General features: G+C 40.8%; 8 protein-coding genes across 12 annotated transcripts in view; 4 read left to right on the forward strand and 4 right to left on the reverse strand.

The window, feature by feature from the left end:
* LOC109484703 (heparan sulfate 2-O-sulfotransferase 1-like) overlaps positions 1–16,042 on the forward strand; it is a 96,265-nt gene extending 80,223 nt beyond the window's left edge. The window contains exons 5-9 of one of the 3 annotated variants that reach the window (XM_019788054.1): positions 891–988; positions 2,958–3,115; positions 13,193–13,240; positions 14,589–14,661; positions 15,279–16,042. In XM_019788054.1, the coding sequence (XP_019643613.1) occupies positions 891–988; positions 2,958–3,115; positions 13,193–13,240; positions 14,589–14,661; positions 15,279–15,426 (525 nt within the window). In that variant the 3' untranslated portion in view covers positions 15,427–16,042. The remainder of the gene's footprint in view (positions 1–890; positions 989–2,957; positions 3,116–13,192; positions 13,241–14,588; positions 14,662–15,278) is intronic. The other 2 variants (XM_019788056.1, XM_019788057.1) reach the window with 2 other exon arrangements.
* Positions 16,043–31,675: 15,633 nt separating this feature from the next.
* LOC109484279 lies at positions 31,676–52,007 on the forward strand. The gene is made up of 16 exons (XM_019787536.1): positions 31,676–31,723; positions 39,233–39,293; positions 39,861–40,032; positions 40,358–40,408; positions 40,501–40,535; positions 41,242–41,502; positions 41,713–41,802; positions 42,366–42,407; positions 43,532–43,786; positions 44,155–44,562; positions 44,928–44,969; positions 45,725–45,991; positions 46,605–46,820; positions 48,599–48,744; positions 49,140–49,410; positions 49,773–52,007. The coding sequence occupies exons 2-16, from the start codon at positions 39,233–39,235 to the stop codon at positions 50,033–50,035; spliced, it is 2,580 nt and encodes an 859-aa protein (XP_019643095.1). The 5' UTR covers positions 31,676–31,723; the 3' UTR covers positions 50,036–52,007.
* Positions 52,008–57,292: 5,285 nt separating this feature from the next.
* Positions 57,293–76,444, reverse strand: LOC109484728. 3 transcript variants are annotated; one of them, XM_019788087.1, is made up of 19 exons: positions 76,325–76,444; positions 70,559–70,619; positions 69,934–70,108; positions 69,328–69,378; positions 69,194–69,228; positions 67,787–68,065; positions 66,799–67,053; positions 66,366–66,437; positions 65,940–65,981; positions 64,879–65,133; positions 63,875–64,279; positions 63,300–63,341; positions 62,449–62,712; positions 61,522–61,893; positions 60,954–61,139; positions 60,092–60,301; positions 59,603–59,739; positions 58,413–58,680; positions 57,293–58,124 (listed from the first exon to the last, which is right to left on the reverse strand). In XM_019788087.1, the coding sequence occupies exons 2-19, from the start codon at positions 70,617–70,619 to the stop codon at positions 57,862–57,864; spliced, it is 3,372 nt and encodes a 1,123-aa protein (XP_019643646.1). In that variant the 5' UTR covers positions 76,325–76,444; the 3' UTR covers positions 57,293–57,861. The 3 variants fall into 3 exon arrangements, with proteins under 3 accessions (XP_019643646.1, XP_019643647.1, XP_019643648.1); XM_019788088.1 differs by having other exon boundaries at positions 58,413–58,676; positions 59,599–59,739; XM_019788089.1 differs by lacking the exon at positions 76,325–76,444 and adding an exon at positions 73,741–73,818.
* Positions 76,445–81,334: 4,890 nt separating this feature from the next.
* Positions 81,335–85,992, forward strand: LOC109484745 (zinc finger and BTB domain-containing protein 5-like). The gene is made up of 2 exons (XM_019788109.1): positions 81,335–81,468; positions 83,052–85,992. Exon 2 carries the CDS (start codon positions 83,072–83,074, stop codon positions 85,304–85,306), a length of 2,235 nt encoding a protein of 744 aa, XP_019643668.1. The 5' UTR covers positions 81,335–81,468; positions 83,052–83,071; the 3' UTR covers positions 85,307–85,992.
* A 631-nt stretch (positions 85,993–86,623) lies between these two features.
* On the forward strand, positions 86,624–93,210 carry LOC109484761 (zinc finger protein 660-like). Its single transcript, XM_019788129.1, has 7 exons — positions 86,624–86,712; positions 87,473–88,305; positions 88,795–88,891; positions 89,461–89,615; positions 90,027–90,113; positions 90,953–91,123; positions 92,500–93,210. Exons 2-7 carry the CDS (start codon positions 87,497–87,499, stop codon positions 92,894–92,896), a joined length of 1,716 nt encoding a protein of 571 aa, XP_019643688.1. The 5' UTR covers positions 86,624–86,712; positions 87,473–87,496; the 3' UTR covers positions 92,897–93,210.
* A 1,367-nt stretch (positions 93,211–94,577) lies between these two features.
* Positions 94,578–101,248, reverse strand: LOC109484432 (solute carrier family 22 member 18-like). The gene is made up of 9 exons (XM_019787681.1): positions 100,897–101,248; positions 100,084–100,181; positions 99,496–99,647; positions 98,783–98,915; positions 98,139–98,263; positions 97,087–97,286; positions 96,353–96,451; positions 95,730–95,850; positions 94,578–95,153 (listed from the first exon to the last, which is right to left on the reverse strand). The coding sequence occupies exons 1-9, from the start codon at positions 101,044–101,046 to the stop codon at positions 94,978–94,980; spliced, it is 1,254 nt and encodes a 417-aa protein (XP_019643240.1). The 5' UTR covers positions 101,047–101,248; the 3' UTR covers positions 94,578–94,977.
* A 1,508-nt stretch (positions 101,249–102,756) lies between these two features.
* LOC109484424 (cytochrome P450 4B1-like) lies at positions 102,757–110,163 on the reverse strand. The gene is made up of 11 exons (XM_019787673.1): positions 110,008–110,163; positions 109,380–109,459; positions 108,721–108,861; positions 108,160–108,266; positions 107,584–107,708; positions 107,030–107,142; positions 106,278–106,417; positions 104,720–104,853; positions 104,120–104,292; positions 103,488–103,601; positions 102,757–103,033 (listed from the first exon to the last, which is right to left on the reverse strand). Exons 1-11 carry the CDS (start codon positions 110,125–110,127, stop codon positions 102,757–102,759), a joined length of 1,524 nt encoding a protein of 507 aa, XP_019643232.1. The 5' UTR covers positions 110,128–110,163.
* A 1,194-nt stretch (positions 110,164–111,357) lies between these two features.
* LOC109484429 (chondroitin proteoglycan 2-like) lies at positions 111,358–116,614 on the reverse strand. Its single transcript, XM_019787678.1, has 7 exons — positions 116,357–116,614; positions 115,526–115,735; positions 114,706–114,927; positions 114,176–114,290; positions 113,613–113,791; positions 112,433–112,624; positions 111,358–111,531 (listed from the first exon to the last, which is right to left on the reverse strand). The coding sequence occupies exons 1-7, from the start codon at positions 116,423–116,425 to the stop codon at positions 111,517–111,519; spliced, it is 1,002 nt and encodes a 333-aa protein (XP_019643237.1). The 5' UTR covers positions 116,426–116,614; the 3' UTR covers positions 111,358–111,516.
* Positions 116,615–123,949: the final 7,335 nt, after the last annotated feature.

The raw sequence follows: 123,949 nt of genomic DNA on the forward strand, positions 1-123,949 counted from the left end.
CACACTGCACAGAAGGGTTACGTATTACAGGAAAATCTTCTGCCGCAAAATATCTCCAGACATGCAGAATGTATGTGATGGATTGTTCAATTCTACCCCAAAATGCATGTAGGCCTAATTTTGGCAGTTTTGTCAAATTTATCTAAATCCTCCGCTAGAAGATAGACTCTTGCCTCCAATTTCTGGAGCCTTGGCGTAAACTGGCGGCAGCTCACTTGATGAAAGCAGGAGCGGGTGATGTATCGCCTGTCGTCGACTGACCTAGTGCCAAGCAGGATGAGAAATGGGCCTCGCAACATTCTCCACCGCATGGCTTACTTTAGAAAGGTTGTCCAGAACACATCAGATTCTATGGTACATCTTGTGCATGATGTTTGGAATGATAAGCAGGATAAAAAGAAAGAATCTTGATAACATTCGGAAGAGTTTTTAGTTTTGTCACATATTAGGAAAATTAAGAAAACTGGTACAAAATCAGATCGACATAAGATTATAAGACATAGTGTACATTTTGCATGGGCTTGAATAAAGATTACAACATACTGTCTAGTTTTACACTGGTTGTACCCATAAAAAAACTGGACCAGGTGTGTTACACCTTAGGATGGTTTACTGGTTTTGCAAAACTACCAAACAAAAGTCCAGCTGGTAAGCTGAGGACTCAAATAAGGCAATGAAAAGAAGAAAAGTCTGACACAAGTATGCCTTATCTGAGCCTGTTATATATCTCAATATAGGCTCATGCAGCATCTGTGAAAAAACACACCATCTTTTCGAATTCTACATTACAAAAAGGAGCAAAATGGGGAACTAGACCGGACAGAGTTTCACCCAACACCCAATCGACTCTGGTGTCTAACACGTTTTCACCCTTCCTGTTTATCCTGCAGACGTTTGATGACTGTGTGGAGCAAGGAGAGCCAGACTGTGCACCGGAGAAACTCTGGATGCAGGTTCCCTTCTTCTGTGGACACGCCGTGGAGTGCTGGTAAATACATATGATTCATTCATACATTCATTCACTCACTCACTCACTCACTCACTCACTCACTCACCCACTCACTCACCCACTCACTCACTCACTCACTCACTCACTCACTCACTCACTCACCCACTCACCCACTCACTCACTCACGCACTCACTCACTCTCTCACTCACTCCTTGATTCATTCACTGTAGCAGTGTGCATAGTCCAGTGTGTAGTAAGACCAAGAGGTGATGAGGTATGAACTTGTTTTGGTACTCGTATCTGCTTAGAAATTAGGGATATGATCTCCAAGGAGATGTCTTTTAGCAGATGTTTTTAAAAATCTTTATTGCATTTTACACAGCATATAATAATAAACATTTTTTGTTAACAAGACTAAAACACACAGAAAAACTAATCCACAGATGAGGTATAACATGTACATAGCATTTGTCCTCTCTGACCATGGACCATGGAAGATCTAGAGTAGCTCTAGCCACTGTGAAAGAAGTTCCATGAGTCATTCATTCATTCATTCACTAATTCACTCATTCACTGATTCTTTCACTCACTCACTCATGCATTCATTCCTGCCTTCATTCATATATCATAATTTTTTTCTCTAATGACTTATATATATATCATACACCTTTGAAACTTGGGACTCATAAAAGAACATACATTACTATTATGTTATCCATTCCTTTCAATCTACGCTAATATCTTTCAAAGAGAGAAAACCATAACAGAATGAGAGATGCTTGGGGGTTAAAATCATCTTTATTTCAATATACAAATATATACAAGATGACTCGTTGAAGTACACCTAGGCCAGCCCTTTATCTCATTATAATTAAGAGGAGGGCGCAAGGTAAGTAAAATGTAACAAGTGTGCATCGGACATTAAACTTTTCGATTAAAATTGTTTTCTACACATACATTTCATTCATACGTATACTTACAAACAATTTTTTCTAGAACTTAAAGGTTAAAAGAAAAGAATCAAGCCTGTTGCATCAAATTTATCTTTTACAAGAGAATAGGGCAGGGAGAAACCCATAATAACGAAATATGGGAGCTGGCATGTGGTCCCTAATGCAATATAACGGCAGGTTGCAGAAATTATTGATGTAATCATAGACAAGGACCAGAACCTGATGGATTGTAATGAATAGATAACTATCTGTGCGGGATAAAGCTCACCAACTGTTGCTGGAAGTGTGATGGAGGTTCGATTTTATGGAAAATTCTATATGCAAGCTGTCGACGATACCAGTTATTGGCTCTGTGATTTTTCACTGCTCATTCCGGGATGACAAAATGAAATTGTATTCTTTTTCCTAATTATTTCTAGTATTGAAGTTCATAACATTTATATGTACAGTGAGAAGATATAGAAGTCAATACTGTTGTGTGTGATGTTTTCAGTAAGATGTTCAACCTTAGAGCAGGTGCATTTTAGGAGAAAAGGATGTTATCTTATGGATGGGAGATTCTAATGAAAAAGTCGCAGCATGCACATGCACATATACTCATCTCAAACACACATGTCAAATGCACAAGTCAAAAACACGTCAAAGACACACACACACACGCACGCACACACACACACACACACACACACACACATATAGTCACACTCACACACACACCACACACACACACACACACACACACACACACACACACACACACACACACACACACACACACTACACACACACACACACACACACACACACACACGGCACACACAGTCACACTCACACACAGTCACACTCACACACAGTCACACACACACACACACTCACACACACACACACATACTCATACACACACACAGTAACACAGTCACATACACACACACACACACACACACACACATTTTCTCTTACATGTACATTTGTACCTAGGGTACACCTATCAACATTGTAAAACTATTTTTCTAAAATAAAAAATTGACTGAACCTATCTTCGTGTATGTTTTAGGGAACCGGGAAACAGGTGGGCTTTAGAAGAGGCGAAGAGAAACCTGGTGGCCAACTACTTCCTGGTGGGAGTGACAGAGGAGCTGGAAGATTTTGTCATGTTACTGGAGGCAGCGCTGCCCAAATTCTTCAGGGGGGCAACAAGTCTCTTCCAACAAGGTGAGTGTTCATCGATCATTTGTGGTTCTGTTGTAACTGTCTGTAACATTATTGTAAATACTGTTGGAAAGACAAGGACTTCCTTCCATGGTTGTTGGTCAAAATATGAGCAGTTTGGTAGTTGTGGTAAGATTTGATGGTGTTTTTTTTGGGGGGGGGCAGAGAATTTGTAAACTTTTGATGAATGTACGTGTATGGTCAAACCTGTCTGTTACAATCACTTTAGGGACGTACTGAAAATGTTGACAATAGACAAGTGGCCACTACAGACAAGATTTTAAATGCTTGGGAAAATGATTTGAAAATGGCGGCCACAATTATAATGCCAGGTGGTTTTCATGGTGGTCACTACAGGTTTAATTTTATCTTGGTTTGTTCCATGTCAGCAGTAGTTGATTCAGCACCAAGGACAGTGAATTTGTAGCTTTTTGATGAAGGTACATTGTGTAGTTAAGCCTGTCTGCCATGATCTCTCAAAATGCTGACAGAAAAATGAACACAACAGACAAGGTTCTAAATGCTAATTTGGTGGTCTTGATTCAATGGTTTGACTTAACTTGATTTCTTCAATGTCATTGTCAATGTCAGCAGTTCTAATTTCAGCACCAAGGACAGGGAAACATGTACAACAGCAGTTCAACAGTTTTCCTCTCAACATTTCGTCAACTGCCATTAAACTGTAAATTTCTGATGTTTTGCATGTTCATAGTGATACTAACGATTTTATCCATTTTCAAGCTGTCAGATTATATTCATAGATAATGATTATTAATGCAGGCCTTAGTTGCACAAGGGGGACAGTGAATTTGTAAACTTTCGTGTACCATGTACCATGTGTAGTTAAGCCTGTCTGCCATGATCTCTCAAAATGCTGACAGAAAAATGAACACAACAGACAAGGTTCTAAATGCTGATTTGGTGGTCTTGATTCAATGGTTTGACTTAACTTGATTTCTTCAATGTCATTGTCAATGTCAGCAGTTCTAATTTCAGCACCAAGGACAGGACAACAACAGCAGTGCAACCGTTTTCCTCAAAGCTTGTCTGAAACTGCCAATAAGCTGTGAATTTCTGATGTTCTGCATGTTCATAGTGATACTAACGATTTTATCCATTTTCAAGCTGTCAGATTATATTCAAAGATAATGATTATTAATGCAGGCCTTAGTTGCACAAGGGGGACAGTGAATTTGTAAACTTTCATGTATCATGTACCATGTATAGTCAAACCTGTCTGCCATGATCACTCAAAATGCTGACAGAAAAATGACCACAACAGACGAGATTCTAAATGCTAATTTGGTGGTCTTGATTCAATGGTTTGACTTAACTTGGTTTCTTCAATGTTAACAATTCGCAGTTCAGCACCAAGGACAGGGACAGAACAGCAGTGCAACAGTTTTCCTCTCAGCATTTCATCAACTGCCATTAAGCTGTGAATTTCTGATGTTCTGCATGTTTATAGTGATACTAACGATTTTATCCATGTCAAAGCTGTCAAACTATATTCATAGATAATGTTTAATAGTTGTACTAGGCTAAGGCCTAGGAAAAAAAATGTTGTGTTTCCGGTTACCCGACCGACCCTATGAAAAACCCCCCGACCCTAGCCTTTTTTGGGCCGACCAAAAATTTCGAGCGGCTAGCGGTCGGTTTTCAAAATTGGGGATTTTATCCCCAAAAAAATGTGCTCGTCATTCCAATTTTCTTCGGTCGGGCGGCGTGGATCGAGCGCTAATTGCACGGATCGGGCCGCTATTCAATTCCATTGTCGGCACAATCCTGTGAATTGACGATGAATTGTCGATCTCGCCATGACGCCACAAAGAAAACGTTGTCATTGGTAGAAAATCTGACACCCCGCTGGCGTTTCACAACAAAATTTTCATGTAAACAACTCCGACTGTCTTTGTTTACATCGCGAAAGCTCACCGATACAAAGTAAAACTCCCGCCGGCCGGCCGCGCCCGATCGCATGGTTGCGGCATGGCGCTAAGTTTTCGGCAGCTCGACGGAAAAATAATCCATCCCCAGAAGAAATGTTACGCATGAAAATAACAACTACAACTTGTTTTCCTCGTTATATGAGTTTTTGAGGCCGTAAAATGTTTAAAACGGTTGAAATTTGCTCGAAAAAACGGCTCGAAAATTCACGGCGAGAAAGACAACATGGCCGACCTGTTTTCACAATAACAATGGTCAAAGGTCAAGATAGCATCCAAATGTATAGATACATGTAATAAGTACATATTACAGTGCTAAAACGATACTTTAAACGCATGAAAAATATTTTTCGGCTACAACTGAAATAAAAATTCAGTTATATTTTAGTAAGGTTAATTTTCAAACATTACTGAGAAATTTTCCGAATTAATTGGTTTCTTGTGTAATATTGTTGTTTCTATGTATGTGCGGTTGGATGCTGTCATTGTAAAGACCCTTTACATACTGTAGTATTGGGAGAATCAGATGAGATATTAGAGATTATCACGCTTAGTACCGTGACCCGAGTGTCTCTCAAAAATTGTTTTTGAGTGGAGTTTATAAACATGATCACATTTTTATTTGTTCAGCTGTGTCAATATGTGATTTGTTTGAGAAATAGGATTTGGTTTAGTTTTTAATATATTAATGTCAGTTAACATCTTTGGAATAAATTGCTCCAAGTTCCAGGTAGTAAATACATGTACATTTTGTATCATGTATTTTTCACTTGTTGAACTTGTGGAAGCACCGTTGGCCCCCGGTTAGGGGTCATCCGGGGAACCTATGCCCAATTTTTTCAAAATTAAGGCCACACCAATTTAATTTGTTGGTTCTCGGAATCGCCGCTATCAGATTTCGCAGAATGAAAAAAAAAAAAAATCAATTTTACCCATAGGCTCCGCCCCAGAGGAGTTGCCAAAAAATAGATCAAACCAAAACTGCAGTTTTATCAAGGGATGATAGGTGTCTCTCTTACCAGTTGGTCATGTGACGTATGGGAACCAATAGAAGGCCTCTATTTTGCATAAGAAGAGGGGGAACAACATGGCGGTCAGTTTTGACAACAAGCTTCGTCCAAGTTGCTATTAAACCTCCTTGCTTGAATGTAGGCTTCAGAAGTAAGAAAATAATAGTGTCCGGAGATGTAGGAAAGCCACAATTTGTGATGTTGTCAGAATTTCTGGTGTTGAAATTCTAGGGGTGGAAAAATTTGCAGAACTTGAGCTGGAACCAAAACAACTTTCTGCCGGTGGGTTTGATGTCCTGTACGTAGTATCCTATGTCGTCCTTGTTTAGAGCGAACCCAATATATCATTCTGAACTGATTTAGCTATTGAGACTGCTATTCAGACTATTCATTTTTTAGTTTATACAATCCAGGATCATCATATTTATCATGAATTAATAAAATCAAATACATGTAACTGTTAGGTGGAAATACATATGTAAGATCATGGCTATATATGAAAAGAGCAACATACATAGCAGTAATTAAATATATATATATTTTTTTGCTTTTCTGTATACTGTACCTTGTACCTTTCAACACGAGAGCCCCCGGGCCCCTATTTCCAGCCCTGGCTTTACCATCAGACTTCACAGCTTCTTTTTTTTTTTTTTTTCGCCCTGTCGCTTCATTTTTTTCATGAAAAAATCCGAGAACCAACAAATTAAATTGGTGTGGCCTAAGGGTAGAATTTTTTTTGAACATGAGGATAATTAAGTACAGATCTTGAACCTTTCTACTGCCTTATACATCTGCAGTTGTACAGAAAATGTAGAACTGAAGTTGCAGGAAATGACCTCCATTTGTGTTTGGAAAAGACAAAATGCAATAGCTTCCCCCCCCCTCCAGACCTCCCCCCCGCCGCATTCGCACCCTCCTCCACCCTGCTCTGAATTTCTGGGGAGATCCCTGTCTGTGTAGTACAAACAGATCATACGTTCATTGTCCCGGCTTTGATTAAAAAAAAAAAAAAAAAAAAGTAAAGAATCCCTACCTACCGACCCTAATTTTTTCTGGACTGTAATAGGAAACACAACATTTATTTTGTTAGGCCTAAATGGCACTTCAGTGGGGAGAATGCAATCCCAAATGTGACCAATCTTGTAGCCATCTTATCACGGTTCATTACTGGAATAATTTTTTATCCACATAGCCTTCTTTATCCTGGGAGTGTGACTGTTATACTCAGTCTATCATACCTTCCCCCTTCCCCAGTCAGTATTGCCCTATGGAAGTCGTGTGGCATAACGACAGTGTTCAACCGAGAACCAAGAAATCCCGGGTTCGAGTCCTGACATGCCACCAATCATGTGCCCTTGGGAAAGGCACTTAACACGACTTTCCTCACTTAACTCAAGTGAAAATGAGTATTGTCCTGTCCTGTGTCTGTTTCTATATATGTATGGGACACAACACCAGCAACAGCTGCTTGTATCTCACATGTCTATTGTATTGTTACAATTTCAATAAATCAAATCCTGTATCATCTGAATGTTTCCCTAGAAGATAGTATTCATGAGCATGTTGATATATAGACACCGTCTATGGGTTACTATCAGGAGAAAACTTCAATGAGTCCCTTGTACATTGATAACATGTGGGTCACTAGCTAGACACTTATCTTCACAACCAAATCTAGAAACAGCCCCGCTTACTATAAAGCATAGGAAGCATGGGACAAAGTTAGTTGAGCTCTACCGGTTGGAGATTTCTTCCATTCATTTGGAGATCACTTTCATTCATTCATTCATTCAATCACATCTATGTATTCATCTCTATTTATCACTGTCTACATTTGCATGGTTTCTCAACCCCAATATGTAGGCAACTAGCTAGACGCTTATCTTTACAATTAGTACTAGAACTAGCCCCACCATTTATTAAGCACAGCAAGGAAGAGACAAAGTTCGCCATCACAATCAAGACGGCGTTCAGGAGGCCAAATGATCCGAGGCCTAATGTCTGCAGTTTGTCCCCTCAAACCTTCAAACATTCACTTCATCAGTTAGAACAGAGTAAATTAGTTTTGTATAAAGCAGCTAGTGGAAACTCTGTGTGTGCGCGCGCGCGGAGGGATATTGTACCAGACTGTCATGCCACACCAATTTAATTTGTTGGTTCTCAGATTTTTTCAGAAAAAATATGAAGCGACTGGGCAAAAAAAATAAAAACAGGTCTTAGGCATCCTATTATAGCCCCAAATGCTACAATAGGAGCCATGAAGTCAACACAAAAGGCTGGGTTAATATTCAAACAATGAATTTTGAACTTTGAATCAAACAAATGCATTAATAGATGGAAAAACTGTGACTGCTAGGAAGAAAAGGACTTTTCTCAACTGTTGGGGTAAAATATGAACATTTTTGAGTTGATTCAGATCCAGAATCTTTTTTTTTTCGCAAATCAGAAAAAAATGAAGTGGCAAACCAACAAATTATTACCTTTCTGCGGGCATGTTATCGAATCGACGCGGTTCCCTTCATTTGGGCTACAGGAGAGCGAGAGCGAACCGGCGCACTGATCATGAAAGATGATCTGTTTGCCCGACCAGAAACATCCAGTCTGCTGCACATAAATCAAACGGTCTTAACGCAATTAAAGCGGATGAGACGGCAGTCATGTAGGGAGCCCGCACAGGCGAGATTCGCTGGGGTGAAGCTATAGATAATCAAGTCGGCGTCCGCGGCACTTGATGGTCATTAGATACTGTAAATTATACAGGAATCGCAGATTAAAAGCATGCAGGTATTTCTGATGGATAGACTAAGGTCTGTAGACTGTGGCTCTAACATCTAACCATTCCTTACATGAAACTTCTTTCACATGCAGTATCATTAGATACAGGAATCATAGATTAAAAGTATGCAGGTATTTCTGATGGATAGACTAAGGTCTGTAGACTGTGGCTCTAACCGTTTCTTATAAACTTTGAATTCTTTCACTTGCACATCTAGACACCTATTTTACATGAAATGTACTTTTCTTCACAACATTCTTGAGAAGACAAAATATGCTATATCAGGGCTCGAAATACTGTGTGCATACATTGTATGCAGGTTAGTGCTTGTAAAATTCTGGCTGTGCAGGTATTTCTAATGTCTACCTGCACCTAACCTGTACTGGTCCATGTACTGGGTATATGCAGGTTAGTGCAGGTAAAATTGGAGCTGTGCAGGTATTTCTGATGTCTACCTGCACCTAACCTGCAGTGGTCCATGTACTGGGTATATGCAGGTTAGTGCAGGTAAAATTGGAGCTGTGCAGGTATTTCTGATGTCTACCTGCACCTAACCTGCACTGTACTGGTCTATATATGTACTGGGTATATGCAGGTTAGTGCAGGTAAAATTGGAGATGTACAGGTATATCCATTGTCTACCCGCACCAAACCTAGGCCTGCACTCATCCATATACTAGGTGTATACATTGGGGATTTTTATTTGCTGCATTGACTTTTACCACCTATGAAAATAAACTTTATAGTCTTTTTCAGCCTTCGCAAATACCTAGGACTGGTGCACAAGTGCAACCACAGCAATTACTAGTATCACAAAACTGCATACTTCTGTGCAACCAGTATTTCCAGCCCTGACTACATGTATACCGGTAGTCACCACGACATGGTATTTCAGAGATGACTTGGTGACCTGTGTCCCTCCAAACGGCCGTCACTCCCGGAGAGTCAGATTACCACGAGTCGGCAAAAAAAAATCACTTAAAACTCCTGGAGGGGAAAATTGGGTTATTAAAGAACTGCCAATGCCGCGGTATGACTCCTATGATGGAGCACAAGGATTGATTTCTTGTGTCAACGTACAGAAATATACGTTGTTATGGGATACGGGCCGTATCACCGGACATTCCAGTCCGATGAAAACTGCCACGTCAGCGTTTAATCTGGGACAGAAGGCGATCAAGATGCTATCATAAGTTGGAAACGTACCCAAGAAGACCAAAAAACAGTTACTCAAGCAACTGGATATGATTTTGGAAACAGTCAGACATTTTAGGTAGCATCCACTACCTTTTGTCAGTGACACTGGAGAGTTGTCAGAAAAGCAGGTTTATAAGCACGAACTGTTGATTGATATGCAATCAGTGAAGACAAATGTCCAAAAGGAAACAAAAGTTAGACAAGTCAAGACAAGGTTGATGCAAATTAGTCCTAAAGCTCTTGTTGTTCCAAAAAATGCAGGGAGGGGGGCTATGGGTAGAACTCACAGGCACTTAGGACTTAACGATGTCTTGTGTCAACGTACAGAAATATACGTTGTTATGGGATACGGGCCGTATCACCGGACATTCATGTCTGATGAAAGCTGCCACGTCAGCGTTTAATCTGGGACGGCAGGCGATCAAGATTTTGTCATAAGTTGAAAACGAGCTAAGAAGAACTCTTGTAACAATAATTTTATATCGTGTATAAATATTGGAACCAAGAGGTCTTGGGTTCAAACCCTGCCATGCCACTGATCTTGTGCCCTTGGGAAAGGTACTTTATACGAATTTCCTCACTTTACCTGGATGGCTGTGATCAAGATGTTGTCATAAGTTGAAGCCGTTTAAAAAGTGCTCTCGTATGTTTTACCTCTCACAGCCTCCATTTAATATTTTATCCGAGGAACGTCCCTAACCGAAGCTAGGTACTCACTTCCACCTGAGTGAAGTGAGGAAAGTCGTGTGAAGTGCCTTTCCCAAGGGCAAGTTAATGCATATTATTATGTTCTGCATCGTTATGCATTTTCCAACTACATTCAAGAAAATCACAAGTCCCCGTTTGTCCTCTAGCACAATGTCACCTTGAACGCACCTTCCGTGACCGTAAACCGCCCCCCTCCCACCCCACAGTCCATACCACCCACCACTTCACACTGACGGCAATTTCTTTCATTGCCTAGTTTGCACTTTTAGGACCTATAAAGTGGGCCCGATGATGCATGGCCCAATCTTGGCCACTCTGTAATAAAACCCAGACTGACCATTTGCCTTGCTGAGATATGTATTCGGGACGGTATATGGCCCGAAAATCGGCCCGTCCAACGGTTTGCTGTGGAGTCCGATTTGACGCCCGATTTTTCACCGGGAGTATTTAGGACCGATCCGTCGCGAGTCGGTATGATTTGAGCAGGTAATCAGTTTGTGGCCGGGGGCACGTTTGTAAGGCAAAAAATGTCGTGTTTCCTGTTTCCCGACCGACCCTAGAAAAACCTGCCGACCCTAGCCTTTTTGTGTGTGTGTGGATATAAATTTATGTGCAAGGGATATAAATTTTTTTAGCAAATTTACCTTTTCTAGCTATCAGTTTGTGGGGGCACATTTCTAGGGAAAAAAAATGTTGTGTTTCCTGTTTCTCAACCAACCCTAGAAAAACCTGCCGACCCTAGCCTTTTTTTGTGTGTGGACCTCTGAAAGGGATATAAATCTTTTTTAGCTGATTTACCTTTTCTGGCTATCAGTTTGTGGGGGCATGTTTCTAGGGAAAAAAATGTTGTGTTTCCTGTTTCCCGGCCAACCCTAGAAAAAACTGCCGACCCTAGTCTTTTTTGTGTGTGTGGATCTCTGCAAGGGACATAAATTTTTGAGCTGATTGACCTTTTCTAGCTCCATGATCAGACACCTGAGTGATAAAACATTGTACAATCAGTTTTCCAACATTGACATTGAAAATATCCTCAAAGTGTCCTCATGCAAGTTTTACTTTTTTCTGCACTGTATAAGCAAGGAGCTAAAAGAAGTCTAAAAGAAAAAAGACAAAAAAGATCATCCCTACCTACGGACTAGCCTCCGTAGCAGGCTTATAGAACTGGGGGTTTGGTGGTCTTCGGCTGTTTTCTGATAAAACGGGGTAATTATTCAACCAGACCGGCTATGTTGTCTATATACAGTCAGAAAATAGCACATAAAAGATCCCAGAGACCCTGAAGACCCCAAACCCCCAGTTTTTGGCATGCTATGGAGGTTACCTACCGACCCTAATTTTTGGGGATCAAAACAGGAAACACAGCATTCCTTTCCCTCTGCCTAATCAGTTTGAGGGGGCAGGTTTTCCCAGGTGCAGGGGCAGGACTAATCACATCGGTGTCGAACGCCGGCAATTTCGACCCGACCCAAGGTGGAATTACCGACAATACATCTGAGGGGGGAGGGTGACAAATGGCAGCAATCTGGGACACGCTGTTTTTTTTAGTCTTGCTGTTTTTTCGAGGTTCAGTCACCTGGATAGGAATTAATGTAGCTCTGGATAAACCAGTCAGCTGGGTGCTGTGTGTTGCTGGTTATACATAGATACTTGTCTAAGATGTGATAATTACAAAAGTGTTTTCCTAATGTTACAAAATGTATGTATTGGTATATTTTCAGGCCAGTGCTGGATTCTTTAATTACTAATCATAACATCATGGTTGTCTGGCTTAATTGTTTTCTTTCAATATTTGTCATCATTCATAACTATTTGTACCTGTGCTGTATCTGTACATTGCATACATGTACATTGTGTATTACTGTATGTTTTCAAAGAATAGACTGATCTTGTAGCCATTAGCCCAATTTGTATACGTAGTAATGCAAAAAACTGGTCAAACTCTCTTATTGGTCTAACGTTATACAATCATGTACATTGCGTCTGACTTCTCTGTCACGACCAGTGGAAGAATAGCTCTTTGGTGAGCGAAAATAGATCGAGATCACTTTTCTTTTATTGGTTAAACTGTGAATTTGTACAATGACTGTAGTTAGCCAGCATCGGTCTATAATAATTGTTTGTTTGTACTGAAGCAGCATGTCAGCAGAACATACTGCGCCTGTGTGAAACCCCCATTTTTCACAGTTTTTGTTGGATTTTTGGTCAAAGTCGCATCAGAATTTTTCCTGTGGACAGACATATTTTCCGACATAATATTAAACTACAGACGCGATGTTAACCTTATGTAGACGCGAATACAACCTTATATGAGACATTCTGCCGAAGTGCTATGCACAATACATTACGGGTTTTGCTCAGGTGCAGTACGTTCTGCCGACGTGCTTACTGAAGCTTGCATGCTGGTCCACCTGGTGCTAGTAACTCCTCGTGTCCCACTGCCCAGGTAACTGCCAGGAGCTGCCTGGACGACCGCCCTGCCCGCCCGGTACCGGTACAGCTCTTTTCCTCAATTCTCTTCTCCATCTGGCAGCCCTAACTCTACTTTCCAGCTGTCTAAGGGGGCAGACTGTTAGGTGTCAGGACAGGGTTGTGGCTAATGTTTGAGTAACCAAAATTGTACTTAGCCTTGGTGCCATCCTCTGTAGTTACCGCCGACTACCATGTGAGCCAGCGACAGTAAGGAGCCTGCAATAACTATGGAGGATGCATGGCACCCAGGCTAAATTATACTAGCCTAGAGTCCAGTCAAATTGTGTTAGCCTGGGTGCCATCCTTCATAGTTACAACCTGCTCCTTTCTGTGGTGTCCAGTGACAGTGGCAATAACTACAGAGGATGCATATAACACCCAGGCTGAATTGTTTGGCCTAGCCCAGAGTCCAGTCTGGTCTAGTACTTTGGTGTGCTTCCAATGGTTGCTACCTGTTGACTATTGGAAATGGACTGAAGCTAACAAGGCTGGACTCGAGGCTTAAAAATTGCACTACGGGCTATCATTTTCTATGCCTAACCTATTTGTATTACGTTGTTTGAATTTTCTTAACAACAAAAGCCCTTCCCTGGTCACTTAATAACATGCTCCTTCAAGGCACATGCGGTTGTGTATGTTAAACCTTTTATTGCAGATTTTGCCGGTTGGTAGAAAAGTGTGGGATTTCTTCCAGGACTTATACTTACCCCTTCTTGCTTTGTGTTCTGCTCAGTTAGGCCACACCAATTTAATTTCTTGGTTAACGGATTCGCCCGCTTCATTTTTTTCTGATATACAAATAAAAATAAAAATTCAGAATCAACTGCAAAATGCTCATATTTTGCCCTGAACAGTTGAAAACAGTTCTTTTCATCCTAGTTGTTATAGTTATTCCATCTTTCAATGCAATGGTATCATTAAAAGTTAAAAATTCATTGTTTAAATTTTCAACCATCCTGGTGTGTTGACTTCATGGTTCCTATCGTACCATTTTGGGCCATAATAGGATGCCTAGGCCTATTTTTATTTTTATTTTTTTTTCGCCCACCCGCTCCATTATTTTTCTACAAAAATCCGTTAACCAAGAAATTAAATTGGTGTGGCCTTAGTGACTGCTATATGTGTGTGTGTGCTACTTTCTTCGTTGTTGTTTGTCTTTTACTACTAACATCACGTTTCGAACTCAGTACCAGGTGTGTTTATTATCGATACTAGATTCCCAAGGGACAATGGTGACCTCCACCCCTCTGACATGTTTGCACCAATTTCTATCGGCTCCGTTGATTGGTCGGTTTGTGGGTGTTTTATCGACAACAACCAATGAAAACCTGCGTATGAGACAATGTGTCTTTACTGTTTCCTCTGCTCAGGCGGCAAGTCCCATCTGAGAAAAACGTCCAACAAACAGGAGCCTTCGAAAGAGACTGTCAGAAAAATCCAGAGGTATGATTATTGTTAACCATGCATGTCGACATTGTTGAACGTAACTTGTACATGTATTTAAATGTACTATGATAGCCTACCTACATACAAAAATGTACTATATAGCCTGCCGTGTTGATTTTACTGAATATGTTGATTGTAAACTTTGGCACAATTCAGTTCTTACTGCAAGGCCGAATTTGTTCTGTGCTTTATTTCATATTGGTTTTCCAACCGCAAACATACATACAATATTTATGAATAAACATATTACTACTACTGCGTAAAGAGACTATTTTTACACAACCAAGTCTTTTATTCTGCTGACATTTCGGTGACCGTCTGTCACCTTTCTCAGGGCAATTATGACTGGTTCACATTGCACTGCAGCACAGGTGTCGCTGCTATAGATGCATTCCAAAACATACAATATTTACATATTCACACATACAATGTATACCTATGCTGCAGAGCAATGTGAAACAGTCATAATTGCACTGAGGAAGGTAACAGACGGTCACCGAAACGTCGGCTGAATAAAACACTTGGTTGTGTGTTAAGAAAAGTCTGACTCTTTACTCAGTGACTTACAAACCTGATGTAACTATTCACGAAAATCACTATTACTACTCTCGCAGGTCCCAGATTTGGCAGATGGAAAACGAGTTCTACCAGTTTGCGCTGAACCAGTTTCATCACGTCGTTCGGAGATCGTTACGACGGGTCAACGGCGAGCTAACGCCGCTAGGAGCACAGTTTTTCTACGAGAAGATTCGACCACGGTAGTACAGGCTAAACCGCATTACAGGTTAAAGAAAAGGAGATTAATTTTGTAGCCATCTTGTAGCAAAATAAGACTCGTCTTGTATTGTTCTACATCAAGTGCCCATCCTAGGAGTATGAAAAGTTATTATTTTTTTGTTTAAAGTTTTACTTTGCTTTGTTTCGAGTGATTAAGGAAAACTTTAATCATGAATGTAGTCAGTCCTAGCCTGATGACTTCGCTAACTTTAGAGTTAGGCATCTGTTTGTAAATGTTTAATGGTGATGATCACAACTCTGCAATTTCACTGCAAAAAAATCATTCAACTAAAGATGAATCCTGATACAACAAGACCGCAATATTGTCGTTTACATCTTTCGTATTTGAAGGAGGGGGGCAAGATATCAACCATTCACACTAACTGTACCGTACTAAGTGAATATGTTGCATTCATGTATAAGTGTAGTTTTGTACTAAGAGTCACAGTTTTTTTAGCTTTAGAAAAGTAACATATTAAAAAAAGTGACAAGGTATACATATTTTTGTGTGAAATATTGCAATTCATATGTGAAACCTTTGACAGGGAGTTTTAACTATTTTTTGCATGTTACTTCTCGATGAAGGCATGTTTTTTGACATTGTTCTTATGCTTTAAGATACATGTACTAGTAGTTGGTTATGCAACAATGATCTACATGTAACATTATACCGACTTCTATTTTGGCCAAACATTGAATATGATTTTTAGCTGCTTTATAGTAGGTAAGTTTGTCAACTAATGATATTGCCACATACCTGTAGCTTGTAATATGATGTACATGTATATGTAACTCTATGTATATACATTGTACATGGTATACATGTTTTTGTTATATGTTGGAACAACTGGATTGTGAGTATATCAGAAAGTCTACTTGCCTTTGACAAGAAGCATACATGACTTGCCTGAGTGTAGACATCTGTGCAGATATAAGTTTTGAAATGCATTCTTACAATGTACATTGTAATGTACAAACTCATTGCCACATTTTTTAGGCCTTCATACAACTGTTTGTTGAAAATGTCAAAACTGCCTTCAAAACCAAATATTACTATGATTTTCAGAGCATTGACAAACAAGTACATGTGTACATGATAAAGCTTTATACCAGAAATTCTTGAAATAGAAAATGGACACTACAAGATTTGACTATGATACCCACCAATTTATTAAGTTTATGTTGTCAGTGAAATGTTCTTATTGATATTTTATATGCCAAGTGAGACCGCCAGATATTTAGGTTGAATTCTGATCATTCTTGTGTGGCAGAATGTAGCTTTGAAACATTGTCAGTGCTGTTATGTGTGACGATATCTGAAACTGTGAAATTATATAGGCCGTGCGTCAGTGGAAAGAAGGACCTCTATCTTTTTACGTGCAAACTGCAGCTTGCATTCTCTAGCAGGGTGAACCTTGCACTGTATAAAAGTGCTCCCTCCAGTGCCATGATTGTACAATTATTTGACGAGTCAAATTTTAAAGGTGATTTCATTGTTATCCTGGGGAAATTGGTGTTTGTGTGTAACCAAGTTACCAAATATGATAAACTTGTAACCAACAATAGAAAGAACATTGTCAGAATGTACTGCGCCTGCGCGAAACCCTGATTTTTCACATTTTTCATTGGATTTTCGGTGAATGTTGCATCAGAATTTTACCTGTTGCAGAAGATATCATTTCCAACACAACATTTGGAAACTATAGTCGAGATATTAACCTTATATACGCAGATACAATCTTATATGATACGTTCTGCCGAAGTGCAATGCACAATACATTACAGGTTTCGCATAGGTGCAGTACGTTCTGCTGACGTGCTACAATAGACTATGTTATTACAACTTCACACTTTTAGAGATACCAAAATCTCTCTATTTTCTAAACAGAAATTTGACTCTAGTTCTGGCTCATTTAATTATGTACTTATCATAATAAACAACAGGGACTAAAAGATGAATTAGTCAGTATATTAAGTGCTTTCCCTAATCTTCTGTCTCTGGTATCTGAAGACCCATTGGTCGATTCAGGTCATGTGATTTTCTCAGGTGGTTAGTTTTGACATGTCATCTTTCTGATTTGCCATTTTTAACCCTCGATGACCCTCTATTAAAGAATTCTTTTTTTTTAACAGCAGGGAAATTTCTAACTAGGTGAAGTGCATATCATTCAGAGGAACCTTTTGCATATTAGGTTCCCCCCTCCCTAACCAAATGCTACTGTAAGTGTACCATACATGTACATTGTAAGCTGAAAAATTTTGATCAATGTAACAGTTATGTTCTATGAAATATAAGTCCCTTCCTTAGAGACTTGCCATTTTTTTAAAGTGCTTTTCCAATGATAATAACAGCTTGATTTGAATTGCAACTTGAAATTAAAAAATGTTGCAATTATAAACAAGATTCAAAGCGTTTTTGAGAAACACAGACTGAACAGTTGACTATGTCACAAGCTAAACTTCCCAAATTTCAAACTCAAAGCACCAGTAGAGTGCTTAAGTTTGAATTTCATTTTCAAACTTTTTAAAATCTTTACTATGTTTGCAAGACCGATTATATGTCAAAAGATGCGTAGATTTACGAGAATGTAGCTTGTATATTTTAGCATGTAATAAGCAAGTATAAACATGTTTAAATTTAGTGGTAAGGCCACACTGAGTAAATTTGCCAGTCCTCAGATTACAAAATGCTAAATCTAGAGAGTCAGAGTCACAAGTTAAGAACTTGCTGCTCAGTTATTTCCTGGGGTGAATTTTTTCTCCCAGTCTCCTGTTTTATTATGTCCTCTGCCTGCTTTAGGCCACACTAATCTAATTTGTTGGTTATTGAATTTGCCTCTTCATTTTTTTCTGATTTGCAAAAAAAAAAAATTAAGAATCAACTGCAAAATGCTCATATTTTGCCCTGAAAAGTAGAAAACAGTCCTTTTCTTCCTACTTGTCACAGTTTTTCCATCTATCAATGCAGTGGTTTGATTAGAAGTTCAAAATTCATTGTTTAAATATTAACCCAGCCTTTTGTGTTGACTTCATGGCTCCTATCCTAGCATTTGGGGCTATAATAGGATGCCTAGACCTGGGTTTTTTTTGCCCTGTTGCTTCATATTTTCTCTGAGAAAATCCAAGAACCAACAAATTAAATTGGTGTGGCATTATATTTAGTTTCAAACTATCTGAGAACTGAAGAAATAGCTGTGGCATAAAGGTGCTTTTTCGGACCTGTTTTAGTAGAAGTATTCAGATGTCCCGAATTCTATCATTATACACACGGTATCTTCCATTCCTGCAAAAGATATTTAAATGTTCCGTTGTTACAAAGGTGTATGGAAATATGGATAAATTTTACGGTGTATTTTGTTTCAATGGATATTGACAATGTCTTTGCCTGTTGTAAATAAAAAATGTTTTTTATAATCACTTGTTTGCTTGTACTCTGTATTTGATCTGATTAGTCCATTACAATATCTGTTTGTTTGAGGAAAATGGCTTTGGTGCAATGAAATTTTGTCCTTTTGTGTGTGTGTGTGTGTGTGTGTGTGTGTGCGTGTGTGTGGGTGTGGGTGTGAGTGTGCACGCGCGTTTGTGTGGTGTGTGTGTTTTCATTCATGTACCCTTGCTGTTGCTTATTTTTTAAGCACCCAACATTGGACCACATGGTCGTTGGTTCAAATCCCAGCCTACATTGTACCTGTTGGTGTTCTTAAACTGTAGATTTGTGTGCTTTACAACGTTTTTCGATCTGTAACATGAAATTGGGTTCCAAACCCAGAAAGCCATACCGTCCAAGCAAGGGCAAATCAAGAAAAATCTTTCTTTTAGTGTAAACCACTGAACAGTAAAACAAATTCCTGCCCCCTATCAGAAAGATGTGTAACTGCAGCACCTTCAATTACTCTGGATACAGGACAGGAGTCACATTTCTCTTGGTCAAGAATATTTTATTCAGGACAGAACCGCACTCCCAGCAAGCAAGCACCGAAACAAAACAAAAGTACCCATAAATGTTGAATAAACCATCACTTATATGTATTATAACAATTTACTATTCACCCCATTTAGATACTGTTCACTTAAATTTTACCTGTCCTTGGTGCTGAACTAGCGAAAAGGTGTTAAAATAATTGAAATTTTTCTTAAAAAGTCATGTCCGTGTGCCAACATTACTCCAAGATGATGTTTTATCATTACAGTCTGCTCATTGTTTTGATGTTCAATTTTACACTTTTCACAGCATCTCTTAGTATGAGACTTGATATCACATGATTGTTGCTAACTTCTTCCTCTATCTACTTATTAAAGTGTATAAGGCACACTGCTATAGAAACTTAACTTAAAATATCTTAAGGCTATTAAACTGCCTGGGTATTCTAATAATTGCAGCACCTGCCTGATGATGATGATATGATGATTATAATAATCAGAGTATAGATTTATTGCATTATTTTTGTGGTAGGAGTAGCAAGGCGTTTTTGCTGTCTTGTAAATTGTATTAAGTTACTTTGCAGTTAGAACGATTCTTTAGTAGCACAATGAAAATGGATAAAATAAAACCCTGAAAACATTTCAAGATTTTACAGTAACGTTGACTGCAGGTGCACCAGACCCAGCAGCGTTTTTGCCATCAGGGGGACTGTTCTAGAGTTGTGCGTTGCCGGTCTGGAGGAATACGGCGGTCCCGGCCATCCCTAAGTGATCTGCCAGCGATGAGGATACTCTCCTGTGGAGAGATCAAAGATACCATTTCACTGCTTCACTCTGCTCTAATACCGGTGCAATAGCTCAATTGGTAGAGTGCTCGCTTTGTAACCGGGAGGTCGTGAGTTCAAACCCCGGCCGGGTCATACCAAAGACTTTAAAAATGGTACACACTTCTTTCTCTGCTTAGCACTCAGCACATAGGAGAAAGGGTGTGGGAAGGTCAAACACACAGCACTACCAGCGGACCAGCCCCCTGCTGTAGTGCATTGCACAACTGTGTGTCGCCCAAGGGCTACAGAAATGGATATGGGCATCACCCTACGCTCTGCATAAGGGCATGGGAGACCTTTCCTACTCTGCTTGGGAATCATACAGCAGAGTGATTTAAGAAATAAGACCTTAGGCCATAGAAACTTATTTTCTAGACTGGGTTCCCAGACATTTTGTAAAAATACGGCAAAAAAAAAATACAGCATAAATAGCCTCTACCAGGCTTCAGAGGTGACTACTGGAAAGAGTAGATGGCCAAATAGATAACAGGCAAACTGTACTCCTTTAGTAGACCAACTCCCCTGAAATGTTATTTGTCTACTTAGACAGTTCCTACTCTTTCCAGCCACTTCTGAAGCCTGGTAGAGTCTAGAAAAACAGAGGACAGGGAAGAAAATTTTAATCCTTGTTCACTTCAAATGAAATTACAATCAAGTAATGTCTACCAACCTGTAGGTGCTTTGCAAATGTACTTGAATGTTTTCCTGCAAAACAAATGGTAAGATTCAAAGATATGTGCAACTAAAAAATGGGAAAGAAAGACAATATTAAAGAAAATTGAAATATTGAAAGCAATGGCCCTAACTTCCTGGGTTGGTTGTAGTCCACAAGTTCAGAAAGCTGACTGATCCAGTACCTGAAACACATGGATGAATACTCAGTAGATGAATTTGAATTTTTTAAAAATGTAGTAAGAACAAATATCATAATTAGCTTTTTAATCTGTACATAATGACATTTGATAATTTTTGTACATAATCAATTCTGTGTATAACTTTTACCGAATTGTATATTTCATGTCTACTGATTTTTGATGTCGAATGTCTAATGTTTATTGTTTGACTTGGTTCCGTATTATTTTGTATTATCATTTCAGGTTTGGGAGGACAACTTGTAAAGGCGTTGATACACCTGTTTTGTCCTCCCTTCCACTTGTTTTTGCATGTGGTAAATTCAAATAAAGAAATAAAGAAATACCAAGAAAACACAATAATCGCCAAGCAGTTCCGGCCCATTCTTGGCATTTTACGACTGTATTTGCAACATCGGTACTTTTATAGTGTACATGTATGTATCGAATATACATGTATGCTGTAAAGGTCCGTCTTCCCCTACATGGAAAAGAACACTCATGTTGCAAAAACAGGCTTAAAACTGAGAATGAGCCAGATTATCACATATTCTTGTAAATTAGGATACACACAGTTGTAGGTAGGATCAACAATTATACTATTGGTTGAATCAAGAACGTAGCTAGGTTTTAAGCTCCTTGGTTTTTTTTAATCCAGATAGATGATAACAGTTAGATACAAGTTGTTGGTGCATCTAATGAAATAAATGACATACACGCAGCGCGGGGCATATTCGTTAATAATCGCCCTGGTCGCGTCATCGTCAACTTCGAGAAGCTCTCCGTCCATGCCCTCACACGAGGAGATGGCTTCGTCGTATGTTTTGCTCACTTTGGCGAAGTAGTAGCAGCTTCCGTCGATCTCCTCGTAATCATCGGGACAGTCTGCAACATAATATTTTATTTCAGCTTAGGCCACACCAAGTAAATTTTATGGATGACGTCCTTTGGAGACCCTATATCTAATGCGAGAGGGCGAAAAAAAAAACAAGAAGAGCCCTAAAAGACAAGATGCCTAGATTAGAACTATACTAAGAGACGACAAATGTTAGGACACAAATTGAATGAGGTGACACAGATTAACAAGCACGAAGTCTTTTATTCATCATCAAAACAGCAATAAATCAGGTGGAACAGCAGTTGTCGTCCTGTCCTGTTTCTTTCACATTTTTTGCAGGCCTGCAGAAACAAAGCATGTGCTCTTTACCCATTTCGCGTTACGGGTTTCACGTCAATCTAACGATTTGCGGCACTGTCGTGACTCTTTGGTCATAGTTACAGGAAGCGGAATTTCTTGGGGTTTTTTTTTCGAGGAACAGGTCAAAATCAATGTGCGCGAGGACGTCATCCATAAAATTTACTAGGTGTGGCCTTATTTATTTCTCTTTATTTCGATGCCCTTTAGCCCAAAGGCTAATCTTCCAGGGCTCAAGACCTGACATGCCACTGATCTTGTGCCCTTGGGAAAGGCACTTTACACGACTTTCTCCACTAGATTCAAGTGAAAATGAGTATTGTCTGTCCAGTATTCGTTTCTGTGTGCAGGACACAACACCAGCAACAGCTGCCTCTGTTCCGCGTGTATTGCACTGTTGCAATTTCAATAAATTAAATCAATCAATCAATCAATCAATCAAACATAGAAGACATTCATTACCTTCCGCTTTCCCAAATGGTACAAAGAGAAGCACAACGAACAACAGAAATTTCTTTTCCATCTGAAAACAGAAGATGAGACTAAGTAAAGATTTTTTAAATATCTCATTTCTAGACACTGACGTCGAATTTTTATCTTGACATATAATATGTACTTGCAAAGCAACAGTTGTTACTGAAAGGAAACTAAATCTTTACGCAATTTGTTCTTTCCTGGAACTCGCCGTCACCAAGTTCAGTAGGGGCATTGTCATTAGATAGCTTTAAACAATGTCTAGAGTTAGATGTTCAAGGGTTAGGTGTAACAAGTCGATCGGTGTAGTGTAGCCAGCTGCCGCCGCGCCGCGTGCCTGCGAAGCTGGTGTGTTACGCCGAAAGAAGGTTATACCGGCTATACAGATACAGATACACACTCACAGTACATGCACCTACCGTGGGTATTTTCTTGATCCCTGGGATCTCTGGATTTGTGTGATGTTCCACGGTCTGATTTTACTTTATAGATGTGTAGGAGGGTAAATAAAGTATCGAATAATTTAGCCAATAGCGTTGTTGTATTTTCAAATCACATGGTGAAATCTTACGTTACCATGACAACCGGCTACTTTATGATTACGTCATTTCTGGTGAATAATACATTTATTGGTCCACGTTACGTTGGTTACACCTTCACAAAGACACCCATACATAAGCGTGTTTATAAAATAGTACATAAAGCTATTTACGCCCGTGTAGTTGTTTACTGTCAATTTTCTCATCTGTAGTGTTAAGTCCTTTTGTCGGCTGGAATGCCTTTAATGCGACGTATATGCGCACGCACGTAGCTTATCAAGAACTCTTTATCTGCTGATCCGACATTTGGCTAAAACTTTGATACATGTTTGATGTAAACAGTAAGCCTTGTCGTACACCATACATGTAGATCAATCAAGACCCCTGAAATAGACATAAGCTAGGCCTGTACTTTTTCAGCATCAAATTTTATCTGCTGCGATAGTCAATAGAACAATGTATGACACAATCATGTTGTGTCATGTCGAAATTTGTGTCTCTACGAAGAATTCTCACAGAAAACAGTTCACAAATCTGTGCGTCAATTCAGTATATATGAATTGCATATTTTCTTATCAAAAACACTTTGATCTGATGATCCGACATTTGGCTAAAACTTTGATACATGTTTGGTGTAAACTGTGAGCCTTGTCATACACCATAGATCAATCAAGACCCCTGAAATAGACATAACGCTAGGCGCCGGCCCGTACTTTTTCAGCATCAAATTTTATCTGCCAGTATGCTACGATAGTCAATAATAGTATGATACAATCATGTTGGGTCATGTCGAAATTTCTCTCGCCTTCAAAGAGTTCTGAAAGAAAATCCTTCACATCTTTGTGAGCCAATTCAATATACATGCATATTGTATACTAACTTGTAATACTATGTCTATAATGCAATAAATAATGGAATTAATATCTGATGTTTTCAATCCAGTTCAGACGTTTGAAGCCAAACCCATGTGACAACAGAGAGCCTACACGCAGACCTTTGTCAAAGCCAGCCACCGCATTGATACAACAGAAACGTATTGTTCTCAATCTGATCTTGGAAACAAAAGACACGCATCTTTTCCTGACATTTCGAAAGCGTCAATATTTGGCCGAGTGATCTCTAATGGTTCTGACAACAATGACGGGAAATTAAATTGATGTGGCGGCTAGATTCAAGGTGCCAAACTTACTCATTTTTCCTGTCACCATCGTAGAGCGGAACTCGCTGCCACGAGAAAGTAGGAACATTTTCACTAGATAGCTTTTAATGTTTAGAGTATAAAGATGTTCAAGGGTTAGGTGTATCAAGTCGTTCGGTGTAATGTAGCCAGCTGCCGCCGCGCCGCGTGCCTGCGAAGCTGGTGTGTTGTGGAATTTGCTATCACCAAGTATAGTAGGGGCATTATCACTAAATAGCTTTAAACAGCATTAAGAGTTACATGTAGATGTTCAAGGGTTGGGTGTAACAAGTCGTTCGGTTTAATGTAGCCAGCTGCTGCTGCGCCAAGTGCATGCGAAGCTGGTGTGTTGCACTGAAGGGCAGTTATACCGGCTATACAGATACAGAAGCTGGTGTGTAATGCCGAAGGGCGGTTATACCGGCTATACAGATACAGAAGCTGGTGTGTAATGCCGAAGGGCGGTTATACCGGCTATACAGATACAGAAGCTGGTGTGTTACACCGAAGGGCGGTTATACCAGCTATACAGATACAGATACAGTATAGCTATAGATACTGATCTTGCGGTGTCTCTAATCCTTTGTCAGCAATCGGTCTTTCAAACAAAGTGTTCAGGTTATTGACCTTCACTCTTCTCTCCGCCGCTCTCCCACCCCCACAAACTATATGGACCCATAATCTGGACATAACGGTTACAGGGTTAGGTAAGGATTTGTTTCAGCACTGTTAATGCTGAGGTTACATTTCAAAACTGGGGCCTGGACGGGCAGTCTTGTGGAACGAAACGTATGATATAAATGACAACAAAGCACAAAAAGTTGAAAAAAATAATAATGGGAACTATTTGCTTATGATATAAATTGTTGATTTTTTGGTTTGGAAATGTGACCTCAGCATTAGGTAGTACATGCGATTAAAGTGCTTGAGACACCTGTTACACCAAAAATGGTTGAATGTGTTTTTATGCAGATTACATGCACATTGAGAATCATTAGATGAACGTTTAAGCTTGTACAAAATATAGTCAGCCGTCTGTTGTTATTCAAACTGATCACATAGTATGATACTATTGCAAAACACTGTAATGTTTCCTTTGCAAATGTTCGAGTTTCAAGGGGGATACTAACTACTGATGATGTCATTCAGTATACATAACGTTTCGTTATACATGTATGTAGCAGCGGCATCTTGCGGATGCTCAAGGTATTTCAACGTCAGATTTTGTGTTTTGAAGTCTGAGGGCAAAACTCAGTCCTATCCTGTGTTTATAAACAATGTCTCGCTGGCTGAGGTTAATGACCCCCTTCTGTGGAGCGCCAACTGTAGGGCCGACCGGGGCCGCTATGGGCGCTATTTAGACAGGCGAAATAGCCATGCAACGCAAGTATGATTCTACTGCTCGATTCGGTATACATGATATGAATCAATAATTCTGTTCCACAGAACTGGTATAATATTAATTTTAAAACTGGAATTTCAATTATTATTGGAGGGTGGATGAAGGATGTATGTTCTTTTATGGATCGAGTAAACTGTAAGTTCGGTTGCAGAAAAGACAGTGCGACCGACCAACTTAATAAAATCGATATTTGATCGTGTTTTGTTTTGTTTATATTAGAGGTCGCTTCATTCGTTCAAACATGCAGAGAAGGGACAGATAATACTTTTACAGGGGAGGAAAAGATCTGAAAATTACTGTAAGACGACGAAGATCATTGAAGAATTGAGAAACAGATTATTGAAAGCAGGGGGAAGACGTCATCACGTTGTAAAGTGCAGCCATATGCAGGCTACTTAGAAGATGCAGATGTAGACGGAATTTAGACGCAGAAAGGAGAGAATGTATTTGGATGATCAGCAAAATGTAAATCTATTGGCCACTTTTCCATCAATGGAAATATCTCGATTGGTCTGAACTAAAGGAAAGTCTACTAACACTAACAGTCATGTCTTTGGAATCAGGAACGTCTGTTCTTAAAGAATGCACAGGAGGACTGGAAACAAAATAGACGTTATTTTGAGAGAATAGTTCTATTCATTGAGTTGTACTGTTTACCCCAGAGGTCTGATGCTACTCTATTTATTTTTATTTATTTATTTATTTATTTATTACAATTCACCACATACACATGTACATGGATGGCATGGTGGAACAGGTGGACCAAAGCACACCTTTTTTTGTATTCAGACACGAACTTTCGTGTGTTGAGAAAAAGTATGAGCTGAACGTTATGTTTAGAGTTAAGGTTCAGGATGAGCATGTGCATTAGGTGAAGGGCGTGGGGTACTGGAGGGAAGGGTTGGGTTCTCTTGTTATGATATTTTACTCCCGAGAAAAACAACTCTGATAGACAGGTGAATATCGATCGCAATATAAACACTCTACATCAAAGACTACATTAAATATTTTCCAGATGTCATACCGATGTGCAAAAATGAGCTGATTATGTTGTTATATTATGTACTGGGATGGGCATGTGTGTACCTACGGCGGAGAAATAGAGGGAGAGGAGAGAGTTTGGTTGCTTTGTGGACGGTCTATCAGACCATGGAGGTAAAAAATCACAATGATTTTTTACCTCCATGATCAGGCACACCACTGATGACCATTCAGAATCGTAGACATAAACAGAACCCACAAGATCCGTCAAGCAAGCATCGCGATATCAATCGTTTGATGTCATTTGTGTTCCTCAACCCAAAATATCACTGGGCACATTGGCAACAAAGTGGAGCTAATATTGTTCCAACAATAGATAACTATAAACATACGTTCTGCCTGTTATTATATTTCACTCCCGAGAAAAACAAGTTTGATAGACAGGTAATATTAAGAGCAAAACCAAGTTGGGCTAATATTGTTCCAACAATAAGTAACTAAACATACGTTCTGTCTGGTTTAATATTCCACTCCCAAGAAAAACAAGTTTGATATTAAAAATAAAAGACTGCATGAATCATTTTCCAAATGTTATACCGATGTGCAAAAAGTGAGCTGAACGTTATGTTATCATGTATGGGTTGGGATGGGCATGTGTGTAAGGCGGAGGAGAAAAAGATGGAGAGGAGAGAGTTTGGTTGCTTTGTGGACGGTCTATCAGACACACCACTGATGGGCCAACAGAATCGTAGACATAAACAGAACCCACAAGATCCGTCAAGCAAGCACTGCAACATCCACCGGCCACATCACGTTTAATTTTCTTTGTGTTTCCCGACCCAAAATATCACTCGGCACACTGGCAACAAAGTTGGGCTGATATTGTTCTAACAATAGATAACTATAAACATATGCTCTGCCTGTTATTATATTTCACTCCCGAGAAAAACAAGTTTGATAGACGGGTAATATTGATCACAAGACTACATCAAAGACTACATGAATCTTTTTCCAAATGTTAAACCGATGTGCAAAAAATGAGCTGAACGTTTTATTTTCATTTGTGGGTCTAGACGGGTATGTGTGTAAGGCAGAGGAAGACAAAAAGATGGAGAGGAGAGAGTTTGGTTGCTTTGTGGACGGTCTATGAGACACACCACAGAATCATAGACATAAACAGAACCTACAAGATCCGTCAAGCAATGCAAGCACGGCGATCGCATCGCGTTTAATTTCCCTTGTGTTCCCCGACCCAAAATATCACACGGCACACTGGCAACAAAGTTGGGCTAATATTGTTCCAACAGTAGATAACTGTAAACATACGTTCTGCCTGTTATTATATTTCGCTCCCGAGAAAAACAAGTTTGATAGACAGGTAATATTGAGAGCAAAAGCAAGTTGGGCTAATATTGTTCCAACAAGAGTGAACTGTAAACATACGTTCTGTCTGTTTTAATATTCCACTCCCAAGAAAAACAAGTTTGATATTGAAAATAAAAGACTGCATGAATCATTTTCCAAATGTTATACCGATGTGCAAAAAACGAGCTGAACGTTATGTTATCATGTATGGGTTGGGATGGGCATGTGTGTAAGGCGGAGGAGAAAAAGATGGAGAGGAGAGAGTTTGGTTGCTTTGTGGACGGTCTATCAGACACACCACTGATGGGCAGCAGAATAGTAGACATAAACAGAACCCACAAGATCCGTCAAGCAAGCACTGCAACATCCACCGGCCACATCGCGTTTAATTTTCTTTGTGCTCCCCGACCCAAAATATCACTCGGCACACTGGCAACAAAGTTGGGCTAATATTGTTCCAACAATAGATAACTATAAACATACGTTCTGCCTGTTATTATATTTCATTCCCGAGAAAAACAAGTTTGATAGACAGGTGATATTAAGAGCAAAACCAAGTTGGGCTGATATTGTTCCAACAATATGTAACTGTAAACTTACGTTCTGTCTGGTTTAATATTCCATTCCCAAGAAAAACAAGTTTGATATACGGGTAATATCAACAGCAAAGCCCACAGTGTTACTGTACATATTGAAAATAAAAGACTGCATGAATCATTTTCCAAATGTTATACCGATGTGCAAAAAGTGAGCCGAACGTTATGTTATTATGTATGGTCGGGATGGGCATGTGTGTAAGGCGGAGGGGGGTGGGTGTAAAGAGATGGAGAGGAGAGAGTTTGTTGCTTTGCGGACGGTCTATCAGACACACCACTGATGAGCAGCAGAATAGTAGACATAAACAGAACCCACAGGATCCGTCAAGCAAGCATCGCGATATCCATCGGCCGCATCGCGTTTAATTTTCTTTCTGTCCCCCGACCCAAAATATCACTCGGCACACTGGCAACAAAGTTGGGCTAATATTGTTCCAACAATAGATAACTATAAACATACGTTCTGCCTGTTATTATATTTCACTCCGGGAGAAAAACAAGTGTGATAGACAGGTAATATCAAGAGCAAAACCAAGTTGGGCTAATATTGTTCCAAGAAAAGTGAACTATAAACATACGTTCTGTCTGGTTTGACTGAAGACTGTCTGGTGTAATATTCCACTCCCCAAAAAAAACAAGTTTGATATACAGGTAATATCAACAGCAAAGCCCACAGTGTTACTGTACATATTAAAAATAAAAGACTGCATGAATCATTTTCCAAATGTTATACCGATGTGCAAAAAGTGAGCTGAACGTTATGTTATCATGTATGGGTTGGGATGGGCATGTGTGTAAATTTGGAAGGAGAAAGAAATGGAGAGGAGAGAGTTTGCTTGCTTTGTGGACAGTCTATCTTTGTGGACAGTCTACCACCGAATCGTAGACATAAACAGAGCCCACAATATCCGTCAAGCAAGAATCGCAATAACAACCGACCACGCCACATTAAACTCGCTTTGTAACTCTCCGACCCAAAATATCACACGGCAAACTGGCAACAAAGTTGGGCTAATATTGTTCCAACAATAGATAACTATAAACATACGTCCTGTCTGTTTTGATATTTCACTCCGAGAAAAACAAGTTTGATAGATGGGTAATATCAACAGCAAAACCTACAGTCAGTTTACATCAAATTTAACATGAATTTTCTTTCGATTGCCCTACCGATGTGCAAAAAATGAGCTGAACGTTATATTTTCATTTGTGGGTCCAGACGGGTACTTGTATAAGGCGGAGAAGGGTTAAGAGATGGAGAGGAGAGAGTTTGGTTGCTTTGTAGACAGCCTATGAGACACACCACAGAATCGTAGACATAAACAGAATCCACAAGATCCGTCAAGCAAGAATCGCAATAACAACCGACCACGCCACATTAAACTCGCTTTGTAACCTGCCGACCCAAAATATCACACGGCAAAGTGTTGACAGTCATAACGAAAACGGGCTAATTTTGGTCCCCAACAATAGGCAAGTAAAACATATGTTCCGTCTTGCTCAGGAGAAAAACAAGTTTGATAGACAGGTAATATTGATCACAAGATAAAGAGTCTAATGAAAGACTACATGAAAGCTTTTCCCAAATGTCATATTGATGTAGTGGATAGATTTGATGAAGTTCTGCATGTGTACCGCCGGTTGCAAGATCCGTCAAGTTGGTGCCATAGACAGACCATAGCCTCTACCAGGCTTCGGGAGGCGGATGGAAAAAAGTAGAAATTGGCCAAATAGAGAGATAACATTTCAGGAGAGTTGGTCACCTAGAGAGTACAGTTTGGCGCACATGAACTGTACTCTCTAGCTGACCAACTCCCCTGGAATGTTATAGTCTCTATTGGGCCAATTTCTACTCTTTCCAGCCGTGAAAAGCCTGGTAGAGGCTGGACAAACCATAGACACAGACATGCTAGCATGTTATCAAATCACCACTGTCTTAGATACAAGAGAGAGGAAGTTGAATCTGTATATGTATATGTATATGTACATGTATATGTACAAGCTAGTAAACGTTAGCCATACAGTCCATCCTCAGTGAGGCGACATAGTTTACTGATTGTACAAGTTTCTGCCGCGTACGACAGAGCACTGTTCATCAAAATGTATCCTTTTCAACTACCTTCTTAAGCAGCCATGTAGGCATTATATTACTGTAGTTAAATTGTGCCTATCACCACCACCTGTACTTAGCTTGTAAGAGCATGAACGTGAAATAAGTGCGAAAATATTAATCAAAACGGTCTGCAGGCCGATTTGAGCTTCCCGTGAATAAACAGTTCAAAGTTTAACAAAGAAAGCATAACCGAAGACTAAATCGATACGGCAACTCGCGAGTGACACGTCTCCGTAAAGGTGCAGTCACCGCGGACCCACCCACATCGCCCACACAGGTGACGTTACCAGCGATAAAAATAGTCTCATTTGCATAAAAGCATGAGATATCGTTTGTGCTTTTTTTTTTTTTTGTAAATAAGGCCGCACTATCTAAATTTTGTGGATGACATCCTCTGGAGATCCCAAAACTAAAGCGAATAAAAAAACAAATCCAACAAAACATGATGCAAGAATACAAAACTGGTAATGCAAATTTGCGTTAGCACATGAAAAGCCGACACATGCTGGACATTTGCGGCATTTATGAGCCCCTCTGTACTGAGTTCTTGAGTTCCGTGGAGTTTCGGCAGCCTGGGTGCCGCCCTCCGTAGTTACCGCCGGCTCCCTATTGTCGCTAGCTAAAAAGGACTACTGAGAATGGCACCCAGGCTAGAACCAGGCGAAAATCAATGCGCGCGCGGATGCCATCCATAAAATCATATCAATGCGGCCTAACTGAACGCCGTTGGCCAACGTAACGCATACATTATCACATGGTACCTGTCTATAAAATAGTACCAAACCACCGAACGCTCATACTACAAATTTGGAGATCTGAGTGAGTCATCGACAAGTCCACGGTAGGTGTTTTGCACATTTCTGCAGTACATACTGCTAATACATGGTACTAGTTTATCAAATGCTAGAATATGCACTGCAATGTACCCATGTATTGTGTCCGTTTATTGAAGTTGTAAGTTGTTCCCAAGAAAGATTCAAGTATTACCTGACTGAGTGCACCGTGCCCAGTGGTGGTGGCACAATAGTCACCGTGCAATAGTATACAATCAGCACGGCTCAATCATTACAATATTCTTCTACACTACTGTGTAGGTTCATTACGTTGACAAAGCAGCGCGCAGCACATCGTATTTGACATTTGTATCTGTATTGCATAGCATAGCTGGTATTTAGCCGCTCTTCGGCATAATGTACACAGTCACCAGCTTCGCGGACACGCAGCACTGCGACACCGAGTCACCTGTTACACCTAACTTTCGCAGATCTAACTGCATGACTAGTGTTGTTTAGGGAGGCTATCCCTACTGTTCACGGTGAAAACAAATTCCACTCCACGATGACGCCAAGGAAAAATCTATTTTTACACATCTACAAATTCACAAATGTCCCTGTATGTTGAGAAGTAAATGTGATTTAGGACATTGTTACTTGAGACATCTGTGTATTTTATGTTTTCATGTCAAGACAACGTAGAATTCTTTACTCTAGAGCTCGACTATTTCTCTGTTTCGCGCGGTTAATGCATTTTCTTCTTGATATCAGGGAATTTACTGTTGAACATTATGATTCTTGTGTACATGTTACTGTTTGGTAAAAAATGAAGACACTAAAAAAATTAAGTAACGTTTTTAAAGTAGTGTAGAATAACTCGATATTCATGAAAACTGTTTTAGACAATGTGTATTTTTGTGTGAAAATTTGGCCATTCAAGTACCACCACTGAAAACTGGCTGTATTAGCGTATGGGAGTATCCAATCGCCTCACCGAAAACGATACCGAAATGACAGTTTTCGGCAATTTGCCAAATGAGACGCTACCCTAACCTCTAAAATAATATTAAGATATAAACAACATGGCGGTCAGATTGTGTTTAGAGCGCAGAACGGCAGAATTGGTCGCATTGAAAATACCGGGGAGATTTGAAAACAGCCAAACCCCCGTCCTACTAGGTAAATGTGTAGGGCGTTTTGCAGGGAACCAGGGGACAGCCAGAAACCGGGGCTAAAACAGCTCGTGGCAAAGCAGATAGGAGATGTTTGTTTCGGTCAATTTATCTTTCCACGACCGGTCATATAGCTCATGAGAGCTGTATAAAATACGACCAGCAAGGCTAGATTACAAGGAAACAAATTTATCAGGACTATTTGAAATTTGTCTGGCTGATTCGCGAGATATTATTCCCTGATAATGTGTCATACAGTAAACATTATTGTGCATTAACCGTAACTGTATTTACATTATCTTATTCCATCACGTATTCGTGATTCTGTCCCATACAACCTTCGAGCCAACCAGAATTTCACCCCCATTGCTTGTAAAACTGAAAGTATGAAAAAATTATTCCTACCCTCAACTCTTTATTTGTGGAATGATCTACCCCGTAATATCCAAGCCTCTCTCACGATCAGAATCTTTAAAAAAGAGTTGGATTTACTACTCAACAGACCGACAAAACACTCCCATTTCTCTCATGGCCAAAGACACTCCACTGTTCTTCACACAAGGCTCTGTCTTAATTTCAAATGTATTTTGTCATTGTGTTTTACTCTCGTTTTATGTTTTTGAGTACAAGGCGTCACATAAGCAACTGTGCTAATACTCAATTAATATATGTGACCATTAATAAACATTATTGTGAATAATAGAAAATGTGAACTGATAGAGAATCGGTCTACTCTCTGGTGCGTATTATAGACCTATGTTCTGCGCATGCTCTCAGGGGTAAATCATATCTAAATATGCCACGTGTAAGAATCAATTTGGGAGCCAACACCCACATTTATGTATCTGAGAAAACCCGAAGCCGCCCCAGAACTTTGTTGGGTGTGAAGAGGAGAACAACGCCAGTCCAAGGTAGGCTAACTACGACATGTTCGGAAAATCCTGTCTGGTCAAGATTCTACAATCATTTGGCCTTTCTTCTACCTTACAAGTAAATGAGATGAATTTCCCACATGTTTGATGCGATTTTCAAAGATGTATTTGCAGTTTCATCTTGTATTTTTGTGTGTTCGGCGGCGAACATTGCTAGGGGTCTTTTATTTTCTCAGTGGTGTGCATATTTTTGAATTTTTGGTATGAATTCCACATACAAACATGCAGTTGTGTGAATATGCACGGTGAATTTACTTTTGTTTATGTTAGAAGGAAGAACTTTGGTAACATATTGTGTGCTTTTGTTGTTACGGAGTCTTATATCTTGTATCCACCACTGCATAGAACGATCTTATGTGCTATTTTCCCCAAATGTGTTCAGTTAAGTCTGTCACCGACAGATACACTTGCCATTTTGTGGCAGGTAACATTCACAAATGTTGACTACAAGACGGAGCGTGTCGACATTTCATAGTAACGTCGGTTTAAGTAGAATATTGTCGAAACATGTACCCTCGAAAAATATTCTTTTTGATCCCATATTCTTTTTCTATTCCAATATTTATTACAAGACATGGCGACGGCACACTCAAGTTTTTTCAACTTATTTTTAGGCCGCTTCCAGAGTAAAAATAAAAGTTTCTGTACATACATGGCGATAGGGCATATTTTCTCACAACGACTGCTCAATATCAACAGTTGTTTCATCGCACGTTGAGATTTTGGGTGGCCGTTGATCTTAATCGTCATGTTTGGGTCACTCATAGACTTCATTGTATGAATTTGGGAATACGCTCCATATAAATTTGCTTCAAAGTTGACAATTGTTCCAATACCTTTCATTACAGTGCAAAGTGAAGATATTTCTCAATCTATAGACGCTGTTATTTTTCAATTCCTTTTGACTCTGTCATATGACGTTTTATCCATGCATGTGTACCTGTTATGTTGTATTTAGTACAACGTTATGCTTGTCTAACCTTTCGTATGTGTGTGTGCATCTTCAAATACTCCAGAAAGTATTCAATATTTGATCTAAACTTGCTGTGTGCTAAATTCACCGGCAAATATATACTTGTAGCCGCTTGTGTGTTTGGAAGTTTTAGTTACTGCTACATTTGGGGCATGCCGGCGGACGATACGAGATCTGAATAAAAAAATATCGTCCAGTCTTGCGATGTGCCACGTATAACAGTACTAGTCATTTTCCCGTATCTTAAGTATACAATTATGATATAAGCCGGACTAGAATGTATTCGGGTTCGAAGAGGATCGTATCGTTCAAGGTAGGTGGACTTTGTGGTCATCAACAGGAAATTTCTATTCTTGGCAATCACTCGTGATCTTTATTTGTAATCAGATACAGAGTCATGTACAGATACATAGTCATGCACAGATACAGATTCATGTACAGATATACAGACTTTCCGAGTATGATGACCGTGTCAGCCCCTGCACCTGAGTGAGGGTCACAGTTGACACGGTAGCCTTCGCGTGAATTTGTTTAAAGGTGGATAACAGGTTGCGAATCTGAGACCCACACACTTGGGCATCCGTCTTCCCCAGCGGATCCATCGAGGGAGACGTGCTGGTTCCGGTTCGGGTGCTTGCAGCGAGCTGCCGGTGACTTGGTTACGCTCAAGTTCCGCCTTGATCACGCCAGCCCGCCTGGCGCTGCTCTCGTCCGCCAGCTGAAGACAACTGCCGTTGGAGACTTGACCCTCTAATTGAGGGGGGATACGTGTAAAGTGCCTTTCCCAAGGGCACAACGTCGGTGCGCATGTTCGGACATGCCCCCGTGCTCCGACCCAGGTTCGAACCCGGGGCTCCTTGTTGAGCGCCGAACGCTCTATCCACTACGCCACACGACGCCGCAAAGTGAAGATATTTCTCAATCTATAGACGCTGTTATTTTTCAATTCCTTTTGACTCTGTCATATGACGTTTTATCCATGCATGTGTACCTGTTATGTTGTATTTAGTACAACGTTATGCTTGTCTAACCTTTCGTATGTGTGTGTGCATCTTCAAATACTCCAGAAAGTATTCAATATTTGATCTAAACTTGCTGTGTGCTAAATTCACCGGCAAATATATACTTGTAGCCGCTTGTGTGTTTGGAAGTTTTAGTTACTGCTACATTTGGGGCATGCCGGCGGACGATACGAGATCTGAATAAAAAAATATCGTCCAGTCTTGCGATGTGCCACGTATAACAGTACTAGTCATTTTCCCGTATCTTAAGTATACAATTATGATATAAGCCGGACTAGAATGTATTCGGGTTCGAAGAGGATCGTATCGTTCAAGGTAGGTGGACTTTGTGGTCATCAACAGGAAATATATCATGGGTGACCAGTATTTTTTCTGTCTTACAATATTTCATATATTTGTTCATTTTATTTCTTTTTCCTGAATTGTCCTATTGCGTATTGTTTATGATTTGTATGTGTTTTTGTTGTGCCTTGATTCTTTAAATCAGATGATTGTTGTTCTAAACTTTGCTAAGACGATAAGCGTTGTCCCCCGTGGAACATTGGAAACATTGTATATTACTATGATTCGTCCATAAATGCTGATATTGTTTTGTTCTACTCGAAACTTTACAAATGTCAGCGGCACGGGTCTGTACTGGAGCCATGAGAGGCACTAAACACGAGTGTGTTTTAGCCGAGGTTGAATGGGATTCTCTGACTGACAGAAGGCGTGCAAAAATATAAACTGATCCAATTTTGGAAAATTATGAATGGTTTTGCATCACAGTATTCTGCATGACAATTGACAATTCTTTACTGCTACGAGGTTCCACATCACTTTCACATTTACAAAACTGTTATGCCTTTGATGAAGCTCAAAACTTTATTTACTGTACAGGTAGATTCTCGCACTTGATAGATCACCAAGTTGTCTTGTTTATACTCATTTTTCTTTTACCCATTTTGTAATTATTATTATGTATCTATTTTGTCATCGTGTTTTACTCTCGTTTTATGTTTTTTAGTAGAAGGCGCCACATAAGCAACTGTGCTTTTTGCCTAATACTCAATAAATATATGTGAATAAATAAACATTATTGTGAATAATAGAAAAATGTGAACTGATAGAGAATCGGTCTACTCTCTGGTGCGTATTATAGACCTACGTTCTGCGCATGCTCTCAGGGGTAAACACTACTACTATCATATCTAAATGTGCCACGTGTAAGATCCAGTATGTTAGCCAACACCCACATTCATGTATCTGAGAAAAACCGCCCCAGAAATTTGTTGGATGTGAAGAGCGGAGAACAACGCCAGTCCGATGAAGGCTAGCATTGTTAGCAACCACATAGACATGTTCGAAGAATCCTGTCTGGTCAAGATTTTCTGACCTTTCTGACGATTTTCTGACCTTTCTTCTACCTTATTCATTTTATTTCTTAGATGAATTTTCCTATTGTTTATTGTTTATGATGTATACGTGTTTTTGTTGTGCCGTGATTCTTTAAATCAGATGATTGTTGTTCCAAACTTTGCTACGACGATAAGTGTTATAGCGGCACATGTGTTTCTAATATCAGAAGGTTAACCTCCTTGCTACTACAGATAATACAAAAGGTGAATTTCATCCGGCGTGATGCCAACTTGAAATACTGAGAGCCGTTACTAGTAATTCGGAATCTGCTTCAAGATATTCGGCATCAATACAATGCGCCACATCTACACACCCATGACTCTAAATGTCCTACACAGCTAAAGCGACTTGGGTTGTAGGCTGCTGCGAAATACAAATGAATTGTTTACTGACTTGTTTCACTCTTCTTTCTGAACCCATCGTGTTGTTTTGACTCGATTTTTTTTTACATTGTATGTCTTTTTCTTTGTTTGAAACCGAATACTCACACGAATAAACTTGATTCAAGCCCACCTGTAGACATTTCCCCCCTGGAGTTGCATGTGCACTGGTCAGACACAAGTACAATGTGTGTCAAATTTTACAACTTCTTTCGCACTTTAGTGGATTGTACACTATACAATGATAAGCGCCTATTGCTGTTCACTTTTCTCTTTCCACTTGTTCAACTGATTTCAATACATTAGATCCTACAGATAGGTTCAATTGTATTCTCAGGGGAGATAACCTATACAGTGCTCAAATAGGGAAATACATTAAAAAATGTTCAAATCTTAGAGACTACATGTTAGAGAATAGTTAAACCTTAAAGTTTCTTGTTGCCGCTGACGTATATACTGTACGCAGGATGACTTTATCCATACGTGTATTTAGCTTTGTTAGATCTTTAGTTGGAGAAAACCATACAAAAGTTCCTGTACATTTTGTTGAGTCAATAAAGAATCCCTCTTTACGATGTTGGTGGGAAGGGGAGAATGGCACCAGTCCAGGTAAGTTACATGGCAGCACACTACCGGTCGGCTCTGAGGAATCTGTTGTGGCGACCGCGCAATGGAAGGAATTGAAACTTCTCACTCTGTCTGACGCCGATAGAAACCCGATCCTACACTGTGGGAATTAATCAATGTTTCGAATATGTGATTCGCATATCTGATACCGTACACGAGTGAGCATATACCGAACAAAGTTTATGCAGTTATGTTTCCATGAAAGAAACTATTAGGTGATAACATCAAAGATGTTATGCAATTTTAATACTAGAATGCAGCATTTTAGTGTTCCATACACTATACTTTCCACCACATATGACAGTTCATATGAGTTAGCCCATCTAGGCATTGACATGTCAGAACGATTATCATATCATATCTAAACAAATATGTTGAATTATGTGCTAGAAATCTGTATAGACATGTATGTTGACTCATTTCAACAATTTTTCGAAAAGTTCCATATTTTCTCTTAAAGCTCCTGTGATATCATTTGGGGAGCTTCCAAGGTACGAAACAGGAGTGTTCAAATACTACTAGTAAACAGTTCAGCAGATTCAAGATTCATAGGGTTGCCGGAAAAACGGTCCAGTCCGAATGGCGGAAAATGCGACCTGCCCATCATAGAAGCACCCCAGTATGAAGTCCAGTGATGGGATATATGTGGGTCTGCATCCGATATGTTCAGGTTTATACCAAATTCAGGAGGGAAGGAAAGTGATCTCGATTCAGTTTTAGCTTACTCTATGTACAATATTTACAGGTTCATTGTACCTGGGGAATTCCCCTAGCTCTTTTCGACAAGTACAATGAACAGTGGACCACAGCTTAACGTCCTGTCCTAGGGACTGTGGCGCCTTCCATGACCAGTAGTGTGCATGTCGGATGAGCGACAACAGCCGAGATTCGAACTCCCAACCTCTTAGTCCAGAGGCAGGGTTGCTGACCACTAAACTATGCACGCTACTATACACGAGGATTGGCGTCCCTTTACTATACATTCAGGCACACTGTCTATGCACCAACTGACGATCTTAACCTTTGGGATTAGTGTATTTTGGCCCTTTTAAGTTGTCTTAATTGTTTTCCAGATGGAGGGTCGATGTTTCCTCTTTCTACTGTTCCTCCTTGTGCCGGCATTGACTCAAGACTGTAATGTTTACCATTTGTCTATTTCATTTTCAATGAGCTACTTTTTAATTGTTTGAACACATTTTATTCAAATCCAATTACATAAACATATCACAAATATAATATACACACACAATTTGCAATAAAAGAAACCACTTTTTGTTGTATTTATCTATGTATTTATTTATTCATTTATTTAGGAAAACAGGATTTTAGTTTCGTTCATTCAATGAATAAGTACGGAACAAAACAAAGACGGATGTTGTCTCCAGTCACGAAGAACACAAATCAATTGACAATAGACAAAAAATGTATAAAAAATACTTAATTACAAACAATAATAACATCAATAATAATAATATACATATGATAATAAATAATAACAATAAAAAATGGCGTTTCTAGAGAAAAGGGACATTTTTTACTTTCAAAATTTTCGCAATTCCATGCAGGAGCATCGTCTTAAATTTTATAACCAATAAAGCTAATGCTTATTATGAAAGTTCATATGTTGGTAATAATCATAGGAAAATTTTGAACTTCATTGCAACACAAGGATTACAAGGATACAAATAATGCTTATTTCAGCGCTCTGTCCGGCGGATTTTGTGGCCATTGACGGTTGTTGCTACTACTTCTCTACCGAGAAGGTCGGCTTCGATCAGGCGAAGTATGAATGTGACTACCTGGATGGCGAACTGGTCACCTTCGACGACTGCGAAACCTTGGAAGACGTTCTAGAAAATGGCGAAAATTGCCCGTACGTTCCTTAACTGTAAAAGTAACATATTGTCCTTATGAACTTATAAACAGATACACACACACACACACACACACAAACAAACACACAAACAAACAAACATACACACACACACACACACACACACACACAAGAACACACAATAAAGAATAAAGACAATAAAGAATTGGTATCTACTATCTACCTGCTAAGAACATTTAGGGAGCCTTAACAATGCAATTGATAGAAAATATATTTAGCAAATTCAATTGGAAATTCCATTCCCCCTACACATATTCTTTCTTATTCGTAATTTGATTTACCGATGTCTTATTCTGTCATACAGATACTGGGTCCATCCGACGACGTATCTCGACTGTTTGGATCCATATCCAATGTAAGAAAAAAAATAAGTATTGAACTTTCAATTTGTGTGATTGCTTTGTATGTACATGCTTTTATGATACATGTAATGCCTTTGCATTTCAGAGACGTGAACAAGTACATCTGCAAAGTCCAGGAACGTAAGTTTAATCAACATCTTGTTCGCCATTTGCCAATTCAACTTACAGGGAGTTATAACTTTGAATTTATATCAATACTATATAATTTCAAAACATTTGCCAAATATCTAGCTTTATCATGGAACACATGATACTAACTATGGAAATCACTATGCTAGTTGATTGACTATCTGCTATTGAGTACAGTATTTATGACGATCTTCTTAGTCCGTCGTAGTCGAAGATGACTGTCAGCGTTCTCATTCACGGGGGTGGGGAGGGGGGTTCGGACCGTGTTCCTCATGTGGCTTCTAAGTCCAAAACTTATGACAAACATGTGGCTCATATATACTGTTATCAAGAATGTTTTGTAGTTCTAAATATAGGATATAAAGATTACCATTGCAGCATTGTTTTTTTTCTAATGATGTCGCCATGCAGTGTACTCCGTACGATCGCCGGGCATGCAATTAAGTTCAGTCAACCAGTCATTATCTTGGTTTGATATTTATTTGATCCTGTTACGTCTATTTATTCATTATCTTCTGTTAAATGTAAGCACATAATGTTCCAAAAGGCACAGACTCTGAAAAACGTGAGGTATCGATATGAAGTAGTTTTATGCTTACATTTTATGAGATTAAAACATGTTGCCCCTTTAAGTATTTCTGTACAAATCTGTCTCTTATTTCCAATGAGATACAGTCTTCTTGTTTTTCTCCCACAGCGACTCAATGTGAACAGTACTGTGGAGGCACGTGTACGGATGAATTTAGGGACGGCTGTATCACGCCCGAAATGGCCTTGGAATGCCAATGTCCTGAAGGGCAGTATTGCTGTCCGGAACGCAAAAGTTGCAGAGTGGACTGTGGGGGAGAGTGTCTGGATCCTGCCACAGACCAGAACAATCTCGGTTGTAACGGATATTGGAAGTCCATAGAAGATTGTCCATGCCCATACGACATGATCTGCTGTTGTAGATACCCAGGTATTCAATTGAAAGTGCTGTTATGAGGCCTATGAAGAAAACTACCATTAAGATAACATTGATTAGACCACATTAAAATGCAGCCATGTAATTATTTCATTAATGCAACCATATCTAATTTTACACTTCTTTTACAGAAAAAAGGAAATGTATGTAATTTGTATTTTACATGCCTAGTTAATGTGATTTATTTTCTCCATCATGTTACAGATATAACACCGCCGCCTACTACTACTGAACCGCCCACTGAAATAACACCATGTCCAATCCTGCCCAAACCACCTATGACAGATGATGATGGTTCGTTAACCAAGGATTCTGTTTGTCTCTGTGTGTGTGTGTCTGTCTGTCTGTCTGTCTGTGTGGAACTAGTCTATAAAGTATTTTAAGTCTGCCATCACTTGTTACCTTCTTTGAATGCCTTCGTGTTTTTAAAGAAACAAACCAAGGAATCAACAGGATCATTAATACAGAAATCCCCTAGTTGCTATCAATTTGAGTAGTTTCAGTTGGTTTATTCTGAAGTAGATTCATCTAACTTTAGTTTTTTGCGTTCATAACCCATACAGTGTTCAAATACTAAAATACATTAAAAATGTTTCGATCTTAGAGACCACGTGTAAGCGAATAGTTAAACCTTTATTGTTACAGCATACATATATACTCTGTACGTAAGATGACGTTATCCACACATGTATTTAGCTTTGTTAGATCTTTAGTTGTAGAAGACCGTACAAAAGTCCCTGTACCTTTTTGTTGTGTCAATAAAGAATCTACTAAATTTCGTTATCTGTTGCTCTACGGTTAAAACAGTTTGTATGTTTAATCATTGACTACTTTGACTCTTTTTTTCTGCATATTAGGTTGTGGACTACCCGTGCTGGCAACCATACCGGAGAACAAAGGTACACAATTGAAGTCGAGCCATCTTTAAGGTTACAACATCTGCAATGTATAATATACTAAGTTTGTAAATGCATAACATTTATATCATGAATCTATAATCAAAGTTTTCCTCCAACTCTTAGTATAGCCATATTTATACATGTTGACAGGTGGGAATATTCCCACATTTGCAGGCATAGCATGCTCATACTTTGTAAATCCACTGCAAATTGCACTTACGTCAAATCTGTAAGATAAACTGTAAAATGTCTTTAAAGGTATTGGTCTGTAACTGTATCTTGGTTTGACTTTAGATTGTTATTTTTCAAGTCTTTTGTTTCCAGCATGAATATATTGCAGTTATTACCATGAGTATGGTTGTTATCATCGGAGTAAGCAAATACATGAAAGGTTTTATTTCAGCCAGAAAATGGAAATGATTCGTAACTTACAATTTAGTTCTTCTATAACACGTAGTCACGTAGGATAACTAGCCTCTATGTGAACACCATTTGTATCTTTAAAAGGTTTACCCATTGATGTATATGCATGTTATTTTCAATTTCTAGCAAATGCAATCACTGTTACCACACCATACTGAAGACAAATATCTGTTACCACAGATCTGTAAATAAATATCTGTTACTAAATATCTGTAATCACTGTTACCACACCATACTGAAGATAAATATTCCAATATTAAATGCCAAACTGCTTTTAGTATTATCGTACCGTGGGTCTCAAACCTTAACGTTGGCTTTCATGTAACCATTAACCACTTTAAAGTGGTATCGTTATGATATCATAACTGTTTTGTTATACTGTTATTTGTATAATTATGATATTGATGATTTGAGAATGAAGGAAATTTGGCTTCTGCGTGTACTATATTACATTAGTACGGCCTCGAATGCAGATGCCTGAGAGCTAAAAACGGATAGACGGAGAATAGAAATAGCGAAGTTACTTATAGGTACAAAACATTTAGGATTCCTTGAAAATTGCATTGTGACCACTTCCAACTACCAAGGTTCATAACTAGAAACTACAGATTTGATTATGATGCATGCACTGATCGTAAAAAAAGATCCAAAGATCCAGTGAACAATATAGAAAACGCAATTTCTACATTTTCACCCAACAGTTTTCAGCTTCGAAGCCATGTACGAGGCCATGATGGAGTATAGATCCGATCAGTTCGCGAGCGACGTAAGATTCGACGAGACCCTAGAACAGTTTAAACAGTTAGGCAACCAAGAGGGAAAAAGCCTGGCGGACATGTCGGGGGACCTCACGGACACAGTCAAAGCCATAAAGGATGTCTGGGTTTTGGAATACATCGACTCCGAAACTGGCTACGAAATTGCCATCATGCTTAACGACTTTGACCCCAAAACAGGTACATGTTAACCTGTGTTCCAACGACTGCTTTGTAGGTGGAAATCATTTTCATCTAAGGTGTAGAATATGTATATCCTAGGTGAAAACAATTCTCTCTTGTGTTGGAACAAAACTTGTAACATGTAACTACCAACATAGATGAACTTTCATGATAGAATGCGGATTCATTTACACACCACGAATAGAAAAATATATGTCACTGAAAAATACCTCTATTTAGGGAATCATTACTGACTGTGGCAGCGTCTGATGAGTTTGTTAGTCACCTAGTTATTTAATTTTATCATTCATTACAGCGTCGTACAATCAACCTTTGAAAATGTGACCACCATTTCTTACACTGTTCTACTGTGTTTTCTCTTGCAGGGGTGCTACCCGAGGAGCCAGACTTCACGGATCCCGCTTTTAGCAATGAGTTTAAAGACAAACTAGCCCTTTTGAAACAGCGTTATGCGGCAATGAAACTTACCGTGAATATTAGAGCCTTCATCCCAGACGGGTGTGACTTCATAGCCCATATTCAACTGACTGAACATTTCAGTCTTGTTAGGATGCCCCTACTTCTAGTGGCCTGCGTCAGAATAGAGTGCTTGGAAGTCATTGTCATCCCCGTAATATGCTTTGATATCACGTGCACCTGGAGAGGTGAGCCGTATTGTTACTGGGAGTTCCGGTTAAGACTCGTCATCAAGAGGATAATCATCTACAAGTGGTACTGGCTTCATTTCTGGTGGCTCATCGCGTTCCCGCCCATTGCAATACAGCCACTACCAGGTACTAATGTAATCATTGGCTGGCAATGCAATTATACCATATGGGGTATTGACTAATGATAAACAATTGTGACTGTGCACAGAAAAGCAGTGTATGGTTTATTTACAGTATATGCATGTTTGCCTTCAGGATAAGCATGCTAACATTAAATTGTTACCATGGCACAATCCATGCAAGATCTTACTTGTTCAACATTGCCATAGGCATATAAAAGCGGAGGTCAAAAATGAGGGGCAAAAGTTTTAGGCAGAGTTTATACAATTTTTCAACATTCGTTTCTCTTTGTAATGAGGTTGTCATCGTAATATTTGAGGCAAGACTTGCATGACACTGTCATGACTGTATTACGTTTGTCTCTTTTCCAGTATGTCCTGCAGATGGGATAGGTGATATTCCTCCTTTTGAAGGTAGCAGCAACTGAGTTTTATGAAAGTTTATATGATATTATTTGCCCTCTTTACATTTCAGCTATAAGATCACTCATTGATATCAACATTCTAGATAAGTTAATAGGATATATTTTTGATAAAACGCCACTGATTTATTATACATTTCATGTTTACTGAGGAAGATATAGTTCTAATTCAGCACTTTAGAAATGGGGTCTTATAAAGGTATCTTGGGACAAATGTAATAAGATTGGCGAAACATAATTAGTAACATTCCACATCATTTGTGCTTGAACTCGTCAACACTGAAACATTTTGTTTATCTTATGCTTGACATAAATGATTCTAATGATTGATTTCAACTCTTGGAACATTGATGATTGATCAATATCATGAGTATCATCATCATTACCATAGTTTAAATTACCATGCAATATAATATGGTACCATTGCTAGGTCTTAAGTGTATGCCCCAATGCGTTCTGTGACAAAAGGTCCTTTCTCCTTTCTGGGACTATTTAAAGTTGTGTTGTCTTACCTCTTACTGTACACTTATTATTAGTTGTAGAACGTTTTCAAGTTTCGAATACTTTTGTTATTAATCAACTCAATTATTCCTAAAAGAGAATTCACTTCTGCGTTTGGTCAGAAAGGGAACTCAGTACATTCCCAGGGCCTAGACAGTAGGCTAGGTCTAGTTATGTTCACAATAGCAGTTCTCTACTCACAATTTTTACGACTCTGATATGTCAATGTCACACATCTGTTTTCAGAATTCAAACCAGGATTAATGACAGCTGCAATGAACGATTTTCAGTCTTCATTGCCTGACGACGTGGCAGCAGAACTCGACATAGAGGCGTTTCGCGCCGTCTATGACATGGATTTGGGGGAACAGGATGGTACCGCACTCTCGACTATGGAGGGCTCAGTGACGGACAGAGTCACTGGCTTCAAGGACAGGTGGGCCCTGGCCTACAGGGAGTCAGACGACGACATGGAAACCACCATCCTGCTAGATGAGAGTTTCGACCCCGAAGGTATTGCGACATTGAAGTATCATACTCATCCCTTATCTTCTAGGGCGAGAACTGGGATGTTGGTACCATGCAGCTCTGTGTGCTTAGTTGGTATTAATTATGCCCTACCCGACCACCCCCCTCCACAACACACAGCCTGATTTTGAGGAAAGTACCTAATAAGAGTGAAACACCCATTGTAGCCACGAGTTCCTTGTGTTTGCGGATGCAGTTTACTGAGTAACGCTAGCGTTACATTTATTTGTTAATTTGTACATTGTTCATGTGTGTGGTTGTCTGTGTGTCATTGTGTGTGACGTATTAAAGCTAGTGGCAATGCAGTTCGTGCATCCGAACACATTGTATTCTGTAAGGCTATGCCTAAATTGCCTGTAAATCTGCTACTTATTACCTCCTGTGTCATTTGGATTGTATAGGTGTATAGGTATAGATTTCAGCTCATAAGCCTTACAACTAAGAGTGAATGCATTTCATTCGTTCTAGACCAAACGTATAAAGAATGCTATCAGATAGACAGTAAACTTGTTGATATATGCATGTGTGTACATTGTTCAATCAATGCAATTTGTAGCACACATTGTACTCACATAGTTCTGATATGTATACTTTGCAGCAGGTGACGAGTTGCCCGCCGAATATGACCTCGGTGACCTCCTCGCCTCCTCGTACAGCCAGCGCTTCCTTGCAGTGTTCATGGCCCGGTACATCGAGATGAGGGCGTCGGTAACGCTCCAGGCCATCTTCCCGACAGACTGCGGCACCGGGGTCTACTCCCTGCGGCTCGACCTGCGCTTCAGGCTTCTAAGAATCCCGTTCTTCCTGATAGCTTGTTGGGAAATTCGTGTTACGGAATTTCTCATCGTCCCAGTCCTAACGTTTGAGATCTTCGACATTTGCGGATGCCCTATACCTATACCTGTATTCAGATTGCTATTGTTATGGCGGTCATTCTGGCTCGGGCTTTGGATAGCGATACCAGGTATCAACTTGACCGATTAGATTTTACATGACCTTAGAGAACGAAATGTAGTGAATGGGTTATACAATGAATTAAGTTTGGATTAGGTTTTGTGTCACGCTACGTGTTAAATGGTAGATAAAGAATCTAAAAACATATTTAAATCTTCAAGTAGCAAGTTTATTCATAATGAATAAAGATCAAAATTCTATAGCTTATGTTTGCAAAAGGTTTTAACACTGGTAGCACCAGTCAAAATGTCTATTTGGTACGCTCAGCAGTCCCTGACAACAGATCTAGGCATCATTCAGTTCAACAACCATTGTTGCCTTTGCACTGAATAGAGGATAAAAGAAATTGAGGCGATTCGGAACAATTTACACCTGTGCTGCTCTTATTCAACATAAAGCCACTTCCCTTCCAGGAATCCATGGAAAGCATTAATCAAACCTACTTTTTTCCAATTATCTAGCTCCCTGTCCATGGCCACCCGCACCTCTCCCGGGCACCCGAAGGGCACTATTTAACCCAACTGGCCTGCTCCACGGCGACACCTGCGCATATGTGTGTGATAGAGGATGGGAACCATGCTTTCCATCCTTCAACCCGCTGGTGTGTCTCTGGGGCACGTGGTGGTTTCAGCGGCTACAACTGCAGTGTACTCGTAAGGCAAAGCTTTCATTCTTGCTTATTCACATCAAACAATTAATTAAGGTGTGATTCAGGACAAATTCTCTCTCTCTCTCTCCCTCTCTCTGTCTGTCTGTCTCTCTCCCTCTCCCCCTCTCTCTATATACATAATTATTTATTACCTAGTAATCTTTACGGGTACACAGCACTAGCCAATTGTGTAATAAAGAATTTTAAGTGATTTCAGTTCTTTGGGGGTAATGTAGCTTAACAAAGCCACTTTCGATTTATCACACAAAACTTCAAACCATCATCTCATAAAGTGTTTGTTTTCTTCTTTCAGCAACGTGCCCCCCAGACCCTCCTCCCGGGTTCGGTGCCGTCCTTGTCGGTTGTTTTCCAGTTTGGAATGCGGGGTTTCTGAAGAGAGCGTGTTTCTACGACTGCTTCCCTGGATGGGTGCCGTGGTGGGGCAGTTTCTGGCGGGATTGTTTCTTCGGTGTATGGTTTGGATCCCCACTAATCTGCCTTCCGCCATGGTGGATCGGCGGCGGCGGCGGAAACGGAACTAAAAACGAAACTGGAAACCCCCTTCAGTTTGACTTTGAATTAGACTATCATCATCGTGATATTTTTCCTCCTCCTGGTATGTTGGAATTTCTTATTTACAATGCTTAGCGTTATAGCTGGGGGAATTGAATGAAATGATTGGACAACATTTTTTTAATTTCTGGACTAGATCAACATGTGTATAAGAATTGTAAAGCCTCTGCTGTGGGCCTTTAATTTATAATATATGGGATCCAAAACATCAGTTTCGGCGATGGTGACTGATCTGAGCCTTGTTTATTATCAAAATGAATTAAAAAGTTTTCCTGGTTTGATGTCGTGTACGAATGTCTTGGAGACTCAGTCAACAAACTGTCAATCATCTCAAGATAATTCAATTATACTTGTAACATCCTATGCTATCCATCTTAAGACAGAGTGTATCTAATACTCATTGCGCTTCTGCACAGGTGATCCAAACTTACCAACCGACTGTTATGACATCCATAACATGGACCCGGCCCTGTCCAGTGGAATCTACATGATATATCCAAGCGGCCCCGAACCCGGGTTCCTGGTGTACTGTGACATGGAGACTGACGGAGGAGGCTGGACGGTAAGGTTCACGACTCTACCCAACTTTGGAAAAAGGGATGTTACCTTGTAGATGTTAACTTTGCTCTATTGCATGTACCTATATCCTGATTTATGGTGAACACACCAGTGGTAGTGTGCGGTTAAAAAGTGACGAAAGGGTTTCATAGGTGTGTTGGGTGTGGCCCCTTAGATATTATTCTCAATGGCCCTTGCACTCTTGAAGGGGGTCCCTAAGGAACTTGCACAACAGGCATTTGTAGAAACAAACTACAACCCACTACAATTCCAATAAACTGTTGAAGGAAAAAATGTTCCTGTCATTTTCTCAGCAATACAAATGCCAGAAGACTGTGTTGATTTCTTGCTCAGTTTGGTATCTGATGTTTAGTCTTAAGTTATTACAAAACTCTCCAGGTAATCCAAAGGCGGCAGGATGGCTCGGTTGACTTCTACCGCGGCTGGGACGACTACAAAAACGGCTTCCCATCCAACAACATGACCGGGGAATTCTGGCTCGGCAACGACAAGATTCACCGCATCTCTGTAGGGCCGCCGCGGCACTCGTTGAGGGTGGACATGGAGGCCAACGATGGAACCAAGGCATACGCGGAGTACAACTGGTTTGGCACTTCTGATGAGGCGAATAACTACTGGCCCGTTATTTCAGGCTACTCCGGAGACGCAGGTGCGTATAAAGTTTGTGTAAGGTTGCTATAAATCTTCATTTGGGACAGAGGTGTAATTATGTTAACATTCGCAGAAGGAAAGCATATTGTTTTTGCGCTGTTTCTTCGTCGTCGTCTTCTTCTTCTCCAAACAAAGTAAATGACCAGAACCAGAAGTCTGTCACCATGGCAACTGGTGTTGGGTTACATAATGTTGCAAGACACTACCATGCAGAACTGAGTTCAAGAGGGGCTTCTAAAAATCAGAAGATCTAAGGTTACATACATATCAACAGCTATGAGAAGTACTTATTTAGTTACAAAGTAATCAAACCGGTGGCCAGCAGTTCTCTGACTGAAAAATTTTTGTCGCTTTTTCCAGGGGACTCTATGATCTCAACAACAGCAGGTCTCGATCTAAATTTAATGAAATTTAGCACCTACGACAATGACAACGATAATTTGGCTGATGGAAGTTGTGCCGTCCGGTTCCACGGCGCCTGGTGGTATAATGCATGTGGTGAGTCTAACCTAAATGGAGAGTATGGTAGCACGGAGTATGGGAAGGGTGTCGTCTGGAAAACGTTCAGAGGAATGCGTGAATCTCTGAAGTTCACTGAAATGAAAGTACGACCCCAGACCTAAGTCAGAAATGATTGTTGCAAAACTGTGATTGGCAAAAACGATTCAGATTCTATTCGTAATTGTCCCTTATTCTTATTCTCCCAAAAATGTATTTGCACTAAACTGCCCCCTTTGATTTCTGAGAAAACTAAGGATTCTCATTTGGTCAGATCTATTCAGTTATCACCATCTATTGTATAAAGAACCTGACAAAGCAATGGAAAATGTTACCCCTTGAACTGTTTCTGAAATAGAAAACAGTACATCCTTCTCTCTTTTCTGTCATATCTCTATAGTATCCTGACATTAGTCCCAACCCTGACTCATAAGATCACAGCCTACCATTGTCAATATTACCGATGTTTAAATTCCTTAAGAAAGATCACAATTTTCAAGCAAAATCAGTATCCTCTCTTTTATTGGCCATACCTCTGAAATATATTATCTCAGAAAATCCAAATCAAAAGTGTTGGTTCAAACATATAAAATAATACGGTAGGTTTTTCTGGCGATGCCTTAGGGTGGAGCCTAAATTCTGAGCCAAATGTCCCTTGTTTGCAATGGACAGGCAGCTCATGCCATGCAAGCATGCTGCACTAAAAATATAATCTCATCTATAGCCTAATGTATAACACTGGTCAGTTTAAATCCTAAAACTCAGATTCAAATCATTAGTACATTTGTACTATGACCAACATTCTAACTAATTACTGAAAGCAAAATTGCATAACAACATATAAAGAAGAATGCAGTACTTTATGATTTCTATCATATGAAATTGCTCTATCATGGAGAAGTTGAACACAAGACAGTGGATTTAATTACTAAATTTTCTAATGGACCTGATACTAGTATTTCAAGCTCCCTGGTCCAAAATTTAAATTGACTAGTGGTAAGTGATATTCACGCAATACATCTGCACAATGCTGCCAGGCAAATATGCCAATTTTTCCAAATAGATAATATGCAATTTAATCAGAAGATATAAGCTAAGATTCCATATCAGTGCCCTATGCACTTATCATTGTTCTAATAACTGCCTGTCAATCATAAAATGTAAGAAAGGTTTTGTCACAATTTTGAAAATATGTTATGTAAAAGTAAAATGAAGTTTACATTTCACTAATATGTCACATAACCACGGATTAAAAACTGTATATTATTGCCTTATCAATTGTAAGAGCTCTGTTGTGTAAGGTGATTCAAAAATGGACATGGCGCTTGTTAATTCAATGATTGTTAATTTAGTTGTTAAGAAATATTGCCATATCATTATATCAATATTAATCAGTTACGATGTGTCTACATAATTTAAAAATGACTAACCTAATACATCAGTAACATCAGAACTGGACCACAATATCACACCGTTGCAAAAAAATAATAGCCTGACTGCGCTGACAAGATATAAAATACAAACGCAAAAGATCAGATAATGACATACAGGGATAAAAACACACCATTAGTATTCACATCTCAGAGACACAGAATGTTAAGTTAACATTTTAATTAAGGTGTATAGAAATAACTTAAAGGTAATGGTATAAAGAAACCAGTAGTTAACTAGCTATACCTTGTCCACTGACACATTAAATTTGAGATGCTGTACTGTGTAAAACATCTGTATGGTTTTCCTCTGTTACTGGATGAGTAAAGACAAGTGTAAGACGTTGTCAACAGACAACCCTGTAACATCAAGTGTATGAGAGATACTGTGAAAAGTTTAAAATAACATCAAGATAATAAGAAGGAGTTGTAATGCTAAAAACATCTTGGAGTAATGTTGACACATGGACATGATTTTTGAAGTAAAATTCCAATGATTTTAACATTTATTTAATATAATAATACAATGGTGAATTGAGCATGTATTTGACGTAAGGTGATGATTTATTGAGTGATCTAACACTTATTATATGGGTACTTTTATTTCGCGTGTATGGCTTGCGTGCTGGGCATGCGGTTCTATCCTGAATAAAATATTCTTGAAATAGAAAACTGTGGCTCACGTCCTTCATCTAGTATCATGTGTAAAATTACAACATAATATGTAATATAACAATATAATATGTGATATAACACGCGTAGCCTTCGGTGCCTCAGTGGTTTTCTGACACTAAATAATTTCAAATTTCCCTCTACCGTAGACGGAATGGCTATTTCAAATCAGACGGATTTGTCTGTGATAAAAGCATAGGGATAGGACATAAAATATTATGATTTAAAAATGAAAGGGTTATTTCTCAGAGTTGTAAAACAGTGTGTAAAACAGCCCGATATAACGCCATGCACCAGTCCTGTCTTTCGGAATTACACACGACTCGCCCCAGATCAGTAACGAATCTCCCCTGACTCACTCGCTCCCAACCAAGGCGACTACTTCCCAAACGTATGCCAACCACCCCCGACCTTCTCACAACAGGCATGCGACCACAGACAAGGGAGAACCGTATACGGTATATGTAGGAGCTATCTTGATGCTAATTTCGGCTCGAGTTAAATCTCAATTATATTCTGTCTATCGATATAATCCCTCCTCTGCATGTCTGAATGCATTACTGGACCGACCCGTAATATAAACAGACTACGATACAGATACAGCTACTCCAAACAATATCTATTACACTTAGAGCTAATTTGGGCGTATTTGCCTTTTCTTCAGTTCACAACTACCTACATGTAAGACAGTCTCCTCAGTTCTGAAACCTTCTCGAGTAAAATCCATGTTAGTGCTCGGTATAGAATGAGATTCAAATCCTAATTGTTTCTGCCGGCTATGAGATCCAGACGAAAACGTCCACAAGCGACATGCACGCCAAACGTTATTATATCCAACTATCCACCACAACCACAATTTGATATGAAATTTGGAAACAAAGCTTTTATGTAGTCTTTGATGTCGTCTTGCGATCAATATTTCCCATCTATCAAACTTGTTTTTCTCCGGGAGTGGGATATAATAACAGACAGAGCATATGTTTATAGTTATCTATTGTTGGAACAATATTAGCCCAACTTTGTTGCCAGTTTGCCGCGTGTGATATTTTGGGTTGGGGAACACAAAGAAGATCAAACGTTAAGCGGCCGATTGTTGTTGCAGTGCTTGCTTGACGGATCTTGTGGGTTCTGTTTATGTCTACGATTCTGTTGGTCCATCAGTGGTGTGTCTGATAGACTGACCACAAAGCAACAAACTCTCTCCTCTCCATCTCTTTACCCTCCTCCGCCTTACACACATGCCCATGAGGCCAACACATGATAACATAACGTTACGGTCAGCTCATTTTTTTGCACATCGGTATGACATCTGGCAAAAAATTTCATGTAGTTTTTTATTTGTATTCCAAATCAATATTACCTGTCTATCCAATCTGTTTTCCAACGGAGTGAAATATTGCAACAGGCAGAACGTATGTTTACATTTACCCATTGTTGGAACAATATTAGCCCGACTTTGTTGCCAGTTTGCCGTGTGATATTTTGGGTCGGGGGACACAAAGAAAATCAAACGCGATGTGACCGAATGATATCGCGGTGCTAGCTTGACGGATTTTGTGGGTACTGTAATTCCTGAATTTTTCTCGGTACTGCTATGCTCGTGGTTTTCATGCGCATATGGTCACTTCTGTACCGTGACTTATCATTACGATTGCCACTAACAAATAATTCTTCACCCAACCACCAACCCCGCTCTCACCGTCCCAGTGAACATATACATGTAGTTCCGTGAACACCTCCGTTTTTATCAGACAGTGATATTGGCTAACTATTTTTCCAGATGTCATACCGACGTGCAAAATATTAGCTTATTATGTTTTCATGTATGGGTTGGAATGGGCATGTGTGTAAGGTGGAGAAATAGAGGGAGAGGAGAGAGTTTGTTTGCTTTGTGGACGGTCTATCAGACACACCACTGATGGACCAACAGAATCGTAGACATAAACAGAACCCACAGGATCCGTCAAGCAAGCATCGCGATATCAACCGACCACATCGCGTTTAATTTTCTTTGTGTTCCCCGACCCAAAATATCACTCGGCACACTGGCAACAAAGTTGAGCTAATATTGTTCCAACAATAGATAACTATAAACATACGTTCTGCCTGTTATTATATTTCATTCCCGAGAAAAACAAGTTTGATAGACAGGTGATATTAAGAGCAAAACCAAGTTGGGCTAATATTGTTCCAACAATATGTAACTGTAAACATACGTTCTGTCTGGTTTAATATTCCACTCCCAAGAAAAACAAGTTTGATATTAAAAATAAAAGACTGCATGAATCATTTTCCAAATACCATACCGATGTGCAAAAAGTGAGCCGAACGTCATGTTATTATGTATGGTCGGGATGGGCATGTGTGTAAGGCGGAGGGGGGGGTGGTAAAGAGATGGAGAGGAGGGAGTTTGGTTGCTTTGTGGACGGTCTATCAGACACACCACTGATGGACCAACAGAATCGTAGACATAAACAGAACCCACAGGATCCGTCAAGCAAGCATCGCGATATCCACCGGCCACATAATGTTTGATCTTCTTTGTGTCTCCCAACCCAAAATATCACACGGCAAACTGGCAACAAAGTTGGGCTAATATTGATCCAACAATAGATAACTATAAACATACGTTCTGTCTGTTTTAATATTTTACTCCGAGAAAAACAAGTTTGATAGATGGGAAATATTGATCGCAAAACGACATCAAAGACTACATGAAAGCTTTTTTTTTTTAATTTCATATCGATGTGGTTGTGGTGGATAGTTTGATATGATAACATTTGGCGTGCATATCGCCTGTGGAGTCTTCTAGCCGGCAGAAACAATTAGGATTTGAATCTTTCATGGATTTTACTCAAGAAGGATCCAGAAAGGAGACTGTCATATGTAGGTAGGTTGTGAACTACAGAAAAGGCAAATACGCCCAAATTTGCACTGGGTGTAATAGATATTGTTTGAAGTAGTTGTATCGTAGTCTGTTTACACTATGTATATAGGGTTGACCCAGTAATACATTCTCTCGTGCAGAGGAGAGACAGACAGAATGTAATTGAGATCTAACTGGAGTCGAAATTAGCATCAAGATAGGTCTAATATATAACATACGGTTCTCCCTTGTTTGTGGTTGCCTGCATGTATTGAGAAGGTCGGGGGTGGTTGGCATACGTTCGGGAAGTTCGCTTTGGTTGGAGGGAGTTAGTCAGGGGGGATTCGTTACTGCTCTGGGGCAAGTCATGTGCAATTGAGCTGAAATGATATATGCTTGTTTATGGAAGCGGCTTGTAGGTAGAACATTCAATATGTTTTCGTTTTATACTTTCTTGTAGGCTATGGACTGGTTTAGATTTCAGCATCCTACATTGTACTTTTGAATCACAAGGTTAGGGGTTTGAATCCCAGGGTAGCCGTAGGCTGTAGATGCAGATTTTTGTTCTAGCACACGGGTTACAATCCTCTGGATAGAACGTTAAATAGTCGGTTTCTTTTAGGAGAGCAGCGTATTGAGTATATCTAATGAACCCACTACGTTTTTAGAACAGTGTAGGGGTACAGGCCGGTGTGCAATAGCTCAAACTCATCGGTTCACTGCGGAGTACCAATTCCAAAAGGCAGAACTGGTTTATGGCGTTATATGGCTGTTTTACAAACTGTACTCTGATATTCGTCTGAGGAATAACCCTTTTCATTTTTAAATCATAATGTTATGTCCTATCCCTTTGCTTTTATCACAGACAAATCCGTCTGATTTGAAACAGCCATTCCGTCTACGGTAGAGGGAAAGTTGAGATTATTTAGTGTCAGAAAACCACCAATGCACCGAGGGCTACGCGTGTCATATTACATTGTTATATTACATATCATATTATAATTTTACACATGACTCTAGATGAAGGACGTGAGCCACATTTTTCTATTTCAAGAATATTTTATTCAGGATAGAACCGCATGCCCAGCACGCAAGCCATAGGAGCAAAATAAAAGTACCCATATTATAAGTGTTAGATCACTCAATAAACCATCACCTTACGTCAAATACTTGCTCAATTCACCCTTATATTATTATATTAAATAAATGTTAAAATCATTGGAATTTTACTTCAAAAGTCATGTCCGTGTGTCAGCATTACTTTAAGATGTTGTTTTAGCATTACATTTCCTTCTCATTATCTTGATGTTTTATTTTACACTTTCCAGAGTATCTCTCATACACTTGATGTTACAGGGTTGTCTGTTGACAACGCCTTTCACTGATCTTTACCCATCCAGTAACAGAGGAAAACCATACAGATGTTTTACACAGTACAACATCTCAAATGTAATGTGTCAGTGGACAAGGTATAGCTAGTTAACTACTGGTTTCTTTATCTCATTACCTTTAAGTTAGTTCCATACAGCTTCATTAAAATATTAACTTAAAGCATTCTGTGCCTCTTATTTGTGAATACTAATGTGTGTTTTATCCCTTTATGTCATTATCTGATCTGCAAGGTACTTTATATCTTGTTAGGCTGCTTTTTTTTGCAATAGTCTTATATTGTGGTCGAGTTCTGATGTTATTTATGAATCAGGTTAGTCATTTTAATTATGTAGACACATCCTAACTGATAAATATTGGTATAATGGTAAGTATTATTAACTAAACTAACAATCATTGAATTAACAAGTGCCATGTTCATTTTTGAATCACCTTACACAACAGAGCTCTTACAATTGATAAGGCAATAATATACAGTTTTTAATCCGTGGTTATGTGACAAATTACTCAAATGTAAACTTCATTTTACTTTTTCATGACATCTTTTCAAAATGGTGTCAAAACCTTACTTCCATTTTATGATTGACATGCACTTACTAATACAATGGTTAGTGCATAAGGCACTGATATGGAATCTTAGCTTATATCATATGATTAAATTGCATATATTTATTTGGAAAAATTGGCACATTTGCCTGGCAGCATTATGCATATTTATTACGTAAATATCACATACCACTAGTCAATTTAAATTTTGGACCAGGGAGCTTGAAATATCAAGTCCATTAGAAAATTTAGTATTTAAATTCACTGTCTTGTGTTTAACTTCTCCGTGATAGAGCAATTCCATATGGTAGAAATCACGAAGTACTGCATTCTTCTTTATATGTTGTTATGCAATTTTGCTTTCAGTAATTAGTTCGAATGTTTTTCATAGTACAAATGTACTAATAATTTGGATCTGAGTTTTAGGATTTAAACTGACCAGTGTTATACATTAGGCTATAGATGAGATTATATTTGTATTGCAGCATGCTTGCATGGCATGAGCTGCCTGTCCATTGTGTGTACAAACAAGGGACATTTGGCTCAGAATTTAGGCTCCGCCCTAAAGCATCGCCAGAAAACCTATCGTATTATTTTATGTGTTTGAACCAACACTTCTGATTTGGATTTTCTGGGGCAATATATTTCAGAAAGATGGCCGAGAAAAGAGAGGACATTGATTTTTCTTGAAAAAATTGTGATTTTTCTTATGGAATTCAAACATCGGTAATGTTGATAATGGTAGGCTGTGATCTTATGAGTCAGGGTTGCAAAATGTCAGGATACTATTGTGATTTGACAGAAAAGAGAGAAGGATGTACTGTTTTCTATTTCAGAAACAGTTCAAGGGGTAACATTTTCCATTGCTTTGTCGGTTTTATTATACAACAGATGGTGATCACTGAAAAGATCTGAGCAAATGAGAATCTTTAGTTTTCTCAGAAATCAAAGAGTTTAATCCAAATACATTTTTTGAGAATAAGGAACAATTAGGAATAGAGTCTGAATCGTTTTTGCCAATCACAGTTTTGCAACAATCATTTCTGACTCAGGTTACGGGTCGTACTTTCATTTCAGTGAACTTCAGAGATTCACGCATTCCTCTGAATGAGTTCCAAACGACACCCTTCCCAAAATCCGTGCCACCATACTCTCCATTCAGGTTGGACTCACCACATGCATTATACCACCAGGCGCCGTGGAACCGAACGGCACAACTTCCATCAGCCTCATTATCGTTGTCATCGTCGTAGGTGCTAAATTCCATTCCATTTAGACTGAGACCTGCTGTTGTTGAGAGCATAGAGTCCCCTGGAAAAAGCGACAAAAAGTTTTATCAGTGAACTACTGGCCTCAGCTTTGATTACTTTGTAACTAAATTAGTACTTCTCATAGCTGTTGATATGCAATGCAACCTTAGATCTTCTGATTTTTATATGGAACTTGCAACATTATGTAACCAAACACCAGTTACCATGGTGAAAGACGTCTGGTTCTGGCCATTTACTTTCTTTGAAGAAGAAGAAGAAGAAGAAGAAACAGAGCAAACACAATATGTTTTCCTTCTGTGAAGGTAAACATAATTACGCATATACGCACCTGCGGTTCCGGAGTAGCCTGCGATGGTGGCCCTGTAGTTATCCCCGTCAAAGTTCACACCAAACCAGCTGTACTCCGCGTATGCCGTGTCTCCATCGTCGGCCTCCAGGTCCACCCTCAACGCGTAGTTCCTCTGCACTGTGAGGCGATGAATCTTGTCGTTGCCGAGCCAGAATTCGCCCGTCATGTTGTCGGCTGGGAAGCCGTGTTTGTAGTCGTCCCAGTCGCGGTAGAAGTCCACTGAGCCATCCTGCCGCCTTTGGAACACCTGTGTCATTTTGTTTTGGTGACAAAATGACAAGTTCTTAGAGAATGTGAACCAAGGCGGCATTTGGGTAAAACTACATGTAATGCCAATAAACATTATCAACTGTGCATGTTTATAGCTGAGAATATGACAGATACAAGGCCTTTCTTTGTTGCTTGAGGGGGTGTTGTTAATATGCCTACTATCCAAGACCCATTTGGACCCCCTTATTACTAAACTGAGGGTTAGGGAATATACAAATTGTGGGTCGTGTGGCGTAGCGGTAGCGTGTTCGGCCTTGAACCAAGAGGTTCCGGGTTCGAATCCTACATTGTCACCGATCTTGGGCCCTTGGGAAAGGCACTTAACACGACTTTCCTCACTTCACTCAAGTGAAAACGAGTACCTAGCTTTGGTTAGAAACGTCCCACTGATAGGACGTTAAATAGAGGCCCCATGTTTGGGGAGAGCCAAGACCTCTGGCTCTGGGGCATGTTAAAGAGCCCACCACACCTTTCGAAAGAGAGTAGGGCGCGCACCGGTGTGCGATGGTCCAAATACTTGTCTGGTTATTATTTTCACCAAGGAAGAGTAGTGTGAAATTCACACTTATGAAGATCCTAAACAAACAAAGAATGGAGCAAAGACATTCTAGCCCTTGTCCTGCGGAGCACAACAATTGTTGTTCTGCACATACAGTACCATCTATATATATATACCCTGTATAGGTACGATTTGGGGGTATTTCTCGTGCAACGTATCACACCGCAGCAAAACGCAACAAATGCGGAATTAACAATGCCATTGCAGGGCAAAAAAGTGGGGTCTATGATCTAATTAAGACATGAAATTATTGAAAAATATTGTGCCAGGAATACCAGCAGGACAAGGGCTAGGAGATCCATACACACCCCTGCCCACGTCGGCCCAAGCTAAACCTTACCGTCCAGCCTCCTCCGTCAGTCTCCATGTCACAGTACACCAGGAACCCGGGTTCGGGGCCGCTTGGATATATCATGTAGATTCCACTGTCCAGGGACGGGTCCATGTTTTTGATGTCCTGACAATCGTGTGGGAAGACTAGTGGGGAGGTACAGAAACGTATTGATCACTGATTCTTGAATGAGAACACACTGTCTTAAATAGCACATATATTTCATGTATTGACTATAGGATGTTGCTAATAGAATGAAATATCTAGTATATACTAGTACTTTGTACATATTTTAATTACAACAATAAAAGGTAAAAGACTATTCTTGAACCTAGACGTCCTGCAGCTAAACTGCGTGAAGTTGTCCTTTGATCTCAGTTCTCTGCCATGCAGGAATCCACGTGTAGGAGGTAGCCAACAAGAGAAGTTGGGAGATTTAACTATCAATATTGCAAAGTCTTTAAAACCATTACAAAACAGAAGGTCATGTGTTCCTACCAGGCCGGTTCCATGGAGGGAAGCATACTAGCTGACTCCCAGTCCAGACGCCTCTGCGACAGATCCTGTTGTACGAGCCCGTCCAACGCACCCAACCTCTGTAACATCTGTAGACACAATTTTCTTTCGCCCCGAGCCAGTTGGCGTTTGTTCGTACGCAACGCACACGGTACGCACCGTACCCGGCTGGGGGGTGTGGGGGGCAGGCCGCTGGAAGAAGAAAACATGAATGTTTATTGCAAATTCATGCCCGAAGGCTAATTGCAAGAACATGATAACAAAAATAAACAGTAAAAATGATAATAAGTAATGCTAATGCTAACTGTTACACTTTTACATTTAATGACAAATTCCTAAACTATTCTAAACAATATTCATATTTTCTTTAATACAATTTCTTAAGGAACAAGAACTACATAAAATTATAAACACAACATAAGGCAAACAGTATGGTAATCATGAGTCATTGCTTCTTGTTATGAAGTTACTGGATTTTTTCAGGTAGTCAAATTCACCCAACACTTAATTTCATGTCAATAAGCCTAAAACTTAGAGGCTAACTGTTTGGGGAAGTTAATAATACATAATTCATACTCTAACAAGTTGGAGCTACAATACGTCGATGAAGGTTAGACATCCAGGTAATACGATACGCCAAAAAGCAGTTACTCAAGTAACTGGATATAATTTTGGGAACAGTCAGACGTTTCAGGTAGTATCCACTAGCTTTTGCCAGAGGAGAAATGCAGGTTTATAAGAACAAGCTATTGATTGATGTACAAATAAGTTGAACACAATTTTTGGAAGTCCAGGCTACAGTATCTAAGTCCGTATAACTGTCTACAGGGCAGCAGTGACTTACGTCCGCACTCCAGCTGGTTACCCTGAGGCCGCCACTGCCCCTTCCAACAGACGAGTGTTTCCCGTCCCTTGCATCTTTGGAAGCCTGGCTTACACTCGTATCTGACGATGTCACCGTTGTTGCGACCAGTTGGGAAGCCCATTTCGATGCACGAACCTGGCTTTGCGGGTGGTGGCCATGGACAGTCTAGTAGGTACATGTAATTAAAAAGAAGCGTATAAATGCTCTTATTACAAAAGTGTAATACGCCATGGCAAGAAGAGTTGTAAAAACTGAAAGATATTGTCCAAGTATTTTGCGAGGTTTCGGACCAAATTAACAATATGTTTTAAATTGATGTTGCCAGAACATTTTCCAACACACTACCAAATTTGAAGTTAAATGCGAATGGAGCACAAGTTAAATGAAAACACAACATATCATTTTTATGTTGTTTTAAGATTCTCAAACATCTTTTCTCCCACTTGAGTTCTGCATAAAACCATGCAATTGACTGATCCAATTGGCTTGTTCTAGTCAAATTCATTTAGCACATACATGTCTACACTTGGCTGTTTTTTTTCAATACCTGGACGTGGGATGAAGACCCAAAGTCCGAACCAGTATGTTCGCCGTATGATTATGACTTTGATCACAGGTATGACCACTTTTATGCCACAGATGATCCAGATTTCAAAACAAGGGACTGGGACGATGAGAAATTCTGTAAATTCAATTTCCCAGCAAGCTAGCAGGAAGAACGGGAGCCTTCGTAGGGTGAAGCGCGCGTTGAGCTGAAGGGAGAAGAATCCGGGCCCGCAGTCTGTCGGGAAGATGAGCCGGAGCGATACCGACGCCCTCATCTCCCTGTACCGCTGGCTGAACAGCAGAAGGTAGCGCTGGCTGTACGCTCCGAAGGCGGAGAGGTCACCGAGTTCATATTCGTCCGGTAACTCGTCAACTGCAAATAGATTCAATGTGCACGTACATGTATGAGAGACCAAGAAGCTTCTTGGTGAAACAGTACAAAGTGCTAACCAGTGTCAGCAAGTTATTACTGTTTTAAAAATTTCTGAAACCTTCTACAAGTAAGCTCACATGACACAGATTCTCCAACAATAAGCTATCTTATTCTTCAATATAAGTTCGGCCAATAGCCAATAAGTGTTACAATTGGATAAATGTATTTTCTAAAACTTGACAATTATACTTAAATTAGGCCTATCAAATCATAGGTTCAGTTAGGTACATGGACTTGTTATGTGGAAGCTATTTCAGCTCAATCAGAGTTACCAGACAAACTGAAAGAACAAAGTGAAGCCATTCTTATCCTGTCATATCCTCAAATCAGGCTGAAGCAATAGTCAGAACTTGGCAGAAAACAATCATAACTGCTGGTACTGTGACATCACAGTTATACCATGGTTGTGTCATTTGCAATTTGCCGTATGCTCTGAAAGTCCGATGCATAGACCATATATTTATGGATAAAAGCAACGTTTCAATGACGCTATACCTGTTGGATCAAAGTTTTCGAGTAGAATGCTGGTTTCCATGTCGCCCTCTGATTCCCTAAACGTTAGGATCCACATGTCCCTCGCGCCGTTGACTGCGTCCGTCACACTACCATCCATATCCAGGAGTGCAGTGTTATCCCTATCCTGTAACTCCGCCTCATACACAAACGAGAACTCATCTACGCGAAGTTCTGTTGACATGTCGTCAGAAATTCTAGACCTGAAGTTGTCCATTGCCATATCCAAGAATCTTCGATTGAACCCTGTAATTAGAATGAGAATGCTGAAGGCCTTCTCCAGACTGCTAAGAAGTGTGCATGGCAGATACTGCATGTGGCTTTAAGTTAGAAGATCTCTTTGAATTCACCGTTGTCTTTTTATGTGGCGGTTTTAGCATTAAGGTATCCGCCGGAATTTTGAGCGTCGATATTACCAGATTCAATTTTGTTTTTCCTATCATTTTACAATCATTGGACATTTGCACATTATCATATATACATTACATTATCAGGTTTCATTCAAAACATATCACATAACCATTCAAAATGCATAGGAAATTCAAACTCTACACTGAACAAATTACGGAGATAATTTCAGGACATTTCGAGTGACATCCACCACTCTTGTTCAGCATCACTAATGAACTAACAGAACTCGTTAACACTCCAATCTTCATCAACGAACCATTCAAAATGTTGATATTATCATTTGACATTATAATTAGGTTGCAAACAGTAATCAAAATGTATTCCATCATTTTGCCTAAAAGGTTGATATCAATAACTAATATTATATTAAATGTCTAAAGGATATACAGGTGATATGAATTGATGAAAGAACTGCTTTATACCTTCATAAGGAGCTATAGCACCCAAGTCAGGGTCGGGACACTCTAGACGAGACAACAGGAATACATGTTTTAAACATTAAACCGATAACAACAGTCTTAAATAGAACACATTATGGCAAGGGATAAAATATGACCCTGAATTATGATGGTGTACAGTTCTTAACTGAGACAAGCTTGGTTGGAAAAGACCTAAATTAACGATTAACTAATAGTAGACACTACATTTTGTGACAGTTCCATGTAGAGTATGTACATACATGTAGATTAGAAGATAGATCAATAAATCATGGATCTTCTTTAAATCTTCATCAATGTTGCTACAGGTAGATGAGATTGATGATGAAGTATTGTAAATCTTACAGAATTTTTCTATTAATTACATATCAAACAATCACATGGATTATAATTATGTCTTACAAATGATGAGCTTACAAAAACCGTTGACAATCGCATATTATCATGAATGGCTTTGAATACTTCGTAGATTGCTTCCTAGTGTAATTGTTACATTACATGTCATGAATGGGAATTTTTCGAATTTCATTGACAGTCAATGATTATAGTTAATCTAGTACCTGGTAGAGGTTGTATTGCCCATGGTGGGAAAGCTGTGATCCACCAGACTCTGACCCACCAGGTGAGGTGTATGATCAGATACTTGACGTAGCATCTCGTCACCAGATACCAATCACAATATGGCTCACCTACCCAGTACCAGGTCTGGGTGTAGCAAATAACTGGGACAATGATTATTGCCTCACACTCTATTGTGACGCAGGTTATGAGAACTAGGGGCACCCTAACAAGACGGAAATACACATTCAGCTCAACTTCAATTATAAGGTCGCAATCTGGAAGGAAGGCTTGGATATTCACACTGAGCCGCAATGCTAAGTAACGCTGCCTCAAAAGATCGAGTCTGGCTCTAAACTCAACGCTAACAGAGAGTCCCGAGAGGTCTAGATCTTCTGGCAGCACCCCTGCAAGTGGAAAAAAACAAAACATTTGGTGTAAGATTGGATGGTCAATTACACACAGCGTCAAATGTTAACCCTAACTGGAACATATGGTGATAAGATATAGTACAAAATTCACCAAACAGCATTCAATATTTACAAATCTAATAAGATAATGCAATCTTGTGTAGAAAAAACAAACCAAACTATACTCAACAACGTGGTTCTCATTGTGCACTTGCAGTACTTGAACTAATATTGAAGTTGTATAAATCTTCCAAAATGTATAGTGTGATATTCATGAATACGTGCAATGTTTTTCAGGTTTGGCATCAGTATTTCCAAAATCTTTGCAGTGTTGAGTGAGATTAAAATTCTCCCGCACACTTTTTGGTGTGTATGGCAGTGGCCACAAAGTACTGTTCTGCAAGCACTACAGTCACAGTAACTGAACAATCAGTTGTGTTGAGAAAAGAATATGAAACACAATTCAAATATTACTACGATATATTTGGTATGTTGTGGCCAGGGTTTGTACCTGGGACCTCCCTATAGCACTCTACCCACAAGGCTATTGCGCTAGTCTTTTACCCGACTCACAAAGCAGTGCCATAAGTACCTACCTGTTCTGGGGTCAAAGCCTGGAAGCATGATGGAAATTTCGAAGCCAGTGTCAGGGTCGGTGTATTGCAGAACCCAGGCATCCCTTTCTGCTCTGACGGCCTCCGTGAGATCCCCTGACATGCTTGACAGGGTATCTCCGTCTTTGTAACTCAACTTCTCAAACTCTTCTTTGACCTGATCGAATTTTGTGTCAGCCGCGTCCTCATCAGATTCAGCGTACGTCAGAGTTTCGTACATGCCTTCAAAGTCGAAAACTGTCAGAAAAAATGAAGACTTTGTCTTCTCACTCTGTATTTTGTAACTATACGAGAGTAACCTTAAATGTATAGGCTTGTTAATCAACTTTAGACCTAATAGGCACAATACTTAGAGTTAGAATAATTAATATCTAACCATTGTCAAATATAGAAACATCCTAGGAAATTCTTGATTGCACTTTTTATCTAGAAATGAAGAAATGTGAGGCATCAAGTGTAATCTTGATGGGTTTTTTTGTTCTTAGGCTGTCATTTTGTATGTTAGCTCTCTGATGGGCATCCATAGGATTAGATGATAAATATTTGGGGCTTTACATGATAGAAAGAATGTTAAAGCCTTTATTTTGTACAATCATCTACAAATTAATTAGCACTATTTGCGCAGTTGTAAATAGAACAGTTACTGTTTAATGTGATATTAGAAGGAAAACGTTATACAATATTACATGTGAAGTTTATCTTGTCATCATGATACCATGGATAAAACATGAATCTAACTTATTTTCTAAGAATTAAACAAAGATACAGTGGATCATACAGCATGTTAAAAGACATGACAATTTAATATTCAGTTTATAGATTCACTGCGTTGTCATTGTATTATGCCTACCTCTCCAATATGACAATTGTGTGAACGTTTTCTCATATAAATATGTATAATGTAGAATACATGAATATAGCCAAAGTGAGTTAGAGGAACACTGCTTGCAGATTCATATGTGTTCTATGCATATGAATGGAGAATGCACATTGCATTCTTGCTGTTGTATAATGTAATAAGGAATGGCTACACAATTTTGTACCTTTATCGTCTGGTATGGATGCAACCTCGGGCAGCCCACAACCTGATAAGCAGAAAAAATAAGCAGTCCTTAGTGTATAAATAGTTTGAACGACATAAGAGCAACAGTCTGATCATGAGATGAAGAATATCAGTTGAAAAACACAGAGAACAGAAGTTAGATAAATCTACTTCAGTCTCCAAAAGATACTATTTCAAATGGCTTCTAAAGACCTGTTTTCTCCACCAATGGTGATGTTGTTTCCTTAAAGTTTGCTTCTAATGTAGCAAGTCGAAAGTTTTAAGTTATTATGCATCTAATTATGGAAAGGACATTTACCAGGGGTGGGTAATGTCACCTGCATGGAGTTAACACAATAGCATGATTCGTATTGCACCAAACACCTAGATTTGAAGAAGTTTCTGACTATGTGATAAGAAAACATACCATGCTCATCCGTGGAAAGTGGTGGGTCCGTCATTGGGCACTCTGTAGGAGGAGGCTCAGTAGTAGAAGTATCTGTCCGAATTCGTGGAGAAAATAAAGCACATTAGATAGACAAAACAGATCATTTTATTTACTTATTTATTGATTGATTTAAAACAGTTGGGTGGTTCCTCCAGTTAAGGGCAACTGATTTCCAAGGTAGCCCAGCAAAACAAGTTACAAAGAAAATTATAGACATAATCAAATCACATTAAGTACAGCAATTAACAACATTAACATAATAATAATCTTATAATTTTCACAAGCATACAGTTCATAGAAGCAATAGTTTCAAAGAGTTTTAATCAATTTTGCTTATTCTAACAATACTTGAAATATTTTTCCTGTACCCTTCAGAGCAGCACAATTACTTATTATACATTTCAAAACTTACCGTTTTTACAGCAGCAGCGCCCGAAGTCTGGGCATGGACACAGGTCAGGGTCCATCCACTGTCCGTCACACGGATCGTCTTCATCTATACACTTCCCTTCACAGCTTGTTCGGCAGCTGGGCGTTTTCGGCACGCAGCAGCGTTTGTCGCCCTCACAGGAGCAACTGGCCCCGTCAGAGACCCACTCGTAGTCTCCGGTACACTCCTCATAGTAGTACTTGCACATGCCGTAGCAGTAGTTTTCACATTCCGTTACTGTACAGGAAGATTGAAAAAAAAGCTGCGTTCCTTTGGCTGCATTGTTAGAGTGATACATCCATTGGTCTGTCTGTCATTCTCCTATGGCAATCATCATTAGAATTATGAAGTTTATTCAGAAACTGTCATGTTTATTCTTGGAGTTGAGTAGTGTCTAAAAACAACCGCTAGCCTCGGTTTTCATTAAATGGTTCATTAAATTATCAGCGTAGCTTTTTGTTAACACTCAACAAACACAAACAGATTGTATAGTACCTATGGTATGAAACTACGTTGTACCAGTACATATCTGGACTAATCCCGCCTATCAGGAATAAGAAGTGCACGCTTGGAAATTCAGCAGAATCTGATTCTAGCCTAATACTTATCCTTCAAACTGTTATTTTTGCACACCTGGAAATAAAACAAAAATTATCAATTTTAGTACAGCACGCAAACCTGTCAAGAGAATCATGTTTACCAAGACCTGTGAATATTAAGATATGAAAGTGTCATGGTGTTTTCTGCACTTGTGATCTCTCCTGCAACAATACCTTTGCTGCTTGCAAAAGATGGAGAATGGAGACGTACACGATTAGCATTGCTCTGTGTGAAGGAGATACAAATTCTATTTATGATATATTTTTAACTATTAGCAACATGGATCTGATTATTTTTGCATTTTTCTATATTTACTGCATAGCATTTTGAACAGAATTACAGATATAACTGGGACATTCAAATGACTTACCTTGTGGACAACAGCAGCGCTGGTCGTATGGACACGAGCACTCTTCAGGATCCTTCCACACTCCAGTACAACCTCCATTCGCCATGTTTGGGTCGGGATCAATACACTCTCCTCCTGGACAGTGCCCGACGCAGGTAGTCCCGTTAGTTGGCACGCAGCAAAAGTAGCCGTCTGGACAGCTGCATCGGGGGTCGTTAGACCTAGAGCCGAATGGCCAAGCACAGCCGATCGCACCCTCCTCCCAACACGAGCCGCCGCAGTATGCTTCACAGTCTGTTTCTGTGGGTGGGAAATTAGAACTTTTCTCTTTTTTTCCCCCACTGTCATCAGAGGCAGAATCGTGTAGAAATGGGGACCTAAACTAGTCTCCACCAGACTCCTTTTGCAGGCTGATAAATACATGTAGTAGAAATTGGTCTAAAAAGGGAATATCATGGGCAGAGGAGATGGCCGCCATGGAATCTCCAGTGCAGGCAAGCTGGAGATTCTATGGCGGCCATCTCCTCTGCCCATGATATTCCCTTTTAGGGCCAATTTCAACTATTTATCAGCCTGCAAAAGGAGTCTGGTGGAGACTAGACGTAAACCTCCTATCAAGAAACTGTCAGGATGTAAGGAGCTAAATTGACTCCGATCATCCTCCCAACAACATAAATAGATTATATAATCCACAAGGCACTATGAACAATAACCGCAGATGACACTCACAGGGAGTGATTTTCATATTACTGACGTCTGAAGTTGTGACAAATGCTGCATTTATCGCCAGTGGTTCTCAATAAAACATTGCCACACAACAAAAAATGACCCAGATAGTTGCAGCTAACCTAAACACTAGATCCTTGTCACAAGATCTCAGGCGTTTCAGTTTCTAATTTGAACAGAATGTTTCAGCACAGACCAGCCTCTGTTATATCTGTATTTACAAGTTGCAAGCATCTTATCCACAGCTAAACTAGATTTCTAATGATAGCTGGGTGACAGCTAACTAGCCAAAGTCTCAATTTACTAAGACTGGTTTAGTACATGCAAGGACATTTGAACTGTGGGGTCGTGTGGCGCAGCGGTAGCGCGTTCGGCTCGGGACCTAGAGGTCCAGGGTTCGATCCCCACACATGTCACCGACCCATGTGCCCTTGGGAAAGGCACTTTACACGAATTTCCTCACTTCACTCAGGCGTAAATGAGTACCTAGCTTCGGACGTAAACTGGAGGTCCCGTGTTTGAGGAGAGCCACACCTCGAGCACGTTAAAGATCCCACCACACCTTTCGAAAAAGAGTAGGGGCATGCCCCGGTGTGCGATGGTCCAAAATTCTACAGCCCAAATACTACAGTGTAGCAGAATCATCAGCAAGTTGATGTTGGCTACCTTAACCCCCAAGACCAGACCAAGACCAAGACTAACCTTTATCGATTTTGCAGATGTACTTGTTTTCATATCTGAAATGCAAAAGTACTTATTACATGTATCATAAAAAACATGTACATAATGAATGAAATCACACAGATTGAAGTTTGAACATTTAATGCTCCTCTTACTCTGGCTCTTCCCCCAAGCAGTCGAGATCGGTCGTCGGGTGGACCCAGTACCTGTAAAACAGTGACACAAACAACAATAAACAGAAAACGACAAAAGTAAATTAATCAGATAACGAAAAAGAAGGAATGTGTTGCAAAATCAAATTTCCAATTTAATTTGTCTTAAATGTTTTCAAAAAAAATACCGTTTCCTAAATTTTCTAAAAAAAAGGAAGGTTGAACCTAAACTGACTGAAGTTGGTGCGTGTGTGTGCGTGTGTGTGTTTGTGTGTGTGTGTATGTGTGAGTGTGTGCGTGTGTGCGTGTGTGTGTGTGTGTGTGTGTGTGTGTGTGTGTGTGTGTGTGTGACTGTGTCTGTGTGACTGTTGTGTGTGTGTGTGTGTGTGTGTGTGTGTGTGTGTGTGTGTGTGTGTGTGTGTGTGTGTGTGTGAGTGTGTGTGTGACTGTGTCTGTGTGACTGTATGTGTGTGTGTGTGTGTGTGTGTCTGCGTGCCTGTGTGTGTGTGTATGTGTGTGTGTGTGCGTGCGTGTGTGTGTGTGCGTGCCTGTTTATAGTTTCATAATGACAATGTGTTAAATGCCGATGCACTTTTAAAAGAAACATACGGGCAAGGTTCGCCAATTGACGTAATCTGTTCCATTTCGTCACAGTCGTCAAAGGCGACCAGGTCGCCGTCTAGGTACTCCTCACATTCATACTTTGCCGCACTGTAGCTCACTTTGTCCTCAGAGAAGTAGTAGCAACAATCGTCAATGTCCACCCAGCCATCAGGGCAGGGGGCTGCAACGAGCATTTTTTTTCATTTTACACCTTGTGTATAATGTGTTTATTCATGTATATGTATTTCAATTTTAATAAAAAGATACAGAAGTAATTAATATAAGTAGCTCATTGAAAATGAAATAGACAAAAGGGAACCAAAAGACTGCAGCAGTCTTTCCTGTATTGCGCCATCAGACTTTACAACAACTCACCTTCTGGGTCTTCAATATACACTGAACCTGACTTGACTAGATGCAATCAGTATGGACATTGTGTATATTTTAATTAGTTTGTATGTGTCTTTGTATATACCTCATTTAGATGTTCATGTATTGTCTCTCAATTTTTTTATGTGACAAATGGTACCCAATTCAGGGGGAAGTAGTTATGCTCCCCCTGCTGATGTACATTTGAATTAGTGCAACAAAGAAAATTGAAATTGAAAAGACAAAAAATGGTAAACATTACAGTCTTGAGTCAATGCCGGCACAAGGAGGAACAGTAGAAAGAGGAAACATCGACCCTCCATCTGGAAAAAGAATTTTAAAAACTTCAGAGGGCCAAAATACACTAATCCCAAAGGTTGAGATCAACAGTTGGTGCATAGACAGTGTGCCTGAATGTATAGTAAAGGGTCGCTAATACTCGCATATGGTAGCGTGCGTAGTCCAGTGGTTAGCGACCCTACCTCTGGACTAAGAGGTTGGGAGTTCGAATCCCGGCTCACGCTCATGTTGTCGCTCACCCGACATGTACGCTACTGGTCAAAGAAGGCGTCACAGTCCTTAGGACGGGACATTTATAATAAGCCGTAGTCCACTGTTCACTATACCAGAGCTAGGGGAATTTCCCCTGTACTATGAAGCTGTAAATACTGTACATAGCGTCTGTCTTCTCTGTCACGACCAGTGGAAGATTAGCTCTTCAGTGATCTAAAACTGGATCGAAATCACTTTCCTTTCCTCGTAAATGTGGTATAAACCTGAAAATATCGGATGCAGACCCCCACATATTCCATCAGTGGACTTTATACCGGGGTACTTGTTGACTGTGGGAATCCCATAGCAATTCTAAAAGCGGGCCGCATTTTTCGCCATTTGGACTGGACCGTCTTTGCCGGTCCGATTTGCGATAGGCTGAGTTGGTAATGGTCCGGGTCGTCCTGATTCCCATGTAACATACCTGGACTGGTGCGATTCTCTCCTTCCCAACAACGTCGTATTTAAGTGCGACAAAAGTTGTAAAATCTGACAAACATTGTGTACTTGTGCCTGACCGCTGAAGAAGCAACTACAGGCAAAACATGTCTACAAGTGGGCTTGAATAAAGTCTCTTGATGGAAAATTCAGTAAACAAACAACAAAACATGACATAAGATGTAAATTGAAGTCATCACATACAATAATAGCCATGAATATTATGCACAAATATGAAATATTGTAACCAATGCATGATATTTTCCTGTTTATGTCCAAAAATCCACTGTCCTTGAACGATATAATCCTCTTCGAACCCGAATACATTCTCAGCATGGCATTTATCATAATAGTATACATGAAATATGGGACCGTCCCGGATGCAAGATTGGACGGTATTTTTATTCGGCTCTCGCATATGCATCCTCCGGCGGCATGTCCCAAATAGCAATTGCGAAAACCTACTTCCAAATACTTAAGCAAGTATATGCTTGCCGGTGAAAATTAGCACAAAGTTTTTAGCTCAAACACAGATTGTTTTTAGAGTATTTTGGAGATGTCTGAGGGGAACTCAGTCAGTTGTAATGGATAGACACTAGCCTGGTTACCAGACCGCCGTGAGCTCAGCGCTATCCCTTCGGCGCCGAGAGCGTTTGGGGCCGCTAACCTGTCCTCAATTACCTCGCTTCGGGAGGGGGGGGGTAAGTTTCTTCGCTCACAACGTTTGGGTCGGCGGCAACAGAAGACTAAGCGTAATACAGGAAGTCAGCGGATACAGGGAAACCAGCTGGAGATAGGTCCGTGGTATAACTCGCCTGTGCTTGGTAAAGGCCGGGGCCGAAAAATTACCGCCAAGCCGGTACCCAGGCTAGATAGACACGAGCATACACGACTAGCACATGCATGTATCCGTTGTACCAAGGATATCCGTTGTACTTGAATACAACATAACAGATACACGTACATCGACACAGAGTTATATGTAACACATGCATAAAGATCGAGAAAATAGATAATACAGTGGCTTTTAATTGGGAAAAACAATATATGTTCAGTAGTATGCAACATAATGATATGATACAACTTGCATTGTAAAGGTAATGAAACTTTGTCAAGTTTGAAAAATACATTCATATGGAATCATGATTCATATTCTCAAATTCATACATTCATACCCTACAAATCAATGAAAATCACGGTTTTGGCTCAACACAAACGTGCATGTACAAATTAATAAAGTCTATGACTGAAACAGACGCGCGTTAATACCAGTGGGGCCACAAAAAATCTCAGCGGACGATGAAAGTTACTGTTGATTGAGAAGTCGTTGTGATGAAAAAATACGCCCCGTCGTCATGCATCTACAGAAGTTTTATTCTTACTCTGGAAGCGCATTTCTGCGTTGAGGTGTGGGAATAGCGTCCAAATCCAGGTCTCTCCACAAAATAGGTGGGGTCTAGAAATACTTTTCAAGCTATAGCGTACATGTTTTCACAATATTCTACAGGTTCTTGTGAAATGCCGGCACAAAAGATTCGCGCCGCCCTGTATTCAACATTTGTGAATGTTAACTTGTCACAAAATGGCCAGTGTATCTGTCGGTGACAGACTTAACTGAACATATTTGAGGAAAATAGCACATAAAATAGTTCTATGCATTTGAGGACAAAAGATTTAAGACTCCGTTCCAACAAAAGCACACATATTCCCATACAATAGAAGTCTGGAGTATTTTCTGGGTACATGGTCACACCATATGTTATCAAAATTCCTCCTTCAAACCATAAAAAAGTAAATTCACCGCGAAAAAGTGTATATTCAGACAACTGCATGTTTGTGAGTGGAACTGGTGCAAAATATTCATACCAATGGGCAAATAAAAGGAGTTCTACCCCAAGTAATGTTAGCCGCTGTACACACACAAAATTAAAAAAAAAATAAAACAAGATAATACTGCAAATGAATAAAAACAAAAACGCACAAACAAGTAATAAATTCATCCGAGCACCACTTATAAGATATAAGGAAGGCCAGATGATTGTAAAATCTTGATCAGACAGGATTTTCCGAACATTCCCATATCATAGAAGTCTGGAGTATTTGTTGGGTACATAGTCATACCATATGTTATCAAAATTCCTCCTTCTTAACATAAAAAAGTAAATTCACCGTAAAAAGTGTATATTCAGACAACTGCATGTTTGTGCATGGAACTGGTGCAAAAATATTCATACCATTGAGCAAATAAAGGAGTTTTACCCCCTAGAAATGTTAACCGCTACACACACACAAAAATAAAAATACAAGATAATACTGCAAATGAATAAAACAAAGCAAGCAATAAATTCATCCGAGCACCAATTATAAGATACAAGGAAGGCCAGATGATTGTAAAATCTTGACCAGACAGGATTTACCGAACATGTCTTGTGGTTGCTATCAAAGCTAGCCTACCTTGGACTGGCGTTGTTCTCCTCTTCACATCCAACAAATTTCTGGGGCGGCTTCGGGTTTTCTCCTCTACATAAATGTTGGCACTTATACCGGATCTTACACGTGGCACAATTAAGTGTGATGATACAGTACGACTTAGGTATTTACCCCTAGAGCGTGCGCAGAACATAGGCCTAAAATGCGCACCAGAGAGAACACCTATTCTCTGCCAGTTCGCGTTTTTCTATCCAGGAACTACGATGTAACTTCGAAAAACTATGCTAATTTGTTCATGCTTGTTTCAAAAAGAGAGAAGAGATCTTGTAGATATAGACGTAGCACAGTAATGCAGCACTTGTTCCTCCTACCCTTATACCTCAGTTATCTAACGTAGCACATTTGGCCCATTTAGGGCGTGAATATGCGATAAAGTTCCTTGTCCATTACTAGTATTCACGTAAGACATAATCTGGGAGTAACAACCACACAATTAAGTCCCGTTAGCTTTGTTTCTTTGCAATGTAGCCATGGCAACTCTTGAATCGGGCGTCGCATCTGCCTGGAGTTGTGACCGAGGGCGATGCGGAATTCTGCCGTGCAGGCAATTGGACCCTCTGTGGCCGGCTGATTCCCCATGCAGGCTTCGAAATTAACTTTTCTTCCTATTGTCCAAGCACTGTTCCAAAATAGATTTCAATTGTCCGAAGTGAGGATGAACTAATATTTGGGAAGTATTGTATGACTTCAACTTTATTTTGCTTATGTTCACTCCCAGGCGCACTATAATTTCGGAGTAGACAGGAAATTCGGGGGGACTTTTCCGGAGCCAAAAGCCGGGACGTGTTAGCCTGGCCTGGGTACCATCCTACGTGTATGCCGGGGCTCCCACACTCGCTTCCCTAACAAGTAGTACTTGTTAGGGAAGCGAGTGTGGGAGCCCCGGCATACAAGTAGGATGGTACCCAGGCTAGGGACGTGTGCCTGATAAACAAAAGAAGGGCTGACATTCTGATGTTGATTGTTGTTCTATTGTCCAAAAAAATTTCTCAACGTGTCTTTTTAGTTGTCCCAGCTTAAATTTTAGTGGTCAGAGGCCATTGGACCACCTTTAATTACGAGCCCTGCCTTGGCCAGTAACATTCTTTTTAGACCGATTTCTATTGTTGAAATAGCCTGCAAAGGGGTCTGGTGGAGACTAGCGGAATACACCGTGTTGTATAGTCGTCGGAAAGATAAATTGACAAAAACAGACAGGCATTTGTAAAGTTTGCGGCTGAACTAAAAATTACAGAGTAATGACTCGGGACTGAGATGTTCAAAAATTCGTTTTTTCCTACAGTTATCGCGGAGTAGAATTTATTTCCACCGTGTACAGTAAGGGTAGCCTCACTAGTGAGCTTTAAATGTACCCAATGCATCTTTTAAGTCAATAATCTAGTCATTTAATATCTACATTCTGAGTTGAAACAACACTGGCCCAATTTATATAGAAATTCGTGGACCAAAAATGACGAAAATTGTGACGAAAAACGGTTGAGTGTTAGATATTACAAAAAAGTTGGGTATGACACGTCGCTCAGTGTAATATAACTATAGCTGTCGCGGTGGCGCGTGCCGGCGAAGCTAGTGTGTACATTACGCCTGAGGCTTAGGCCGGCAAAATACTGTATGTACCGTATGCAATACAGATACAATCTACTGTATTGTACATAGCAAATGCTAAATACCATGTACTGTGCACTGCTTTGTCAACTATGGATTTATACAGTGTAGAAGAATATTGTAACAAGGGAAATCGTAGATTTCAAACCTCCGGGTTTTTTTTGTGTTCTATTGGTTTAGGTTATTTGTTTGTGTGTAGTATGAAAGTTATGTGCGTAATATGTTTGTATGTGTTTGATGGCTACTGACGGTTGGTTCGGTATGGACTGTTGATTAACGTGTCTCACAGTCTGACAGCCTGCACCGTCACTCGCGCCATTACCCCCGCCGTCATCCCGCGCCGTCATTGCTGCGCCGTCACCCAAAATTTTTATCGGAACCAGACAGCCCTCTGTTTGACCCCTTTTGAATGCTAAGACCCAAAACTGCAACCGCCCCATTCCTTAACAACATGGTAATTACCATTTTCAGCATGGCGGGGGTGTCCGGAGCACTTAAAAACCTTTTATTTCGACGCCCATAAACACATATGCAATTAAACAAAAACGTTCTGCATCATCTGCAGTCCAATAGCAATACGTATACCGAACCACAGACAAATCCGTCCAGCCGATCGCGAGAAACAGCTGCTGACAGAAATGTTTCGAACCATAGTAAAACCTCCTCGCGGAAGGATATCTCCTTCCCCGGAGGTAATAAGGATTGAGCCAAGCTGATTGTAAACTATCGTGCCGCCACCACTGACCACGGTGCACTGGCAATACTTGAAGCTTTCTTGGGAACGATCGTACTTACAACTTCAATAAACGATTATAATACACATGTACACTGTAGTACATATTCTAGCAATTGATAAACTAGTACCGTGTATATGTTTTAGCAGTATGTACTACAGACATCAATTTGAATAAAGATATAGCATGAAATGTGCGAAAACACCTACCGTGGACTTGTCGATGACTCACTCAGACCTCCAAAGTTGTAGTATGTGGATTCGGTGGTTTGGTAGTATTTTATAGAGAGGTACGGTATGTGATAATGTATGCGTTACGTTGGCCAACGGGGTTCAGTTAGACCACGTTGATTTGATTTTATGGATGACATCAACGCGCGCATTGATTTTCGCCTGGTCTAAAAAAAAACCCGAAGCTCTGGCCTGGGTGTTACCCTCTCTTGTCCATCATCATGGTAGCTAGCGACAATAGGGGCTGGCGGAAACTACGGAGGATGGCACCCAGGCTACCGAAGCTCCACGGAACTCCAGAACTCAGAACAGTGCCGACTTATAAATTCCTCAAAAGACCAGCATGTGCCGGCTTGTCATGTACTAGCGCAAATTCGCAATGCCAGCTTTGTATTCCTGTGGTTTGGGGGTTCCAGCCAAAGGATGCCATCCATAAAATTTAGTTAGTGCGGCCTTATTTAAAAAAAAAAGGCACAAGCGACGTCTAATGCTTTTATGCAAATGAGACTATTTTTATTGCTGATAACGTCATCTGCGTGGGCGATGTGGGTGGGTCCGCGGTGGCTGCACCTTTACGGAGACGTGTCGCTCGCGAGTTGCCGTATTGATTTAGTCTTCGGTTGTTCAACTTTGAACCACTGTTTATTCACGGGAGGATCAAATCGACCTGCAGATCGCTTTAAAGAATAGATTGGAAAGACATTCATTGTACGTTCATGCTCTTATAAATAAGTGCAGGTAATGATATGGTTATAAAACAGTTAGTAGTTCTATGTACAACTACAATAATGTAATGTCTACAATGGCTACTTAAGAAGGTAGTTGAAGAGGTGATGCAATCTCATAAAATGTGCTATTGAAACTTGTGGAGACAGTATACTGGTAAATCATTGTATAAGTATTTGCGGTTTTCGCGGTCACTTCTGTACCGCGAATTCATCACTACCGCGAACAAATAATTCGCCGACTTCCTTTCTTCTACGACTTTCTTTCTCGATCTCTGAGTCACCGCGAACATAAAGTTCAGTGAACATGTCCATTTTTCTCAGACCGCGAAAATTAGCTGCCGCGAATTTAAGGTGATTTACAGCACTATGTCACATAACTGGGAATGAACTGAACTGGACAACTGAATGGCTAACGTTTACTAACATATACACATACAGATCAACTTCCTCTCTCTTCTATTTAAGACAGTGGTAGTTTGATAATCGTGGTGCTAGCTTGTCTGTGTCTATGGCTTGTCAAGCCTCTACCAGCCTTGAGTAAAATCCAAAGTTCTCAGCATAGAATGAGATACCAGTGTAAAAAAATCAGGTACAAATGTATATTAATTTTTTCTGTCAGCTAGAAGGTCCACACGAATATGTCAACAAGTGGTACGTACGCGCAAAACGTTATAAATGTACGTCCTTGGTTGGACCAAAATTAGCCACCCGATCTTTGTTATGACTGTCAACACTTTTCCGTGTGATATTTTGGGTCGGCAAGTTACAAAGCGAGTTTCATTTGATGTCCGGTTCATATCGCGGTATATGCTTGACGGATCTTGAGTTCTATTAATGTCTGGGCTTCTGTTGGTGAATGTAGAAAACGTCAGGTATAATTGTTTCTGCGGACTTTAGAAGATACGGATGAATACAAGCGGGTTGCGCGCAAAACGCTATTAATTATCCACGGCATCAATATGAAATTTGGTAAAAAAAAAAAAAGCTTTCATGTGGTTTTTGATTAGCCTCCTGTGCAGGCTCCGCGGCGGTGGGGAAGAGTTTATTAACGCGTTATTCTAATATAGCCGGCCATCCTACATAGCCGCCGAGAGAAGGTTCCGTTCCGCCCACGCGTTAAAAACTCTTCCCCACCGCCGCGGGGCCTGCACAGGAGGCTAGTCTTTGATGTAGTCTTGTGATCAATATAAGGCCACACCAAGTAGATTTTATGGATGACGTCCGCGCGCGCATTGATTTTGGCCTGTTCCTAGAAAAAAACCCAAGAAATTCCGCTTCCTGTAACTATGACCAAAGAGTCACGACAGTGCCGCAAATAGGTTTGTACGGACCAAAGCATCAAGCAAGGAAATCATGACTTCCATTAGGAATTCAGTTTGGTACATGCTGCCACATTTGAAGAAACTTGCTGACCGCTCCATCTATCTCCACCTGATTTATTGCTGTTTTGATGATGAATAAAATACTTCTTGCTTGTTACACTGTGTCACCTCATTCAATTTGTGTCCTAACATTTGTCGTCTCTTAGTATATTTCTTATCTAGGCATCTTGTTTTTAGGGCCCTTCTTGTTTTTTTTTCGCCCTCTCGCATTAGATTTAGGGTCTCCAAAGGACGTCATCCATAAAATTTACTTGGTGTGGCCTTACCTGTCAATCAAACTTGTTTTTCTCGGGAGCGAAATATTATACCGTACAGAGCACATGTTTACAGTTTGTTGCCAGTTGTGCGAGTTATATTTTGGGTTGGGAAACACCGGTCGATATCGCGATGCTTGCTTTAGGACCACCCCCTACATGACCTCGTCCCTGTCTCTAGAGCTAACGCCACTGGACGCTCTCTTAGGAACAAGAACACTATATCCATCCCCCCAGCCAGAACAAAAAGACTCCAGAACTCGTTCCTACATCAGTCTATCAGACTATACAACCAGACTGTGTAAACGTGTCATATCTGGGATGCCCTGTTGATTTAATGTATATATTTTAATAGTATGTATATATGTGTAATATATGTTATGTACTTATTATCTTGCTGTTATTGCTGTAAATACCAATGCCATTCAGGCAACACATATTTTTGTATGTCTGCAACGTTGGTATGAAATAAAGAATTGAATTGAATTTACGGATCTTGTGGGCTCTGTTTATGTGTACGATTCTGTTGGTGAATGGTGTGTCTAATAAACCGTCCACAAAGCAATTAACACTCTCTCCTCTCCTCTCCTTTCCATCTTTCCCCCCTCCTCCGCCTTATACACATGCCCATCCCAACCATACATGAAAGAATAACGTTCAGCTAATTTTTTGCACATCGGATATTTGGAAAAATATTCCATGTATCCTTCGATGTACACAGTAGGTCTTGCTGTTGATATTACCCGTCTATCAAACTTGTTTTTCTCGGGAGTATGTTTACAGTTATCTATTGTTGGAACAATATTAGCTCCACTTTGTTGCCAGTTTGCAGTGTGATATTTTGGGTCGGGGTACACAAAGGAAATTAAACGTACTGCGGCCGATTGATGTCGCGATGCTTGCTTGACGGATCTTGTGGGTTCTGTTTATGTCTGCGATTCTGTTGCCCATCAGTGGTGTGTCTGATAGACCGCCCGCAAAGCAACCAAACTCTCTCCTCTCCATCTCTTTCTCCTCCCCACCTCACACACATGTCCATCCCAACCCATACATGATAACATAATGTTCAGCTCATTAGTTGCACATCGGTATGACATTCGGAAAAAGATTTCATGTAGTCTTTAATGTAGAGTGTTTGTATTCCGAAATACCTTTATTGTACATTCATGCCACGACGGGCTAGGTACAGGTCAAGACTTAACAGACACATAACAAACGTATGTAGAAAAGTGAAGACAAAAGATACACTACTTGACTTAGATATACATACATAAGGAACATACAATGGTACTATACTAGGCTAATACAAACGGTCACTGAGCTAATACAGAGTGGTCAATATTACCTGTCAATCAAACTTGTTTTTCTCCCGGAGTGAAATATTGCAACAAGCAGAACATATGTTTATAGTTATCTATTGTTGGATCAATATTAGCTCGACTTTGTTGCCAGTTGTACGAGTGATATTTTGGGTAGGGAAACACAAAGAAAATCAGACGCGATGTGACCGAATGATATCGCGGTGCTTGCTTGACGGATCTTGTGGGTACTGTAATTTCTGATTTTTTTTCTCGGTACTGCTATGCTCGCGGTTTTATGCGCATATGGTAACTTCGAATCTGCACCGTGAACTTATCATTATGATTCTCACTAACAAATTACTCTTCTTTTCCCCCATTTCCCACCGTCGTAAACATATATAGTTCCGTGAACACCTCCATTTTTCTCAGACCGTGATATTTGGCTACTGCGAATATAAACTGAATTAGAGTATTGCTTTGTCTGTAGTTCACAATCTACCTACATAATACACTCCCCTTTTTAGAACCTTCTTGAGTAAGATACAAAGTTCTCGGTATACAATGAGATTCAAATCCTGCTTATCAATATAAAAACGAATGAATGGAGGGACCACTTCAAATGAGTATAATCAGAATACAACTACTCCAACAATATTGATTATACTTAGAGCTAATTTTGCTACGTTGTATTTTCTGCATGCGAACTTTAATATAGTTTACTTTAGAGAACAAAGTATTTGTTTACAATTTACCTGCCTTCATGTCAAATTTTAGTCTTCAAATTGTTATAGTTTGGCGAAGCAAAACCATGGATTTATATGGAACCGAGCGAGAAAGAGTCATACCTGCGTACCTACGTAATGTTTTGCACGTTGGGACTACTGGTATGTTTTGTCCTAGTGACGTCACGTGTAAGATTTGCTGCATGCTGCTATACATTGGTTTTCCGCCAAATGTCGCTACTGACATGCAAGGAAATGATCGTTGATTTTTTTTTGCCTTAAGATAACTTTTACTGAGATAATGAAAGAAAGGTATATAAATTTTATAATGCATTAACGCTGTTTTTATGTGTTCATCTTTACAGCCTTCGTCGGTCACTAAGATTTTGAAATCCATTATTTTGGATTGTCTAACCACAAAACTGGAAAGTAAGAGTATATTGCCTTCTAATGTAGAGGCTAGAATCAGGTCAATGCTACTCACTCACTCACTCACTCACTCACTCACTCACTCACTCACTCACTCTCTCACTCACTCACTCACTCACTCCTCTCTCACTTTCAATGCTACTGTGACATTGGTCAAACTCGTTCTATAACCAAATTCACCCCTCTGCAAGGAATGGCATGTTCCACACAGGGGGTCAAAGTTCAACAAATAATATGGCGTACCCGGAAACACTAGTTCAGTAAATTTACGGAAATCTGGTCGCAAATTTCGGCGCTACAAACGCAGGTTTGTTGTCATTTACTTGTTTCTCGGTGATGAGATCATGCGTGTAATTGTTCTTGATCATATTAGTGGCTTTTTCTGTGAAAATATGCACGGAAAATAGCGTTATCACGGCCGAGTTGGTCGGTTAGTTCTGAGGTTGTTTGTTTGCCATACACGGATGTGCAGCTGTTGTATAATTTATTTGAAAAGCTGTTCGGGCTTTTAATACTTTATTTACATGCAACAGAAAATCCACAAGAATAACAGGAACTGATCGCATTATTTCAGGTTGTGCTAGCCTCCGTAGCAGACTTACTAGTATAGAACTAAGGTGGGGCTTTGGTGGCCTTCGGTTGTTTCTGTTTGCGTTAGCCCAGTTCTAAGAAACGGGGGTAATTATTCAACCAGGCCGGCTATGTTGTCTATATGCAATCAGAAAATAGCACATAAAAGCTCCCAAAGACCATGAAGACCCCCCAAACCCCCCAGTTTTTGGTATGCTATTTGGAGGCTAAGGGCGTGCATTGTTCAGTGAAATAGTTGCACTCAATTGTCGAATGGCTTTGTTTGTTGTAGTGTGACGGTGTCTGTTCTTTGTGGTCCCACACACTGATTTGAAATCTGGTGAAGCCATAATTTCAGTCTGACGAAATCACTGCAACAATGATTAACCATAGCCTCCATAGCATGCCAAAAACTGGGGGTCTTCATGGTCTTTGGGAGCTTTTATGTGCTATATTTTTCTGATTGCATGTAGACAACATAGCCAGCCTGGTTGAATTACCCCCGTTTTTTGAGAACTGGGCTAATCAGAAAACAGCCGAAGACCACCAAACCCCCAGTTATATAAGCCTGCCATGGAGGCTAGATTAATCTATTTCTGTGGCAATTTTCTTGTCTATTGGGCATATGTGCCTCTTTTGTAGGAGTATTACTATTATACCATAATAATAAGCTTCTTGTACTCAACAAGAACCGCAAATATGATTTAGTTGCGCCCATGTCTCACCGTACGTATGTAGACAATCAGTCTACGTATTAAGCGAGACATGAGCATACTTTTTAAACCTCCTTGGCGTAACTAAATCATATTTGCACTTGCTGTAGGCAAGGAGGTTAAACCTTCTTGCTGTAGGCATAGAAATAAATGCATAGTACAGATACCTATACAGGGGACATGGGAACGGCTGTTTCGGCCGTTGGAATGTTAATCAATAAACCAATTTTTTAGGGAAAAGACCTGGAGAAAATGCAATGTTTTAATGTTTATTTGTTATCTACCTAGTATTCAAAACTCAAATCGACCTGCATCACTAGTATTTAATATCATAGATCCACACGATCAGTAGATTATGCAACAATGATTTGTAACGATTTTGAACCCATTGATTTTGTGACTGTAAAGAAAAATAATCCTACAAGAAATAAATATATGTCTAACGTAATGGGCGCAAGTAAGCATAGAGAAAAAATTAATCGTATTCAAGAATCGAATTCAAAAAGAAAATAATCTTGGTTGTGACATCACCAAAGCTTTTGTCACCATTTTGTTTAACAGTCCATATTTCATATCAGATGTACATGTATTTTGTTTACCTTTTCAGGTGACAGATTTCAGTGAACAATGGACGGGCACAAGTTGAAGTCCCCCAATCTACCGGGCATCCTTCAGCAGCAACTCAACCAACAGAGAAACACAGGGCGATTCTGCGACATCAAGCTGAAGCTGCAAGGATCCGATCTAAACGCACACTACTGTGTCTTAGCCGCCCTTTCTCCATATGTCTCTGCTCAAATTCAAAGTGCTAGCACGACAGAGATTGTACTCCAGCTACCTCCACTTCTTACACGAAAAGGAGTGGGGCCCTTGCTGGATTGGATGTATACATCAGAGCTGACACTTTCGCAAGATAACCTGCTTGACGTGTCGTTCGCTGCTGGGTACTTTCAGGTCGAGGCTGTGGCTAAACTTTGCCAAACGTTCCAGCAAAATCTGCACCATTGCGTGGTCACAAGTTGTACCGGCGGGCAGGGTACTGGGGTACACGGGGAGTACACACGTGTGTCGGAAGAGCAGAATTGTGCTAGCCAGATCATGATCAGCGATGGCCGAAACATTGTGAAGGCAACTACAAGCAGTGCGAACCAAACAGATGTAACAACACCGGCCACCGTCCGTGTGAAGATAGAAGAGGTGCCACCCGACCCATGGACCGACGTAACAAACAACATTCAGTTCGTCTCTACACCAGGCTACAACAGCACGGAAAGGTCAATGACCTCTTCTCAGCTGCCTTCGAACATGGTCAGCACAGGTAGTACAGAAACCAACAGCGCAACGCCACCCCTATCAGGGGACGCAATGTCGGACATGGAGGAGCCAACTACACCAGCCTACCTATCCACGGCTGCTGATTCTCACGGCCAGTTAGCCCACCACAGCGGCGGTCTGGGTTTGACCGAAAGTGGGGATGCGGCCATCTCTTCCCATGCTCCTGGAATTCAGAACAACGCTGGGTTTGTTTACCCTGAAAATCAAACCTGGCAGGACCAGTCAGCGGATGTCAATCTGGTCAGCTCTTCGGGTGAGTTCGCCGCCCCGTCGGTGTCCCCACATGAGAGCCTTGCTAGTGATAGCGAAACCCCCTCCGTGACCCCATTTGACAGCAGCTCTTCTGTAAACCCTTCAACATCCTCAGACCGTGGCCATGAGTTGAAGATCGTCGCGGTGGTCGGATCCTGTCGAAAATTATATTACGGGCACGGCTTTTTGAATCAAAGTGACCAATCGGCAGGACTTTCAGTTCAAACTGACCAATCAGGACTCGTCGACACAACATGCTACGGAACCAGCAGTGAATCCTCTGAGGGTCCGAATACAGTAACAGTAGATGTCACCGAAGATGTTAGCGAGAATCAAACCTCGATCAGCGCCACTAGCGAAGAGAATCAACCGCAGCTACCTTCAAAGAACAGCAACGAAGAAGAAGAAGAAAACGAAGCTCCGGTGGTGTGCACAATTCCCGACGAAGCAAAAGCCGCCAACGAAGGCGAAAAGAACCAGTCGTCCTTACCCAAACAAGATGGTGACAACGTAGCCGAAACTACCAAGGCTGGAATCAACCAAGCTACGAGTACAACAGATACTGATACTGACACATTACAAAACAGCAAGGACCGTGACCGTGACATACACATAGAAGACAGCCACAATAAGGCAAGCACGGGTAATGTTAATAGCAAAGATGATGTTGTGCCTGATGTTGGAAATAAGAAGAAGCAGGAGAAAAAGAAGAGGAAGTCTAATGACCAACATGAATCCTCTGCCAAAACGATGTCTCCGAGCAAAAAGAAGAAACAGCAAAAGTCAACGGCTCGTACTTCTGACGACAACAAAGCTGCTCCGAAGTCTCCCAAGAAGTCACCCAAGAAGTCACCCAAGACACCCAAGAGTCCAAAGAGGCCAGAAAGCAAGCAAAAGGAATCCACTTCAAAGAAGAGTATCCCTGGTAGTGCTGCCTCAAAGATACGGCCCCTGTTTAAGCCCAAACCGCGCCGCCAAGACGGTACATCAAGAACCGTAGTTAGACTCCAGCCAGAAACCATTCGAAAGATTCAAAGTCAGATTGGCCATCAAATCATCCCTCCGCCGATCAAATTCATGAACTGCTACTTCTGTGACGAGCAGTTTAACAATGAGGAAGACCGAGTTTATCATCTGCAGTTGAAGCATCCGGGTCACAATCCCTTCAAATGTGGCTTTTGCTCTAGAGGGTTCCTGTATCAGAAGGAGCTGTCCGCACATATCACAACTCACAAGTTCACACCCTGGCCGGCAACTTTCGGAGATTCTTCTTAGGATTTCAAATTTTTTTAACTATAATGATTATCATGATACATGTATTACAAATGTATCATTATTACCACAGTTATTAGTACAGTTGCACCACTAGAGTCGTATGCATATCACAACTCACAAATTTACATCCTGTCCATCAACTTTCCAAGGTCCTTCTTAGGATTTCAAAAGTTTGTTAACAAACTTGCAAAGTGATTAGCATCACGTTACAGATGTATCATTATTCCTGTTGCACTACTCAACTATTAGCCTTACTTTGAAAGGCTTTACTGTTAATATTGCCGTATGCTTACATGAATAGAGATATTATTCATTGTTACTATTATAGCAACTAGTCTGTAGTATTTGTCACTTCATTAGACGATTGTTGATTAATCAAATTTCATGAAAGTCATGAACTTGTATATTATATTGAGACACAAGACCACTGCCACTTATATTTTAATAGTTCAGACAAAAAAAATATTTTAAAAGTTCAGACAAAGGTTGGTTAAAAATTACTAAAATATGGATTATGGAATGTATTTTATATATTATTATGACGTTAATCAACTTTTTATGAACCATTGGTGTTTTTTTACTGGAATACAATATATTGGTTGTCTGTTTTTTACTATGGTTTGATCACAGTGCACTTTTATCACGGTACATCAACTTGTAAAATAATTATCAAAACAAAATAAAAGTTCGCTGTTCTTTGATATCGGTCTCTGTGCTTGAATTGTGAATTATGCAATAAAACCGATATACATTCACCTCAATGCCCAGACAAGGGCCACTAGACAGTCACACTCCGCTGCCTACAGAGTGCCCCAAAGTAGGACTTCCTACAGGCAGAACTCCTTCTTCCCGCGGACAATTTCTGATTGGAACACCCTGGACGCAGACATTGCCCTCTCTTCTTCTCTGGAGGAGTTTAGGGGCAAGCTGTGAAACCTGAACTCCCCGACATGCACCCACCACTACAGGCAGCAGAATCTTCAAACTGCTGAAGGCGGCTTCCTCAAAAGAAAGAAGAAAAGAAAGAAGAAGAAGACGTTAAATTATTCAAGGGTGTTTGCATTATAGCATCAGCGACTGACTCAGGCCACAGCAAGTAAATTTTATGGATGACATGATATTTTTGACTAAATGGTTTTGATTCAGTGAGAACATCACATATACACAGCCAGCATCACATATCACTGCATCAATGTAAGAGTCGAAACATTAAATCAGAGCCTTTCCTTGTCTCCTCTCTTCATAGTTATCTGCTAAAAGGTCTAGACGAGATCCTACTAGGGTCATCAGGAGGCAAATGTTGACCTTTGACCCTCCCGGACCGGAAAATATTTGGCAACGCGAGCTGTGTGTTTGCAGACAAAAGAACGCCGTTTCTACACCATTTTCGGCGATTTTGTGCCCAGGTAAGTCACCATTTAATGTATTAGAAACATATTTACAACAATCTGTACATTTTAAGCTGCTAAAATCGTTTGTAGTCTTCTAAACTGGCTTTCGAAGCGACCATCTTTGTTGTTTTTTATAGTGAGGAATTTTTCATGGCGACGCCTCAGGGGCGAATGCCATTTTTAGGCGGACGAACAGAGAAGCTTCACCGAGCCAGGATTTAGACGCCCAAAAAGACAACTATTCAAACCTTTAACGTTGTGGGTAGGCCTGTGTGGTCCTAAGATGCGTTGTATGAATCTGGGGCAATCAGTATTTTTAGGAATTTTTTTGGCGACGCCTCTGGGAAGGAGCCTAAAGTACTGTATTGCTCAGTCCTCATACATTTTGGCAATGCCTTGGGAGGGGAGCCTGTATTCTTGTATTTTGTCTTGTGATTGCAACATATTTTGTCTTCTTCAAACAGAAAATACCCAAAATCTTATTGAGCCATAGATGTCACACCTGAATGTGCTGTATATCTATGATCAGTGGCATATATATCTGAGTCTTGATACATTTTTGGCAATGCCCTAGGAGAGTTGCCTGTAGTCTTGTGTTTTGGACATTTAGCAACATACTTCTCCCTTCTCTAGGCATAATTTTACCCAAGATCTTATTTAGGCATGGCTGTCACACTCAATGCTGTACTATACATAGGGTAATGATCTAACACATTCTTTAATTGGCATTTCAAGTGAGGAACCTATAGTATTGTGTTGTTTCCCTTTTTTACAGAAAATCACCCAGAATCATTCAGCCATGGATGTCACACCTATGGAAGAGGCTATGATACAGCAGTTTTCAGCTAACATACAGGCTGTCCAAGAAACTATGGACAGTTCTTCACCAAACCCAGCTGCCCAGCAAACTGACACAGCTACTGTCAAAATGGAGGAGGTAGACACATGTGAGGTTGTCGAAGAAACAATGGTACAAGATAGTACTAGCGATGACGTTACAATTCTAAGTGAATTGGTACCAGTAACTGTGAAAACTGAAGAGATTGAAGAAGAAAGCACCACACAGACCTCACAAGAGGCAATGTCTAGAGATGACCATGATAAGGGGGGTGAAGAAATTCATTACACCAATGCTGAAAACGTAACAGAAATTGTTGATGTTGAAGATGGCAAAAGCGATGGGGTTTCAGAAAATGTAGAAGACAAAAGCAATACTGATAGTGATATGGTATGCGAGGCTGGAAATGATAGCATCGACTCCGCTCAAGAAAGTTTGGCTAACGATAATGAAGAAATGATGTCAGACGACACATGCAAAGAAGACACAACTGCGGAAAAAACACAGTTTCCTTGCAGCCAGTGTTCAAAACACTGCAAGACAAGAAAGACGCTCATAACTCACATGAAGAAGACGCACCAACAGAAATTCTTACGCTGTCGGATCTGCAAAAAATGTTACGAGAACCAAGAGATCTTGGACGAACACATGTTGAAACTGCACGATGTTAAGAAGAAAAAGCGTGGACGCGGACCAACTTTTGTCGGGCCGTTTACGTGCGAGAACTGCAAGGAGGAATTCCAGATCAGAAAGAAGTTCACCAACCACAGGTAATATAATGTTTTACGTCGATGAAGGTTAGACATCCAGGTAATAAGATACGCCAAAAAACAGTTACTCAAGCAACTGGATATGATTTTGGAAACGGTCAGATGTTTCAGCTAGTATCCACTAGCTTTCGTCAGTGACTGGTGAATATAATTGTTTTTATTGCAAATTCATGCCCGACGGCTAATAGCTATATAGCAAGTACAGAAGAAACATCAGGTACAAGAACAGGTAATTGATACACAGAGAACTACTAAAAGTACTGTTAACTGCTAAGAACTACTTGGTTTAACTTCTTTTTTGAAGACAGAGGAAGACAAAAGATCCCACTTTTTCTGTAATTTATAGGTTTTCGGATGTCTGACTCTGAGGAGTAGGTTTCATTTGTATATATGTGAAAGGTAGTGTAGAATTAGGACATGTCAAAGAGTTCATTTCGTTCATTGCTATAGAGCTTACAATTTGAGATAAAATGCGTTTTATCACCACAGGAAAAGATGCGGCATGATTTACCCGTGTCCAGATTGCTCGAAGGTGTTCGAGCGACCTGATTCCCTGAAAAACCACACTGTCAGGCATCACTCAGAGGTGAGTAAAAAGTTCACAATTTAGAGTCCTGTCATCTTTTAAATTACATCGTGATAGATTTATGTTTGAACTGTTTTCATGGTCAACTTTGTATCATGAACTTATCATTACTGTTATCAAATCGTTTATCTTTCACCACCACCCCTCCCCCGCCACTGTGAAGAATAAGTTCTCGTGAACATGTCCATTCTTCTCAGACTGTGAATTTTTGCTAGGCTGGGTAACAACCATATTTGTAACTCTGCTGCAGTATTGCATTTTTTTTAGGAGTACAGTGGAGTAACAAATTTGGATGGTACCCAGGCTAAATTTTTGGCTACCATGAAGACATTTGGTGAATTGTTTTATTAATGAATACAATAAAATGTGATACTAGTAACTGCAAGTGACAGGGTCATATAGACGCACACATACACTGTGAGAACACATTAAGTAGCATAGACGTTGCTTACAAGTTACATGTCAATTTTATTTCTGGGGGTACTTTTATAGGATTTTGAAGATTTGTCCAGGGGTACTTTTATTTGAGAGGTGGGAGTAATTTTATTTGAATCTGTGCTGTTCACCAGGTACCACCCCAGCACCAGTGTGAGGTGTGCGGCAAACAGTTCTACAAGAAGGACAAGTTACGCCGTCACCAGGTCATACACGACCCTGCTGGGAAACAGAGTCAGCAGATCAAGAAGTTCAAGTGTGAAGCCTGCAGTAATACTTACTGCAGCAGGTAAGGATTCAGTGTCTGTACTGTAAGGCCACAGCAAGTACATGTAATTTTTATGGATGACATCAGCGCACGCATTGATTTTTGCCTGATTTGAAAAAAAAAACATTTTCTGTATCTGTATAGCCAGTATAACCGGTATAACCACCTTTCAGCGTAACACACCAGCTTCGCAGGCACACGGCGTGGCGAAAGCTGGCTATATTACTCTGATCGACTTGTTACACCTAACCCTTGTACATCTAACTCTAAACAAGCTATTTAGTGAGAATGCCCCCCCTACTGTACTTGCAATTGGTGGCAGCAAGTTCTACTGTACAATTATCATTAATTACTGGTCCAGAACTTTTAAGTACTATCTTAGTAGGAAATTTTATGGATCTTAGTTGTTGTTTTTTTTTCTTTCTTTGAAAGAACTGAGCTTGAGATCCACACACGAACCCACACCGGTGAGAAGCCATGTCTGTGTGAACACTGTGGGAAGTGCTTCACCTGCCAAAGGTAGGGTACTTAGTACATTTAGCAAGACAATAGTTGTACTTGTACATAAATTACTGCATAACTCTCAAAACCCAACTAAACCATTTGACACTGATTTTGAGCTCTTTGGGATCCAGGTTTAAATGTATATACATGTTCACTACTATAACTACGACTAAAAAGTCACACTAGTACACTGTAGTTGCACTGTGCACAAAAAGTTGAGAAAGTTAACTTTGACCTCTCATGCATATCTTTGTTCTTCGTGTGTCGATAGCTACATTTTATTATCACATATGGAAAGCTTATTTGATATCCTTTACATTGATACAATATTTGTCATGATTCCACATTAAAAAATCAGACACCAGAGCAGACTATGTGAGTGTGACGTGTTGAAAAACATGTCATTTCTGAACTAGCCTAAGTCATGCTCCTAGCGGTCAGCCTGCCCAACAGCTGCCATCTTGGGGTGGGGGTTAATGAATGACGGTCTTTATTTTTATTTTATTGCACATTTTTGTCACACTGGGCTGAGTACAGGTCAAAACAAAACATGTTGAAAAGATGTATACAAAATAAAACTAACTATTATTACATGTACCTAAATTCAACTTCTCGTTTTTCAGTTATAGTAGAGATAAAGGAACAGATATGTTTTTCGATGGAAGGTTTGTCAAGTCGCATTAGGAATATGTACTAGTCTACAATGCTCAAGTGTATGAAGTAAGGAAATAGGTTTTGTACAAACCTATACAGATCATTTCTTTCTTTACTATATTCTACATTCTATATCAAAGTGACATTAATAACCCCAGCCAGCAAGAGATTGTATAAATATGGGCTACTTTCTGCTTCAGGGATGTGAAGAAGCACGTCCTGCGGATGCACAGTAACTGGAGGGAGACCGCCAAGCTGCACTTCTGCTCCGTCTGTCACAAGAGCTTTCTGGAGAAGAGCAACATGCTGAAACACGTCAGCGCCGTGCACGCTGACAACAGGCCCTTCCCCTGCGACCAGTGTGAATACAGGTAAAGTGTTCTGTATCTGTATCTGCATAACCAGTATAACCGCCCTTCGGCATAACACACCAGCTTCTGTATCTGTATAGCCGGTATAACTGCCCTTCGGCATGACACACCAGCTTCTGTATCTGTATAGCCGGTATAACCGCCCTTCGGCGTAACACACCAGCTTCTGTATCTGTATAGCCGGTATAACTGCCCTTCGGCGTAACACACCAGCTTCTGTATCTGTGGTTAGAAGAGCAACATGCTGAAACATGTCAGCGCCGTGCACGCAGACAACAGGCCCTTCCCCTGCGATCAGTGTGAATACAGGTACATGACACGTAAAATGGTAGCCTCCACCAGGTTTCCCTACGGGGGTAAGGATTGTAGAATTTGGTAGAAAAGGCCCTTGTGACCAGTGTAAATACAGGTAAAGTGTTAGCCTCTACCAGGCCTTCCCCTGCGACCAGTGTGAATACAGGTAAGGAGGTGCGTCAGTCACGTAAGATTACAGTTAGCTAGAATATTCTTCAATGAGTGACTGTTTTTGTTTGTAAGGTAAAAACACATACCTCCAATTTTTTTATGTCGACTGTACAAGCACACAAATCTCAACCTAGTCTGCTGTTCTTGCGAGACTAGGACACTCCGTGATCAAGATGTACAGTCGACATCGAAAATTACCTTACAAAAACAGTCATCGATTAAAGAATATTTCTACTAAAGGTAAAGTGTTAGCCTCTGCCAGGCCCTTCCCCTGTGACCAGTGTGAATACAGGTAGAATGTTAGCCTCTACCAGGCCTTCTTACATAGGTACGGATCATAGAATTCAGTAGAAAAGGGCCCTTCCCCTGTGACCAGTGTGAATACAGGTACAGGTAAAGTGTTGCCGGTAGCCTCTCCCAGGCCTTCCTACGGGGGTACAGATCATAGTAGCCTGATTGAATTGCTTTACAGTTGGCCAACCGCCCAACACCCAACCAGGAGGGGCTGCTTAAGCTGCGGACAGTAGAGTTTGCATTACACATACTACATGTTAAATCATAGCAGTTGGTAGAAAACTGAAATATAATTGGCCAGGAGAGTCAGTCCATGGGAAGATTAATTTGCCCCCCAAACAGCACTGATAAAAAACTCTATAGTGGCTTTACTCCCCTAGCCAATTATTCTTTCTATATGGCTAACTTTTACTGCTATTGAACCCACAGTGTTAGTCTGATAGAGACTAGTAAATGCCTATCTCTTTCAGGACCAGGTAAGGCACAGAGAGGGAGAGACAGACGGTCATCAAAACATCAGCTCTTGTAAACAAGTGGTAGTGAATAAAGAACTACACTGTATTATATTTATTGCTACGATAATTGCTAACATAACATATTAACACTTCTTCTGACAGAGGAAAAAACAAGAGAGACCTCCAGCGTCACCAGGTGAGGCACATGGCCGAAAAACCCTTCAGCTGCCTCGTCTGCGACAAGAAGTTCAACTCCAACGAGGCGCTTAATTACCACAAACGGGCTCACCACGGTATGGACAAGACCTACAAGTGCAAGGACTGCGGTACAGAGTTTCACGTGAGGGAAGCCTACAACCACCACTTGAAGAGCCATAAAAGAGCGGCTGAGATAGACACGGTCGTGAATCTGGTGGTCGAGCGTCAAAAGTCAGTGGAAGAAGATAGGAAAGAGGAAAAACCCGAAGAGGTTGAAGAGAAAGAAAAAATGAGGACAGAAGAAGTGGCGGGAACTTCGCAGGAAGTGGCCACTATCATTTTTGTGCCTCTGACATCATAGTAACTCGTATGGAATTTTTTTTAGCAGTTTTAGGAAATATATCTTGCATGTAAGGACTATTTTGTATACCGGTAGTTTTAGAGTGTTACTTTTTTTTTAGCTTAGGAGCATGCTGTTAAATATAATATACTGTTAGGCTTGGACTGAAAATATTTTCAGTTTTCAATGAAATCAAGGGACTTGCCTACACATTGTAGCAAACTGTAGAATGTAGAAATGTTACCATCACCAGTATAGTATGAATGTTGATTATCATTGTCATAATGGTGCAAGTCTTAGAGCTGAAAACAAGCCTATATGAACATCTTTTAAATGTAGTAATGAATGAAATACAAGTAAAAATAGTAAGCTCAATCATGTATGTACACTCCATCCACTGCCAATTTTATTGTGTGTTTTTGATACTGTACAATGTGTTGCACACAGAGGTTTGTATTGCCTTTCCGCAATATATTTCAACACAATTCTAACCTGGAGCCCATCCTATTCTAGCTCCAGTTCACCCCAAAGATTGCTTGAATGTAGAACAGTCTGCCATGCTATATCAATGTTCTTCCACAAAGAAACAATGACAGTGTAACATACAACACCTATTCTCTTTTTAAGAGCAATATATTATTTACAGTTACACATAATTTTGAGGAAAGCTGCTCTGGTATCATGTGGCTAGATATTGGTACAGATACATGTATATACATTTGTATTACCTAACTCAAACTACTAATTTATCTAGCAAATATGAACTTCAAGACATTTCTCCAAATGCATTCAATATTTTCAAACTTGAATACATGTAACTATATACAAAATTCATGTAGCAACAGGCAATTTCTATCATCTAAATGCATGATAACAATTTTAACTATCGGACTTCCAATCTAACAATGCTACAAACTTGCACAGGATTAAACAAATGTAAACTGTACATTTTATGCTGAGATCTTGCAACAGTGTTACATGTATTACTATATAAGACCTGTACATCCACAAAAGTGTTTTTAACACTTCTTTCATTGGAAAACATAAATGTAAAATGTCATATACAGTTATTACTGTAATATACCAAGATACATTGCATTTTTTTACCACACAATCAGGGTTTGAATACTAGTACTTCTTTTCATATACATGTAACTGCAGGTAGCATTCAAAATTACCTATGCCACATTAATCTTACCTGCACCATTCAATTTTTTTTCAAGTCAAATACAAGGTTTTTAAAGTGTTCCTGGCACCATCTTCAATCTGAAGTCTTTTAATTTGTACATCAGATTCTGTAAGCCAAGTTTGGAAACAAACAAATTCCCACTCTTTGAACCTGTGCAGGTAGACAGAAATACATGCAAAGCTCCAATTTTACCTGAACTAACCTACATATGCATTTTATGCTATGCCTCAACAAGGCTTCAGAAGCAGCTAGAAAGAGTAGAAATTGGCCACATAGACAGATAACATGCAAGGGGAGATAGTCCACTCATCTTTTCAATATCTACTCTTTCTAGCCTCTTCCGAAGCCTGGTAGAGGTTAACGTATGCTTAGCTGGGTCCTTTTGAAACCAGACTATGATTAGCCTGGTACCAGACCTATTTTAGCTCCCAAGTCTTTATCCTCTCCTATTTGCATAGAGGCTAAAGACTCAGGAGCTAAAATACATGTAGGTCTGGCCAGACTTCCATTGTCAGGCAGCACACTAAGTTGACGGCGCATCTTTACGCCGAAACAGGTACACAGTCATAGCGCTGTTTATCGCGAAGCAGCTGACCCCTATAGCCCTGTAGCCGAAGGTTTCAAACAGGTATGCTGCGATGGGGGGTGTGATCATGTGGGGAAAAGGTGTGCCCAATTTCAGCAAAGTACATTCAAAGTTACATTGGTGAAGGTTAGACATCAAGGTAATAAGATGCGCCTACCGTATTTTAGCTCCCAAGTCTTTATCCTCTCCTATTTCCATTAGCTGGTGTGTTACACTGAAGGGCAGTTATACCGGCTATACCGATACAGATATTTACATAGAGGGTAAAGACTCGGAAGCTAAAATAGGTCTGGTAACCAGGCTATACTACAACTGCCATGCAGCACACTAAGTTGACGGTGCATCCTTCCGTCGAAGCAGGTACACAGTCATAGCGCTGTTTATCGCGAAGCAGCTGACCCCTATAGCCCTGTACCCGAAGGTTTCGAACAGGTATGCAGCGATGGGGGGTGTGATCATGTGGGGGACGTGGCCCGCGGAAAGGCTCAGACCCATCACACCTCCTGGAGGGAAAGACAAGAAAAGTGTGAACGATTTCAACAAAGTAAAACTTTTGGCATGGATCCCATTGCATACAGTCTGGTAGACTTGGTACTGTGGGTAGCTGGATGGAAACAACATCATTACCATGACAGCATGTACAATGAATACAGTGCATGCATGCTGTGTCCAGTTGTCTAGTATGTTGTCATTTGTAATCATTTTAGCTCCTGGGTCTCTTTCATCCTCTGCTTGTGAGAGACTCAGCAGTTGAAATAGCTTCAGTAACCTGCCTACTGATTCTGCTTCTGGAGCTACCCATAATGCCCAGCACCTACCAGCATGCCTTGTGATCTGTGAAAAGGTCTGTGGCATCCTTTAAAGCATACAATGGTGAAATAAATCAAGAGCATTAAATTTTGAAATGTTTTCTTGGTAAAAAGAATGTGGTATACCAAAGAACACTTTATGTCACTACAGTCACCTGAATCCTACATGTAATGTACAACATGTATCTCATTCAGGACATTTTCTTTGCCTCAATCAAGTTAAGAAACATGTACTTATTACAAAAAAAATTCATCTTGAACCGTCCTTACCTGTATCCTGCGCAGACACCCCCTTGCTGAGCCCAGAGTTGATCATCGTGGCCAGGATGCCGTCCCCAAAGCATCGTGGGAGAAACGCCAGCCCCGCCTGCCAGTAGTTGTTCGACAGGGCCTGGAGGCATGACAAAAAATATTTACGGCATCAGAACAACAACATCAACCCACAGGATAGAGGCAAATGGTGGGCTGCCATCAAGCCTCAGCAACAGCGTGTAAGCACGTTTAACCATCAGAAGACGGGGAACAACAGACGATAAGCTGGACAGTGAGTGTGTGAGTGAGTGAGAACGTCAAAAATATAGGAACTGTTGTATTCTATAGTATACATGTCCCTGTGGCACAACTTCCTTTAGCAATAGGATAAAATGTCACGGATCGAGAACCAGTCTGCTTTGGAGGTGTACTTAAACTTAAAGCCATCAGCCCCATGTATGAGAAAGGTCCGGGTCTTTATAAGCCCCAGGAATCATACCTCTACATGTAATAGAGCCGAACAAACTGAGATGAGTACAGTAGGGGTGACACAGTGTGCTTGGCTGAAAATGTGAGTCCTGGCATTGCATTACACAGTAGGAACACTATGCTCGTTTTACAATACATGAACATGTACTTACCAGCCCAAAATCACCGATGGTGACAAAGATTTCTGAAATGCGCATCACGTTGATGTCACTGAACCGCTTTGTTAACGGGCTCACACAGCTGAAACAGATCTGAAGGAGACAAAAAGAGCTGTTTTAGCAAATTGTAGAACATTGCTATAATGGCATGCATCTTGAGCATTTCTGACAGAGATAAAGAAAGAAAAGATTCTGTTCCAGTATCCTGCTGTGGACTAGTGTACTTGTGGACTAGGTCTATTCCAAGTTGTCTCTTGGTTTTGCAAATTCATTAGAAACTAGAGAGATAACATTTGCAAAGCAAATACATAATGTTAACCATCACCTGGTCTAACCCAATAAACTAAGTACTGCACTGTTTATTATTACTCAAAGATACATTCAGATGGACGATGAGCAGCCTCTTCAACTCTTTTCTGTTACATAATGTAACCCAACACCACAGGGTGTTGCTACAATGCTAGTCACCATGGTGACAGACATTTAGTCCAGGTCATTGACTAATTTGTTTGGAGAAGAAGAACAGAAAGAAGAAACAGAGCAAAAACAATATGTTTTCCTTCTGCGAAGGTTAACATAAAAACAACAAAAACAAAAAACAACCTAAGCCTACAATGGTGACAGACATGTGGTTCAGGTCATTGACTTCTTTGTTTGAAGAAGAGGAAGAAACTGAGCAAACACAATATCTGTTTTCCTTCGGTAAACATAAAAAATCCTGAACCTACCAGGTACACGATGCCCAGGTAGGTGCCGAAGTAGCCGTACTCCTGTGGACTCATCTTAAACACCTCCATCTGAATGATGGGCATCATGGAGTTGAGCAGGAAGAAAGCCACACTGCAGAACATCTTAATCCCCAGGATCTCTGCCACAACTGGGATCCTCAACAGCCGGAGAATCTCTCTGTAGTCAAACAGGCTGGTCTCTGTTTCAAATCAGGAAAAAATATCATGAGAATTCTACTGACTTTATTTCCTGAATCAACCAACAGGACTGAGGCAAGTGGGCCGGGCTGCCATCATGCCTCAGTACCACAGTGCAAGCACGTCTAACCCTCAGAAGACGGGGAACAACAGACGATAAACTGGACAGTGAGTGAGTGAGTGTGAGTATTTATTTCCTGAATACGGGACAAAACACAAGTAAATTGTTAATCATGGAATTTAGCAGGAAGAAAGCCACACTACAGAACATCTTAATCCCCAGGATCTCTGCCACAACTGGGATCCTCAGCAGCCGGAGAATCTCTCTGTAGTCAAACAGACTGGTCTCTGGGGGAAGACAATTGTTTCACAATCATCATGAGAATTCCAATAAAGAGACTCTTTTTAATGTTTTATTCAGCCAATGTTTCAGTGACTGCCTGTCACCTTCCTCAGGGCAATTCTGGCTGTGTGTAAAAAGAGGATATTTATTCAGTGACTTTCTTCACCAACCTGATCAAACTATTCACGGATCATTAGAATTCTGCTGACTTTATTTTCTGAACACGGGACCAGTGTTATGGACAAAACACAAGGAAATTCTTTATTATGGAGTTGAGCAGGAAGAAAGTTCACTATATCATCATGCCAAAAATCTTTAGAAGCTGTTAAAGATCGCTTAAGTTACTGTTACAGTAATACCTTGGTAATCCTCTCTCAAAGTCTCCCAGCCCATGCCATTCCCACAAAAGCTGCTAGGGGGCCCAAACCTATTTATCTATCTGCTCCAGAAAAACCTGAACATTTCAAATAAGTGCTGAGTTCTTCATTGTAATATCTCCATTGTTTCTTACTTTTTTGGCTGGATGTTTCTGCTGTTTCCTCGTCGACTAGTTTGGTGCTGGCAGGAATGAATCCCCAGACCAGAGCCACGCAGAGACCCGACATGCTGGCAGCTACCAGGCAGGTGAACGACTCTCTGTACAGGGTAACAACAGAGGAGAAATGGTTTCTTCACCTCAACATCTGTACAGTACTAACCACATAGCAGTGGAAAGGTTGGATTTGTTCAGAGTTACTTCACATTCATTTGTTACGATATGACTTAAGGCTGCAACAATTTAATTTGTTGGTTGTGATTTTTTTTCAGAAAGAAATATGAAGTGACAGAAAAAAGGCTTAGGCACCCTATGATTGCCCCAAAGGAACAATGAAGTCAACATACATGTACAAGGCTGCTTTACAGTAAAAGCAATAAATTTTGAACTTTTAATCAAACCACTGCACTGATAGTTAATTAAGTCCTTGTCTTCCTAACTCAGTAACAGGTTTTCCATCTGTTACTGCCAAAATTTGGGAATTTTGGAGTTGATTCTGAACCTGCTAAATGCAATCATTTATGTACTTTTTTGCAAATCAGAAAAATGAGGCAGGTTATGTTGAGAACCAATTGATTAAGATGGTGTGGCCTAAAACAAGTATTCCTGATTGCAGTCACCCGTATTGTTCGACCAGCCAGCCAGCTATGGTAGGACCCAGGATCCGTCCTGCTGTAGAGACGATGTTGAGTTTAGCCAGCGCGTCCGCTCGACTCTTCTCATCCGAGAGGTCTGATGCTGCCATCTGGAAAGCTGGAAAAGAAGGTTGAATCAAAAAGATTGAATCATGAACTTTACAACTGGCTTTGCTGTTCAATGATTCATTCCTCATTCATTCAATCTTATGCATCTTTAGGTCTTAAAATGCCTGGTACATACACACAGATGTGCGTATGTACCAGGTATTTAGATGCATAAGATCTGTCCTTGGTGCTGAACGTGCCATCCACTAGATATTGGGTAAGGGTTCTGAAACAACGGGAGCTATTGACTGATTTGAAGCATCCTTGTCTTGACTTATCTAACTTTTGTTTCCTTTTGGACTTCCATTTGTCGTCACTTATTTACTGTGGCCGCCATGTATTGACACCTGATGCCTGTAGATGAGGTATGGGGGCTCGGGAGATGAACATCAGTGGGATACCATCCTAGACCTACCTATCTTTCAAAGTCAATTCTTTTGTACAGCATGGGAGCCTGGGAGATACACAGTATTGTGATATTAACCTTGATCCACCTGTCATTGGATATGGGAATTGAGAGAAACATCCTAAACCCACCTGTCATTAATAGGTGAATGAACATCAGTGTAATACCATCCTGAATCACCCACCTGTCATAGGATGAATAAACAGCATGGGAGCCCTGGAGATGAACAGCAGTGGGATACCGCCGGAGAAGGACATGACGACCAGAAGGTTCTCCACCATCATCCCCACGAAGGTCAAGGTCATAGCGGCCCTGCTGCCATATAGGTCACCAAAGCTGTGAAGATTACAACTTTATGTTACGCCAAAACAGTTACTCAAGCAGCTGGATATGATTTTGGAAATGGTCAGACGTTTTGGGTAACTATTGATTGATATGCAATTTTTTGGAAGTCTAAAAGGAAACAAAAGTTAGACAAGTCAAGACAAGGATGATGCAAATTAGTCAATAGCTCCTGTTGTAACAAATCTTGACAAAAGAGAACCCTTAGCCACCTTTACCCTACTGGTGGATGGCATGTTCAGCACCAAGGACAGATCTTATGCATCTAAATACTTGTAGTACCTGTAGGCATATCTGTGTGTATCTACCAGGTAGGGTGAAATGAGATTGACTGAAAATTTATGGTGAGTTCTCTTCTTGTGTTGGAGCAAAACTTTGACTTGACAACTAACGTTACTAACACTTTTGTTGTATCATAAAACAAACAAACCGTCCGAAGATGGGACATCCTGCGAGCTGTGCGATGGCGATGGTGGTCTGTAGGTAGCCCCAGGTGGTGGGGTCCACACCCAGCTTCTTGGACACAAACTGGGGAGGGAGGAAAATAACAAAACCCTGTAAGTATTATAGTAGAGTAGATTCATTCCTCAAGCTAAACAACATCTTGCATACGCAGTCGTCCCTCAGTAAGACATCTGGAGCCGCATTAGAACTTTTATTCAGCCTGTCACACGACCGGTTTCGCCTGTGTGGCTTCTTCAAGTGTACAGAGGCTAAATGACACAAGTTCACAACAAAAACACTGTACATAAGTAGACTTATAGTTTTATGTTTAAGGGGACTAAGTTGATTTTTATTGTAGGGGTGAGAAAAGGCATTTTGAGGTTCACAGTGCAGGGCACTGAGATTATTATATAAGAGTGCATTGACAGATTGAAAGACACTGACAGTTCTAATGTTTATGGGAACATGGATTTGTGCATGAACATAAAGTAAATCAATCTATAATAGCAACGGGGGGGGGCAAGCTATTAGTCCAATAACAGTAACTAAGTAGCGTTAAATGCAATACTACAACTCAACATACAATGACAACGTACATTGTTAATGTCTTTAATAAAAAAAACAAAAATATTTACAGGTGCCATTTATTTAAAATGTTGTACATTGTACCACGTAAGTACCACATGTACAGCTCACCCCTCCCCCCGTCTATATGGTAATGTGCGTTAAGATCACGCTACATAAGTAGAGACTAACATTATTTTCGTTATCTAAAAATCACAACCAAATATTATCCTACCGGGAAGGCACCACCTTGTAGATGTGAGCTCATCCCATAGATGGCGTAGTTGACGTGAATCATGAACATCAGGAACTTGGTGTTCCGTCGTGGCGCGCTCATGGTGACGCCCTCTTTGGTCCCGGGATCTTCAGTATCTACTGTTATCATCTCACTACTGTGGGGAACGTCGTGTGTACTGTAAACTTACTGTACACACCTTCCACGTATACGTTTAAGTGTAAGCGCCCGCCTTTTTTGAACGCAAATTTTATCCAACAACTCCTGTTTTCAAATAACATAAGATCGTCTTTACAAACTTGGACATGCAAATATGTTAACACGTTTTTTTGAATAAGATAAGACTGATACAACCTGTCGTGGCCATGATATCTTATATTAAGTACTTTCAACTTTGAACTTTAGTTTACCCTGTCAGGACGCGAACCCGGAAGTAGCGCGATCGCGTGCGCCATCTAGCGACTTGGTTGCGAACAGCACATGCATTTACAGGTGTCAGGCCGGATCCTCCTTGATATGAATGAATAAAATACAAACCGAACGCAAAAGGTTTGGACATTTTATTCCGGTTAGAAATCTCTCAGTTGTGTCTTTATCAATTCCCTTGTATAGTATTCTATATAACATAGATTTCTAACATAGAGATGGTTTTTGATATTAGCAAGCTACTAATACAGGATGAGAGAGCACATATAATGCTACATGTACTCTACATGTACTCTAACAATACTAGAATTTTAAAAAGAGCACATTTTATTCAACTCATCTGCACTACATACACTAAACAAAATCATTATATCTCTAGAATACTTCTGCACAAGATAGTCTGACCTTGTATTCCCAGGTAACATGTTTACATTATGAGAGATAAATAAATCAATGACCAAGTTTATTATACATATTTGCCCCATTGGGATATAAACACTAAAGGCACAAAAAAGAGCCTCAGTTTGCAAATGCAACAATATTCACATCAATATTACATTGGTATATAATACAAGCTTAAGTGAGTGTACATTGTCCTAATACTAGCTATAATCTACTATGTATGTAAATTCGGCTTCTCCCTACCAGCTTCTTTGAGATGATCAAAATAAATGTAAAAACAGATACCAGTAGGTTTGTCTAGCATCAGAAATGTGAATTTGTCCATTAAATAGTCAACATATATAGTTTGTATGTAGCGAGCTTCCCTTTATAGGACCCTTTGTTTATTCTCTTACTCTACTCCCGGAACATGTACATGTGTATAGTGCAGCTCTCTGTAGATTTGTAGATTGTACAGTCACTGTAGTATCTCATCTGTATCTAGACCTCTGTTAAACTCCTGTAAACCATTAGACCATATACCTGTTGGTAGAGTAAACATATGGATCAATAAATACAGTTCTGCAGAAGTAATCAAACTGGTTTGGACCTCCGTTTATAGTAGGTGATATAGACGCTAAGATACATTTACCTTACACCCACTAGACCTACATGTAATTTATTACACTGTATCAGGCAGGAGCCTTGCTGACCCTTAAACGCAGAAGAGGGTCGGGTCTCATCGTGACCCTTTGCTTATTCTTGTAGTTGTACTCGATTCCCGGGACCTGATCAAACTGGAAGTACTGAACCCCAAACAAAATCTCTGCTTGGAGAATAGGTGGAGGCCTCCACCAGTCCTTTCTACAGGAATACAGATTGTAGAATTTGGCAAAAAGGATCAAAATTGGCCAGGGGAGTCCGGCTGCAGAAGGTTGTTTCTTTAACTGCACAGCCAGTCAAACCCCAAGGCGGCCAAACTCTCCTGGCAAATATCGGGGCTCTTATATAATTAGCCAGCGTAGTTAGTCTGCTAGAGACTATATTACTGTATCAGGCAGGAGCCTTGCTGACCCTTAGACGCAGCAGAGGGTCGGGTCTCATCGTGACCCTTTGCTTATTCTTGTACTCTACACCCGGAACCGGATCGAACTGGAACTGTCGAACCAGCGAGGCCGTGACGGCTCGCATCTCCGCCATGGCAAACTTGCTCCCGATGCAGGTTCGTGGGCCGGCGATGAAGGGGAGGAACGTGTACGGGTTCCGGCCGGCATCGCTGGCAAAACGCTCGGGGTTGAAGGTGTCGGGATCCTCCCAGTAATGGGACAACCTGTGGGAATAAATACATGTATGTGTTCAGCCGATAAAATCAACCGATCAGCCGATAAAACCAGTGATTCTACTGGTAGAGATCCCGATAGTTCAAAATGACTAATACAATGACTATCTGATACCAGCCCAGAAAAGAACAAGAAATAGTCATGCTTTCAAATAGCAGAATTATCAACCCAGAATTGACTGTTTTCCAAGAACTATTGTAAAGTGAACTCTTTGCCACCAAGCACAGTTGGGGCATCATCACTAGAAGCTTTAAGCAACTCCTGCAGTTAAATGTGCAAAGACTGTGTGTAACAAGTCCTTTGGTGTATTAAATATACTAGTAGCTAACTGCCTCCGCACCGCGTGCTTGCGAAACTGAGACTCCATGACTCAGTGAAGGCATGCCCCAATACACCAGACCCGAGACTGTGCCATGTACGAAATTAATGTGATATGAGACTGACCTGTGCAATGCAGCTGGGCAGATGTTGACCACGGTGCCTGCAGGGATGGGGTACTGTCCCAGCCAGTCATCGTTCAGTGCCTGTCTAAACGTGTTAGGGGCCGGCGGGTGAAGCCTGGAGGGTAAGATGTGGAATGGACATTTTTCTAACCAATGTCACATACATGGCATTACAATGTCTTAAACTAGAAAGGGAACATTTGCAAAGCAACTACTTCATGTTTACCTTCACACTGTCTAGCCTAACAAACTCTTTATAACTCAAACAGACCCATATATCTGGTGACACAGTCCGACTCTGTCCTACCACTTGCTACATAATGTAACCCAACACCACAGGGTGTCTAAGAAAGCAAAAGTTACCATGGTGACAGACGTCTGGTCCAGGTCATTGACCTTTCGTGTTTGAAGAAGCAGAAACAGATCTAGAGCTAAAAAACTGTTACAGTATGTTTTTCTTTTGCGAAGATAAACATAAATACTTAATATCTACTTTTTATGAATATGTTCATTCATTCATTCATTCATTCACTCACTCACTCATTCATTCATCCACTCATTCATCCATTTATTCATCCATCCATCCATCCATCCCACCATCCATCCATCCATTTATTTAATACGTTTCCCCACCTGAGAGTTTCCTTGACGACCCACATGAGGTAGGGGATCTGGTCCAGCAGGTCCCAGGTCATGGGCGTGTCGTTGCCCGGCAACACAGCCCTGACCTCTGACCTGAGGCGGTCCTGCACCTCGGGGTGACGTGACAGCTCCAGGAACAGCCATGACAGGCCGGTACTGGTCGTCTGGTCATAAAAATGAATGCTTAGACTTTGGTGCAGTGCATTTGATTGACACAGAGCTTTATTATAGCTTATCAGCTCAAAGCTAGGTGTAACAGGCCAGCATTATTATGAACCCCTGGCCAGAATGTACTCAGGTATATACGCTACAGCATTAATGTTACAGTAACTGCAAATAATAACATACTTGGTTTTATATGTGCAGGCATGTAGCATAGTGGCAGCTGGCTAGAACTTGTTATACCTTAAGCCCTTGCACATCTCTTTAAAGTTACTACCTTTTCTCCTAGACTATCAATGATTCAACCACAAACTCGATGCTATCACCATCCATTGTTTTTTTTTTTTTTTGCTCTGCTGCAATATTTAAGCACAGCAAAATTAATTTAATTGAACTAACAGTATTCCCTTGCATCCCCTGGTGACGTACCTCCTGTCCAGCGACCATGAAGGTCATGACCTCGTGCCTGATGACCTCCTCGGGAAGCCCCTCCCCCTCCCCCGTGTCCCTGTCCCGCGCCTGCATCACAAGGCTCAGCAGGTCGTTCGGAATCTGGTCATCAGCTGGGGAATTTACAAAAATCTTTAATAAACTGGTGAAAAAGAACGTCAGCAGAACGTACTGCACCTGTGCGAAAACCATCAACTGGGGAATTTACAAAAATCTAACTACTGGGATAAAGACATCTGAGTCTTTTGTTGAGCAAATTTTGTATGAATTCCTAGAACTGCTGTACCCTGGGTGCCATCCTCTGTAGTTTCTGCCAGCTCCCTAATGTCGCTGGCTAATGGAAACTGAGGAGAATGGCACCCAGGCTAGAATTGCTGTACAACCGTGAATAGCTTCATCAGGTTGGTAAGTCACCTTCCTCAGGGCAATTCTGACTGGTTACCTTCGCCAAGAAGGTTATGTTTTCAGTAGCGTTTGTCTGTGTGTGTGTGTGTGTGTAATTTAGCAAGATAACTCGAGAAGCAGTGGATGGATTGGAATGAAACTTGGTAGGTGGGTAGGTCTTCATGAGACCTAGAAATGATTAGATTTTGGGCCCCCTGGCGGTCTTTCCTAGGTACTGCAGCTGAACTTCCGGTTTCGATATCTCATGTTCTGGACATGCTAGGGTCACGAATTTTGGTTGGTAGATAGCTTTGGGGGTAGGGAAGAAGTGACATGAGATTGGGTCCCCTAGCGCCTTGTTCTGGAACTGCAGGAGCATTTGTTGAAAAAAATTTGAAGGACGATAACTCAAGATCCGGTTGACGTATTATCGTGATTTTTGGCATGTATGTAGTTGAAGTGATGCTTGACATAATCAGATGGCAATTATGCAAATCAGGAGCTAATTTGCATAATTAATGAGGAAATTCTATAAATCTGCTTTGTTCGATAATAGAACTATTAAACACTTGTGACATCTACTTGAGAACGAGAAAAACATCTGAGGATATAGATTATGTAAATGAGAACCTAATTTGCATAATCAATGGCAAATTCTTATAATTCCATAGTTGTCACTGCTGCACCCAATTTCATACTTGCCACATTTGGAAGTTAAGTGAAGTGAAGTGAAGATCAATAAACATAATTTATTCAAATCATGACCTCATTTGCATAATTTCTGAGGAAGTGCTATAATAGCCTTTTTGTTATGATAAGGCTGTCATTGGATGGAGAATATGATCAACTGATATAATCCATGCAAATGAGGCTCTTATTTACAAAATAAATGATTAAAATTGTATAATTTGTCACCCGCAAGAGTTAACACCATTTGGCGAAGGTATGAGATCGTGGAACTCTTGTTCACAATGTACAGCACAGGTGTCACTATATAGATGGTCAATGAAATGTCAGCAGAATAAAATATTTGGTTGTGTAAAAAGAGTCTCTTATTCAATTACCATACAAGTTGCTATACATTGTACTTACATGCACTATATAAATACATTTGATGAGCAAATGAAGTTATAATTGTCCAGGATGGTTTCACCTTGTTCTGGGTTTTCCTGTAGACGCTTCCTTTCTGCGATGACATCGTCCACTATCTTATCACACAGAGCCCGTCGCTTGAGGAAATCTCGTGACGCCCCGATGGCTGCCCTCATACCTCCGGGGAGCAGCATCATCCAACTGGAAAAGAGAAACATAATTATTCAACTTTCATAATTCTGTTCAGTGCCCTGTTATGACCCCCACATTTTTAAAAAGGTAAATCTAAAGATATCTACTTATACAGTATCAGTAAATGCAGAGTTGTGCACACTAATCACAAATCCAGGTGTTCATGAAAATATAGAGTATAATGCAATGATTATCACAGATTGAGAAACTAATGCATTGTAGCCAGTTGGCGACCTGGTAATACTGGTTATGGAGCAATAAAAGGCAGCAGGGAGAAGGTACATTATCATTAAAGTTCATCTGTGTTGGTAGTTACATGTTTAAAGATAAAACATTGGTTCCAACACAAAAAGGTACTAAATGTTCTCACCTGGAGCTTTCGACCAGTCACTCTGGTCTTCCTCAGTAGACTGACCCAGTGAGACTTGTCCCGTGGCTTCTCTTAAACCCAGTGTTGACGTCACACTTTAGCAAAGCCATATGCATGTGGCAAGCCTCACTACTGGGTCAGTCTACCAAGGAAGACCAGAGTCACTGGTCAAAAGCTCTAGGTGAAAACATTTACCTTTTGTGTTAGAACAAAATTTTTACCTCTACAAAAGTATTAAGATGTAGCCTTACCCTGCTCCCTCTCCCCGTAACAGTTTGGTGACACTCTGGCTCACCAGCTTGTCTGGTTCTCTGATGGAGTTGAACACATAACTAAAGGCACATTTGCCGATGATGTCCAGGGTCTGCAATTCAAAATTAGGCAATTAAAGTCTTCACATAATGCACCTAGCCATAAAGAAAATTATCTAGTTCTATAGAAAATGTAAAATTACTGTAAATGTTGAAACTTTCACAGTGGTTTTATTTTTGAATTTCATGAAAATGTGACACAAAGAATATGCATTTCCATTGTTTTGCTCTTAGCCTCTACCATGCTTCGGGAGGTGGCTGGAAGGAGTAGAAATTGGTCAAATAGAGAGATAACATGCCGAGGGTCAGTTGGTCCACTAGAGAGCACATTTTGCCACATGCGGACCAATTCCCTTAGCATTTTATCTCTCTCTACTTGGCCAATTTCTACTCTTTCCAGCCACCTCCAAAAGCCTGGTAGAGGCTATTGTATTGCTGCTGTGAAATTAAGTCCATGCAAAAAAAAATTACTAGTAGTAACTTAATATAATTACCAGTCTGCCCAAGTCATCTTGAACTGGGAGCTCCACAAACCCGTCTGTGGTAGCGGCTCCCTCTAGCTGGTCTTTCCAGTATTGCACCAGCACCTCCGTCCACTCCTGAAATGTTTTCACCATTCCTGCAATGATGATATTTACTAGTAAGTATTTAAGTCAAATTTTGTGATAACTGGTATCTACAAGGACAAAGAAACCTGAGTTCCTATTGGACTGATTTTTACAGTGAGAGGGAATCCTGAGCTCCTATTTCTACAAATGTACATGTGTACTTCTCTCCCAGCTTCAAAGAGGTGAACAACCTCTTAACTCAGTGGGCAGTAACCTGAGTGCTATACCCATAACATGCTAGGCCCAGAGTTAGCCAGTGGATCCAATCAGGCTGAGGGGGGCTGTGGTATAATTTCCTTGGCAACATGTTGGTCCTGGAGCTGAGGATATAGGTCCTGAAAACAGTCAGACTATGCGGAGAGAGGTTCCATAGTCTCTGGGTAGTTCATCCTGGGAACTCAGAGTTTATGTTACACAGACTAGTGACTAACGTTTGATGACAGAAACACTGTCTTATATTACCTTTTAGATTTTCCCGTTTAAAGGCAGGGTTGAGAATTTTCCTCTGCATGGCATGCTCAGCACCACTCACTGCCAGGAGGCCCTTCTCTGCAAGAGCAGAAAATGCCCTGCAGAAGGAACAGCAAAACTGTGATGTAGAGCATTTACATGTGATGTTATCACTGTGTCCATCAATGGTGTACTTATCTGGTAAATAAAAATCATGTCTGCTCCATCTATTTCCTGAGAGGGGTGAAAGAGGCTATTTACATCAGAGCCCATCACCCTTCACCCAACTGTGGCAGGGGCTGACATTGTTTACCAGATATCTTTGATCAAGTGTTGACGTCACACTTCAAAGACGTTACATGACAAGCTTCACTGGGTCAGTCTACTGAGGAAGGCTGGTTGAAAGCTCAGTAGGTGAGAACATTAACTTTTTGTGTTGGAACCAAAGTTTTACCTTTAAACAAATAACTACCAACACAGATGACTTTTGTGATACCTTACTAGTTCTTGAAATAGATACTACTAGTGACAAACAACAGGTACATGTATCATCAAAGAACAAAAAGTGATCACCTTTTAATGAACGCCGGCCGTACATAGTTGGCGTGGTTGGTGACCAGGATGTGTTTCAGGGCGTCGGGTTCAGCCACCAGAACTCGCTCCTCTCCAAACGTCACGAAATACCTGGAGATGGGCCCAAGCTGCCGCGCTCTTCTGCAAAAGGAATAAATGATTGAGTGAGTGAGTGAGTGTGAGTGAGTGAGTGAGTGAGTGAGTGAGTGAGTGAGTGAGTGAGTGAGTGAGTGAGTGAGTGAGTGAGTGAGTGAGTGAGTGAGTGAGTGAGAGAGTGAGTGAGTGAGTGAGTGAGTGGTTGGTGGCTGGTTGGTTGGTTGGTTGGTTGGATGGATGGATGGATGGATGGATGGATGGATGGATGGATGGATGGATGGATGGATGGATGGATGGATGGATGGATGGACGGACGGACGGATGGATGGATGGATGGATGGATGGATGGATGGAATGAAGTGGCAAGCAGTTGGTATTAATCATAATCAGAAATTCATGACAGCAACCCAGAATTACCCTTGAAAAAACAATTAAAAAGAAGCATGCAGTTCCATGAAATGTTGCTAGAGGGTCAAAACCAAAACCCTTATTCCCCAGCATGAAAGGCTTCAATACCATAGTACAATCACACACTCTTGTTCGTCTTGGTTACTTGCACTGACCTGAGACTTGGGATGACGGCCTCTTCACGGATGATCTCCCACATCTGACCAACAATGGGATTGTACTTGGGACTGGGCATCTGGGACAGACAAAGGAACATTTAAAGATTGTACATTTATATATACAGTATATACAGTAGATTTTTTTCACGGTACTTTAAATAATTTATATTTGCAGGTTCCATGGTCACTTCTGTTCCACTAAGTTATCATTACAAATAATTTGCAGACTTTAGTCTTGGGGCACCTGCTGCATGTGAGTGAACTTTTGCTACCAGGAACAACTGATTTACAGTATGCATATTTTTCCTGTCAGGTACTGAAGATGATTGGACAAATGTTTATTTAAAACACTTCAAGCATTTAGCATTAATGCATTATAAGCCTCTACCAGGCTTCGGGAGGCGGCTGGATAGAGTATAAATTGGCCAAATAGAGAGATAACATGCCAGGGGTTAGTTGGTCCACTAGAGAGTACAATTCGAGTGCGGCAAAATGTACTCTCTAGTGGACCAACTCCCTCGGCATGTTTCTACTCTTTCCAGCCACCTCCCAAAGCCTGGTAGAGGCTATAATGTACATGTATACTGAGTATCAGTAAAGAAAATCAGGCAACACGAGAACTCACCAGTGTGAGTGCAGACAGGTAGAGCGGCTTGAGGTACAGTTTGTAGGTGAGGAACAAAACCAGCCAGGTGCAGAGGGTCACCAGGAGGGTGTCACGGTCGAAGTTGGCATAGAAAAACATGCTGCCGGCTGTGAAATAACAATTGCAACAGGTGGGATTGTTTTGACAATGACAATTTAATGTTTAAATGATCAGACAGGTGCCGCGGTCCACAGCTGCATACAGTTGTAACATGCTGTCCGCTGTGGAGTCTACGGGAATTAAATGACAAGCACCAAGTGGGCATTAAAGATCTGATATTTGTTATAATGACAGTTGTATGTCTCAAACGTTTACACGATCAGTACCTACAGTGTAGATGCAAGTAGAAAAGTTCAACATATACATTCAAATATATGCAACATATAACCCTACAACATGAAAGCAAGAAGCCTCCTTGCATACATGTTAACGTTTTCTAGTACAATATACATCTAGTACAAAATACATAGAATGTCAAGTACGTTATATATTAACTGGTTTATATATAACGTACTTGACGTTCCTATGTATTTTGTACTAACGTTAGATAACGTTAACATGTATGCAAGGAGCTAGGAGGCTTCTTGCTTTCATGTTGTAGTGTTTAACCATATGTTACCGGTGTTTTACAAATATTTTGCAAAATAACAAATAGTTTCTGCTAAATTAAGATCATATAAGCCCGGTAACTCACCACGACAGGTAAAACTCGTCAACTTAGCAGTAAAAGAAGAACTTGAAGTTCAGACACCGATGTCTGCCTGTACTGCGAAGGAGACATCGGCAGGGAATGACCTCACGAACAAACACAGCTGATTCCCGAGACCGATACGTCATCACGTCGGACCGTACCACTATGGCCAAGGTATTTATCCTTTTTAATACGACGTTATGTAGGAAAATATCGGGTTACGTGTGTTTGAATAACATTTCCGATCAAAAGATGATATTATGAGCAGTTAGTGTTAAATAGGATCGCAGAAATTCCTTCTTTTAGGATATTTTGTACAGGGTTTCTAAACGATTCCCCCCAAGTCACTTTGGCCCCAACCCTGTATGAGATGTGCATTCGGTCATTGACCTCGCCTTGATTTGTGACCTGTTTGTCATATGATGTGGGCTATAAAGATTAGTAAGAATCTAAAAAGGACTGAGAAACTCAGAGTATCGTGACTTATGCAAACAGCTTTTTCATGGAATTGATGAAAAATTGCATTATACGAAATAATTACATTTATTGTAACTGGATTAGGAAATCTGCTCTATTACTAAACTAGATAAACTTTAGGCTAAAAATATAACGCAGTACAGTCAAAGCAGTATGGCGGGGAAACATGCTCCGTTTATTTTGTGCAAAAAGTTACAAAAGTCGACCCATGTGTATGTTGAAGACCACATCTGGGTTTACACTATTACTACTAGTATTACTCAGCTCTATCAAGTTAGAACGATGTTTGGTGTTTTTTCTGCCTTGCATGACCGATCGTCTCAGTCCGTCTTGTACTGCAAAAACAAACAAGAAATGATCAGTTAGACAAACACATTAGTGTACCATAATTGTTAAACATTCCTTCTAAAAGACTACCTTTTTTCAGACTGGCTGGTCGAAAGTTCTATGACTATGCGAGAATTATCCTTTGTGTAACAAATTATTGCTCTGCTATTATTACTCTAACACATTCACATGTAATAAATGGTGATCAGCCACTCCAGCTCTGTTCTGCTACATAATGTAATCCAACACCTCAAGGATGTCTGCTACAGCACCAGTTACCATGGTGACATACGTCTGGTTCAGGTCATTGACCTTACACGGACAGGAGAAGGCTCTTCAGCACTAAGGACAGGGAAGGTTCTTCAGCACTAAGGACAGGGACATGGAACGTACGTCTTTGGAGAAGAAGCTATGAAGTAAGAGGAAGAAACAGAGCAAAAACAATATGTTTTCCTTCTGCGAAGGTAAGGCCACACCGACTTAATTTTATGGATGACATCCTCTGAAGACCCCCAAACTAGTGCGCGCGGGCGAATAAAAAAAATTCCGGCCAAAAAAATGCTAATAAACCACAGAAATACAAAGCTGCTATTGTGAATTTGTGGCAGTACATAGCGACGTATACGACAAGCCGGCACATTCTGACTTTTTCCGGAATTTACGAGTCGGTACTGTACGTATATCTACTTCGTTCTTGAGTCGTGGAGCTTCGGTAGACTGGGTGCCTTCCTCCAGAGTTACCACCTCCGTATTGTCGCTAAACTAACTACCATGAGCTACCCAGGCCTAGAGCCAAGCCAGAGCCTCTTTTTTTTTTAGAACGGGCGAAAATCAGTGCGCGTGCGGATGTCATCCATAAAATTAAGTCGGTGTGGCATAAACATAATAAAGAGCAGAAAATGCACCCACCCCGCAAGGCTGAGCCACAGTCCACGGCCACTCGCAGACTTTCTTCTCGGGGTCGAACACCAGACCCCCCGCCGGACAGTCGGAGTGGAAGGGTTCCGGATGGTCCACTACGCACTGGTAAAACTTGGCACAGTCGCTCGGGTCTGGGTAGCTGCCGGGGGCCTTACCAGCACACGTGAAGATGCCCTCCGTCTGAAGAACAGAATGTTAAAATTTACGTACAGATCGTACTAAATACAGGTGCAATGGCCAAGTGGTGCACTACGCACTGGTAGAACTTGGCGCAGTTACTCGGGTCAGGGTAGCTGCCAGGGGCCTTACCAGCACACGTGAAGATTCCTTCAGTCTGAAGAACAAGATTTTAACATTCAAAGTACAGATCGTACTAAATACTGGTGCAATGGCCAAGTGGTCCACTACGCACTGGTAAAACTTGGCGCAGTCACTCGGGTCAGGGTAGCTGCCAGGGGCCTTACCAGCACACGTGAAGATTCCCTCAGTCTGAAGAAAAAAATGTTAACATTCAAAGTACAGATCGTACTAAATACTGGTGCAATGGCCAAGTGGTCCACTACGCACTGGTAAAACTTGGCACAGTCACTCGGGTCAGGGTAGCTGCCAGGGGCCTTACCAGCACAGGTGAGGATTCCTTCAGTCTGAAGAACAAGATTTTAACATTAACGTACAGATCTGAGAACAAGCTTATGTTTACATTACTCTGGTCTTTGAACACAACTTTTCAGGTGTTCAAAAATCTTTTTTTAGGACTATGGTAATCTTTAAGCAGATCTTTGCGTGGCTGAAATGCAGTATCAAATTGGTTAGGTAGTATCGAATACGCCACCCAAGACGTTTGGTGGCCAATGGTTACACTTACAGGCGGCCAATATAGACTCTTCTTGCCCCAGAGAATCTGCTTGGAGATTAGGACTACAGTATTGACGGTAGAGTAGAATTCCCTGCCACCAAGTACAGTAGGGGCGTCATCACTAGAAAGTTTTTAAAATCGTGCAGTTAGATGTGCAAATGCTAGCTGTACATGTACGTAACAAGTCGTTCGGTGTAATGTAGCCAGCTGCCGCCGCGCCGCGTGCCTGCGAAGCTGGTGTGTTCTTTAAGAGTACACAGATACAGAAGACAGAAAACTAGCAGCGAAGATCGTTGTGTAATGCGTACGCACCCCGCAAGGCGGCGCAACGTTCTCTGGCCAGTCGCAGATCTGGTCGGCCTGGTCGAAGACGGTCCCGTGGTTGGCGCAGGGCCGGTGGTACACGGGATGGCCCGACACGCACTCGTAGTACATGGCGCAGTCTTCAGGGTCGCTGTACAGACCGTCAGACCGACCAGCACAGCTGAAACCTGCAGGGCGACAGGTTTCAAGGATTGGCGGAAGGCAGTAGCATAATACTACAACATCTTCTACTCATAAAGCGGTAAAAGAAGGTGTTTGGCTGCATAATGAATTACTTATGAAATCATAGATGACAGTAGACATTTTAAGTGAAATGGTCTCATGTAAAAATACCATTCCGTCTTTACCTGAAATAGCCCACCCTCCCTTTTTTTACATCGGCATACATGTAAAGGCCAGTCAGCACCAAGGACAGTGATACAGAATAGATATCACAAGATATCAATGTCAATCCATGCATTGTGTGATGAAATTTCGGGATTGTAAAGACGTGGTACTTATATATGTAGTCTATTCCGGCCAGAGAGGCTAACATGTTGTGTTTTTCCCACCTGTTTCCTCGCTGGCGCTGCTTTCGGTAGTACCACTGTTTTCGTCGGTACCAGTGTTTTCGTCAGTACCACTGTTTTCGTCAGTACCATTCAACGTCCGTTTGCGCTGCAGCTCCTTTAATGTAAAAAAAAAAACAAGCAAATAAACAAACAGACAGACAGACAGACAAACAAACAAACAAAACATGACAATTGTACAAGAGTTGCGTCAAAACCTTATAGCCCTATCTTGCAGCTTGTACTTACTGTACACAATTGCTGTGTTATACGCATAAAGGCGGTTTACTGGTTATGCGAAACAAACAAACAAATGCAAGTATTTGAATGAAAACCCATCTGTGCTGGTAGAATCCATATGCATAGTTTTAGAGTTTAAAAGCTTTGTTCCGGAGAGTCAGCGAGTGGATCATACATCGATGACGAAGGTCGACGAGATCGACCGAAAATTCATGGTGAGTTCCTTTCTTGTGTTGGAACAAAGCTTGAACTCTATAACTACAACTATAAAAATGCACGTATCATCATCTTACCCCACATGGCCCAGACACGTCCCTCGGCCAGTCACAGACGCCAGTTTCGGGGTTGTAGACCAGCTCCTGCAGTGCGCATGGGCGGTTGTACGCGGGGTGACCGGGTACACACTCCCAGTACTTGCGGCAGTTGGTGACGTCCGGGTACGTGCCCGGTAACTTGTCGTCACAGGTGAACGGCGGAGGGGGCGGGGCTTCGGTCGTCACGGGCACAGGCTCGGTCTAGAAGAGAGATAGGTGGACAGCTTTTATAAATGTGATAAGTCCGCACAATATACAGTAGACTGATCTAAATTTGATTGATTTCCATACAATACAAAGGGACAAAGCCCAAGGCAAAGGCTACAGGTGAAAGGCAGAGGGGGCGGGGCTTCGGTCGTCACGGGTACCGGCTCGGTCTACAGGAACAAGAAATAGTAGATCGTGCCCTCAAGTACCAGAGTTGTCAACCAAGGATTGAGGTGTCACAAAACTCATTTTTACTGATCAGAACAGTAACAGGCCAGACACGATCAGACAAGTTAACGCCTACCTTCCAATACACCGTGCCCTAGTCTATAGACACAGTAGATCATCAGCCCACGGCTTGTAAAAGGCTCTCAGCATATCCGAACTTTTGGTGGCTTCAAAGACAGAATCAAATTGGCCAAGCAGTATCCATTTGCCAGACAGTTACCATTTCGGTGGCGAATGATAACTGCCTGGCGAATGGATACTCCCTAGCCAATTTGATTCTGTCTTTGCACCAATTGCAAAAGATATGCTTGGAGATTGACCAGAAAGAACCTTGGTGCTACAGGGACATATAAAGTTAACTTACCCCGCAGGGAGGCGGCACGTGCTCCGGCCAGTCACATATCTGGTCCCCCTGGTCGAACACGGTTCCCGTGAGAGCACATGATCGGTGGTACACAGGGTGTCCCTCAACGCACTCGTAAAACATGGTACAGTCGGCCGGGTCGCTGTACATGGCCTGGGCCCGACCGGAGCAACTGAACGGCTCTATGATACTCCGTAGCTCCGCCAACAGCTAAGGTGGATAAAAATTCAGAAAGGTTAAAATCTTACGTTAAGATGTAGTAGCTAGTAGGTGGTACACTGGATGTCCCTCCACGCACTCGTAGAACATGGTGCAGTCGGCAGGGTCGCTGTACATGGCCTGGGCCCGCCCGGCACAGCTAAACGGCTCGATAAAACTCCGAAGCTCGGCCAAGAGCTAAAATGGAGAGAAATTCAGAAATACAGGTGTGAATGAGTACCTAGCTTCGGTTAGGGACGTCCCTCGGATAGGACGTTAAATGTAGGTCCCGTGTTTGGGAGGGCCACACCCCAAGCACGTTAAAGAACCCACAGCACTTATCGAAAAGAGTAGGGGTCTTTCCCAGTGTGAGTGAGTCAAACATTACAGTCCGGTCTTGCACAGCTTGTACTTACATGTATGTGCAAAACTGGTGTGTTACGCCTAAAGGCGGTTTACCGGTTATGCGAAACAAACAAATACAAATCCAGTATTTTAGGGACCCCAGTTTAAATTAAAAAAAAATCTGCATATATAGTTGACTCTGATCAGGAATTCTTTTTCTCTACACTCTTTTTGGGGCATGTAGCAAATAGGTCATGAACGAATAACATAAGATGTAACGTTACATACCTGGTCCTTAGAGATCGGTGTTCCTACCGCCAGCGACACCAGAGTAAAAACCACCAATTCTCGAAGCATCTTTGGTAGTCTGGAGGTTCCTCTTTAAAAGAAAAAGAAAGAAAGAAAACGACGATCTTTGCGTGAAATATACCAGCCGTCAGACACACCACTAGTGCTGTTGTACCACCAGACTTTGCTATTTATGTTCTTTTTCCTTTTGTTTAGACGAAGTGTTGACGTCACCTCTTGCCTCAGCGCCCTACCTTAGCTTGCTAAAACTGACGCAGTCCCATAGGTCGAAGACGTACCAACCTATTCATAAAAGAGGGTGTTTATATTTGGCTAAACCTTAAATGTAAATTTCAGGCCAATAAAAACTGCACTGCTGAAGTCATAAACCTTGAAATCTCAGCATTTCACTGATAAGCTGAAGACGCACTATGTGAAAAGTTTGCGTATGTTTACTAAGGAATAATATTAGCCTACTTGAGCAATCACTGTTTTGTTGACATCCTCTGCGACTTTAAAGATTACGGTCGTTTTATCTGGATAATTGACCTTTTGTTGACCTGGACCAGCCATAGCGATACTTTTGCCATTGTTTTACATATAGGACACGTTGGCGTCAGTTCACCGATACCACATATCACTGGACATGGACACCGAAGTTATGCCCTCCTGAGAGTACAACTTGTTTGGGTAATAAAGTTTGTAGTTCACGTAAAAACTTTTTATACCATACTTAAATTAGGGTATTGAAAATTGATAAGACGTGTTTTCTTTTGAAAGTCGTCTGCATTTTTTGTCACTCACGACCGCCTAAAATTTGACAAATTGAATTTGACCATACACAGTAAAATGTGCAGAGTTATTCACTCATATCCACCGTATTCGTAGTGCGAATCGTAGTCTTTCAATTTGTCAAATATCACACTGTAAAGCTAGAAACAAAGTCAGGAAAAATGTTCACGTCACATGGCTTTATGTAACATGTCATGGGTGGCATATGCGATGGACCCTCTCTGGCCAATAGATACTGCCTGGCCAATTTGATACTGTCTTTTGCCACCTTAGGATCTGCTTGGAGATTAGTGACGTCATACTTGCCTACAACGTAAGCCTCATAAACGTCACGTACGTCACTGTGGTCTCTTTCCGACCCTGATTTCTGACGTCATAATCGTATTTACAGCTGTGAAAGTTTGAGATGAGTTTGAGTGGTCACGCACATCCCGCGTCCCTCAATCTTGTCAGTTTTTTCACAGCCGCGAAAGTCTACGTCATTTGATGACACGATGTTCGGTTTTCTCTTGATCAACACTGTCTTCCTGCTACAGATTGTAGCCAGACTCTTCGGCGTTCTGAAGAGAGGTGAGTGCAAGTTTACTTCCATACATCTCAGACCAGTTTTAGTCACCTAAGACATGCCGAGTTCTGTAACTTTGATGTTCTAAGAACGGTCCACACCAGCCTCTACCAGGCTTCGGAAGCGGCTGGAAAGAGTAGACATCGGCTGAATACATGTAACGTTAGACAGATAACATGCCGGGGGAGTTGCTCTGCTAAGTAGTACATTTGTCGCCTAGCCTCCTTAGCGTAGCTTATAATTAGTAGAGGCTAGGTCCATACCCACCACGCTGTAACAGAGGATGCACCAAGACGTATATTATTCGTCATCCTTTCAAACAAAACAAAACAATAAAATGAAACCAAGATCTATGTCGATAGCATGTATTGAGGAGTAAAAGACAGTCGCCTTGCTTGTGGATGTAAAATTCCTGACGTTGACGATTACATTTTTTGTACTAGCAATAACGCCATTGACCTGACTTCCGTCTTAGAACGTCACAAAGTCAAGTGTCGAATGTCAGGCGTCCTTGGATACTTTCTTATGACGTCATAGTTGTCCTTGCAGTAGTCGAAAATTCCGACATCAGGTCAGACGTGTGCGTTTGATCTCTCTGATTCGGCTCGTATTTCCTACTGTAACGTTGACGTTAGTCCAGACGACATGTTTGGGATTTTGCTGCAGTTCAGTCTGTTGCTTTTCCGACTGGTAGTCAGGATTGTAGGATCCGTCAGAAAAGGTGAGAGAGCGGTGTTCCTTCACCAACAAACAGTTACAAGCATGGTTTTGGAAACGGTCAGACGTTTCTGGTAGCATCCACTACCTTTCGTTAGTGACACTGGAGACTTGCAGGAGAATATCTAGTTGCTTGAATAACTGTTGTTTTTTGGCGTATCTTATTACCTGGATGTCTAAACCTTCACCGACGGTGTTCCTTCACTTCAAATCAGACCAGTTTCTGTACACCGCGTTCGATAGTAGGTGAAGTGCAGCCAGCGATGTTCTAAGAACACCCGTGGAGCCAAATCCTTGAGCTGTCACATACGTGAGAGGTCAGGTGTTTAGGGCTAGGGTTAGGGTTGGTATTAGGGTAAGGGTTAGCTATTAGAGTTAGGGTTGGGGTTAGAGTTAGGGTTAGCGTCAGGGTTCGGATTATTGTTCAGGGCTAGGGTTAGGCTTACGATTGGGGATAGGTTAGGTTAGGTTTAGTCTCCCACATCACGACCAAACCCCTCCCACCCCTTGTCTCAGGTCTCTTGATACTGGAAACCCCCAAGTAGTGCCGGAGTCATGTATTTGGCAGGATCATGTATATGGCTTGACACCGCTTCTAACCGACTCTGGTATGTTCTCTCTACAGCCGTGAACGTGCGATTCGTTCGCAGTGAGAAAAGTGCTAGTGCAGTGCCGCCCCCACCCGTGGTGAGGCCGCCTAGCGCACCTGCACAGGAGTCTGGTACATCGGTGAGGAAGAAAACAACGCCCAACGATGAGTCTTGCGCAACTTCAGTGAAAATGAAAGGCCGGCGCAGTGACTTGAACGGGCCTGCGAACACGCCGAAGACCAAACCCACAGAGCCCGACAAACCTAGCACCTCTGTGCGAGCTCCCGGTGCAGCCAAGGGCAAACCGAAGGCCACATTCGGCGGAATGAAAGCTGGGTTCTTGCTACAGAGCCCAACAAAGAAGCCTCAGCCCAAGAAAGAGTCAGCAGCAAAGGCAGACAGCCCTAAGGCTGTGAAGGCTCCCCCCGACCAAAAGCTGAAGAGCACTGCATCTGTGGGTCAGAAGGATCCCCCCGTCGAGGCCGGTCACCCGAAAGTAAACCCCTCATGAATTATTATCATGTCCAACTACCATATCTTACGTAGGCTAATTTCTGTACACTTTATTCCATAAGCGAGAACATATCATCAATACATGACCATATGGTAACTTAAATACTGTTTAGATAGTAGTTTGTAGTAAGTAAAGTTTTGTAGTATTGTTGTATTACTGCCATACATTGTACCTTGTACGATTGTAGAGCAATAAAGTTCATTCTTATTATTATTATCATTATTGTATCTCAGCCCCGCCAGAAGAAGGAAGATCCTCCCCAAACCCCCAGTGCCGGAGGGAAGTCGGGCCAGAAGAAGGAAGATCCCCAAACCCCCAGTTCCGGAGAGAAATCGGGCCAGAAGAAGGAAGATCCCCAAACCCCCAGTTCCGGAGAGAAATCGGGCCAGAAGAAGACTTCCGCAGCCCACACTACTGAGTCCGGACAGACTCCCCGCCAGTCTTCCTCGGCAGAGGTGAAGCATGCCTTTTTTATTACTCATGGAACTCGATAATCCTCGTACTATAAACTCCATCAGTTACATCTACAATTGTCTTTGAAAAGAAGCGAGAAGAAGCAGAACCTGTACATATGTAGTTTTACTATAGATATGTTGTAGTCTACCATCGCTATTTACCATGACCTGTACTTAGTTCGCAATGAGCAAAAATGTACAATAAAGGTCTTTCATTCATTCTATTAGCTATGCTTGTGCAACGGTACGGCTCGCGCACATATACGGGGGTGATGATAGTAGTATGATGATAGTCCTTCTCTACAAAGTCAAGCAAACGATATATGATTTTTTTTCAGATGTATGTTGCTTGCATTAACATAACAAAGTGATAGCCTGTTGTGTAATATTATCCTGTATATATATTATACTAGCCTGGGTACCATCCAGATTTTCGCTCCGCAACGCTCGAAAAATAGCGTTGCCGAGCGAAAATGCGAATGGTACCCAGGCTAGTATAATATATATTATTATACAATGTCCTTGCTGGTACCAGTCAGCTCAGGAGTTTTATAAGCATCATCTCTCCGCTGCAGACCATCCCCATCATCCCAGTCCTCGCTCACGTTCGTCCCATCCTGTTGCCGGTTCCAGGCACGAACCAAGCGTCGCTCATCTGGGACGGGAGTCGGAAGGCCAGGAACTTCCTGGCAATGATCATTGCAGCAAGGAGGGCGGCAGGACTCTAAATTCCCAGGATATTTGATTTTTGGGGTTTGGAAAATGGTTTTTGCAGCGCAGTTTGATTTTTTTTACTTCCTCATGTAAAGCAGTAGTAGTGACCCACAACTGGAAACACTTCTTGCAGTTCTAGAACATCAGAACGTTTCGATTTTCGGGTTTCGGCAAGGGTTTGGAAAACTTTTTTGCAGCGCAGTTTGATTTTTTTTAGTTCCTCATGTAAAAGCTATGATGGTTACCCACAACTGGAAACATTTCTTACAAAGATGAACATATTGTTGAAATATCATCATCAACCTGTTATCACCCCTGTCTTTATCGAAGCGTAGAAGTTCTGATTACGCTAAGGATAAAGTCCAGTTATCTTCGGTATTCAAAAAGACAAAAAATAAAAAATAAAAGTATTTTTGTCGTCATTTTCATTAACAGAACAGTATTACAAGTAGTTTCAACTCAGATTAGTCTTTCTCTACAAAGTCAAACAAACAGTTTTTTTCATATGTTGCTTGCTGGTCCACTAACAAAACTAACAAAACAAAGTGCTTGCTGGTCCACTAACAAAACTAACAAAACAAAGTGATAGCCTGTTGCATAATCAGTTCATGACTTTTTAGCATCATCTCTTGCACATATATAGACTGTAGTATGCTACATTGTTTTTTTCATGGTGACACGTAACTACGTCATTGCACATGTATACTAGCTATAGTATCCGTTCACTCTTGATTTAGATGTACAGAATTGTCACACCAGGGTTTTAATAAAATTTCATTTTTCCCGGATTTACCAGGGTCTGTTTTTTCATAACTTTCTTTTCTAGTGTAACACTTAATCCTGCGTACGACAAATGGCACGCGTACGTTAGTGCTACTCGTAAGCGAAACACCATCCGTACTAATGGAGATCTCAATAAACTAACAAACAAACAAACAAACAAACAAAAGCTTGGGTTTATGAAGATAACCGATGATGCTTTTTATAAGGTTTTACTCGGAAGGCATTCTAAACGAAAAGCTAGCTTGACTTATCTTTGGATCTCTGTAGCACTTTTTATATGGCGTAATGAATGTAGTTTAGCAAATCCGTTACAAAATTTTGACAAGGTGCCTTGTTGTGCTGACACCTTGCAGTAGGAGTCTTAGTCGACAGGAGGCGCGCTTGTACTGCATGGCTCTAGATCTTTCATACCTGTGACATCCTGCTGCAGCTCAACTGACAGAACAATCGGTGTTGAATGTGTTGTTGGTCAGCTCAGTTATCTCTTTAGACCCGAATAGAATTATCTGTATCTGTGTAGCCGGTATAACCGCCCTTTGGCGTAACACACCAGCTTCGCAGGCACGCGGCGCGGCGGCAGCTGGCTAGACATTACACCGAACGACTTGTTACACCTAACCCTTGAACTTCTAGCTCTAGACATTGTTTAAAGCTATCTAATGACAATGCCCCTACTGAACTTGGTGACAGCGAGTTCCACTCTGCAAAAACTTATGCGTGGATTTGTGAATGCTTTGTGTCAGTCACTATCGTGCATTTCTCGCTCATTCTGTCTATTCGTTTTCCCAATGGCTTCCGTAAGGCAGTAGCCTGAAGACGTAAAATGAGATAACCTTTCATGGGACCTTTTTGGGGCATTTGACCTAACTGCCTTTCAGCAGTGTACATGTCTCCCATGTGCCTAGTTTGTGGAAATACTGTGTAGTTCTACGAAAACACATCAGACACACTGATGATAACCGTACGTACACGGAGGTATTACTAGGTTCAAATAGAGTCAGTTAGTGGGGTCGTGTGGCGTAGCGGCAGAGTGCTCGACTCGGAACGTAGAGGTCCCGGGTTCGAGTCCTGACATGCCACCGATCTTGTGCCCTTGGGAAAGACACTTTACACGACTTTCCTCACTCCGCTCAGGTGAAAATGAGTATTGTATTGTCCCCTGTGTTGGTGGCGGCATTAATATAAGTTTTAAAAACTCTTGTGATTACATGTTGGAAATAATAATTAAAAAAAATAGAGCTGGGGGAAAGTTTGCCTAACACTAGGCGCTTCTTAGACCAAGAGCTGCAAAAGGATCATATATATGCATTTAACATCCAGACTGTGATGTTGGCAAGTCTACTCCTCCCCGGACACACCAATATCAACCACATCATCACAGATTACGTATACCCCTTATTTGCATATTTGGCGGAACGCCAATCACTCCTGGTAGAACAAATATTAAATGGCATTGGACCTTACCAACTGTGCAATTTCTTACAGATATGAGTTGATAACATGTATGATTTTATGCCTTTTAATCGTACAGAATCTTTTAAAACTTGATAAACAGCTCTCACGGGGAATATTAGTTGAACACTGACCTAGATTTCAGCACAATTGACAGACACTGTCAGAATAAGTTAACGCCAGCCATTGACATGTGCGTTCCACAAAGAACTTCAAAATCGAGTAAGCTTTGGAAAACGAGTCGTTTAACTAGCTGTTTATATCATGACAATCAGCTAAAATCAAACTAGACAGTAACTGAGATAACACGTGTTCCCATACCGTAGCCTCTACCAGGCTTCGGGAGGCGGCTGGAAAGAGTAGAAATCGGCCAAATAGAGAGATAGCATGCCAAGGGAGTTTGGTCGGCTGGAGAGAACAGTTTGCCGCTCCCGGGAGAGTTGGCCGATTGCTACCCTTTCCAGCCGCCTCCCGAAGCCTGGTAGAGGCTACGCTTACCGTATCGGGAGTCAAATTGCTTTGCCAAATTTGACGTATACCGTATGGCATATATAAGGTTATCTTCCTAGTTGAACCAGCTTTGACTTTCTGGTATAGCGGCAAAGTGAGCTGACTCCATGGTCTACTAGATAGCGAATCACTCTGTAGGTTCCCCCTCTGGTATGCTCGTGGCCTTGGCCTTGGCATTGTTGGGATGCTCCCTCGGGATGCTAGCCTACACCAGACTCCTTCGGCAGGCTGAATAAATAGTTGAAACCGCTGCCTAAAAGGGGGTATATAATTGGCCAGGGGAGTTAGCCGGCCATTTGGTAGCCAATTTATCCTGCTATGGCCGGCTAACTGCCCTGACAATTATGTACTAGCACCTCCTTTTTAGGCCGATGCCTAGTATTTATTACCTTCGCCAAGAAGGCTATGTTTTCGGCGGTGTTCGTGTGTGTCTGTCTGTCTATCAACACGATAACTCAATTGCAAGAAGGATGGATTGTCTTGATATTTGGTAGGTGGGTA

The sequence above is a fragment of the Branchiostoma belcheri genome, unplaced genomic scaffold (genome assembly GCF_001625305.1).
Source record: "Branchiostoma belcheri isolate BF01 breed outbred unplaced genomic scaffold, Haploidv18h27 scaffold7, whole genome shotgun sequence".
Lineage (NCBI taxonomy): Eukaryota > Metazoa > Chordata > Leptocardii > Amphioxiformes > Branchiostomatidae > Branchiostoma > Branchiostoma belcheri.

What these genes read in the sequence shown, in the direction of transcription:
- LOC109484279 (XM_019787536.1), top strand. Translation starts at nt 39,233, where the DNA reads ATGGAGGGTCGATGTTTCCTCTTTCTACTGTTCCTCCTTGTGCCGGCA. An exon ending in CTGCTGTTGTAGATACCCAG is followed by an intron (nt 41,503 to 41,712) that starts GTATTCAATTGA and finishes ATCATGTTACAG; the next exon opens with ATATAACACCGCCGCCTACT. An exon ending in AACCATACCGGAGAACAAAG is followed by an intron (nt 42,408 to 43,531) that starts GTACACAATTGA and finishes TTCACCCAACAG; the next exon opens with TTTTCAGCTTCGAAGCCATG.
- LOC109484728 (XM_019788087.1), bottom strand. Translation starts at nt 70,619, where the DNA reads ATGGAGGGTCGATGTTTCCTCTTTCTACTGTTCCTCCTTGTGCCGGCA. An exon ending in GCCGGCATTGACTCAAGACT is followed by an intron (nt 70,109 to 70,558) that starts GTAATGTTTACC and finishes TGCTCGTTGCAG; the next exon opens with CCCCCTGCCCTGATGGCTGG. An exon ending in CTGACGGAGGAGGCTGGACG is followed by an intron (nt 58,681 to 59,602) that starts GTAAGGTTTAGC and finishes AAAATGACACAG; the next exon opens with GTGTTCCAAAGGCGGCAGGA.
- LOC109484745 (XM_019788109.1), top strand. Translation starts at nt 83,072, where the DNA reads ATGGACGGGCACAAGTTGAAGTCCCCCAATCTACCGGGCATCCTTCAG.
- LOC109484761 (XM_019788129.1), top strand. Translation starts at nt 87,497, where the DNA reads ATGGATGTCACACCTATGGAAGAGGCTATGATACAGCAGTTTTCAGCT. An exon ending in AGTAATACTTACTGCAGCAG is followed by an intron (nt 89,616 to 90,026) that starts GTAAGGATTCAG and finishes TTTCTTTGAAAG; the next exon opens with AACTGAGCTTGAGATCCACA. An exon ending in TGCGACCAGTGTGAATACAG is followed by an intron (nt 91,124 to 92,499) that starts GTAAAGTGTTCT and finishes TTCTTCTGACAG; the next exon opens with AGGAAAAAACAAGAGAGACC.
- LOC109484432 (XM_019787681.1), bottom strand. Translation starts at nt 101,046, where the DNA reads ATGATAACAGTAGATACTGAAGATCCCGGGACCAAAGAGGGCGTCACC. An exon ending in GTTTATTCATCCTATGACAG is followed by an intron (nt 98,916 to 99,495) that starts GTGGGTGATTCA and finishes CTTCTTTTCCAG; the next exon opens with CTTTCCAGATGGCAGCATCA. An exon ending in ACCTGGGCATCGTGTACCTG is followed by an intron (nt 96,452 to 97,086) that starts GTAGGTTCAGGA and finishes TGTCTCCTTCAG; the next exon opens with ATCTGTTTCAGCTGTGTGAG.
- LOC109484424 (XM_019787673.1), bottom strand. Translation starts at nt 110,127, where the DNA reads ATGTTTTTCTATGCCAACTTCGACCGTGACACCCTCCTGGTGACCCTC. An exon ending in ACCTGTCTGCACTCACACTG is followed by an intron (nt 109,460 to 110,007) that starts GTGAGTTCTCGT and finishes TGTCTGTCCCAG; the next exon opens with ATGCCCAGTCCCAAGTACAA. An exon ending in TCATGGTCGCTGGACAGGAG is followed by an intron (nt 104,293 to 104,719) that starts GTACGTCACCAG and finishes TTTTATGACCAG; the next exon opens with ACGACCAGTACCGGCCTGTC.
- LOC109484429 (XM_019787678.1), bottom strand. Translation starts at nt 116,425, where the DNA reads ATGCTTCGAGAATTGGTGGTTTTTACTCTGGTGTCGCTGGCGGTAGGA. An exon ending in ACGTGCCGCCTCCCTGCGGG is followed by an intron (nt 114,928 to 115,525) that starts GTAAGTTAACTT and finishes TCTCTCTTCTAG; the next exon opens with ACCGAGCCTGTGCCCGTGAC. An exon ending in CAGCGCCAGCGAGGAAACAG is followed by an intron (nt 113,792 to 114,175) that starts GTGGGAAAAACA and finishes GTCGCCCTGCAG; the next exon opens with GTTTCAGCTGTGCTGGTCGG.